Source organism: Rhinopithecus roxellana, chromosome 2 (assembly GCF_007565055.1).
Source record: "Rhinopithecus roxellana isolate Shanxi Qingling chromosome 2, ASM756505v1, whole genome shotgun sequence".
NCBI classification, from domain to species: Eukaryota; Metazoa; Chordata; class Mammalia; order Primates; family Cercopithecidae; genus Rhinopithecus; species Rhinopithecus roxellana.
Genome location: NC_044550.1, coordinates 153,732,630 through 153,876,808, shown reverse-complemented (window position 1 = coordinate 153,876,808; position 144,179 = coordinate 153,732,630). Strand labels below are relative to the sequence as shown.

Sequence of the window (144,179 nt, the reverse complement as noted above, 5' to 3'; positions counted from 1 at the left end):
GCTGCCAATCCCCAGGGCTCAAATACATTTTTCAAATAAATGAACAAAGTATTTAGTCAACTCCAAGGCTTCTGTACTCAGTCCATTTGGATCTAACACGAGAGTTTAGGCTTCTGACAACATACAACGTTTTACTGGCTTTAGCATTTTCACTCTGGAAGACCTCAGACAAGTGATCTACTTTCATTGTGCCTCAAGTCTTAAAACAAGAACCGCAAGATCACCATGAAATTAAATAATTTTAGTGCCATGGAGAATGTTCATTAATGAAACCTTCCCATGGGATTGGCCCCACGCAAAATCATGAAGCTAAGGTAGCTTGCTTTTTCTAATGCATCTCCACAAATCTCCCCATTTTCCCCAACCCCTGCTCCCCGGCCCTACACATGCAATATTCAGTTTAATGGACAGAGGCACGTATTTTGCAGGATTTGCTTCCACATGCCTTGAAAAAGTACCAGTTGGAGATAATAATTGTGTATACATGCACGTTTCAGTAAACTCAAAAAGGCCAATTTTTCCTGTAGCTTTAAAACGTGTCACTGAATCTCAGTTGAACACCTGATGAAAATGGCTTACAAACACAAGTTGAAATGTATGAAAATCCTGAACACTGGAAATGTTTGTTGTAGAGAGATCATCAAGAAGTGAGATCTCACTGAGGGGCAGTAGATTCCTACTGCTCATCTCAGGCTCACCTGAAGGGTACATGAATTGAGTGGAAGGATGGATAGAGTTTGCTTGTTTGATCATTTAACATTTATTTTCCAAGCACCTCCTTTGTGCCAGGCACTGTTCTAGGTGTTAATCTATACTCACTTGGGGTTTTTGCTCAAATGTCATCATTTCAAGAAAGCCTAGCCTGACTGCCATGTTTTAAATTGCAGTTTTAATTGCATCCTTCCAATCCCTTATGCTGCTCTGTATTTTCTTGTTTCATAACATGTGTTACGTTTTACTACATACTGTGATTTACTTCTCTATTGCCTTTTGTTGTCTTTCTCCCCCCATCCAACTCCATGCCAGAATTTCAGCTCCAGAATGGCAGGAATCTCAATCTATTTTATTCATTGATACAGTGCCTGACTCATAATAGGAATTGAATTGAACACCCAGCTGGTATCCAGAGAATCAGAAAATAGATGATTGGGGTGGAAAACCTCCATACCTTTGGGGTCAGAAGTGTTGTAAGGAGACACAATACAGCTCAACAATCAACATTTATTATCTCATCATTTCTGTGAGAAAGGAAGTTGGGAGCAGCTTTTCTGGTTGGTTGGTTGGTTGGTTGGTAATGAACAGTTGGTGAATGAACTGATGAATGCTGGCAGCATAAGAGTGAATAAAACATATCAAATTCTCTGTCTTCTACAAATTCATTCATTCATTCATTCTCTCTCTCGCTCTTTCTCTCTCCATGCGTATAGTTGCCATTCACTGGGTTAAGTCTAGCTCTGATGCTATCACATTGTTCTGACCTGCAAATATCATTTCCTACAAATGCCCCAGGCAATCTGTGGCTTCTTTTCAGAGCAGTCTAAATGCCCTTGCTACAAAACCTAGATCCCTAGTGCACTGCATATTCTAATTTCCCATTTGTTTTTATGAAAATAAAGTTTGCCTTTCAAGTGTAAATGCTCCAGGGCCCCAGTCATGCTTCCTGAACTCTCTGCACAGCAGTACCTCTGGGTTTAGGGAAGAAAACAGATTTATTTTTACTTTCATATTGGTCTAACAAGGTTACAAAGTTATTACACACTTTTGTCAATAAAGTTAAGATTACCACCACCCCCCTTTCCAAACTATGAAAAAGACAAAACTCATTACTCTCCAAAAGCTACATAAAAGCAAAAACATTCCACTGACAGTTTAATAAAAAACAGGACATGCCAAACAGGAAACATACAGAGAATGACAACTGGGATTAACCAAGGGGGCTGGAGAGGACAGATTAAAGATTCTCAGTGAACACAATCAACAACAGGAATGTTTAAGGGAGGGTTTCATTAAAGTGCATGAAAATGGTAACTGACTTCAGTAATATCTAAAGCCTTTCAACACGGATAATGACATTAGTGTATGAGATACAGAATAGACATCAGGAACTATTTTTCCAGATAGAAGACAAAACGAGAACAAAAAGCCTTATATGTCAACACCCACTGGGTACAAAACAGTGAAATGAAAACAGAATGTGAATAGAAGGGAAACATTGCTGAAACCAGCAATTAAGAGCTGTCTCAGGAATTTAAAGGAGTGTTTTGGTGGGAGGCATGGAGCAGGAAGGGACACAAAAAAATCTTTGTGGCTTTGTTTCTTTTGCTGAGGGATGAAAGGCCAGTCGTAGTCTTGGTCTTGCGAAGAAGGGAAAGAATTGTCAAACCTGCTTTTCAAGGGCTGAGCTATTTAACAAGGTAGCCCCTAGCCACATATGTGATTGAAAATTAAACGGAAATAAATTTTTTTATTATACTTTAAGTTCTAGGGTACGTGTGCACAATGTGAAGGTTTGTTCATATGTATACATGTGCCATGTTGGTGTGCTGCACCCATTAACTCGTCATTTACATAAGGTATATCTCCTAATGCTATGCCTCCCCCAGCCCCCACCCCACAACAGGCCCCGGTGTGTGACGTTCCCCTTCCTATGTCCAAGTGTTCTCATTGTTCAATTCCCACCTATGAGTAAGAACATGAGGTGTTTGGTTTTTTGTCCTTGCGATAGTTCACTCAGAATTATGGTTTCCAGCTTCATCCATGTCCCTACAAAGGACATGAACTCATCCTTTTTATGGCTGCATAGGATTCCATGGTGTATATGTGCCACATTTTCTTAATCCAGTCTATCATTGATGGCCATTTGGGTTGGTTCCAAGTCTTTGCTATTGTGAATAGTGCTGCAGTAAACATACATGTGCATGTGTCTTTATAGCAGCATGATTTATAATCCTTTGAAATGAAATAAAGTGTAAAATTCAGTTTCTCAATCACACCAGTCACATTTCAAGTGCTCAGTAGCCACACGTGACACACTGGACAGCACAGGGCCAGAACACTTGTTTCATCATTGCAGAAAGTCCTCTAGGACAGCATGCTCTAGGAGAATGGCAAGTAGGAAAGCAAGTCTTGGTCAGTATCGACTCCAGCTTTATCTGTGGTTCTCTTACCCCATAAAGAGCTACAGACTCCTAATGTTAGAGTCTGCAAGGACCGTGCAACTGAAGTCAAAATTCTCATCACCCTTGAGGCTTCCCCCTCCACACACACAAATGAGGTTCAGAGCAGTTAGAATAAGGCATTTATTAAACATATCTTCATAAAGGTGCCAGAGATACTAAGGTGAATAAAGCATAGACTAAAACTTCCAGGTGCTTGCACCCTTCAACCAGTAGGGTAGACATGAAAGAGACTAATGACATCAAGATGGTCAATAGGAAAATAGAGATGCGTATGAGGCACTGTAGCATACTGGATTTTCAAAAAAAAAAAAAAAAAGTGGCCATGGCAAAATTTCCATTTTCACATGCTTTTCTAGATGCTTCCCTCTCCATCAAGAGTGGGAATCCATTTCTTCTCCTTTTCCAGCTAGGGAGCCTCATGACTGCTCAGCCCTATACAATAGAACAGAAGTGATGCTATGTGACTTCTGAGACTAGGTCATATAAAAGACATACCTTCCTCCTGGCTTGCTCTCTCTCTCTCTCTGTCTGCCATGTGAAGTGCACACCTTTGTAGCCCTCAGCCACCCAGTAAAAAGTCTAGCTACTTTGAAGTTGTAATGCTAAAAAGACCATGTGGGAAAACAACAGAAATACAGAGAGGGATGCCCAAGGAGCCCCAGCTGTTCCATGCTCCAGAGGTTTTGCCCTTCCCAGCATCAGCCAAGCAAGTGAACATCCTCTCAAATGATTCCAGCCTAGGCTTTAAGTCTTCCAGGTGAGGTCCTATTAACACTCAAGGATGGCTGGAGTGCAGGCAGGTGTAGTAGAGGTAGGAGCTTCATTTATTCATTCTCATTCATTTATCCAATAAATATATATATTGAACCCCATTGTGCCAGGCACGTCGCTTGTGCATCAGTTAAGACTGCTTTTGACTGAAAACAGCTGCACTCCCAAAAAAGTGGTTTAAATGCTAAGGACAAGTTGTTTATTTAATTAGAAAATCAGAGGGGAGCAGACCCAGGAATATGTTGCTGTTTCCAGCTAGCCTCTTGCTATCTTTCTCCTTCACTAACCTCAAAATGTTGGCTTTTTATCTGAATACCTCATGGTCACAAGATGGCTGTAATAGCTCCAGGTATCACACCCTCCTAAGCTTCTCATGCCACATCCAAAGGGAGGAAGAAGAAGAACACCAAAGTTTCCTCTTGTGTGCTCTCCACTTTTACCAGAGAGAAAAACATTTATCTGAAGTTTCCACCAGTCAACTTCCCCTTATATCAGATCAACCAGGAGCAAATCACACAGCCATCCTAGCAGGGGGTAGATGAAACAGGGAGGGTGCTGGGAAAGTGAGTATCTGGCCTTTTCAGCTTCTACAGTGGAAAACAGATGAGGGAAAGGGGGATTGGAAAAATTAGGGGGAAGACAACCAGGAGGGCCTGCCACAGAGAGGCTCACCAAAGCAGTTGGGACATAATCCTGCCTTCAGAATGCCAGGGTAGGAAACATCCAATTGTGCAATGCACAACCATGGAAAAGTATGGAAAGGCTGCAAGCAGCACACTTGCAACGTGGCACAATGGGAGGCAGAGGAGAGGAAAGGAAGGGAGATGGGAGTGACAGTTATCCACTGGTGGCGATACCTTTGCAACAGGCACCCCCTACACACACACACACACACACACACACACACACATCACACAATTACCATTTAATTCAATAAGAACAATAGGATGTATTAGAAAACTCTGCTGCCCTGTGGAGAGAGGTTGGATGGGACCAGGTCAGAGGCAGAAGAAAGACTAGATTTTTCTTTTTTTTGAGACAGAGTCTCACTCTGTCACCAGGCTGGAGTGTGGTGGCACAATCTTGGCTCACTGCAACCTCTGCCTCCCAGGTTCAAGACATTCTCCTGCCTCAGCCTCCCGAGTAGTTGGGACTACAGGTGTGCACCACCACACCCAGCTAGTGTTTGTATTTTTACTAGAGAGGGGGTTTTACCATGGGGTTGCTGTAACAAAGTATCATTAACTGGGTGACTTTTAGGCAACAGACATTTATTTCTCACAGTTCTGGAGACTAGGAAGTCCAAGATCAAGGCATCAGCAGATTTGGTGCTTAGTGAGGGCCCTGTTCCTGTGTTCTCACATGGTGGAAGGAGTGAGTGGTCTCTGTCTGGGTCTTTTATGAGGGTATTAATCCCACCCAAGAGGGTTCTTCTGGCCTTGTGGTCTAATCAATGCCCAAAGGCCTTGCTTCCTCATACCATCACCTTGGCAGTTAGGATTTCAATGTACAAATTTGGGGAGACACATTCAGTCTATAACAATATAATCTACAGAAACATTAAAAATACCCTCCCTGGAATTCCTTTAAATTCAAATGCTTTATTTAATCAGAGAAATAGAATAGAGGAGGAGAGGCAGAAATCAATTTCTTTTTTTTTTTTTTTTGAGACGGAGTCTCGCTCTGTCTCCCAGGCTGGAGTGCCGTGGCCGGATCTCAGCTCACTGCAAGCTCCGCCTCCCGGGTTTACGCCATTCTCCTGCCTCAGCCTCCCGAGTAGCTGGGACTACAGGCGCCCGCCACCTCGCCCGGCTAGGTTTTTTTTTTTTTTTTTTTTTTTTTTTTTTTTGTATTTTTTGGTAGAGACGGGGTTTCACCATGTTAGACAGGATGGTCTCGATCTGCTGACCTCGTGATCCGCCCGTCTCAGCCTCCCAAAGTGCTGGGATTACAGGCTTGAGCCACCGCACCCGGCCAGAAATCAATTTCTTTAGATTAAAAAAGCTTTGGGCCGGGCGCAGTGGCTCAAGTCTGTAATCCCAGCCCTTTGGGAGGCCGAGGCAGGCGGATCATGAGGTCAGGAGATCAAGACCATTCTAGCTAACATGGTGAAATCCCGTCTCTACTAAAAATACAAAAAAATTAGCCAGGTGTGGTGGCGGGCGCCTGTAGTCCCAGATACTGGGAAGGCTGAGGCAGGAGAATGGCGTGAACCCAGGAGGCGGAGCTTGCAGTGAGCTGAGATCGTGCCACCGCACTCCAGCCTGGGGGACAGAACAAGCCTCTGTCTCAAAAATAAATAAATAAATAAATAAATAAATAAATAAATAAATAAATAAAAAAGCTTTGCAGAGCATTAAGAGGGAACAAAGGAACTTACTAACACAAAGATAAGTGACAGTGGCAGACAATCCCCCAACCCTGACTCTCACACAAACAGTACATCCTTTCCCCATGCAGGAGGGGAAATGCTACTAATTTTTCACTGAACAATTTTCTCTTCTCCAGTCCAGGCTGGACTTAATAGATAGAAAATATTCAAACAAGAAATGACTCTGAGATATTGTAAAATAATAATTAAACCACATACACAATTACTCTAGCTGAAAAGGTCTCTAAACATTTTTCTGTGGATAAGAAATGCACATGTTTACCTGGGGGCTTCTGTGTGTTCATAGGATATGGAGAGTGTGATTAAACTGGAAGGTAGGCAAAACGTAAAAGTAAACTGGATTATTCTACTAAGAAAAGTTATCTTTTTGTTGAAAAATGAATCTACTACTAGGTCTTGCTTTTGTCTCAAGTAAGTGTTCAACCAGGAGATCTGAAGCTTCCACAGGATAAAAAAGGAAAATACGAACATGCTATGTGTATGGATTTTGAAAGGGGTTTGTGTATGAGGCAGGGGAAGGGAGGTGGAAGATTATATCTGAGATACTTACATCACTCTTTGGGCTTCTCTTCATCACTGAGTTGCCCCAGCCAGGTGTAACCCTGGATAAACTGAGGGGACCTCTAGGTACAGTGACAGTGGGGCCTGAAAAAGACAAGCAAATGAGTGTTCACTCAATTGCCTGAGTTGCTTGGCACTGTGCAGAGGACTGACGGAGCCATACTCTACTCTTCCTGAGAACTCCATGAACCTGGAACCAGTTACCCAGTTCCAGCAGGGGCATGATGCATATGAGAGTGACGTGTTTGGTCATAAAATAGGAGACAGAAGAGTGACAATGAAACTGCTTCCTCCTACTCTCCCACAGCCCAACTCCCCCCACCCCTCTCTAATATAAGCATTGATGGTTAATTTTATGTGTCAACTTGGCTAGGCCATGGTACCCAGATATTTGGTCAAACATTATTCTAGATGTGTCTGTGAAGGTACTTTTTAGATGATATTAACATTTGAATCAACAGACTTTGAGTAAAGCAGTGTATCAGTCCATTGTCACACTGCTATTAGGCTAGCATAAAATTAATTACCTTTAATTATTAATTTTAATGGCCAAAAAACGCGATTACTTTTGCACCATCCTAATATAAAGATACTACCAGATACTGGATAATATAAATTACCCAGGAATTTATACTATATTAAAGGAAAGAGGTTTAATTGACTCACAGCTCCACATGGTTGGGGCAGCCTCAGGAAACTTACAATAATGGCAGAAGGCAAAGAGGAAGCAAATACCTTCTTTACAAGGTGACAGGAGAGAGAGTGAGCAGGAGGGGAGAGCCCTTATAAAATTATCAGATCAAATGAGAACTCACCCACTGTCATGAGAACTGCATGGGGGAAACTGCCTCCATGAGCCAATCACCACCTCCCTCCCTCAACATGTGGGGATTACAATTTGAGATAAGATTTGAGTGGGGCCACAGAGCCAAACCATATCAAGCAGATTATGCTTCCTAGCATGGGTGTGGGTATGCCTCATCCAATCAGTGGAGGCATTAACAGAACAAAGTCTGACCTCCTCAAGAACAAGCAGGAATTCTGCCAGCACATGGCCTCAGGACCGTGACTCTTCCCTAGGTCTCCAGCCTGCCCGCCCACTCCGCAGATTCTGAACTTGCCAATCTTCACTATTGCTTGAGACAATGCCTTAATCTCTCTCCTCTCTCTCTTTCTCTCTCTCTGTACACACACACACACACACACAGGCACCCACACACATTCCGTTGGTTCTGTTTCCTTGGAGAACCCTGACTAATACACACAAACACACACACACACACGCACACAGGCACCCACACGCACTCCTCCAAGGCATCAAATTCTTACTATTTAATTCAAAAAGACAAACTTGGGGTTTCTTAGATGTATCATCCACGGGTTTGACTGTGACTATCCTAATGGTCATGTTTCATCATTCATGACAAAGAATCCCTATTTCACAGTTTGCCTGTGATGATTAAACCAACCCCTCCATCCTCCACCCCAGGAGGAAGCACTCCTTCCCATAGTGCCTGTAAGTGTTGGCTGTTGACCGCTGTCAGCTGAGTCTCTCACCAGAAACTGTCCTTGGCTGAAGAGAATTATCTCAGCCAAGGTCACACACCCTCCCTGAGGCAATCCCACACAAGGCTGGAATGATGTGTGGTAAAGGGGTGGGGTTACGGTTTACCCACTTTGCCTCAATTTGCAATAAATCTGAAAGGTCCTCCAGCCCCAGAGCTCCCCTTGGAATCAGCTGTGGCCTTTGTTACACTGCGCCTTGGTTCAGCTTCTCTCTCTGCCCAAACTTGCTTCACTTACCACCGCCCTCAGCCACCACACTTGCTGATATTGAGACCACTCTCCACTATACCTCCTGCATGCAAATCTCTGCCTCAGAGTTCACTTCCAGAATCCCTGTGCTGTGGGTCCAGCCCACTTCCAAGCAGCCTTCTCACCATTAGTGGTATCCCGTACGTGAGGATTTGCCAAGATCTCAGGCAGTGCCAATGGCTTCCTGTGTCAATTGCATACCCCTATATGGATAGAATCAAGGAGGTTATTGTGGGCAGCACTGTCCTTAGACTTGTGCCTTATAGAGGGCCCTATACCTTGGAGTGCCTTCATCAAAATCTTCTTTTTTTTTTCTTAGATGGAGTCTCACTCTTGTCACCCAGGCTGGAGTGCAGTGGCGTGATCTCGGCTCACTGCAACCTCTGCCTTCCGGGTTCAAGCAATTCTCTTGTCTCCGCCTGTCGAGTAGGTGGGATGATAGATGCCCACCACCACACCTGGCTAATTTTTGTACTTTTAGTAGAGACGGGGTTTTGCCATGTTGGCCAGGATGGTCTCGAACCCCTGACCTCAGGTGATCCACCCACCTCAGCCTCCTAAAGTGCTGGGATTATAGGCATGAGCCACCGTGCCCAGCTGCCTTCATCAAAATTTTCTAAGTCCCCCTCTGATGCCTGAGGGCAGTCAGGGCCAGCAGTGCCATCCAGGCGGGCCAACTCCTTCCTTGAGGTGGCTGCACCTGTATCTTCCAAGGATATTCTAGCTACTAGACCACATGATTAGGCTCATGGCAATTTTTACAGGATGCCTAACAAACATGATCTTATTTGTCGTCTGCTCTTAATAAAAAGTGAAATATAGATTTTTGTTAGTGTTAGTTTGGTGCAAAAGTAATCAGCGATTTTTGCCATTACTTTGCATGGCCTATAAGACTTAGACGTGGTCTCGGGGCACTCCCACTTTTCCCCTGCCACCACTTTGGCCAGGCTGTATTTTCTTCCTTTGGCTCTCAGCTTACAAGTAATCTTCTCTGTGAAGGCTTCCATACTCCACCCTAGCCCACTAATTCTCCTGCCACATGTCATACCATACCCCCAGCCCTGTGGAAATAATTCAATGATCCTTCATGTACTTCTACAGCATGTTGTATAAATCAATTTGAAAGTATTGGCCAGGCATGGTGGCTCACGCCTATAATCCCAGTGCTTTGGGATGTTGAGGTGGGAGCATTGCCTGAAGCCTGGGCAACAAAAAAATAAAAAAGTTAGCTGGCCTTGATCATGCATGGCTGTAATCCCAGGTACTTGGGAGGCTGAGGTAGGAAGATGCTTTGAGCCCAGGACTTGGAGACTGTAGTGAGCCATTATCACACCACTGCACTCCAGCCTGGGTGACAGAGAGACAGAGACAGAAAGAGAAGAAGGAAAGAAAGAAAAACGAAAGAGAGAGAGAAAGAGGAAAAAAGGAAGGAAGGAAGGAAGGAAGGAAGGAAAAGAAAAAAAGGAAGGAAAAGGAAGAAGGAAGGAAGGAAAGAAGGAAAGGAGAAAGGGAGGGAAGGAAGGAAGTAAGGAAGGAAAGAAGGAAGGAGAAGGAGAGAGAGAAAGAGAAGAAAAGAAAGAAGAAAGGAAAGAAAGGAAAGGAAAGGAAAGAAAGCGAAAGAAAGAGAAAGAAAGAAAAGAAAGAAAAGAAAGAAAGAAAGAAAGAAAGAAAGAAAGAAGAAAGAAAGAAAGAAAGAAGAGAAAGAAGGAAAGAAAGAAGAAAGAAAGAGAGAGAGAAGAAGAAAGAAAGAGAAGAAAGAAAGAAAGAAAGAAGAGAGAGAAGAGAAAGAAAGAAGAGAAAGAAAAAGAAAGAAGAAAGAAAGAAAAGAAAGAAAGAAAGAAAGAAGAAAGAAAGAAGAAAGAAAGAAAGAAAGAAAGAAAGAAAGAAAGAAAGAAAGAAAGAGAAAAAAGAAAGAAAGAAAGAAAGAAAACAAACCGATCAATGTGTGTTATTGTGAAGTGCTTATGTACATGTATGCTTCCCCACTAGACTGGGAACCCCTTGAGGAGGGAAAGGTTTTCTTTGTTGTTGTATCACCAACACCTAGCACAATGCCTGGTACATGATAGGTACTCAATATATGTTCTGAGTGTGTACAGAACTAAAAATACCTTATTTGTGTACACAACTCTTTGTCCTATCCATTTTTAATAAAGACATAAAGTTCTGCTTTGCTGGGCCATTTTGTAGCAAGACAAAATGTGCTATTGTACTGTTTAGATATTTAAGAAACATCAGACAGGAGTCTTCTCATGCTTTCAGAAGAAAATACATGTGCTTTATGTTTCCACATAGTCAATGTATAGCGCACAGGGTGTGCCCTGAGTTGAGTTGAATCACATCATTGCTTCAGTGAGAGCACTCTGAAGTTCCAAAACATGATTCCTAGAGAGTGCAAATCACCCTTGCTCCTTCATGGGAACTTCTGTGGCAAAACAGATATCTAAGCAATACTCCCCCTGGGGCAGGAAAGCTTTAGAAGTCAACCCTTACAATGAATTTTTTTTTTCTTTTTAAAATTAACCTCCCTCATCTCTTTAATCTTCTTTAGGAATCTAATGGATTGTAGGGTTAGAAGTCAAAACCCATGATAGAATGTACCCAAGAGGTGTCTTCATCAGCTGTAATGGAAACGGAAATGTGTATGCTAATAGTAACAGACACATCAGAGCAACATCAGTTAAAATAGAAGCACAGCTTACTGGAATTTTGTTGAAGTACCCCCAAGGCCAGACACTAAATCTGCAAAAGCGGAGTCCTGATGAAGATTCCATGGCAACCATCACTAGGGGAGATAGGCATAGTAAGAGCAAAGACTAACTGCCCTATTCTCTTTTAGAATTGTCCATTGAAAGAGCGAGCCAAATGCATGTCCCCCTTAGCCAGTGCGAGTTTACATTTTGTTTACATTTTGTCAGCCTGTTTGCTGACAACATTTTTTACATCTCTATTGTATCTTTATTTTTTTTATTTTTTTGAGATGAGGTTTTGCTTTTCTTGCCCAAGCCTGGAGTGCAATGGTGCAATCGCGACTCACTGTAACCTCAGCCTCCCAAGTTAAAGTGATTCTCCTACCTCAGGCTCCCATGTAACTGGGATTACAGGCACGCGCCACCATGCCCAGCTAGTTTTTTCTATTTTTAGTATAGACGGGGTTTCACCATGTTGGCCAGGCTGATCTTGAACTCCTGACCTCGGGTGATCTGCCCACCTTGGCCTCCCAAAGTGCTGGGATTACAGGTGCGAGCCACCACGCCCGGCCTATTGTATCTTTATAAGTCCTCATAAATTAGTCTGGGAACAAAATGAGGAATAATGGAAATGGAGAGCACAGGGCTGTTGACTGGCTTTCGAGTTCACTTCCTCGAAAGTGGGCTTCTCTGGTATGATATCGAGCTAGAGATCAATAATTGTTTGTATGATAGAGCTCGATACCACTAATTCTTTTCTCCCGGACTGATAGGTTTTGCCAGAGAGAAATACTCCAATTTCTGCCTGGGATAAAGATGGCTGTAAAGCCTCTTTTCTGTTTTCATGTGTTTTCAGAACCTAGTGGAGAAAGGAATTAGGAAAGAGGGCATTAACTATTCTGTTGGTGTGCTCCTGTAATTTTGCCTTTGGTTGTTCCTTTACTGTACACTGATGGTGGGAATGAGGTGGTCGGCTGAGGTAAGTGAATGTTTTCAACCTGCCAGAATTAACTGTTAAATCTTCCCATTGATGTCAGAGAGGGGTGGGTACCTATAAGTGATTGCATGAGTGAGAATATCTAGTGGCCATATGACATGGAGAAACACTCAACTGAACTTTCTCTATTGGAAGCAAGGCTGTTCTTCAGTTTACCTGCAATTTCTTGGGCCATATTAACCTAGTGAGTTTTTTTTTTTCTTTTTTTTTAAATTATGCTTTAAGTTCTAGGGTACATGTGCACAACACGCAGGTTTGTTACATATGTATACATGTGCCATGTTGGTGTGCTGCACCCATTAACTCATGATTTACATTAGGTGTATCTCCTAATGCTATCCCTTCCCCACCCCGCCACCCCATGACAGGTCCTGGTGTGTGATATTCCCCACTCTGTGTCCAAGTGTTCTCATTGTTCAGTTCCCACCTATGAGTGAGAACATGTGGTGTTTGGTTTTCTGTCCTTGCGATAGTTTGTTCAGAATGATGGTTTCCAGCTTCATCCATGTCCCTACAAAGGACATGAACTCATCCTTTCTTATGGCTACATAGCATTCCATGGTGTATATGTGCCACATTTTCTTGGTCCAGTCTATCATTGATGGACATTTGGGTTGGTTCCAAGTCTTTGCTATTGTGAATAGTGCTGCAATAAACATGCGTGTGCGTGTGTCTTTATAGTAGCATGATTTATAGTCCCAGTAATGGGATGGCTGGGTCAAATGGTATTTGTAGTTCTAGATCCTTGAGGAATTGCCACACTGTCTTGCACAATGGTTGAACTAGTTTGCAGTCCCACCAACAGTGTAAAAGTGTTCCTATTTCTCCACATCCTCTCCAGCACCTGTTGTTTCCTGACTTTTTAATGATCACCATTCTAACTGGTGTGAGCTGGTATCTCATTGTGGTTTTGATTTGCATTTCTCTGATGGCCAGTGATGATGAGCATTTTTTCATGTGTCTGTTGGCTGTATGAATGTCTTCTTTTGAGAAGTGTCTGTTCATATCCTTTGCCCACTTTTTGATGGGGTTGTTTGATTTTTTTCTTGTAAATTTGTTTAAGTTCTTAGTAGAATCTGGATATTAGCCCTTTGTCAGATGTATAGATTGTAAAAATTTTCTCCCATTCTGTAGGTTGCCTGTTCACTCTGATGGTAGTTTCTTTTGCTGTGCAGAAGCTCTTTAGTTTAATTAGATTCCATTTGTCAATTTTGGCTTTTGTTGCTGTTGCTTTTGGTGTTTTAGTCATGAAGTCCTTGCTCATGCCTATGTCCTGAATGGTATTACCTATTAACCTAGTGTTTTTCTAGGACACTTAAAGAAGTCATCACTGAAAGGTCCAGAAAAGAGCCAGACTCTGTGTCTGCCATTGAGGCCCTAATCCGCCTTCACTCGGTAGGGACTCCACATCTTTGAAACCACTGTTAGAGAGGTGTGGGTACATGCCAAGACAGTATGAGTTCACTTCCTCAGAAGGGCTCCTCCAGATTTCAGTACATGCTAGGGTCCTGCTGGTAGATGCCTTGTCTCCTTCTCTGTGACTGTCATCTCCAGAGTCCTCCCAGAGTCCTTCCCAGTGATGGCCCTCCAGGTTCAAACCCGAAAAGATTGGAGAAGCTGGAGGATTTGGGGAGGCTGCCTATTTTATTCGAGGCCCTCTCTTTTCTACATATCAAGTATACAACAGGGAAGAAAATAGGAAAACTCCTTGTTTACATGGAGCTTACATTCTCATGGGAATAAAATTTAAAGGCAGCAAGACCAGTTTTAGGAAAAACGTATCCACTCATTCTAACTGTAAGCAAAAGATGACACGTGATGCATTTAGCTTCTAAATCTTAGGAAACACAAGGTCTTGATAAACTCAAGAAGAGTGAAGACAATGGCCATCCAGGAGCAGAGTGGCAGGCTGGTGAGTGGACAATGAGTCAACAAGGATCCCTGACTCCTAGTGGGTCCCTGGCCCATCCACGGAGGAGCTGGCAATCTCACATTCTCATTTCTATTGTCTGCATTTTTCTCTGTTGGGCATAGAAACACATGGATGTGCTGAGCACGGTGCCCAGGGACAAATGCTGATATTACAGCTGCTGGAGTCAACACCTGTTGCGGGAAGTCAGGGACCCTGAACAGAGGGACCGGCTGAAGCCATGGCAGAAGAACCTCAATTGTGAAGATTTCATGGACATTTATAAGTTCCCTAAATTAATACTTCTATAATTTATTATGCCTGTCTTTACTGCAATCTCTGAACATAAATTGTGAAGATTTCATGGACACTTATCACTTCCCCAATGAATATCCTTGTGATTTCCTATGTCTGTCTTTACTTTAATCAATTAATCCCATCATCTTCGTAAGCTGAGGATGTATGTCACCTCAGGAGCCTGTGATGATTGTGTTAACTGCACAAATTGTTTGTAGAGAATGTGTGTTTGAACAATATGAAATCTGGGCACCTTAAGAACAGGGTAACAGTGATTTTCAGGGAACAAGGGAGATAACCTTAAAGTTTGGCTGCCTGTGGGCTGGGCGGAACAGAGCCTTATTTCTCTTCTTTCAAAAGCAAATAGGAGAACAATCACTGAGTTTTCTCAGCAAGGAACATCCCTGAGAAAGAGAATGCATTCCTAAGGGAAGGCCTCTGAATTGGCTGCTTTGGGAACGTCTGTCTTTTATGGTTGTAGATAAGGGATGAAATAAACCCAGGTCTCCCATAGCACTCCCAGGCCTATTAGGATGAGGAAATTCCCACCTAATAAATTTTGGTCAGACCAGTTGTCTGCTCTCAAACTCTGTCTCCTAATAAAATGTTATCAATGACAATGCATGCCCGAAACTTCATTAGTAATTTTAATTCCACCCCAGTCCTGTGATCTCACACTGCCTCCATTTGCCTTGTGATATTTTATTACCTTGTGAAGCATGTGATCTCTGTGACCCACACCCAATTTGTACACTCCCTCCCCTTTTGAAAATCACTAATAAAAACTTGCTGGTTTAGTGGCTTGGGGGGCATCACAGAACCTGCCAACATGTGATGTCTCCCCCAGACACACAGCTTTAAAATTTCTCTCTTTTGTACTCTTTCCCTTTATTTCTCAGACCAGCCGACACTTAAGGAAAATAGAAAAGGACCCACGTTGAATACCAGGGGTGGGTTTCCCCCAATAAACACCTCTTCTTTCTACCCTTTTTTGTTCAAGGCTGTGAAGATAAATATAACGCAAAAGCCATTGGAACCCCCAAAACACTTGAAGTCTTGAGAAAGATGTGACTCTGATCTGAGTCAAATGTGGTTACAACATCTGTTCTCAGATTATAGATTAACTGACCAGATGATAGAAAACTCATGACTATTACATCCTCTGTAAAAAAAAAAAAAAAAAAAAAAAAAAAAAAAAAAAGTGAAATAGTTAAATGTACCCTTTCTAAATAGAAAAACTGCCTATAAGCAATTAAATTGCTGTAACTATGCAACAACCTTGGCTGAATAATGTTGCAATCCTGCTAAAAAACCCTTCTGGCTCTGCCAATATAAATAAATGAAACCTTAACTTTCCTATTTGTGAATGCTTACTCCATTCCTTTGGAGGTGGTGTTTCTGGGTGGTCCATCCTCACACTTTGCACTTGAATAAATTTTCTTTAAATTTGATGCTGACCATTTTGATTATTTTTAAGTTGACAATGCTGACAGCATATCCATATTTCCAGAAACATCTTTCTTATCTGAAACTTTATTTCCCCAGGACACTTGGATTCACACTCTAGATAAAATTTCTCAAGCAACTCTGAGTAAAACTATTGGGAAAATTGAGGTCTCCCTTTAATATTTAGGGGATTAAAGACTTCAGTTGTCTTAATGTAGAGCACAGGTTTAGGCAGGAATGGCAATGGGCATTTGTTGATTTTGGGTCATCCAGTATCCATAATAGGTCCTGTTTTCATTTTCTTTCGGAAATCCATGCTCACCTATTCTTATGTCATGTGGTTCAGATGCACACCAGCCCTCCCGCTGCTCCCAAGACATCACCCCATGAAGCACAGGGATGAAGAAGCATGTGACTAAAGCCAAGTGGCTCATTCAAACTCCTCACCACAGTGATTAGTCTGAGGTAGCAACATTGGTTCTAAGCAGAGCTAGTGAAATGCAATGAGAGCTTTTGTGGAAATGCCAGAAGAGAAGCAGGTGCTCCCTGATGAACTTGAACCTCAGACACTGGAAGACCTAGGACTACAGCCATCTTTTAACCAGTTGGGCACTTGAGCTAAAATTGAGGAAAGACAGCTGAAAGACAGAGAGAGAGAAAAGGAAACATAAATGATACAAAAGAAAAGAAGGAAGACAGATTGGATCTTGGTGCCATTATTTGAGCCCTGAATCAAATTGTACTTGAAACTGGATATAGAGCTCAAGTTTTCATCCAGACGAATCAATAATTTCCCATTTTCACTTAAACTACTTGCAATACCTTTACTGTCATAAAGAAGAAGCCTAGTTGATAAGTTAGTGAGAAAGCAGAGAAGGGACGCCTCACTGATGTGACTCGAAGGAAAACAGGCCCAGGACCAGCAGACTTGATTAGAGAGATGTGCAAACAACAGATCTTCTTGGTCCTCCTCCCAGAACTTAGGACTGCTAAGAGCTTGGGAAGAGGATGCCACTGTTTCTGTCAGGTAATGCAGTGCCTATGTGTTTATAAATCTGGGGAGGACAAGTGATTTGAGTGATTGCAATGAGGAAATAACAAACTGCCTAATAAAGTAGATTTCCTAGATCTCCCAGACCCCAGAAAGGAAAGTGATTCTCATAAAGTTCTACCATTTGGATTCACCAAAAAAATTCTGCAGCAAGAAAAAGAACCCAGTTCCTGCAAGCTAAACCCAGAAACTCTTCTTAATCTGAAATATAAAGTAAACAACCATAATGCTGCAGAGATTCAGCGGTCTCATGCCATATTTCCACTCTTTAAATTTCACGCTATGACAAACCCCTTCCGGTTGTTTAGAGGTTGCTGCGGTGATTTTGATAGCTGAGATTCCTGACCCGCAGTTTTGTCTGCCTCGCAAAACCAAGGTGCCCTTGTTTTCATGGAGTGGGCAGGTTTCATTTTGTGTTTTTCTTCAATTCCAAGTTTGAGCCTGGTGCCTAAAATAGATATGCTGCCCTTTGCTGCTGATCACGGTAACCTTCTAAAGGGTTTAGCCAAGAGAATAATCCCTGTTCATATGAAATACCCCTGCTGCGAAAGCTTAACTTAAACCACATTCCACAAATCACACCCCTCCCCCCAGGAAAAATCATCCTAAAGAGATGATTGCACTTTTTGTTTTTCAAATAGAGCTCCAGCCCCTGTAAATTGTATCAGGGATTCTCCATGGGATAACGAGATTTGGGAATAGGATTAATACCAGAGCATGTATCCCCAAAGTTTCAAAGAATTACTATATTTTAAATCCTGTTTTTCATTTTGTTAGAAAGTGAAGTTAAAGCGACAGCAAATTATTTGTTGGCCTGTTTGTTAGTTAAAACAGTATGGAGCAAGAATTTCATCTCTGGTCAGCTTTTTTAAAAATTATTCTCTACCCAACTGATATACTGTTGAATTCTAGAATGTGATTGCTATTTGGTCTGGGCAAAAAAGTAAAATAAAAGAAAACAAAATAAAACTAGGTATATATTGTCATCTGCTCAATTAGGTATGCTCACAAATAACCCCACTCTCAGTGGCATCACAGAAGACAACTGTATTTCTTGCTCCTGTAAAGCTCAACTGACTGTTGGGGAGGCAGCCTAGGGGGCTGCCTTCTAGCTGAGTCTTGGGGTTACTACATAGAACTTCTGCATCTGATCAGCAGAAGAGGGAAGAAGGTAGAGTAAGGAGGAGCATACGGGAGGATTTAGGTGCAGGCTGGAAGAAGTGAGCATCACTTATACCCCTCTGACCAGAACTCAGTGAGGAGTCCCTACTAACTGCAAGGGAGGCTGGGAAATGCAATCTTCCTCTGTTCCCAGGAAGAAACAGACATGGGTTTCGTGAGCCTCCCGCTGTTCTCTGTCACTTCTGCTATGCCCATCACTCTAAGTCAGCATGCTGGCTTCTCTTTCTTCTGGATCTTCTCTGTTATCCACATCAAAATTGTAATATTTGCATAATACTTTGCAGTTTTTAAGGCTTTTGCATGTCCATTATTTCAATTAATCCTCACAACCACTCTGAGAGATAGCAATCATTAATCTCCACTTTAAAGATGAGTAAACTGAAGCAGGAGTAAATGAACAGCAGAGCTCAGTCTTGAACCCAAGTCTTACTGCTCTACTCTTCCAGGGAGGCGGTGTAGTGAGGTGGCCAAGGGAAGTGGCTCTGGTCCCAGATTGTCTGGGATGAAACCCCAGCCCTGCCACTGGTTGACCACACAGTCTGGGGCATGTTGTTAAGAAGACCCATCCCTGGGGACCTAGCCTGAGGTGGCCTTTGAACTGGGGATTCACATGCACTTTAACTATTTCATTTCAACACCATGAAAAATCTCTAAGTATACCAACTCTACACCAGGTTTCTGTGGACTGTATAATTTACAAAGACATTTTCTCATTTGATCCTTGCCCCACATTCACCCCATGAGGGAGGCATGGAAGATATTATTCCGCATCTCTAAGGCTAAATAAACTGAGTTCTCAATTAAATGATCTTTCCAAGGTTATATGGCTATTAAATAGTAGGGTCTACACTAGAATAGTAGGGTCTAGCATATGAAGTGTTACTGCCTTTCTTAGTATGGAGTCTCCCAGAAGCAGACCTGAGACAAGGACTTGAGGGCAAGTAGTTAATTTTAGAGTCAATCCCAGGAAGTGAGGAAATAAGAGAAGAAAGGGAAGGAAGGCAGTAAAGCATGCATTATTGAGCAGGTGACTCTTGTGGGCAACTGAGGCTCATCCTGCAGGGGAACTCTGGGAGATGGTGTAAGACATGCCCCTTGAGGGTATTTATCCTCCAGCCCCATCTCGGCTGTCACTGGCTGAGACCTCCTCCCAGGAGCATTCCCTCCCAGGCCCATTCATGCTCCCTCTAGCCGGGCTGAGAGCAAACCTTTTTGTGGAGAATCCCCAGAACTTGCAGAGGTGACTCTGACATGTGCCTGAATGGTGAGGGTGACAGGGATGTTATTGGGCACCAATGCCTCTGCCAGGTTCCTGTTTCTGAACAGAGACCCCCATCATGCCCCTTCCTTTACCTCTAGCCCTATTCCTACTGCCTTCTCTACAGTGAGGCTCTTAGTAGAGATTGTGACTTTCCCAAGGGCTGCAAAGCATCCTGAGTGGGAAGGAATTCAAATTCTACATACCTAATAATGGAGTATAGATTAAATATTGAATCCAGGCCATTTCCTCGGGTAAATCAGCTTAACCTATTGGAGACTATTTCCCCACCTGTAAAATAGGGATAACACCGATTGTAATGGATTGGTAGGAGGATTTAAAAAAAAAAAAAAAAAACTGAAGTGTAAGCCCCATGACAGCAGGAACCATGCAGGTCTCAATCATCAATGTATTATCAGCACTTAACGCAGTGCTTAAGACATATAAATGAGTGAATGAGCGAGCAAAAGAGAGGAAGGAAGGGAGGGAGGGAGATAGGAAAGACTGAGAATATGAAATTGCCTAGCACAGTACCTAGCCCATTGAAGGCGCTCACAAAGTGTTCATTCTCATCCTGCCTTCTGTTTTCTTGGCCTGCTGATATACAACATTATGATAGCTGAATCAGGGAGAAAATGGAAACTTTAAGCAACACTGAATATTGTTTAATTTCTCATGGAAACCATGAGGTACAGAGCTAGAAAAGCATTTCCCCAAAAAATGGGCTCCATGTCTCTACCCCTTGCAGCCTCTGAAGCATCACATGTCCCTGTCCTCTCTCCTTGCCCTGCATCCACCCTGGTGTTCCTTCTCTGACTGGTAGTTTACCCGCCCAGGACTGTCAAGTGCAAAGCGCAGGGGAAGCCAAAAGCTCTACTTTTCTTGCTGCCTTTGCACCTTTCTCCTTAACATCCTGCCTGCCATGCACCACCTCTACCTGGTCTCCTTCTCTCTCAACCTCCACCACACCCCAGCTGTGTGCCCAGGGGAGAACACAGACTCCTCTACCCATCTTGGGTTTCAGTGAATGTTACTGTGAATGCCTAAAACCTAAATATCATGAACTTTAAAGCCAGAAATCTCCACGCTTTTTTTTTTCTTTTTTTACAAAACACGTTCTGCTTATTGATAGCCACAAAGCAATGCTGAGACACCACAGGGCAAATTCATTCATACCGCTATTATTAAGCAACTGCTATGTACCAGACAGTATGCTTGGCTCTGGGGATATAGTGGTGAATAAGTGGTGAACAAAGGAGCCTGTCACTCCTCTTCTGGAACCTGAAGTCTAGTAGGCGTGGGAGAGAGTAAATAACTGATCACCAAATAAATATATTATTACAAAGTCATATGCAATGTGAAGGAAATGTACAAAGTCTTATGGGAGCCTGTTATAGGAACATGCTACTTCATCTGTGAAGTTTCACTAGGTGTCCTCATAGTCTGTTTAGGTCCATAATAAATACCACAGACCAAGTGGCTTATAAACAACAGACATATATTTCTTACAGTTCCAGAGACCGGGAAGTTCAAGATTAAGATACCAGCAGATTCATGTATGGGGAGGGCCTGCTTTCTGGTTCGCAGACAGCACTTCTCACTAAGTCCTTACGTGGCAGAAGAGGCAAGGCTCCCTTGGGCCTTGTTTATACCAGCACTAACCCCATTTATGAGGGTTCCACTCTCGTGATTCAATTGCCTCCCAAGGACCCCACTTCCTAATAACATTACATTGGCAATTTGGAATCAACATATGAATTTTCAGGGAACACAAACTTTCAGATCAGCAGCACTGAGAAAGTGGCATTTGGTGTGTAGATGCTAGGGGAGAAGATGTGAGAATGAAAAGGGAACTGCCTGGTAAAAAACCCTTGAGAGAAAAAGGAACCATACAGATGCAAAGACCCTAAAGCCCAGTGTGGCTAATACACAGTAAATAGTCTAGAAGGAGTGGGACTCTGGATGAAGCCTGAGAATTTCAATGATTTTCCTAAAGTCACACAGCCAGTTCACTGGGAACTAGACTAGATCTTGAGGGAGATTATGTGGAGCATTGTAGTTGAAGTCATTTATTACAGTGTTTATTGAGCACCTGCTGTGTGCCACACATTGTTTCAGGTACTGATATAGAGGAAAGAAGAAAACAAGGCCTCATCTCTCAAGGAGTTTGGATTTTGTCCAAGGAGCTCTAGGGGCCCCACCGAAAGAGAAAACACAATCAGACTTGTATTGTCAAGAGACTGTGCTGTGCTGCAGTGCAGTGACCGGGATGGGGGACCATTTCAGAGACCACTGCAGCTGTCAGAGAGAGAACAAATGGTGGCTTGGACCCAAGAGAGACAGAGGGGACAGAAAGAAGTGGATGAATTCAAGAGATATTTAGAAGGTATTGTATATATAACTTGGTGATGTCATGATGAGAATGATGAAGGCATCACAGGGTGCTAGGATTTGAATGTGTCACCTCCAGAATCCAAGCATTGCCAATATGACAGTATTAAGAGGTGGGGCCTTTAAGAGTTGATTCATGAGGGGTTCCTCCCTCATGAATGGGATTAAGACTCATAAATCTGCATGCTCTCCCTTCCAATGTGTGAGGAAATCATGTTCCTCCCCACTGGAGAATGCAGCAACAAGGTACCATCTTGAAAGTAGAGTGCAGCCTTCACAGACACCAAACCTGCTGGCACCTTGATCTTGGAATTCCCAGCCTCCAGAACTGTGAGAAAATTAATTCCCATTCTTTATAAATTACTCAGCCTGTGGGATTTTGTTACATCAGCAGGAAAAGACTCAGGCAGCAAGTAACTCCCTGATTTCTGAAGATGTGGAATGCCTTCTGAGTCATCTAAGAATGATTAGTTTATGTGCAATGCACTTTAAATATTTGGATTCCTTGAAAGCACAGGCATTGGTGTATGACATGGTAGCTAACAAGAACTTGCCCTTTTCCCAAATGCATTTAGTTCAGGGTAAACAAAAGATGTATGGGGGAGGTGAGTGTTTGTTCTGGCAGAAGTAGAATGTCTAGATTTGCCTCTAATTTCTTTAGTTTTGATTTATCTTAGATGTTCAGAGTATCCTTTATATCATGAAGGTTATATTGCCTTCCCAGGGCTGCCATGACAAATTACCACAAAGCTGGCAGCTTCAAGCAACCGAAATGTATTCTCTCCCAGCTCTGGGAGAGAATCAAGGTATTGGCAGGGTTGGCTCCTTCTGCAGGCCTCTGCAGGAGAAGCTGCTCCGTGCCACTCTCCTGGCTTCTGGTGGTTGCCAGCCCCTCTTGTCATTCCTTGGCTTGTAGACATAACACTACAATCGCTACCTGGTTTCGCTGGCTTTCCCTCTGTGTCTCTCTGTGTCTGTTTCTCCTTTTCTGTCTCTTAGAAAGAAACCAGTCATTGGATTTAGGATTCACCCTGAACACAGAATGATCTCATCTTGAGATCCTTAACTTAGTTGTACCCGCTAACACCCTATTTCTAAATGAGTGCACCTTCCCACGTATCCGGGGTTAGGACTTGGATATATTGTTTTGGGGGATTCAATTCAACTCACTACAAGGGTATAACCACCTATATATTAGAAAATATAATTGCAGACTTGAGGAGAGAGATTTCCGGGTTTTAAAGACGTGCATAGAAACATATTTGCTTCCTCTTTGTTGCCAAATGTTAATTACTATGGTCTTTTTTTTTTTTTCTTCCTGAAATGCCCTAGAGCAGAGCAGTGGTTTCAGTAGTTACATTCCAAAGTTTATGTATAAACAGAGGAAACAAAGGATTTGTTCCATTGTGCATGGCCTTAGAGATATTTACAAATTCTTTCAAGCTGGGACTAATTGTTTAGTTTAAAGGCTGATAATTTATTTGCCGAAGAGTCAGAAAATAGCCAGAGATTGAAGAACAGCTGTGGATGAATTAATTTTATCCTCATCACATGAATAAGAGCTGGAAATGTACCAGGAGTAAAAGTAAATAAATGAATTGAAAATCCTGGGCATGTACATTAAACTTAAATCGATCATTTTGAATCTATTCTCCATCGCAAAGAATAGTAATGGAAGCTGAAAATATTAAGCATTTACTTTGTGCTTGCCAACTACTTTTCAAAGTATTTATTATCTCATTTGGTCCTCTCAACAACCCTATGCCAATTATCACCTCCATATTACAAAAGAGAATATTGAGGCACCAAGAGGTTAAATAACTTGTCCAAGGTCACAAAGCCACTAAGAAAGGACAGGCCAGGATATAAACTCAGGCAGACCATCAGAGCACCTACTTTTCATCAGTACAATTTTTTTTTTTTTTTTTTTTTTTTTTGAGACGGAGTCTAGCTCTGTCACCCAGGCTGGAGAGCAGTGGCCGAATCTCAGCTTACTGCAAGCTCCGCCTCCTGGGTTCATGGCATTTTCCTGCCTCAGCCTCCCGAGTAGTTGGGACTACAGGCGCACGCCACCTCGCCCGGCTAGATTTTTTTTGTATTTTTAGTAAAGACAGGGTTTCACCGTATTAGCCAGGATGGTCTCAATCTCCTGACCTCGTGATCCACCCATCTCAGCCTCCCAAAGTGCTGGGATTACAGGCTTGAGCCATCACTCCCAGCCAATTTATTTTTTATTATACTTTAAGTTCTAGAGTACATGTGCACAAGGTGCAGGTTTGTTACATATGTATACATGTGCCATGTTCGTGTGCTGCACCCATCAACCCATCATTTACATCAGGTATAACTCCCAATGCCATCCCTCCCCACTACCCCCTCCCCACAATAGGCCCCGGAATGTGATGTTCCCTTTCCCGTGTCGAAGTGATCTCATTGTTCAATTCCAACCTATGAGTGAGAACATGTGGTGTTTGGTTTTCTGTTCTTGCAATCACTTGCTGAGAATGATGGTTTTCAGCTGCATCCACGTAGCTGGAAAGGACACGAACTCATCCTTTTTTATAGCTGCATAGTATTCCATGGTGTATATGTGCCACATTTTCTTAATCCAGTCTGTCACTGATAGGACATTTGGGTTGATTCCAAGTCTTTGCTATTGTGAATAGTGCCGAAATAAACATACATGTGCATGTGTCTTTATAGCAGCATGATTTATAATCCTTTGGAAATATAATTGCAACCAGTAATGGGATGGCTGGGTCAAATGGTATTTCTAGTTCTAGATCCTTCAGGAATCACCATACTGTTTTCCACAATGCTTGAACTAGTTTACCATCCCACCAACAGTGTAAAAGTGTTCCTGTTTCTTCACATCCTCTCCAGTACCTGTTGTTTCCTGACTTTTTAATGATTGCCATTCTAACTGGCGTGAGATGGTATCTCATTGTGGTTTTGATTTGCATTTCTCTGATGGCCAGTGATGATGAGCATTTTTTCATGCATCTGTTGGCTGTATGAACGTCTTCTTTTGAGAAATGTCTGTTCATATCCTTTACCCATTTTTTGATGGGGTTGTTTGTTTTCTTCTTGTAAATTTGTTTGAGTTCATTGTAGGTTCTGGATATTAGCCCTTTGTCAGATGAGTAGATTGCAAAAATATTCTCCCATTCTGTAGGTTGCCTGTTCACTCTGATGGTAGTTTCTTTTGCTGTGCAGAAGCTCTTTAGTTTAATTAGATCCCATTTGTCAATTTTGGCTTTTGTTGCCATTGCCTTTGGTGTTTCAGATGTGAAGTCCTTGTCCATGTCTATGTTCTGAATGGTATTACCTAGGTTTTCTTCTAGGGTTTTTATGGTATTAGGTCTAACATTTAAGTCTCTAATCCATCTTGAATTAATTTTCGTATAAGGAGTAAGGAAAGGATCCAGTTTCAGCTTTCTACTTTTAGCTAGCCACTTTTCCCAGCACCATCTATTAAACAGGGAATCCTTTTCCCATTCCTGGTTTTTTCAGGTTTGTCAAAGATCAGATGGCTGTAGATGTGTGGTATTATTTCTGAGAGCTCTGTTCTGTTCCATTGGTCTATAACTCTGTTTTGGTACCAGTACCATGCTGTTTTGGTTACTGTAGCCTTGTAGTATAGTTTGAAGTCAGGTAGCGTGATGCCTCCAGCTTTGTTCTTATGACTTAGGATTGTGTTGGCAATGTGGGCTCTTTTTTGGTTCCATATGAACTTTAAAGCAGTTTTTTCCAATTCTATGAAGAAAGTCATTGGTAGCTTGATGGGGATGGCATTGAATCTATAAATAACCTTGGGCAGTATGGCCATTTTCACAATATTGATTCTTCCTATCCATGAGCATGGTATGTTCTTCCATTTGTTTGAGTCCTCTTTTATTTCACTGAGCAGTGGTTTGTAGTTCTCCTTAAAGAGGTCCTTTACATCCATTGTAAGTTGGATTCCTAGGTATTTTATTCTCTTTGAAGCTATTGTGAATGGGAGTTCATTCACGATTTGGCTCTCAGTTTGTCTGTTCTGGTGTATAAGAATGCTTGTGACTTTTGCACATTAATTTTGTGTCCTGAGAATTTGCTGAAGTTGCTTATCAGCTTAAGGAGATTTTGGGCTGAGACGATGGGGTTTTTAAATATACAATCATGTCATCTGCAAACAGGGACAATTTGACTTCTTCTTTTCCTAACTGAATACATTTATTTCTTTCTCTTGCCTGATTGCCCTGGCCAGAACTTCCAACACTATGCTGAATAGGAGTGGTGAGAGAGGGCATCCCTGTCTTTTGCCAGTTTTCAAAGGGAATGCTTCCAGTTTTTGCCCATTCAGTAGGATATTGGCTGTGGGTTTGTCATAAATAGCTCCTATTATTTTGTGAAACGTTCCATCAATACCGAATTTATTGAGAGTTTTTAGCATGAAAGGCTGTTGAATTTTGTCAAAGGCCTTTTCTGCATCTATTGAGATAATCATGTGGTTTGTCTTTGGTTCTGTTTATATGCTGGATTATGTTTATTGATTTGCATATATTGACCCAGCCTTGCATCCCAGAGATGAAGCCCACTTGATCATGGTGGATAAGCTTTTTGATGTGCTGCTGGATTCGGTTTGCCAGTATTTTATTGAGGATTTTTGCATCGATATTCATCAGGGATAGTGGTCTAAAATTCTCTTTTTTTGTGGTGTCTCTGTCAGGCTTTGGTATCAGGATGATGTTGGCCTTATAAAATGAGTTAGGGAGGATTCCCTCTTTTTCTATTGATTGGAATAGTTTCAGAAGGAATAGTATCACCTCCTCCTTGTACCTCTGGTAGAATTCAGCTGTGAATCCATCTGGTCCTGGAGTTTTTTTGGTTGGTAAGGCTATTAATACTTGCCTCAATTTCAGAGCCTGCTATTGGTCTATTCAGAGATTCAACTTCTTCCTGGTTTAGTCTCAGGAGAGTGTAAGTACCCAGGAAATTATCCATTTCTTCTAGGTTTTCTAGTTGATTTGTGTAGAGGTGTTTATAGTATTCTCTGATGGTGGTTTGTATTTCTGTGGGGTTGGTGGTGATATCCCCTTTATCATTTTTTATTGGACTATTTGATTCCTTCTCTCTTTTCTTCTTTATTAGTCTTGCTAGTGGTCTATCAATTTTGTTGATCTTTTCAAAAAACCAACTCCTGGATTGATTGATTTTTTGAAGGGTTTTTTGTGTCTCTGTCTCCTTCAGTTCTGCTCTGATCTTAGTTATTTCTTGCCTTCTGCTAGCTTTTGAATGTGTTTGCCATTGCGTCTCTAGTTCTTTTAATTGTGATGTTAGTGTGTCAATTTTAGATCTTTCCAGCTTTCTCTTATGGTCATGTAGTGCTATAAATTTCCCTCTACACACTGCTTTAAATGTGTCCCAGAGATTCTGGTATGTTGTATCTTTGTTCTCATTGGTTTCAAAGAACATCTTTATTTCTGCCTTCATTTCGTTATGTACCCAGTAGTCATTCAGGAGCAGGTTGTTCAGTTTCCATGTAGTTGAGCGGTTTTGAGTGAGTTTCTTAGTCCTGAGTTCTAGTTTGATTGCACTGTGGTCTGAGAGACAGCTTGTTATAATTTCTGTTCTTTTACATTTGCTGAGGAGTGCTTTACTTCCAATTATGTGGTCAATTTTGGAATAAGTGTGATGTGGTGCTGAGAAGAATGTATATTCTGTTGATTTGGGGTGGAGAGTTCTATAGATGTCTATTAGGTCCGCTTGGTGCAGAGATGAGTTCAATTCCTGGATATCCTTGTTAACTTTCTGTCTCGTTGATCTGTCTAATGTTGACAGTGGAGTGTTGAAGTCTCCCATTATTATTGTATGGGAGTATAAGTCTCTTTGTAAGTCTCTAAGGACTTGCTTTATGAATCTGGGTGCTCCTGTATTGGGTGCATATATATTTAGGATAGTTAGCTCTTCCTGTTGAATTGATCCCTTTACCATTATGTAATGGCCTTCTTTGTCTCTTTTGATCTTTGATGGTTTAAAGTCTGTTTTATCAGAGACTAGGATTGCAACCCCTGCTTTTTTTTGTTCTCCATTTGCTTGGTAGATCTTCCTCCATCCCTTTATTTTGAGCCTATGTATGTCTCTGCATGTGAGATGGGTCTCCTGAATACAGCAGACTGATGGGTCTTGATTCTTTATACAGTTTGCCAGTCTGTGTCTTTTAATTGGAGCATTTAGTCCATTTACATTTAAGGTTAATATTGTTATGTGTGAACTTGAACCTGCCATTATGATATTAACTGGTTATTTTGCTCGTTAGCTGATGCAGTTTCTTCCTAGCCTCGATGGTCTTTACATTTTGGCATGTTTTTGCAATGGCTGGTACCGGTTGTTCCTTTCCATATTTAGTGCTTCCTTCAGAGTCTCTTGTAGGGCAGGCCTGGTGGTGACAAAATCTCTCAGCATTTGCTTGTCTGTAAAGGATTTTATTTCTCCTTCACTTATGAAATTTAGTTTGGCTGGATATGAAATTCTGGGTTGAAAATTCTTTTCTTTAAGAATGTTGAATATTGGCCCCCACTCTCTTCTGGCTTCGACAGTTTCTGCCAAGAGATCTGCTGTTAGTCTGATGGGCTTCCCTTTCTGGGTAACCTGACCTTTCTCTCTGGCTGCCCTTAACATTTTTTCCTTCATTTCAACTTTGGTGAATCTGACAATTATGTGTCTTGGAGTTGCTTTTCTCGAGGAATATCTTTGTGGCGTTCTCTGTATTTCCTGAATTTGAATGTTGACCTGCCTTACTAGGTTGGGGAAGTTCTCCTGGATGATATCCTGAAGAGTGTTTTCCAACTTGGTTCCATTTTCCCCCTCACTTTCAGGCACACCAATCAGACATAGATTTGGTCTTTTCACATAGTTCCAGATTTCTTGGAGGCTTTGTTCATTTCTTTTTCCTCTCGTTTCTCTAGGCTTCTCTTCTCACTTCATTTCATTCATTTGATCTTCAATCTTTGATACTCTTTCTTCCAGTTGATTGAGTCGGTTACTGAAGCTTGTGCATTTGTCACGTAATTCTCGTGTCATGGTTTTTATCTCTATCAGTTCTTTTATGTCCTTCTCTGCATTGATTATTCTAGTTATCCATTCTTCCACTCTTTTTTCAAGATTTTTAGTTTCTTTGCGCTGGGTACGTAGTTCCTCCTTTAGCTCTGAGAAGTTTGATTGACCACAGCCTTCTTCTCACAACTCATCAAAGTCATTCTCCGTCCAGCTTTGATCAGTTGGTGGCAATGAGCTGCATTCCTTTGGAGGTGGAGATGCGCTCTGATATTTTGAATTTCCAGCTTCTCTGCCCTGCTTTTTCCCCATCTTTGTGGTTTTATCTGCCTTTGGTCTTTGATGATGGTGACGTACTGATGGGGTTTTGGTGTGGGTGTCCTTTCTGTTTGTTAGTTTTCATTCTAACAGTCAGGACCCTCAGTTGCAGATCTGTTGGAGTTTGCTTGAGGTCTACTCCAGACCGTGTTTGCCTGGGTATCAACGGCGGAGGCTGCAGAAGGTAGAATATTGCTGAGCAGCTAGTGTTGCTGTCTGATTCTTGGTCTGGAAACTTCGTTTCAGAGGTGTGAGGTGTCAGTCTGCACCTAGTGTGGTATGTCTCCCAGTTAGGTTACTCAAGGGTCAGGGACCCACTTGAGCAGGCAGTCTGTCCGTTCTCAGATGTCAACCTCCGTGCTGGGTGACCCACTGCTCTCTTCATAGCTGTCAGACAGGGTATTAACATCTGCTGAGGTTTCTGCTGCTTTTTTTTTAGCTATGCTCTGTCCCCAGAGGTGGAGTCTACAGAGGCAGGCAGGTCTCCTTGAGCTGCAGTGGGCTCCACCCACTTCAGGCTTCCAGGTGGCTTTGTTTACCTACTTAAGCCTCAGCAATGGCTGGCACCCCTCCCCCAGCCCCGCTGCTGTCTTGCAGTTAGATCTCAGACTGCTGTGCTAGCAATGAGGGAGGTTCTGTGGGCGTAGGACCCTCCAGGCCAGGTGTGGGTTATAATCTCCTGGGGTGCCGATTGCTAATACCCTTTGTAAAGCATAGTACTAGGGTGGAAGTTACCCGATTTTCCAGGTGTTGTATGTCTCAGTTTCCCTTGGCTAGGAAAAGGGATTCCCTTCCCCCTTGCACTTCCCAGGTGAGGCAATGCCTCGTTCTGCTTCAGCTCTCACTGGTTGGGCTGCACCAGCTGACCAGCACCGATTGTCCAGCACTCCCCAGTGAGATGAACCTGGCACCTCAGTTGAAAATGCAGAAATCACTCATCTTCTGCATTGCTCGTGCTGGGAGCTGGAGGCTGGAGCTGTTCCTATTCGGCCATCTTGCTCAGGATCCAGTAAGCTATTTTTAAAGCCATCTTTGTTCAAAAACTAGATAAAATATATATAAAATAGAGTTTTTTCTGCTAGAGGCAAAAATATGAGGAAAATTCTGCCAGCCACTGCCAAGTACTTACACTTTTATTCAGCTTTCATCTTCCTGCCTTCCCAAAATGATTCGATTGTTTACAACACGTCTTTCTCCAAAAAATGAGAGGTGAAAATATGAGAGAGTAGAGTGATGGTTACCCGAGGCTGGGAAGAGTTGGCAGGGAAGGGGGAGGTATGGTTAATGGATACTAAAATATAGAAAGAATAAGATCTAGTATTTGATAGCACAACAGGGTGACTATTGTCAATCATAATTTAATTGTACATGTAAAAACAATTTAAAAAGTACAACTGGATTGTTTGTAACACAAAGGATAAATGCTTGAGATGATGAATGCCTCATTTACCCTGGTGTAATTATTATGCATCATATGCCTATATCAAAATATCTCATAACCCATAAATATATACAGCTACTTATTATGTGCCCACAAACTTTTTTTATTTAAAAAAAAAGAAAAAAATACATGTTTCTCAGGGTAGGCAATCTCTACTAGCCAATGTATAAAAGACTCTGGGCATTAGGACAAGGTCACATAAAGGATCCTCTCCAAGATTAACAGTAAGAATATTCAAACTGTGGATTTTGTAAAAGGAAGGGAAAGGGAGGGGAGGGGAGGGGAAGGGAAGGGAGGAGACTGTAAGGAAAACAAAGGGATGGAGAAGAAATCTGCAGATTAAGAGAGTTAAAAAATTAGCCAGACATGGTGGCATGTACCTGTAGTCCTAGGCTGCTTGGGAGGCTGAGGTGGGAGGATCACCTGAGCCTGGGAGGTCGAGGCTACAGTGAGCTGTGATTGTGCTACTGCACTCGAGCTTGGACAACAGAGACCCTGTCTCAAAAAATAATAATAACAATTTTTTCATGGTTAAAAAAACCATAGTGCTCAACAATGTACACTGGGTAATAAAACTATTTTTAAAAACACAAGACAATTATAGCTATAAAAGTCAGCAGAGTGGTTACTTCTGATTAGAATAGGGCAGGTGGAGGGGCTACTAGGGTATTTGCCAACATTCTGTTTCTTGTCTTGGGTGGTAGTTACAAAAGTGCTCAACTCACAACATCCCATTAAATTATTCACTGGTTTTGTGTGGTGTTCTGCGTGTCTTATTTTACATCAAATGTATGTTTGCATTTTTTTTCTATTTTTTTTTTCTTTTTTATTATACTTTAAGTTCTAGGGTACATGTGCATAACGTGCAGGTTTGTTACATATGTATATTTGTGTCATGTTGGTGTGCTGCACCCATCAACTCACCAGCACTCATCAATTCATCATTTATATCATGTATAACTCCCCAGTGCAATCCCTTCCCCCTCCCCCATCCCCATGATAGACCCCAGTATGTGATGTTCCCCTTCCCGAGTCCAAGTGATCTCATTGTTCAGTTCCCACCTATGAGTGAGAACATGTGGTGTTTGGTTTTCTCTTGTGATAGTTTGCTAAGAATGAGGGTTTCCAGCTGCATCCATGTCCCTACAAAGGACACAAACTCATCCTTTTTTATGGCTGCATAGTATTCCATGGTGTATATGTGCCACATTTTCTTAATCCGGTCTGTCACAGATAGGCATTTTGGTTGATTCCAAGTCTTTGCTATTGTGAATAGTGCTGCAATAAACATGCATGTGCATGTGTCTTTGTAGAAGAATAATTTATAATCCTTTGGGTATATACCCAGTAGTGGGATGGCTGGGTCTTATGGTACATTTAGTTCTAGATCCTTGAGGAATTGCCATACTGTTTTCCATAATGCTTGAACTAGTTTACAATCCCACCAACAGTGTAAAAGTGTTCCTATTTCTCCACATCCTCTCCAACAACTGTTGTTTCCTGATTTTTTAATGATTGCCATTCTAGCTGGTGTGAGATGGTATCTCATTGTGGTTTTGATTTGCATTTCTCTGATGGTGAGTGATGATGAGCATTTTTTCATGTGTCTGTTGGCTGTATGAATGTCTTCTTTTGAGAAGTGTCTGTTCATATTCTTTGCCCATTTTTTGATGGGGTTGTTTGTTTTCTTCTTCTATATTTGTTTGAGTTCTTTGTAGATTCTGGATATTAGCCCTTTGTCAGATGAGTAGGTTGCAAAAATTTTCTCCCATTCTGTAGGTAGCCTGTTCACTCTGATGGTAGTTTCTTTTGCTGTGCAGAAGCTCTTTAGTTTAATTAGATCCCATTTGTCAATTTTGGCTTTTGCTGCCATTGCTTTTGGTGTTTTAGACATGAAGTCCTTGCCCATGCCTATGTCCTGAATGGTACTACCTAGATTTTCTTCTAGGGTTTTTATGGTATTAGGTCTAACATTTAAGTCTCTAATCCATCTTGAATTACTCTTCGTATAAGGAGTAAGGAAAGGATCCAGTTTCAGCTTTCTACTTATGGCTAGCCAATTTTCCCAGCACCATTTATTAAATAGGGAATCCTTTCCCCATTTCTTGTTTCTCTCAGGTTTGTCAAAGATCAGATGGCTGTAGATGTGTGGTATTATTTCTGAGGACTCTGTTCTGTTCCATTGGTCTATAGCTCTGTTTTGGTACCAGTACCATGCTGTTTTGGTTAGTGTAGCGTTGTAGTATAGTTTGAAGTCAGGTAGCGTGACGCCTCCAGCTTTGTCCTTTTGACTTAGGATTGTCAATGCGGGCTCTTTTTTGGTTCCATATGAACTTTAAAGCAGTTTTTTCCAATTCTGTGAAGAAAGTCATTGGTAGCTTGATGGGGATGGCATTGAATCTATAAATAACCTTGGGCAGTATGGCCATTTTCACGATATTGATTCTTCCTATCCATGAGCATGGTATGTTCTTCCATTTGTTTGAGTCCTCTTTGATTTCACTGAGCAGTGGTTTGTAGTTCTCCTTGAAGAGGTCCTTTAAATCCCTTGTAAGTTGGATTCCTAGGTATTTTATTCTCTTTGAAGCAATTGTGAATGGAAGTTCATTCCTGACTTGGCTCTCTGCTTCTCTGTTACTGGTGTATAAGAATGCTTGTGACTTTTGCACATTAATTTTGTATCCTGATAATTTGCTGAAGTTGCTTATCAGCTTAAGGAGATTTTGGGCTGAGACGATGGGGTTTTCTAAATATACAATCATGTCATCTGCAAACAGGGACAATTTGACTTCTTCTTTTCCTAACTGAATACCCTTGATTTCTTTCTCTTGCCTGATTGCCCTAGACAGAACTTCCAACACTATGTTGAATAGGAGTGGTGAGAGAGGGCATCCTTGTCTTGTGCCAGTTTTCAAAGGAAATTTTTCCAGTTTTTGTCCATTCAGTATGATATTAGCTGTGGGTTTGTCATAAATAGCTCTTATTATTTTGAGGTACTTTCCATCAATACCGAATTTATTGAGCGTTTTTAGCATGAAGGGCTGTTGAATTTTGTCAAAAGCCTTTTCTGCATCTATTGAGATAATCATGTGGTTCTTGACTTTGGTTCTGTTTATATGCTGGATTATGTTTATTGTTTTGCAAATGTTGAACCAGCCTTGCATCCCAGGGATGAAGCCCACTTGATCATGGTGGATAAGCTTTTTGATGTGCTGCTGAATCCGGTTTGCCAGTATTTTATTGAGAATTTTGCATCGATGTTCATCAGGGATATTGGTCTAAAATTATCTTTTCTTGTTGTGTCTCTGCCAGGCTTTGGTATCAGGATGATGTTGGCCTCATAAAATGAGTTAGGGAGGATTCCCTCTTTTTCTATTGATTGGAATAGTTTCAGAAGGAATGGTACCAGCTCCTCCTTGTACCTCTGGTAGAATTCAGCTGTGAATCCATCTGGTCCTGGACTTTTTTTGGTGGGTAGGCTATTAATTGTTGCCTCAATTTCAGAGCCTGCTATTGGTCTATTCAGGGATTCAACTTCTTCCTGGTTTAGCCTTGGGAGAGTGTAAGTGTCCAGGAAATTATCCATTTCTTCTAGATTTTATAGTTGATTTGTGTAGAGGTGTTTATAGTATTCTCTGATGGTAGTTTGTATTTCTGTGGGGTCAGTGGTGATATCCCCTTTATCATTTTTTATTGGACTATTTGATTCCTCTCTCTTTTCTTCTTTGTTAATCTTGCTAGCGGTCTGTCAATTTTGTTGATCTTTTCAAAAAACCAACTCCTGGATTCATTGATTTTTTGGAGGGTTTTTTGTGTCTCTATCTCCTTCAGTTCTGCTCTGATCTTAGTTATTTCTTGCCTTCTGCTAGCTTTTGAATGTGTTTGCTCTTGCGTCTCTAGTTCTTTTAATTGTGATGTTAGAGTGTCAATTTTAGATCTTTCCTGCTTTCTCTTGTGGGCATTTAGTGCTATAAATTTCCCTCTACACACTGCTTTAAATGTGTCCCAGAGATTCTGGTATGTTGTATCTTTGTTCTCATTGGTTTCAAAGAACATCTTTATTTCTGCCTTCATTTCATTATGTACCCAGTAGTCATTCAGGAGCAGGTTGTTCAGTTTCCATGTAGTTGAGCGGTTTTGAGTGAGTTTCTTAGTCCTGAGCTCTAGTTTGATTGCACTGTGGTCTGAGAGACAGCTTGTTATAATTTCTGTTCTTTTACATTTGCTGAGGAGTGCTTTACTTCCAATTATGTGGTCAATTTTGGAGTAAGTGCGATGTGGTGCTGAGAAGAATGTATATTCTGTTGATTTGGGGTGGAGAGTTCTATAGATGTCTATTAGGTCCGCTTGGTGCAGAGATGAGTTCAATTCCTGGATATCCTTGTTAACTTTCTGTCTCGTTGATCTGTCTAATGTTGACAGTGGAGTGTTGAAGTCTCCCATTATTATTGTATGGGAGTCTAAGTCTCTTTGTAAGTCTCTAAGGACTTTCTTTATGAATCTGGGTGCTCCGTTATTGGGTGCATATATATTTAGGATAGTTAGCTCTTCCTGTTGAATTGATCCCTTTACCATTATGTAATGGCCTTCTTTGTCTCTTTTGATCTTTGATGGTTTAAAGTCTGTTTTATCAGAGACTAGGATTGCAACCCCTGCTTTTTTTTGTTCTCCGTTTGCTTGGTAGATCTTCCTCCATCCCTTTATTTTGAGCCTATGTATGTCTCTGCATATGAGATGGGTCTCCTGAATACAGCAGACTGATGGGTCTTGACTCTTTATCCAGTTTGCCAGTCTGTGTCTTTTCATTGGAGCATTTAGTCCATTTACATTTAAGGTTAATATTATGTGTGAACTTGATCCTGCCATTATGATATTAACTGGTTATTTTGCTCATTAGTTGATGCAGTTTCTTCCTAGCCTCGATGGTCTGTACATTTTGGCATGTTTTTGCAATGGCTGGTACCGGTTGTTCCTTTCCATGTTTAGGGCTTCCTTCAGGGTCTCTTACAAGGCAGGCCTGGTGGTGACAAAATCTCTAAGCATTTGCCTTATCTGTAAAGGATTTTATTTCTCCTTCACTGATGAAACTTAGTTTGGCTGGATATGAAATTCTGGGTTTAAAATTATTTTCTTTAAGAATGTTGAATATTGGCCCCCACTCTCTTCTGGCTTGTAGAGTTTCTGCCGAGAGATCTGCTGTTAGTCTGATGGGCTTCCCTTTGTGGGTAACCCGACCTTTCTCTCTGGCTGCCCTTAAGATTTTTCCTTCATTTCAACTTTGGTGAATCTGGCAATGATGTGTCTTGGAGTTGCTCTTCTCGAGGAGTATCTTTGTGGCGTTCTCTGTATTTCCTGAATTTGAATGTTGGCCTGCCCTACTAGGTTGGGGAAGTTCTCCTGGATGATATCCTGAAGAGTGTTTTCCAACTTGGTTCCATTTTCCCCCTCACTTTCAGGCACCCCAATCAGACGTAGATTTGGTCTTTTTACATAGTCCCATACTTCTTGTAGGCTTTGTTCATTTCTTTTTCTTCTTTTTTCTTTTGGTTTCTCTTCTCACTTCATTTCATTCATTTGATCCTCAATCGCTGATACTCTTTCTTCCAGTTGATCGAGTCGGTTACTGAAGCTTGTGCATTTGTCACGTATTTCTCGTGTCATGGTTTTCACCTCTTTCATTTCGTTTATGACCTTCTCTGCATTAGTTAGTCTAGCTGTGAATTTTTCCACTCTTTTTTCAAGATTTTTAGTTTCTTTGCGCTGGATACGTAATTCCTCCTTTAGCTCTGAGAAGTTTGATGGACTGAAGCCTTCTTCTCTCATCTCGTCAAAGTCATTCTCTGACCAGCTTCGATCCATTGCTGGCGATGGGCTGCACTCCTTTGCAGGGGGAGATGCACTCTTATTTTTTGAATTTCCAGCTTTTCTGCCCTGCTTTTTCCCCATCTTTGTGGTTTTATCTGTCTCTGATCTTTGATGATGGTGACATACTGATGGGGTTTTGGTATAGGTGTTCTTCCTGTTTGATAGTTTTCCTTCTGACAGTCAGGACCCTCAGCTATAGGTCTGTTGGAGATTGCTTGAGGTCCACTCCAGACCCTGTTTGCCTGGGTATCAGCAGCAGAGGTTGCAGAAGATAGAATATTGCTGAACAGTGAGTGTACCTGTCTGATTCTTCCTTTGGAAGCTTCCTCTCAGGGGTGTACTCCACCCTGTGAGGTGTGGGGTGTCAGACTGCCCCTAGTAGGGGATGTCTCCCAGTTAGGCTACTCAGGGGTCAGTGACCCACTTGAGCAGGCAGTCTGTCCGTTCTCAGATCTCAACCTCCGTGTTGGGAGATCCACTGCTCTCTTCAAAGCTGTCAGACAGAGTCGTTCGCGTCTGCTCAGGCCTCTGGTGCTTCCCCTGTTGTTTTTTAGCTGAGCCCTGCCCCCAGATGTGGAGTCTATAGAGACAGGCAGGTTTCCTTGTGCTGCTGTGAGCTCCACCCAGGTCGAGCTTCCCAGTGGCTTTGTTTACCTACTTAAGTCTCAGCAATGGCAGGCGCCCCTCCCCCAGCCTCGCTGCTGCCTTGCGGTTAGATCGCCACAGATTGCTGTGTTAACAGTGAGGGTGGCTCCGTGGGCCTGGCACCCTCCCGGCCAGGTGAGGGATATATTCTTCTGGTGTGCCTGTTTGCTTAGAGCGCGGTATTGGGGTGGGAGTTACCCGATTTTCTAGGTGTTGTGTGTCTCAGTTCCCCTGGCTAGGAAAAGGGATACCCTTCCCCCTTGCGCTTCCCAGGTGAGGCGATGCCTTGCCCTGCTTCAGCTCTCGCTGGTCAGGCTGCAGCAACTTATCAGCACCGATTGTCCGGCACTCCCTAGTGAGATGACTCCAGTACCTCAGTTGAAGATGCAGAAATCACCGGTCTTCTGTGTCGCTCGCGATGGGAGTTGGAGACTGGAGCTGTTCCTATTCGGCCATCTTGCCTGTTTGCGTTTTTAATAGTAACTTAATTTCAAATTAATTTTTTTACATATTAGGTAGTTTGTATTATTTATAAATACAGAGGTAAACACCAGAAGTGGCCAAAACAGGCAAGGGTGGTTATTTCTGGGGTATTGCATAGATTATGGGTGATGAACTCCTATTTTGCATTGTAAATCTTTTGGTGCCAGATGTATGTACCATGTTGATAAAAAATGACTTTTAAAATAAATTGTCCCAGACCAGGGAAGACTAAGAAGACATGACAAAAAAATGCAGTGTAGTAACCTGGATTGGATCTTCAGACAGAGAGAGAACATCAGTGGAAAACTAGTCAAATCTGAATAAAGTCTGAAGTTGTATTAGTCCGTTCTTACGCTGCTGATAAAGCCATACCCGAAACTGGGTAATTATGAAAGAGAGAGGTTTAATTGACTCACAGTTCTACATGGCTGGGGAGGCTGCCACAATCATGGCAGAAGGCAAGGAGGAGCAAGTCACATCCTCCATGGTGGCAGGGAAGAAAGACAATGAGAGAGCCAAACGAAAAGGGAAACCCCTTATAAAATCATCAGGTCTCTTGAGACTTATTCACTACCATGAGAACAGTATGGGGGAAATTGCTCCCATGATTCCATTATCTCCCACCAGATCCCCTCACAACACATGGGAATTATGGGACCTACAATTCAAGACAAGATTTGAGTGGGGACACCACCAAACCATATCAGAAGTTTAGTTAAAAACAATATACCAATGTTGATTTCCTAGTTTTGACAAATGTATCAAGGTAATGTAAGATATTAAAATTTGGGGAAGCTGTGTGAAGAAAGTGCAGGAACTCTCTGCAACTTCTCTGTAAACCTAAGATATTCTAAAATTCAAAATGTATGTTTGCCCTTCTGCCATGTGAGGACACATAAAAGGTGCCATCTATGAGGAATCAGCCCTCACCAGACATGGAATCTGCTGCACCTTGATCTAGGACTTCTCAACCTCCAGAATTGCATCTTTGTAAATATCTTCACCCCATGATTCCCCCACACCGCTTCATTTCATAAAGCAACAGTAACACAAGGCTCTTCTGGGAAACAGACTTATGGTGATGATTTCGAATGGAATTTGAGAAGACCTATTAGGAATAATTGCTTTTGATTTCCCCAAGAATTCTATTCTTGATATCCCCAAGAATAATAACGGAATTATTTAACCAGATTATCTAGCTTTATAAATATGAATACACTTACTTTTTATACCTAAGGTGCCAAAAATATTTCAAATAAAAACATAAAAAATATTTTAAAGTTATTTTTATGACCTGCCTTTTAGATTGTCTTATTACAAAAATTTTAGACACACACACGTGCACACATACACACATACACGACAACCAACTAAACCTGTCACATGGGAGAGGGGTGAGTCATACTTCTGAGTATGTCAAGTGCCAGAATGGCTTATTCTGACTTTGGAGTAATCCGAAAGCTGTAGGGGGGTAAAAGAAAAAATTTTTAATGAAAATTCACCTTGCCATTAGTTCCATTTCAAGGTAATGGCAATTTCTTACTCTATCTCTGTTTTGTAGCTGAACTCCTGGAATGTACAGGCCAACCAACTGGAAGCAGAACAGAGTGAGGAAGAAGTTTTAAAGGAGAGAGTCTGACCTGCTCAAGGAACTGGACAAAGCCCAGTGCAGCCAGAACTCAGTGCAAGGAAGAAGCATAGCAGGATAGAAGCAGGGCTTGGAGTGTGTAGGACCTTAATATGGAACAGCTGACTCCACGAGATGCCGCTGAAGGATGATATGCCCGATGGGAGCACAGTCTGACCCACTGGGTTCAAAAGTCCTTCTGCTCCTGATGTGATAACCTGAGAGGGACCCTACCAAACATGCATCACCTGGATTTACTCATGAGGAAATCTCAGACAAACCCAAATGGGGGAGTGTAGTATAAATTACTGGTCTGTACTCTTCAATGTCACAAAAGACAATGAAAGCCTGAGATTAAAGAAGGCTGAAGAAACATGACAACCAAGTATCTGCCCAGGATTGGATTCTGGAAGAAAATAACTTTTTAGATAGGACATTTTGGGGACACTCCGTAAAATTTGAATTTGGACTGTATAGTAGATAAGAGTATTGAATCAGTGTCAAATTTACTGATCATTGTAACTGTAGTTATGGAAGAAAATGTCCTTGTTAAAGGATACAGACTAAAGTACTCAGGAGCAAAGGGTTATGATGTCTCCACCATACTCATAAATGAATCAGCAACAGTAATGTAGTAACAGTAACTGTAATAATCAAAATATGCATATATAGAGATAAAACAAATTATTAAAATTGGTAAATCTAGATGAAGGATAGATAGTTGCTTGTTGTCTAGTCTTGCACCTTTTTTGTAGGTTTACAATTTTTCAAAATAAAAAGACAAAAGAAAGCCCTCAGGTTGCTGTGCCATGAATGGATTGAGGAAGCAAGACAGTATGGTGGTGTGAACTAGGGGGTTGGCAATAGACATGAAGCAATACCTCTGTAATTGATGTATACATTGGAGGTGAAGGAATGAACCTGGAGGAATGAAGGAAAGGAGGTGTTTTATTTATACTTGCCATCATCACAAATCTACCTGGTCAGTTTTTTTTTTTATTGGTCTATCAATATAATATCTTTCAAGGTATGACAATAATCATTTAAAATCACTATAAGCATAAATGTAAATAAGTATCATCATTTATGTGACTACCACAAACACCACACCAATAACTTATTTCCACTGATATAGTAAATGCTCATGGGTGAGCTGGAACCATGCCAGAGTCTGGGATTTGGTAGGTGTTATGGTCATCATCTATGTTCTGGGAGTTCAGCTACGAAACAGAGATAGAGTAAGAAATTGCCATTACCTTGAAATGGAAGTAACTGAAAGGTGAAAAATTTGATCAGGTCATAGTTTTTCATTCAATAGATGAGAAACTATGTTACTGTTGCTGGTGCTGGTGGTGTTGCTGGTGCTGCTGGTGCTGCTGGTGCTGGGGGTGTTGCTGGTGGTGCTGGTGGTGATGAAAGTGTCCTGCTGGCTCTGATACAGTCAGGCTGGAGAATTCCTGCTCTAGGCATAGTCTGGGTTTGGAATTCAGATTCTACTCCTGCTGCACTTTGCCTCCTTCAGTGTTTCAGCAGAAACCCACCCTCAGGCTAGAGTGGGTTTATTAATCATTGACGCAGGGATTGTCTAACAGAGGAAGAAGATCATTCAAGAGACTTTCAAGTCAAAGCAAGGGGGTGATATAATCCCTTCACTAAGGATTTTGAAATGGTAGCTTCTTAAATTCTCTTCCCAAGTCCTAGCCTTCAACTTTCAGATTTCCATGTTTTATCTCAAGAACAGCAGAATAAATTTTGTGGCATTTACAATTTATGTCATATGACTTTGGCAATAATTTCAAGAAAACCCAAATCAAGGAAAAACATTTCAGCAAAAAGACAAGTTTCACAATTAGACCAGTTGGAAATTCTAGACCCTGTTGAAAGGGCAACATGGAAAAACACACATTATCAACTTTCAAGCTTCTCTTGGGCCCGGAATACTCAAGAGGAAAGAATTTCAAACACCAGATGAGGACAGACATCAAGCCTATTATACTGTCTTCCAGTAATCTTAAAATTATATCTCAAATTACTATACTTAGATGATGGTTCCAGGCCCTGTGTTCATTAAACAAATGTGAAACTAAAAAAATCTCTTTTGGCATTCATAAAACCAAGTAGTTCTAGGGTTCAGTGTTAGCTCTTGGTCCAAAAGATTTAATGAGTTCCTCTAATTTCCCCAAGCACTTTCTCAGGACGAATTCAACACTTGCACATGGATACAGCTAAGCCTTCCAAGCCTACCGGTGTAAGTCCTTCCTGCCCTATAGGGAAAATTTTTAGGTTTAAAAATGCTGTTTACATGTGTGCAAAGATATTCACTCCAAGGTTTTTGTTGCTGTTGTTGTTGTTTGTGGGTTTTGTTTTCGTTTTTGTTTTGAGACAAGGTCTCACTCTGTCACTCTGTTGCCCAGGCTGGAGTGCAGTGGCACAATCATGGCTAATTGCAGCCTCAACCTCCCTGGGCTCAAGTGATCCTCCTACCCCAGCCTCCTGAGTAGCAGAGCATGCACCATCACACCTGGCTAATTTTTATATTTTTTTGTAGAGACGGGTTTTCGCCATGTTGCCCAGGCTGGTCTTGAACTCTTGAGCTCAAATGATCTACCCCCCTTGGCCTCCCAAAGTGCTGGAATTATACACATCAGCCAGCTTGCTTGGCCTTGCAAGGTTCTATGTATATATAAAAGTAGCTATGGTATATATATATTATGGAATTATATGCAGTAATTTTTTTTGAGATGGAGTCTCACTCTGTCTCCCAGGCTGGACTGCAGTAGCATGATCCTGGCTCACTGCAACCTCTACCTCCCAGGTTCCAGTGATTCTCCTGCCTCAGCCTCCTGAGTAGCTGGGATGACAGCATGCCACAATGCTCATCCAATTTTTGTATTTTTAGTAGAGATGGGGTTTCACCCTGTTGGCCAGGCTGGTCTTGAACTCCTGACCTCAACTGATCTGCCCACCTCGGCTTCCCAAAGTGCTGGGATTACAGACATGAGCCACTGCGCCTGGCCCAGGAATTTATTTTAAATGAAGTCACTTTAGTATAGAAAAATCTTTAAGACTATTAAGTTGAAAGAAAGAGCATGTTGCAGAATAAAACTTAATAATCTTTGTTTTAAAAATTAAAACTAAAAACATATTTATATATCTATGTGCAAATATACATGTGTTAATGCAAAAACAGGTCTGTAAGGGCCTACCACAAACTTTCATGAGTAGTTATCTTTGGGGAAAAAAATGGAACTGGAATAAAGGGGAACTGTCAGTTTTCACTCTATTTAACTGGATATTTTTGGTGAATTTTTAAATATGATCATGATTTGTGTGTCAAAATTACTGCATATAATTTCATAATATAGATGTATCATTATTTATTTAAAGAACATTTAGGTCTTTTTGATATTATGTGCAACTTTGCAGTGACTATCTTCACACATATGTAAACAGCACTTTTAAACTTAACACTTTTCTACATACAGCAGGAAGGTCTTACACTAGTAGGCTCAGAGGCTTAGCTATCCACATGCAAGTGTTGAATGAGTCAAGTAACTTTATTTTTTAAAATGCATATAGAAGTCAAACTACAAAAAATAATAAGAAAAAAAGCCTTGTGAAGATTCTTTTTTATTATGTTTTCCTAATTGTGGACAATAAGCATTTAGTACTTGCATCTTTTAAATAATACAAACATGTTTTAACAAAACCAAACATGTGATCTAACTGAAACTAGGGAAACTCAAGAATGTTTCTGTATAAGAAGTTTCCTGAATGGCTCAGGTAAGAGGTTGCCAAATTGCTATGATTTGGAGCTGTTGGTGTTGGCCAGGCCATCTTCAGTGGATCAGTAGGGGCAGAGAAGGCTGCCCTCACCATGGGCCCCACTGACTTTGGGCTCCGGAGAGGTTCTAATAGCTGTGAATCTGGACCTCTGTGAGCACCGACTGCCCCTCTCTGAGTGGGTCCCTGGCATACATGTGAGGAAGGCTTGTGTCAGACAAGACCCTCTGTCCTCCAAGAAGTGCAGAAACAGCACTTGTGAATAAAATGCTGACTTTGTTGGACACCAGCAGCATAATTGGCTCCCGGGGGCAAAATTTGTCCCAAAGCTAAAATAGGAAAAGTTTGCTCGAAGAACAAGAAGTATGACTTGATGATATCAGCTCTTTCTGCCCTCTCTTTCATTGGCTGACAAAAACAGCATCCATCTATGTGCAAGAGCCCAATCTGCAGGGTTTGTTGCCCTAAAAGAAAAGAAGATATTAGAGCTATTTTTGGAACCAGGCCACAGCAGACACTGTATATGATCCAAAGAGGTGATCATACCTTCAAAGAATAGAGGAATTAAGTTAAATGGTGTTAGCACAGTCTCATTTTGTTTCTTAAATTATTGCAGGTAACTTATACTTATTCCTATTTTAAACATGTGCTTCAGTGGAAGATTTGAGTGGTTCTTCCATGTTCAGCTAACTCAGGCCTAATAATGAGTTAATAATAACAAAATAACAGCTAAGACTTTCTAACCACTTACATTCCAGCACTGAATGTACTGAATGCACTGAACATAGGCACAGGCATTATGTTATGTGTTTGACATACTTTATCTCATTTAATCCTCACAACAACACTTAGACATAGGTAGTTATTATTTCCCATTTTACAGATGAGGAAACTGAGTTTCATATAGTTGGTAAGTGGCTGAGCCAACATTCAAATGTGTGTTATTTTTACTTCAAAGACTGTGCTCTTAACTGCTGTGTTATTGGGGAAAGCTCTATTCTTTCAGATGAACAAAAGTTTGCTTCTAAACCACCTCATCATTTGTACCTGAAATTTGCAGCAGGTAGCCTGGGTGGTCACCAGAACAAAAGGTTTCAAAAGGACTCTCAGAAAGCTCTTTTAAATCCTGGCCTCAGTGTTCTCATCCCTAGATGGGAATGATAATGAGAGAGAGAACCTATCTCACAGGGTTGTTGTGAGAACCCAATGATCATGTAAAGTACTCAGCTTATTACTCATTGCAGAGTAATTGCTTAATAAATGTGTGAGAAAAATAAATAACATTTGCAAAAGCACACAAGTAAACATATTGGCTGGATTCGCTTGCTACTATAGCTAGAAAACACCTAGCAGAAAGCAGCATCTAAGTCATGGGACACTTCCCATTCTGTAAGTTTTGATAAGGCAGAAGAAAAAAATCTGGATCACAGCCCCCAGGGATCTCAGTGTGTGTTGGGGGCACAGGGAGCACAGAATGTTCAAATAGAGCAGCTTGCTACCATGTCTTCCTAAAGGGAAGGGGATTGCCAAAAACAGTTCAGCTCCAGGATTGAAGAAGTCGTAAGAAAGAAGTCCACCTACTTCACGATTTTACTTAGTGCTGACTTGAACCCACCCCTTTATGCCATGGGATGGAGGGAAAGAAGGGAGGTGGGAATGCTAGGTCCCAGGCAGAACTGAAAGAGATCAAATGAAAAAAACTAAAAGGCAGAAATGAAGTCCACAGGCAAGCAGCCCGGGCGGCGCCCTGACAGCCTGGGCGGCGCCCTCAGCCTAGTTAAAGATCGACCCCGGACCTAACCGATTAGGTTAATTAGGTTATCTATAGACTCCGGACATTGTAAGGACAAACGTTGTGAAAGTCTCTGTCCTGCTCTAATTACCGGTGTCTGCCACATATCTTAGTCCTGGACCCAGTACAAACACAATCCCCTATTTTGTCCCAACTTCCTGAGCCCAACACAAACACATCCCCCCACACATCTCAGAAACACCACCTAGAGAGCCCCTGATAAGATCACAACCGTTTGTAGTTTTTACTAAATGCGCGGGAACAAATGGAAAACTGTTAATTGTATTAACCAATTACCAGTTGTAATGCTGCAACCAAAAGAATTCCTTTGTACCTCTGTAACCTTGCATATCCTGTATGCATCGGGCTATAAAGAGGGGCCACATGCATCATTCGGGGCCCTCTTGTATGTTGTAAAACAGAGGGACCAAGTTCGAACTTGCATTAAAGATCCTTGCCACTTGGCTTTGACTCCGGATTCTGGTGGACTTCTTTGGGGAATAAAGGTAGAGAGCCCCTGATAAGATCACAACCGTTTGTAGTTTTTACTAAATGCGTGGGAACAAATGGAAAACTGTTAATTGTATTAACCAATTACCAGTTGTAATGCTGCAACCAAAAGAATTCCTTTGTACCTCTGTAACCTTGCATATCCTGTATGCATCGGGCTATAAAGAGGGGCCACATGCATCATTCGGGGCCCTCTTGTATGTTGTAAAACAGAGGGACCAAGTTCGAACTTGCATTAAAGATCCTTGCCACTTGGCTTTGACTCCGGATTCTGGTGGACTTCTTTGGGGAATAAAGGGTCTGGGCATAACAGAACGAGCAGCCACTTTACCCTTTTTTCCATCCTCCTACCAACCACAGTGCTAATTTAATGAAATTTAGTTAAAATGAGTTCAGCACCACTCTAAAGGGGAAAAGAAGCCAAGAAAGGGCAGCGGGAAAGGCTGAAAAACGTTTGGGGTGAGGAAATAAAGGAGGCCTTACTTCTTCAACACCAGATTAGTGGTTTTCAAACTATGTTCTATAGAACCCTGCTTCAGGGGTTCCACAAATGTTTTCATTCGAGTTTCACTTTTAAAATATAACTTGGCTTAATAACCAACAGAAATATTCAACTGTGTTATAAATCAAATTTGAACTCTTTGGAGACTCTAACCAAGGTAATCTGAGAGGTTAACTTATTTTAATGAAAAATCTTAAAAATAAAAGTTTCCCCACTATTTTGGTTTTATTGAAAAGATCTTGGAGATTGCAAGGCAGCTGTTTAAAATACAAAATGAAACACAATATGCAACCATGTATCAGTGCAAACTTGAATTTTCATAATTTCATGTGAGTGAAATAAAAGTTCAGATGTAAATTGGGTGCTGAGACCAATAAAAGAATACTATTGTCACTGACAATCCTTGATTTCAAAATTTCATGTTCCTCAGATAGTTGCACTGTTCTCATTCTAAAAATAATTTATAAAAGGAATGTATACTAATAAAATGCCATATAAAACACCATATATATACAAGTGGTCAACAGATATATGAAAAGATGCTTAACATCACCAAGCATCAGACAAATGCAAGTCAAAATCACAATGAAACATCACTTCATGCCTGTCAGGGTGGTTATTTTCAGAAAGTTGCAAGATAATTGTTGGTAAGGATGTGGAGAAAAGAACCTGCTATGGTTTGAACGTGTCCCCGAAAAAGCACGTGTTAGTAACTTAACCCCCAATGCATCAGTGTGGGGAGGTGAGGCCTAATGGAAGGTGTTTAGGTTATGAGGGCTACGCCCTCATGAATGGATTAATGCAGATAATAAAGTGCTTGAGGCTGTGATTTTGACCTCTTGTTTCCTCTTGCTTGCACTCTCTTTCCCTTCCACCTTCCACTGTGGGATGGCACAGCACTAAAGCCCAGGCCCAGAGGTGGGCCCCTTGATCTTGGACCTCTCATTACTTCAGAACTATAAGAAGTGAATCTCTGTTCTTTACAGATTACCCAGTCTCAGCTATTTTGTTACAAGCAGCACAAAATGGACTAAGACAGAAGCCTTATATACTGCTGGGGGGAATGTAAAGTGGTACAGTCATTATACAGAAAAAAGAATGGAGGTTCCTCAAAAAATTAAAAACAGAAATACCATATGATCCAGCAGTCCCACTTCTGGGTATATATCCAAAGGATATAAATTCGGTAACTCTCAAGACATATCTGCATTACCACTTCACTGCAGCATTATTTACCGTAGCCAAGATGCAAAGCATCCTAAGTGCCCATTGACAGATGAATGGATAAATACATGTCATTCATATATATATATATATATATATATATAATGAAATATTATTCAGCCTTCAAAAAGGAAGAAATCTTGTCATTTGCAAGAACATGAATGAACCTGGAGGACATTATGCAAAGTGAAGTAAGCCAGATATAGAAAGGCAAATACTGCATGATATCACTTATATATGGAATCTAAAAAACTGGAACTCATAAAAACAGAGTAGAATGGTGGTTACTAGGGCTAGAGAAGGAGAAAATGAGGAGGTATTAGTCAAAGGTTACAAATTTCAGTTTCAGATGAGTAAATTCTTAAAATCTAATATATAGCATGGTGACATAGTTAATAATAATGCATTATATACATGAAATTTGCTGAGATCTTAAATGTTCTCATCACACATACACAAGAGTATTTGCTAATTAACTGTAGTCGTCTCACAACGTACACATATGCCAAACCATCCTGTTGTACACTTTAAATATATACAATATTTATTTGCCAATCATACCTCAATAAAGCTGAGGAAAAATATGCCATATACACACAATTAGGTTCTACATTAGATTTTATTTTTCAAAAAGGTTGTGCTACTGAAACAAGAGCTTGAAAACAGCCCTAGATCATTTGGGTGATGGACTGGAGAGGGTGAAATTCTATATATAAGACCCTTTGGTTTCTGCTCTACCTCCTGATTGCTAAGAGCAGCTCTTTTTCTTTCCTTGCCCCAACCCCTGCAGTCCAGGCCTCCACATGCTTCTTTGAGCAGGCACCAGGGAAAGATGGAGATTTCAAGAGCTACAATTGAGCTTGCACTCCCTTCCTCCTGCAAGCGCCCACCACACAATAGTGACTCTGCTTCTACTCTGGGACAACGGTCACCAGTCCCTCCTTTTTTACTTTAGGTAAAACCAACTTGAAAAGTGATGCAAGCAAGTATTGATAAGATCTCAGGGCTTCTGTTTCCTTATCTTGACTTTGGAAAGTTTGAACTGTTTTCCAGGAACTGTCTTTCCACTCTAGCATTCTTTGATTTAATGCATTGATCAGTAAAATCTTCTAATGACATGCCACAAGAGAAAACATCAAAAGGAAAGGGGCAAGACAAACATAAATTTTGAGTCTGACCCCATCCTTTTGGGAAAATTTCAGAAAAGTAAGAGTAGACGGAAAAGTGAAAACCTAGAAGGCATGTAAAACAGCTGTGAGAGGTAGAAGTTGTCACTTTTGCATATGTATATTCATAGAACTATATTCTATAATCTATATTAGTTATAAAGTGCTATTGTTTCAGTACAATTTTCCAAATAAATGTGGTTACTTCCATATACTGCAGCTTCAGTCTCATTATTTTTTATATTATTTACCCATTGTAAAAGTTAAGGACATTTCAACAATTAAATCTCTGCATCACAAAAATGTTTTTGCATTTATGCTAATGATTGTTACTTCAAGTTAGAGGATGACAAAATACATGGAAAATCCCTTAGAGTTGGTTGTCAATCTAAACCACATCAACACTTCATACATTTGTCCTTTATGGGTTTAGAGATCCTGAATAGTTGAGGGCCTGTTCATTTGATAACTTTCCATTACCATCTGCAAATTCCAGCGGTCTGAAACAAGATTGGCTATAATTAACTGCTGAAGCTGAGTCGTGGGTTCACAGAGGTTCAGTATTCTATTCTTTCTACTTTTGTACATGTTTTAAATTCCCCATGATAAAGTTTTAAAAATAAACTATATCTACTTTAAATCTATTTTAAAATACACTCTATCAGGCAGATTTCTTTATATTTTAGTGTGACAGAAGTCACTCACTCACCAGCCACGCCTAAGAAGAATGCATTAAATCTCTGCTCCCTTCAGCTCTGCTTCGCCATTTTTCTCTGTTGAATATTCTCCTTACAATTCCATCACTCACTTATTCACAACACTTGTTCTCAGAATGTCACTATAGACTTTTTATTTTTTTGAGACAGGGTCTTGCTCTGTCACCCAGGCTGGAGTGCAGGGGCACAATCATGGCTCACTGCAGCCTCTACCTCTCCAGGCTCAGGTGATCCTTCCACCTCAGCCTTCCAAGTAGCTGGGACTTCAGGTACATGCCAGGAAGTCTGGCTAATTTTTCTAATTTTTGTAGAGATGGGGGTTTCACCATGTTGCCCAGGCTGGTCTCAAACTCATGGGCTTAAGCAATCTGCCTGCCTTGGCCTCCTGAAGTACTGGGATTACAGGTGTTAGCCACCATGCCCGGTCGACTTTCTGTCCAATACTCCATTCCTCCATATACGTAAATGGGGAAGAGAAAAAAATCCAGTACCTAATGTAATTAAAGTTCTATTATGTAGCTTAGAGTCTGGGGTCAGCAGACATAATTACAAATAAATGCTTCTAGCAAAAATAATGAAAGCTTCAAAATGCAAAACTATTTTCCAGAAATTCTAAAACAGTAAATGAGTTTCTATCCTACATCACTTTTTCTAAAACGATAAATGAGTCCCTATCCCATATCACTTTTGAGAGGTCTCACAGTTTTTGCCTACAAAAATCAATAGCTTGCAAAAAATTGTAACCAAAACTTGAATAGCAGAAACAAAACAGGATATTTGTTCTCAGGTAGGGGAGGACTATAAGGATTAAAATTATGCTTTGCCACTTTAGTTGGCTTGCCATGGGGCTCTTTTCCTGTACCTCCCAAAATCAGAAAGTGGCTCTCAGATCTTTTATTTAAACCCTTACATTGATTTCTCCATTTTCTTTCTTTTCTTCTTCTGTTCTTCTGTGAAAAGAAAAAATTTCAGGACCTTCCCTATTTATTATGCCGAGGGCAAAAGTTAAGCCCTGGAAACTGAGTCACAGTTGTTTTTCTTCTCTAGTGAATGACTGTTGCTTCTTGATCTTTGTGTTGAGATGTTATATATTAACCAGACTCCCTAATCTTTATTCAAACCTAGGCTAAATGAGATAAAGACCCTCATGATTTTTACCTCTTCACAATTAGATGTTAAGCAATCCTTTGGAGTGTAATCAACAGTAGCCAATCAAATCTTATATCTCTGTGCTAGCCTTTGTATGGAGAATGTTGTGATTCTGTTCTACACCTATTTTTGCCTATATAAACAATCTTCACTTATCCCCACACCGGGAACCCTAGTAATCATTCTCTGGTGTCCGGGTATGCCTGGACAGCTACCCTCAGTCTTTGCACTTAAACTATTTTAATTGGATCCTGACTTAAATTATTTCAGGTTGACCTTTCCTTTCCTGCTTTGTAACGTTAAAAAGCTAAATAGGAATAAGAATCACTTCTCCTCTCTTCTTAGATTTCTCCACACTAGCCCCACATCTTCTTGCCACACATTTGTTTTAACTCGACAACCCTTTCTAGGCACCAGCTTCAGAGAGGGACAGGACACTGTCTTCATGGAGAATGTCTTCTTCTCCCTTTTCATGATCTCTTGTTCCATTGCCCTGTCTTGCAGAAAGGTAAGGGCTTAACTTCAGCCTTGGTTTGGATTCAAGATCACTGTTGTCACATTGGGATTTTTTTTTTTTTTAAACAAAACACATAGACAAGTAATGTAAGTAAAGTAAGAGCAAGACTTGCACAATAGCTCTTTTTGAGGACAACCAGGAGGTGTCAGTGGGCCCTTCAAACTAGAGGGCACCGGACCCTGTCCCTGCATCTTCAGTCATCTCTACTGCCACCTGCCCTATCCACACCAGGATCATCCCTCCCCACCCCAGCCCTATGATTCTGGAAAGCTCTTGAGCACATATAACAGGATCCAGACAGAACTTGGACTTTCTGTTGGAGCAAATCGGAATTCCTGAAATTGACTGAACCCTCCAGAGGGAGCTCAGTCCCCATCTCCTCTGTTTCAGGCCCTGCCTCAAATAGTGGTTCTGACCCCTCAGGAAAACAAGGGTTCGAGACACAGACACACCTGAGCCTGAGGGACTCTAAGGGGAGGTGTGAAGGTGCCAGGAACTATGAACAATGAGCAAAGCATGTCAGTCTTACCAGGCCATGCCCACTATCACACCACATGCTTTGCAGCATTTCTATTCATTACAAACCTGCTTTGACCTTGTTTTACAGGTTAGGAAAAACTGAAGTCCAGATTTCTCCAGAGTTACTTGTAAGAAGCCTCCTTTGGTGTCTGGGCCAACACCACCAACTCCGTGGGCAGGAGGAGTTGCTGCAGATCAATGAGGCGCCAGCATACTAGTAGCCATCCTGTTTGTGTGTATGATGCTCCTTTCCCCCTTGCCCTCATGAGAACAGCAGACCTCAGGAAATGACTTCTCAGTCTAGCACTCTCCAGTCAGACCACTAGAAACACAACTGTGGTTGAACAAATGCTCAGTGCACTGAGAGACCACACACTCTGGCCGACTGTGGGGCATCTCGTAAGCGACTGTCAGAAAGAACTCTGAGGATGGAGGCCTTGCTTAGGTCATTCATGGGAATGTTCCGTGGATAGGGGTGTGCTTTGTATTGGGTGCTGTCAGGAAGTGGGGGAGATGATCTGATTGAGATCACAGTAAATCTCATGTAGCACAGATGACAGAGAAGCTAAAATGGGAACTGGTGATGAGGAGAGTGGGGGATGTTTGTGATTTCGTGGTTTATACAGTGACCTTGTGTTTGTCTACGCTGGGATGAAATTATGAAGTGGTCTTGTTTTTCATCTCACTTCATCACAGTCACGGCATGACCTTGTCTAAGGCTGGTGTTCTGTGTGATTTACGTCAAACAAGAAACACCACAGCCCAGCGATGAGCGCCAGGATGGCTCCTGACAACATCAGAGGGTGGCTGTCTCAGGCTAGCCCCTGGCTGTCAGGGGATGCTTGTTTTTCTCACGTCTTCAGCGTCGTATTTCATGCCTAGGAAATGTTAGGAAATGTTGTGGGGAATAAATAAAACAGTAGAGCCTATTTCCCAGAACTATTTATGATTTAAGTAGCTAATATGATATACTTTCCACTGTGTTGCCAATTGGTCTCTCCCCCTTGGGGACTTCTGTGGAAAATGGCCCCTCCACCAACTACCACTCATTAGCATCCTACCCCAATACTATGTCTAACATCTGAGTTAGGCAAACCAGGAAGCAAAGGCCAGGACTGAACTAGGATCTCATGTCTCCTGATCCTTGGCTTTCCCATACGCTAGGGGGATTGCATCGGCTGGTGACCAACCCACACTAGAACCTGAACTCCATTGAATTGAATCTAAAATTCCATGGGAGAGCGAGGTCAGGGAAACAACAGAGAGGGCAGAGAATGTGTAGGTTTCCTGTCAGCGAGGGACAAAGTGGGGTTTACCTGGGTCCCAGCTAACCTTGCAAAGCACACACACACACGTGTTGGGCAGGTGTTGTGGCAAGACCCAAGACTAGAAGCTAAGCAGTACCAGGAGTCTTAACCTTATTCCCCTCCTCTTACTCCTGAGACTCACAGCCCCTTATTCTTCTACATTGTGTATACATTTCCATCTGAGGGGAGGTTCTATGGTGAATTCATTCTTCATAAACCTTCACAGACTTCTCAGATGACATAATCAGTTAAAAGACCAAGTCAATCATTAGCCATGCAGGAAGAGAGTTTTCTCTCCATTCTACAGCCTTCACCCTTCTGCTGAAGTCTCATACATCTGTGAAAGGAAAAGAACATCTCGGGACCCCAAACTCACTATACCAAAGAAAAAAGTTAAGCTTGGAAGCTGGGTCACAGAAAACTGTCTTTCCTTTTGTTCCTAAACAGATAGCAAAAAGAGGCCATGTCTCCCCAGGTGGCCTCCTGCAATATGGGACAAGAGGAGAATAGAAATCATCCCCACTGCCCACCTTGAGATAAATGCATATTTGACTTCTTTTTCTATTCTGTTTATCTTTTGTAAAGTGTAGTTTTACCTGAGTAGGAGACATACATAATTTACTGTTCCTTTACCTATTCCTTTCCACACGCAGCATGTGGATTCAGCGAGTGTGAATCAAAGCCTCCTAAGAATATGACCATACTCTCCCTCTTTTTTTTTTCTTTCCTCCTTCCTCCTCCTGCCTACTTTTCCCCTTTAAATACTGAAGCCCTCAGATTCCTCTTTGTAAAAAGCAGGGGCCATAGATCATACTGTGGCTTGTGTCTCTTTTCCCTGGTGTATCTTCAACTTTGGCAAAATAACCTGTACATTGATTGAGACTTGGCTCAATCCTTTTCTTTGGTTTACATGTCGAAGCTGGCACATATGACATACTTAGCCTAGCAATTTATAATTAATATTTGTTCTCCGGGCTTTGGGGTAGCACAGATAGAACAATATACCGAAGCCATTTCTCCTCAAAGAGTTTTCAAACAATTTATTTCACAGGAGAGGTGGAGGTCAATCTTCTTCACACAAGTTTTATAACCCATTAAAAAATTATCTTTCTAATCTCCTCAGAGTGGAAAACAGGTAATTCTCAACCTGGAGACAAGCTCTGAAGTACAGAGATATCACCTGCTGCAGGAGACGTGAAGGCTCACTCTTAAAGTTTTCTCGCATTTATTTTCCATTTTCTTAGCACAGAATGTTCTTTCCAGCAAGGTCCATGAAGAGAGAGTGAAATATGAATACAGCTGTATTGGATTCCTGAGGAGGACTTGATCAAATACATAGAAATGGTGGCTCCAATGATCAAATTATTTTGCTTCTAGCCAAGTCGGATACAAGTCTCCGTTTTCTTTTCAAAGCTCCCTTATGCTGAGAGGAAGTAAGAACAGAATCAGATGCAATCTAAACACAAGTGCCTGAACTCCTTTTCCATGAAGAGCTTCTATAGAATTCCACACTGCCTTAAGCACGACCTCACTCTTTCTCTCACTCTTGGGAGAGAAAAAAGTGAAAGATGCATCCGTGTAATTGACAACCTGAGTACGACCCCACCAAGGTTAATACATAGTTTATTATAATCATGTGGGAATTAAGCACACAATTAGAAGTCTTTTCTACACAATCTAACGTCATTTCTGACTCTGTTATCTCATAGCCAAAATGAAGTTACTTTTCCTTTGGAAGCTCCTAATGTCTTTTGTTCAAATCACTTTAAAACATAAAGGAACCTTAAAAAGCAAACAAAGGTTGATGCACCAATAAACCACTTATGCCCTATCTTTTTTTGGTAAGTCTACATAGGCTCTAATTATTTAGTCATAACGTAAACAGATTGTTTAGAAATAACAGATACTTGATTCATAAAGCCCACTGTTGAGGCTTTCATGATACTGGCTCTTTTAACATGAGAAGAGGCAAAACGTGAAGTTCATTGCTGCAATATAACCAATTTATACTTTTTTTTTTCAAAATGTGTTGTCCCTGAGCTGGAAGGCAGGCTGGGAAGAGCGTGGGGCTCCCAGGAAAAAGGATGAGGTGGCTTCATCCAACAGTGCCACCTGCATGGTGAGGCTGGGGCTGAATACCAAACTGTGCTGAATTGCAAGGAGTTTCCCGAACAAGTGTTATTTCCACAACATAAATTTCTTTCTCATCCAGACTTTTCTGAGACAAAAAATGAGTCTGTAAGAGGGACCCAATCTGTGTCACCTTTTTATCTGCCAACTCCTGTCACAATGCCTAGAATGTAACAGTTGCCAAACAAATGCCTAATTAAAAATCTCTCCACCTGGGGCATCTTCACAAAAAGTCTACATGGACTATCTTTAGTACTAACCCCACAACCAAAATTTTCCCTCAGTAAAAGAAAAATGACTGATATGGTTTGGCTGTGTCTCCACCCAAATCTCATGTTGAATTGTAATCCCCAGTGTTGGAGGCAGGGCCTGGTGGGAGGTGATTGACTCATAGGTGATTTAGCACCATTCCCCTAGTACTGCCTCGTGACTGAATTCTCACAAGATCTGACTGTTTAAAAGTGTGTAACTCCAGCCGAGCAAGGTGGCTCATGCCTGTAATCCCAGCACTTTGGGAGGCTGAGGCACCTGAAGTCAGGAGTTCCAGACCAGCTTGGCCAATGTGGGGAAACTTTGTCTCTACTGAAAGCACAAAAATTACCCGGGTATAGTGGCACATGCCTGTAGTCCCACCTACTTACGAGGCTGAGGCAGGAGAATCGCTTGAACTTGGGAGGCAGAGGTTGCAGTGAGCTGAGATCACAACACTGCACTCCAGCCTGGGTGACAGGGAGACTCCATCTTAAAAAAAAAAAAAAAAAAAAGAAACAAAAGTGTGTAATCCCTCCCGCTTTGTTCTTTTCCTCTTGCTCCTGCCACGTAAGACGGGCTTGCTTTCCCTTTGCTTTCTGCTGTGATTTTAAGTTTCCTGAGGCCTCCCCCAAAACAGAAGCCTGTACAGCCCATAGAACCACGAGTCCGTTAAACCTCTTTTCTTCGTAAATGACCCAGTCTCAGGTATGTCTTTATAGCACTGCCAGAATGGACAAATACAATGACTTAGCAAATATTTTTATCTTCATGTAAATACAAGGCAATGGAAATGGAACACTTGATTTTTTTAGTAAAGGTATTTTAAGTATCAATACAAAGAGAGGAAAGGAAATTTGAAGAAATGGGAAAATACATTCTCTAGAATTTGTGTCACCTTGGTAGTGACAGGCCTATCCTATAAATCCCACTGACAAAGTGAGGCCTAGGAAAGAAAAACACATTCCCAAGATCTTCTATTTTTTTTTTTTTTGAGACGGAGTCTTGCTCTGTCACCCAAGCTGGAGTGCACTGGCCAGATCTCAGCTCACTGCAAGCTCTGCCTCCTGGGTTCATGCCATTCTCCTGCCTCAGCCTCCCGAGTAGCTGGGACTACAGGCGCCTGCCACCTCACCCGGCTAGTTTTTTGTATTTTTTAGTAGAGACAGGGTTTCACCGTGTTAGCCAGGATGGTCTCGATCTCCTGACCTTGTGATCCGCCCGCCTCGGCCTCCCAAAGTGCTGGGATTACAGGCTTGAGCCACCGCGCCCGGCCAGATCTTCTCTTCCTTTGGCCTTCATGGCAGACAGAAGTGACTTTCCCAACAGTCTCTGTTTCAGCTCAGTCAGGTTCAACTGCACTGCCCTGAGAAGATGGACAGCAGCTGGGAGACTCAACACTTACTGGCACATTCCCTGCTCTTTGTCTGTGAGGTTTTATTCCCATAAATGGACCCAAGCATATATTCAGATGACAATCTGTCCACCCACAGATGACCTGGGTGACTGATGCGGAAAAGCAGCCCTACCCATGATTACTGTAGGCTTCACTGAGGCCACATGGCATGGACCTGTGCCTGCCCCCCTCCTGGGGCAGGGAGTGGTGTGAACCCACCTGAGGATTTCTGAAGCTGGGGGTTCCCCGTGGCTCAGAAACAAGCCCAGAAGTCAGCTGGCTATCAGGACACCAGGGACCAACCACACTCCTACTCCTTCCTAGAAACCAGATGCTATAGGCTGCCTCTTTATTTGAGGAATGGATCTTTCATTTAATAACTGGTTAAGAGGATTTTATATGCAAAGTCCCCAAAAAGAAATTCACTGTGATGCCTAGTTAACTATCCCTAACTTCTTTTCACTGATATTCTCAATTTGCTATTCTCCAGATACTGTTCCCTGAATTAAATTCTGTTGATCTTTTTCACTCAAAAAAGTGATGAGTTATCTCCAGAACATTGATTTTTATCAACCTTGAGAGTAACGCTGCCTTTATATATTATAGTGACCAGAATGTTCTGTACATTTCCACTGCTTCAAAATTAAGTTTGTAATAATTACTTGGACATAAGACTTGCCACTGACTCACACTTTATAAAAATGATTTTAAGTCCATGTGTGTAGCATTAACCGGATATAATTCTCTAGAAAGAGAATTTCCATTTTATTCATTTATTTATTTTTTGCAAACAATTTTAGAGGCAGGGTGTTAAACTGATTAAAATTTCACAAGATTGACATTATTGCTTAAAGTGCTTGAATTGGTTACATTTTAAAAAATTAAGGTACAGATTACTTTAAATAAAAACTACAATATTTTTAGCAACAAAATTATAGGAATGCCACACAAATACAGTAACTATTTTGGTTACACAGAAATGGAAGCCAAAAATAAATTAATGTAATACTGGAAAACAGAAATTTAATTAGGCAGAAAAGTAGGAAATAATTTTCCCTGACCCATGCCATTTACATGAGTTCATTACAATAGTGCTGATAAATGCCTTGACCATATAATAGCAAACAAGGGCAAAACATTTAGTGCACAATATTTTACTACACATGAATATACAAAGTTGATCAAAATGCAATGTTGAAAGATAAAATCCATCTGTAATAAAGCTACACTCCAATATCTAAAATAAGCCCTAAGCTCCAGTTAGAACATAGATCATTATTCGGCATGCCCATGAAATTAAGGGTATCCATGAAAATAAATGCATAGGGACCATTTCTGACATTTTTTCCCCATTTTATCTTAAATCCAAAATATACCAGGCCATAAAACCAAATATGACTGACTTCCTATTCAAACTAATGCTCTGCTTATGTTGTGCCTCACTCTCTTCAGACCAGTCCATTTCCTATGACCATAGAAGGGAAAATGCACCAACACAATAGGACTTGATGCCAGCATTTTACCAACATTTACTTTTAAACACATGATTTTTTAGCATTTTTTATGCCATAACCTAGAGGCTAAACTAGTAAGTAACCAATAAAGCAAATGTTCCTTCTGTTTTTTTTTAAGTGTAAAACACTGTAACTTATTTTATAACACCCAGCAGTTAAAAGAAATACAGCAGGCCTACTCACTTCTGCAGATGACACAGGAAATCCTTGGCCATTGGAGGGAATACTGAGGAGCCTTTGGGCTATTGCTGACCTCAGAATGGTCTCACATCTCCCACACCATTTCCTGTTTTACACTATGAATGAGAGATGTAAACTAAAAGTGTTTGCATGTTACTGTCTTTACATAAAGATACATGATTGGGAAAAACTTGTAGCTGCCTAGTGTTTGTTTCATTTATTGAGGAGGAAGAGTGAAAAAATTAGCAGATAGCTCTAAATTTTAAAAAGCTGATGGAGTGTTGCTGGAGAAGTGTGTTTTGGTCTTTTTCCAATCTTCTTTTTCTGCACCATACAACTGTTTTAATGTCTTTGCAATATTTTCCCTTACTTACCCTTTTTCGTTCTAAAAATCTATCCATGAATGCTGAATTTTAACTGACTCTCTCTATTAAAAGGAATTACTTCGATTAAATCACTGGGAAAAACATTTTGCACAACCAAATAGAAAAGAAATATCCTGAACTTATGACTGAGCATTTAAACATTACTTCTACAGGCTTCCAATCGAAATATTTTTTCTAATAAATTAGTTTCAACAGTTGTTTCAAAGATAATTTTAATAGCTTTTCTTATGAATCAGTTCCAATATATTAGAGGCCAACCATCATTTTCTTAAAACTTTGTAACTTGAAGTCAAATATATGGATTCTATGTAGTACAAACATTTTCCTACATTAATCACCTTCAGTCGGAAAGTGCCTCTCCTTAAAAGGAGACAAAGACTCACCTTCCAGGTAGTGATCACTGCATAAGTTTCATGGAGAGAAAAACAATGCTTATAAATGTAAAATTGCCTCTAAACAAGGCAAGGTACATTTCCATCACTGTATAAAACAACAACATGAAGATCACCCTGTTTTGTCTTCTCCAGTGAAAAGTAAAACATTTCACTTCAAGCATAAACAAATGAAATGTTGGCATGCTTACTTAAGTTCTGAGCAATAAACAGTTCAAGATATTTCAAAGATAAGAAATCCAGTTTTCATCTAGATAAAGTGCTATCCTCTTCATTGTTGCAAAATGGCCACTAACATTTTCCATTTCAATTTTAGTTCACATTATGCCCAAAGTTTGCATGTTCATTAGCGGATGCATTAGGTAACAAAAATATGTTCACAGTTTATTATAGTGTATGGTAGTTACGTGACTTCCAAAGGAAGCCAAGATCTAAGACTCAAAAACCAGCTCAACGGCAAAACACCAAACGACCCTTTTAATTAAAGGTACCAATATTCAAATGCTCTAATAAATACATATATAACAAAAGTGAAAAAAGTAACTATAGTGAGATGAGGTTCTTCCAAAAAAATTCTGTCTTGTCAAGCATTTTAGGAGTCTGAGCCAAAGAAACAGCGCCATTTTGTTCATTCCTCCCCCTGCCCACGGACACTTCCTTTGAGCCACCTTCATACCCACCTAACTCTGGTATTCCCTCTAGGGAAGGTTCTGTATCAGCCCTGGGACTCGCCAGTGCCTCAGTAAACAGACGGACTATGTTAAAAAGTTAAGTTGTACAATGTGCTGATGGCTGGAAAGATGCAGTACCTTTGTTATTCCTGATAAGGAACAATGCCGTGCTGACTGGCTAAGGGGAGGTTTGCCAGCCCTGCAGTCACTGACTGTGACACATCAGCAGGATTGGAAAGATACCTTGAAAAGCTTAGCAGTGCCCGATACAGGATAAATACAACTCACAGGGCCTTACAGAAGTGTCACTGAAAATAAACAACATAGAGTTATTTTCCTGAAACTTGGGTTTTGGTAGAAAGGTATGAAAATAACTTTTCATTGTCCACAAAAACTTCCCCCCCCTCTTGGCTTTGCCTGCCCTGAGCCTTCTTAGCCCCTGGAATTCTAATGGCTAGGTCAGCACAGCCTAGTGCCAATGCCAGCCAACACCACCCACCGCGGACAGCTTCTCTTCACCCTGTTTCATGTGAAGGATGATTTTAGTATCGAAGTTACTCACTTTTCAACATTTTCACTTGCACAAACTTAAAGCTATAGTTTCACCTCTAGAAGGTGAATATCTACCCAATTCTTCTGTCCTTTTATCAGAAATGAGGCAGAGAAGCTGAAAATGGGTAGCAATGCTTCCAGGGACAAGTTAAAGGAATGCATTGTAAGAAGACCCTGGAAGCCACAGAAGTTTAGCAAACACCTAAAATAGACCATAGACATTCATAGGAAATGTCATTCTAATACAGCCAGACATAATGAATGGCATAGCTTTCACCCAGTCCTAAAATTAGCAACTGTTATTCATATAAATCAGACTACAATCTGATTGCAGTTAACTCTACGTCAGACTGAAATAAAACCAAGAGTAGTGCTGCATGTAAAAACACAAAAGGAGAGAGTCTAACTCGGCCAGACCATTGAGACTCAAGAGTGATACCATTAGTGGGCCACTGGGGAAGAAGAAAGACTGCAGAGAAACCAGGTAATAGTGCTTTGAATATTTTCCCCTACTTGACTCAGTTACACAGTTCTTTAAGTTACTCTCTTGACTGATAGAATAAAATATATCCAGATTCTGAATTTTTTGATATATCTGATGTCAGGCCATAGAATTCTTCAATAGCTTGAGCATCTATTTTCTGCAATAAAGGAGAAAGAAAACAATACAATTATATAATATGATTTCTGGGGAAAGGAGATAAAAACTAATGGAATATATATTAAAATGCAAGGAGGACAATTTGTTATGAAATCATGATTAGGAACTTTCAATAGCAAATGGAGAATTCCACAGACTTGGCTGAAGGACATCATCACATAAATTGTACATCTCTGGGAAAGTAGGCAACGCCTTCATGCATTAGCAACCCTGTGTGGGCACTCTTTGAAGAACAAGACAAGACATCTCCCAAATGGTAAACTGATGGGTCCTGGAAATAGCCTTAAGTCTTTCCGGCCACCAGAGTTTAGTGTTATTCCACTTTTAGTGTTATTCTTTTAGTGTTATTCCTGCTAAAACTGCTACCCTAGTGGGTTAAAATAGATCATGTCTTTGAGTGTAGAATTCATTCCAGCTAGTATTCTTTTATAACAACATCAATACATAGAATGTATTGGTGTAATATAAAGATTTCCAGATCCAACAGACTGAAGAAAAATATTTTAAACAATAATCGATACAAGAAAAATTTGTTATAATAAAATAATTTTAATAGAACTTTGAAGTCTAGTGTTTGCCCTGTATCAGAGGGGGCTTTAGTCATGATAGGAAACAAGACTTATACTTAAGTATGATTTATGGTGGCACAGATAGAGAAATCCCGTGTCTATAGCTGAACCGTAGAGAACACTCGTCGGTGAGTCCGTGATCACACCCCTTCTCCCTTTCCATGGAGCATGGGGATTAGCAGAATTTGGTTTTGAATAGAAATTTAAGTTGTTTTCAAATTACATTATGGGGAAACAGGCCTATTTTAGAAAACATCTATACATATACATTCCCTGAAATACTATTGATGCTCTATGACTACTGGAGAATAATCTGCGAACCAACCTCTACAATGTCATCATCAAATAAAAGCCAGAAGCCGTGACTTTTCACGATAGTGATATAATGCCCACGATTAGGACCACTGGAAAAGAACAAATAAAAGAAAGTCAGCAAGTTAACATTTATCTCTTTATAAAACTCTACTTAGCTCTTTATAAGCAGTGATTCTCTGGGAAACAAACTATGTCATCAGCATAAAGAACTTGGAATATAGTTCATGTCTATGTTCACGACACTATGCTGGACACGGGAATAGAAAAGTGGACAGAAGAGATGTCTTCTAAGGACTCATAATCTAGCAGCAAAAACAGACACTCAAATTCAGTAAATATTAACAAAAAATTACTCTCTACCTATTCTGTGCCAGGCCCTATTCTAGCTGTCAGGGGAAGAAGCAGTGAACAAAACAAAGACCTCACTTACTTGGGACTTGGGGTAGGGGCTAGATTGGCAATACACAAACTAAACTTATAAATGTATGTCAAGTGGTGAGAAATGTCACGGAGAAGGATGAAGCAGGTTAATGGGATATGAGTGATGGGAGGAGGTAATATTTGATGGAAAGTGAAGGGAGGCCACTTTGATAATGTGAGCAGAAGGAAATTTCCCTGAAGGAAATGGCAGGGGTAGGGGTAGGGGTGGGGTTGGGGTCAGGGCGTGGGGAGAAGCCATGTGACTCTGGGATGGAAGTTTCAGAAACAGGGAATAGCAAGTGCAAACGCCTGGGGTGGGTGAGTAGCACTTGGTGTCTTCAGGAACAGCAGAGAGGCCAAAGGAGGCCAGAGCAGCAGAGTGAGTGAGGAGGGGAAGACCGGAGGGGGCTGAGGGGCAGGTGTAGGAATCGCAGGTAAGATTTTAGGCTTTGCTTCGAGCAAGCCAGGAAGAAATGGGAATTTTAAGGAGTTGCACGATCTGTGTTTTAGAAAGACATTAACAAACCAATAAGCATAGTAACAAGTGTTAAAAAGCCATATACTATGCTATATGGAAAAAAGCAGAAAGGACAACTAAGCAGTTGTCACTATGTAGTTAGGTTAGATTTGCACAAGTGAGGAGATTTTAATCCTAAACCTAAAACTGTTTTTTAACGCACTGTTAAAGTTGAAAAAGCCAAACTTTCCCTTTTGTTTACCCTCTTTCAACACAAGATGATGCCAGTGATCTGTTCCTGCCCTTTCTCCAGCCTCCTCCAGCTACTGTCTCCCTTTCCCTCTGAGCTGCAGCCCATCGGGCTCCTCTCACACGCCACCCCCTTCACATTACGGGCCTTTGCATTGCTGTAAACTCTGCCAGAGATAATCCTCCCCCAACTGCATTCTTTTTAGCCCTCAGCTCAAATGTCACTTCCCCAGATAAATCTCTGCTGACCACCGCACCTGAAGAGGTATTTCCTATCACTCACTCATCTCCCTGTTTATTCCTGATAGCACTGATCAAAATCAAATTATCTTGCAGTGGTTTGGTTTTGGAGGTAGCAGGGCAGTGTGTTTACTTGTTCATTATCAGTCTTTCCAGATAGATTATAAGTTTTGTGAGGGCGGGCCCCTGCGCTGTGTGTCTTTTTGTTACTCTATCTTCAGATCCTGGCATGGAACCCAGAAAATATGAGCTTAAAAAAAAAACTTGCAGCAGAAATCAATGCATGAGGCTATGTACCTGTTGCAACTGTGGGCCTGCCTTCCTGGCATGGAAGGGAAGGCAGGCCCAGCTCCCTAACCTCACAGCTTTCCAGTGCTACCTGGAAGCCACCCAATCCGCATGCATAGGCCAACCCTGCTCCACATAGGAGAACAATGCTACTTCTGTGGGGAGGAGTTTGAAGAATCCTAGTTAGTGGCATGCATGACTTGGCACCAACTGATTTCTGCTACCAGGGCTCTTCTGACCTTGTGCTCACATTACAGAAACTGACCTTAGAGAACCCAATCTCCCGCTGGACGTCCAGTTCCCTCACCTGGGTCTCTGCCAGTCCTCCCAAGGATTTGAATTGGGCACCCACAGAGACTCACACTGAAAGTCCTGCGTACCCTGTGCCAGGGGCCCTCCTGTTCACACCACCCCTGCCACCCACTTTAGCCACAATGCCCACCAGGTCCCAGGCTCTGCCTGCCTTAAGACCTTCCTGAACCCTGCACCAATGTGAGGCCTCACCCAGTGCTCAAGGCTAGGTTCCAGGTCACTGGAACCCTGTGTTCTTCAAAAGAATAACAGCTCTTCTTTAGGGAGAACACCACAAAACTGGCATATAACTAGCCAATAAATATCATTTTACTGAGAATACAAGAAAACATCCAGTGACTTAAAGTTAATACATGCAGGATAAAATATGGGGTGGTTCAGATGTGAAGTTACAGTTTCTGATGCCATCTACCCTAGTACACAATTAAAAATATATCAGTCTATTCCTGCGCGTGGCAATGGTAGTCTCCTGGTAATGGTGTGTTCACCACAATCCAATTTTAGCAGATGGTGGAGAAAGACTCTTACTCTGTGACACGCCCCAATCTAAAACCTACAAGGGCGGGGGAAAGCTGTGCCTACTCCCAAGACAGAACATATACCTGTCCCAGCTGAGCAAAGAATAACAAACAGGTGAATTTTCAATATATTTTTCTTTCCTTATACCAAATTATGGAATAAAAAATATCTGCTCAAAGGAATTTCGGCAAAATGCTTTGCCTTTCCATATCTAGAGGCCTTCTCTCTCTTATCTTTTTTCTGCTTATACACTTATTACAGAATGTTGGGGAAAGAACAAAAATAACAAAGAATATTTTTTGAGAATATATTTTTAATCACTCAAAGTGCCAAAAAAATATTAAATTTGATCCAGTGCTTCCAGTCTTTATTTATACATCTTAAAATACTTTTGAGATCATACTATAAATGCAACTGGGCTTTTTAAAAATTAAAATCATAGCATAGACATTTCTCCATGTTATTTCAAATTCCTCATAACCATCATTTCCATGCAAAGGAGATTTATTAAGTGATTTCTCTCATGATAGAACATTTAGATTTTCATTATTGGAATGCTCATTTTATGTGTCTGCAGGCATGTTTACATACTTTTTGTGATGATCAGTAAGAGTTTGGAAGATATCCCAAAAGTACTGACTGCCACGGCCCAGGAAAGGTGCAGCTGGGTATGCTTCAGCGAAGGGGCAACCCTTACACGTACCCTGTATGTCTGCTTCCATTCCTGCCCTTACCTGCCACAGTGAACGACCACAGCAACCAGGTCATACATGCGGTCCAAGTTCACCGCATCACTGGAGGTGTTGAAGAGCCGAAGTTCCAGAGGGAAGACCACACGGTAAGACAGCTTGGTGTATCTGTGCAGCTGCTCCATGTACTTGAACCGCTTTAGGTGCAGGGCCAAGATCATGGGCAGCTTTTTTACCCTCATCCTAAGAAACCACGAAATAGAAAATCAGTTGTACCCAACACCTATCAGGGGAAGAGAATACACTGTCATCTGCACAAACAGAACAGGAGGAAGTTCTATCCAACTTCAAACCAGCAAACAACCAAACAGTTTGCAAGGATAAAAGTATGTTGGCTTATATAGTGCTGACTTAACCTACATCCCTGGCTCCCAGGAGCATCCCAGCAGGAGAAATGTACAACGGTGTGTGTCTATTTGTTGAAAGGAGATGTTTCAGAATTTTTGTACAAATAAAAATAGGTTGTGCAATTGTTCTCCACCACTGCCCTGTGCCTTCCAGAGAGAAATGATACTTGGACAGTCTACCCCCTCAGATGATGGGGAAGAGGGTTGAGAGCTTTTGAGAACAGGAAGATGGGAGGAGGACAAGGTAGACGGTGCCGACTACTGGACTTACAGGTTCCGAGGACTGGCAGGAGGATGGATGTTTCTGACACACACTCTTGGGCATTCGGACACCAAGCGTGCCAGGCTCACTCTCATTCCGACCCTTGTGATCTTGGGCAAGTCACTTCCCTTCTCTAGCTCTCAGTTTCCTCATTTATAAAATGCAGGGGTTGGTTTAGGGCTACATTTCGCAAACTGGGTGCATGAGAGCACTGGAGATGTTAACAGATGTGATGTTTCTGTGGCTAAGTAAGTTTGGACGATGCTACTTTCTGCTTTGAAGATCCTAAGTGTACATTACCACACTGAAGATTTTGAGAAATCCTGCAGTAAAGGAATTGTTCTGTTGTTTGATGTTGGACTTCCCAAACTTATATAAACATACAAAGGTTTTTTACTAGGTGATTGTTAACATTCCTCAGTAAAAAGTCACAAAGATAACAGTTTATGCAGAGTATACTGCTAGAATAACGGGTCTTCCAGTTATCTTCCAGGTCCCCATTCCATGAATGTACTGAAATAAGTGTAAATGCCATTTAGTTGGCATACATTTTTAATGCATAGCATGTGAAAAGGACAAATTTTAAAAGAATAGTTTTAAGGAATCTATTAAGGAAAAGCCCTGTTCATACAAATAAGCAAGTAAAACAACACTAGAGAAATAAGAATTATGGGGAACCCCATATTTTACGGGAACACATGACATTGTAATGTATAAACTCCCCAGGGCTGAACGAAAAATATCTTAATGCCACAAAGGAAGACCCAAGGCCAGTCTTAGGCAGACTGAGGTTATAAGGATAGGGGGCAGACGTGAGTGACCTTCTTTACTAACAAAAGATATCTACCTACCTCCTTGAGGCCTGTCTGCTACAGTGACTAACCATCTGCAAGTTTTGCAGCAAAGAAAAGTGTACACGTTTGGAGTGAATGCCTGGGAAGGCTGGCAGAGAAATGATCTCAACCTCAGGTCTAGACCCCTGAGGGTTTTAGACAGCAGTACTGAGCATCTGCCAGCTGCCTTGAATACTCCAGACCACTGACAAGATAGATTTAACTCACGGAAGCCTTTGCAGGATGACTGAAATGGCAACTTTCCTGGCTTGTAGGAGCAGATTAATGGGGAACAACTGGTTATTCCAGATTTTCCAAGGGCTGTAACTGTCTGGTGTGCAGAAAAGATGGTGCAATAACTTTCTTTCTTATCACCTGTTCTTTTTCTTTTCTTTTTTTTTTTAATAAGGAGTCTCACTCTGTCACCCAGGCTGCAGTGCGGTGGTGTGATCTCAGCTCACTGCAACCTCTGCCTCCTGGGTTCAATGGATTCTCCTGCCTCAGCCTCCCGAGTAGCTAGGATGATAGGCGCCCACCACCACGCCCAGCTAATTTTTGTATTTTTAGTAGAGATGGTGTTTTGCCATGTTGACCAGGCTGGTCTCAAACTCCTGACCTCAAATGATCGGCCTTCCTCGGCCTCCCAAAATGCTGGGATTATAGGTGTGAGCCATTGCGCCCAGCCTCTAATCACCTATTCTTATAACTGATGTGTTAATAATTTCCTCATGAGTCCTTATGAAATGATATATATTCTTTAAACCTCTGTCTCTAAATAAGAGGTCCCAATGTTTAAGCAATACAAACAAAAATAATATTGGGTGTCTACCATGTGTTATATACTCTGCTAAGTATTTATATAATTTACCTTTAATCTCAAGAGAACAGTGATTACATGTAATCATTACTTGTTTATCTAGCATAGTATCTGGCACACGGCAGGGCTCAACAAATATTTGCTGAATGACTGAATGAATAAACAAATAAGTAAACAATCGGACAGACAACTCTCCAAGTTGTCCTCTCCAAGGTCAGCGTTCTTATCCCAGTTTCACTGGTGAAGAGGGTAACTGACTTCCCCAAGGTTCCATGGCTACAAGCCCAGGAAGCTGAGATCGATTCAAAGCCAACCCTGCTGGGCCCCACAGTCTGGATCCTTCTCACCACACAAAGATAACCCTGAGCTAAATCTTTACCTACCTTTTCTGGGCTTCTTGTTTGCTGCAGCATGTTTCACAATAATATTTTTGTTCACTACACAGTGTTTCTGTGTTGCTGAAGTCTCTGTAGAGGAAAATATTTTCATCTTTAAAAAATGTCCAAATCTACTTGGTTTACCATGTTTTAAATCTCTCAATTAACCTGTAGGGTAATTTTTAAGTAAGAACAGGAGGAGTAATAAAAAAAAATCCTACTTAAAACTAGGATGGAAGAGAAACTACAGGATAAATAAAAAGAAGACTGGGTGCCATTATGATGGTAGACATGTTCTTTTCATCAAATCATGAATTTACCATGAGAGATTCAAATATAGTTTTATTTATGGGATATATAAAGGCAGATACAAATTAGGGTTTCCAACTGGATTCAGAAAAAAAAACTCATGATTTAATGGAGAATACCTAAAAGCTAGAAACTAAAATCATAATAGAAAAATGCTGTTGAGTAAAAGCTCACCATAAACACTAAAACTTAGGTCCAAAAAAGTAAATCAGATAATATGCAAGGTGACATTATTGTGTAGTTAATGAAAAACAGTATTTCTCTGTTAGTCCATATTTTCAAAGAGCACAAAAGTAAAGATAATGAAATTTAAACCATATACAAAACTGCCCTCTTACTGAACTAAAGAAATCCTGAATTAATCAGATGACCACCTCCTACCAACCATTGCTCCCCACTGCTCCCCCGCCAGAGGATATGAACTTTTGCCTGCCTCCTTTGGAGAACAAAAGCCACTGTGTTTGTGATATGTGTATCTGCCTTATCTTGAGGTTCTACTCTGCTACTTATGGTTTTTATTTTTTAAATGTCATGGTTTTTCATTCTTTTCCAGCCATCGAGATTCTACTTAACATTTCTGTGGTACTGCTTCAAGGGCTGAAAAGAACATCTGGACTAACACCCTACAGTTTTGAAAAATTCTGGGACATTTCCTTGTTCACAGAGTGTCCTAGTACCACAATGACCAGATTTTATTAAACATAAAATGTTATTTAAAATGTGTTAGGTCATTCTACCACTTACACAGAACACATCAAAAGAAAACACGGATTCTTTCATTCATTAAGTCCCCAAATGTTTCCTGCCAGTCCTCTTGGCTAGATTCTGGGGATCCACAGAAAATAACTGCCCTCATACGGTTCACACTTCAACAGAGATGCGTGTAAATGAACCACTGACAACATGAAACGATCAGTTCAGCTTCAATAAAAAGTATTACATGATTCCCCTGCTGAAACCCTCCAGCAGTTTCCACTGCACTTATCCACCCTGCCTCCTTCTCTCTGCTGCAGTCACACTGGTCCTGGGATATCCTCTTCTTACCTTAGGGTGTTTGCAGGTGCTATTTTCTCAGCACTGAGAGCTGCCTCCCGGAAGCTTCCATGGCTGGCTAACATGGTTGTTCAGCACTCAGCCTAAACATCCCCTCTTTGGAGAAAACTTCTCTGGCCACTTTGTCCAAGCCTATCCAGCCCCTATCACTTTGCCGTCTTATTTCTTCCCAGCATCTGAAACCAATCTTCTGTTCATTTGATTACTTGCCTCCCTTCTATGTGGGCAGTGCGCTTTTCATTCCTATATCCCCAGCACGACACACAATGGAATGCATTAATATTTGTTGGTTGAATGAATGAACCAACAAAGACAGAAGCAGGTGTAAAGTCCAGGAGAAAGCACAGAGAAAGAGGGAAAGTGTGCCAGGTGAACAAGCAAATAAGAGTCAATGACTCCAGAGAGAGAACACCGCAGTGCAGAGGCCTGGAGGTAGGGAATAGCAGCAGCGGTGTATTAGTCTGTTCTCATGCTGCTAATAAAGACACACCTGAGACTGGGTAATTTATAAAGAAAAAGAGGTTTAATGAACTCACAGTTTCACATAGCTGGGGAGGCCTCACAATCACGGCAGAAGGCAAAGGAGGAGCAGAGTCATGTCTTACCTGGCAGCAGGCAAGACAGAGCATGTGCAGGGGAACTCCCATTTATAAAACCATCAGATCTTGTGAGACTCATTCACTACCACGAGAACAGTATGGGAAAAACTGCTCCCATTATTCAATTATCTCTGCCTGGCCCCTCCTTTAACACATGGGAATTACTACAATTCAATGAGATTTGGGTGCAGACACAGCCAAATCATATCAGGCAGCAAGTCACACAGCCTGGAATATGTTACCAAGATGCCAGCATGAACCCTAACCAATAGTCTCAACAAAGAAAAGACATCATCAGGTAGTGCTTTTTGGAAATTCCACTTTTGACAGCATGGTGGAGGGGGGACTGGAGAGGGCTAAAAGGCAAGAAAGCCATTAGAATGCAAATATACTAGACTTTCAGATTTCAACTACGTGGTATATAAAACAAACTCATACTTAGCTGATTGAATACTTCAATTGAGTAAGTGCTGTGGAATCTTGTTTTGGCTGCATGGGATTGACTGGAGTGGAACCAGGGAGCCAGAGGCAGGGAGGTGAGTATGGGCGTTATGGAGCTTCATATCCTCCCAATGTCTACTGTGGACAAGCTGTACTACCAAGCTAAAGGGTCACAATAGCCAAAGAAAGGCCAGCAACAAACAGGGAACCATTCATTCCTACTCATTCTTATTTTCCCCAAAAAGTTATTTGATTTGTACACCCAGACAGGTGGAAATGACCCATTTTACAAAGAAAGTCGCTGACAGAGTAATGCTCTTAGGACATCCATGAGTTGAGAATTAGAAAATGAAGGTAAGTTAGGAGAAGGGAAGGACCCCAGCAGTAAATGCTGAGGCAGAGCAGCTGTCAGTTAATGCTCTATACCTGTTAGAACAAAAATGGGTAACAGTGGTGTAGGAAACTCTTCAATGAGAAAGACAGAGGGGCACTTGCTCTCTCCCACACTTGGGATAAATTACCAAAGCATAGAGCAGAGGTTGGGAGAAAAACACAAAATTCTTTGTATTGCTTTAAAAAGAGGCAGAGCAGCAATAAAATATTACTTAAAAATACACTTTGGGGCTTGATATAGTTTGGATCTGTGTCCCCACCCAAATCTCATATTCAACTGTAGTCCCCGATGTTGGAGGTAGGACCTGGTAGAAGGTAACTGGATCATGGGGGCAGAATCCTCATGAACGGTTTAGCATCATCCTCCCATTGATGTCCTCGTCATACATCGTGGTTGAGTTCTTGCGAGATCTGGCCATTTAAAAGTGTTTAGCCCCTCCTCCAACCCCTGGCTTCTGTTCCAGTTATGTCTGCTCCCCCTTCACCTTCTGCCATAATTGTAAATTTCCTGAGGCTTCCCCAGAAGCCAAGCAGATGCCAACACCATGCAGAACCATGAGCCAATTAAACCTCTTTTCTTTATACATTACCCAGTCTCAGGTATTTATTGATAGCAATGTGGGAATGGACTAATATAGGGCTGCTCCAAAAGTAGTGAGTTATCTCAACTGATGGTTCACAGTCAGTTATAGATCAAACTCCTTGTTCTACTTTTTCCTCCGTTCTCAGGAAGGAAGGAAGGAGGGAAGGAGAGAAAGAGAAGAAAGAAAATACACTTTGGGAACAAATCTAATAAGAAATGCATGCTTTTACAAAAAAGGCACTAAAGCCTTATGCAAATATTTTAAAACTTAAAAAAATGGAGAAAGACTCTTTTTGGGGAAGGCTATCATTTACTGTAAACACAGCTATCATGTCCAAGTTAATGTCTATCTTTGATACATTTTCAATTAAAATCTTCTTTTTCACTCACCACAATAATTTAAAATCAATATTAAAAATCCTCAAGCAACACTTCCCGATAATTTCCATGTCATGATCCACACAGAAATACTACCATGAGAAACACAGTAGGATATACTGACGAGGCTGCTCCTATGGCTGGCCATGGGGCTCTGGCACTGCCAGGCCCTCCCAGCCTCCCAGGAACCGAGGAGATGAATACATCTAACCCATTTTCCCTGGCTCACCAGTTGGGAAGTTTTATTCTAGAATCTAGTGCAGTGGTTCTCCTCCTGCTCGCCTGGCTGCTCGTTAGAATCACCTGGGGAGCTTTAACAACAATCCCAATTCCCCATCCCACACCCCTACACCGCCGACTCTCCCTCCATTCAATTACATCAGAATCTCTCCAAGTGGAGCCCAGGCATTATTGTTCTTAAATCTTCCAATGTGCTGCCAGAATTCCAATGTAAAGGCAGAGAGTCATTACTCCAATGCTTCCCAATAACCTGGGGATATTGTCGGCACTGGGGGAATGGGAATTTAAAATGAGAGGAAGACAGAGGAAAGGGAAGGTGGTTTTAGAGTACTGAGCATTTGGAGGAGAAAGGGGAGATTCTGGGAAGGAGTCATGGGGAGGGTCTAAGGCACTCAAGTGGAAGACAAAAATAACCAAAAAGGCCATGCAAGGATAATTAAGATAAACTTCACATAGTTTAAGTTTTTGCCTGAGGCCAGCCCTGAACTTTTCACAAGGAAAAAACATCTTTCTTTCTCAGTATTCTCCTATGACACAAATGGCTTACTCTGCCTAAGACACAATACTGAGGTTTGAAATATTAGAATTATAGCTCAGCTACCACACAAACTTAATGGTTTCTCCAGATCTGTATCCTGAATTTAAACACTATTTATATCATTTCTCTGGAACAAAAGTTCAGTGAAAATACATTATAATTCACCACCTAAAAACTTTCTGGAAGAAGGTGCCAGAGATCTTACATTCAAACCCCACCATTTTAGCTTAATTTTTTATTTTTAAAAGTTATCAAAATGAAAGAAACATATCAGAAGAGAAATGCAGACATAACATTAGAGAAGAAAATTCATAATTCTAGTTTAAAAAACAAATCCTCAAAAATGCAATCCATATTAAACCATGAAAGGGGCCAAGCAAGAGCCCACCCTTCCTTCTCTTTTGTCTCAGAGACAGAGAAAGCTAACGACTCCACTGGCATCATTTGCTCCCTGCATCTTTCTCCCGCAGGTCCTTCTCCCATCATGGAACTCTGAGTGGTGAGTGGCAACACCTGGCAGGCTTCTCGTTCTGCTGTAGAGGTGACATCTCACACACATGTTAGGGCAGGTATAGCCGAGTTGGTCAAGGTCTAGTTTAGGTGTGATGTAAAACAAGGGAGTGGGAGGCACTTCAGAGATATCAGCCTACACAGTGCAATAAGACAGAGTCGAATGTTTAAAAGGCACTCAGAGGCTACTTTATACTCACCCACCCTAGCCTGAACATTTCCAAGTGCCTCTAGCCTGACTTCACCAAGTATGGATAACCAATATACACATTTCTCCAGGAAAAAAAATTATGGAAACCTAAACTTCAGTTCTATTTCTTATAACAAGGTTTCCCAAAGGTTGAAATTATCACAATCATTTAACACTTTACCTGGCTGATCTCAAATCTACAGCCACTGCCACCTGCCCTTCTGAACAGTTCAAGTAATTCCTGGAAAAGAGGTAAAGTAGCCAGCCTCCCTAACTCCAAATTCTCACCAAGGAGGAGAATGGGCATATAATGGCTTTCTCCCATTCCCTCATCAAAAACTAATGATGGTACACCCTTAACGTTTTCCACGACCTGTGATCATAAAACCTTAGGAAATAAAAAATGGCTTCTTTTCACCGGAACGTTAGGAACTGATAATTGTTTGGCTCTGTGTCCCCACCCAAATCTTATGTTGAATTATAATTCCCAATGTTGGGGGAGGGACCTGGTGGGAGGTGATTTGATCACTGGGGTTCTTGTGATCCTTACTGTTCTTGTGATAGTAAGTTCTCACAAAATCTGGCTGTCTAAAAGTGTGTAGCACTTCTCCCTTCACTCTCTCTCTCTCCTGCCACCATATGAAGATTATGCATTTCCTCTTCACCTTCTGCCACAATTACAAGTTTCCTCCTGTATAGTCTGTGTAATTGTGAGCCAATTAAACCTCTATTCTCCATAAACTGCCCAGTCTCCAGTATGTCTTTATCACAGTGTGAGAACAGACTAATATAGAAAATTGGTACCAAGAGTGGAACATTGCTATAAAGATACCTGAAAATGTAGAAGCAACTTTGGTACTGGGTAATGGGCAAAGGTTGGAGCAGTTCGGAGGGCTCAGAGGAAGACAGGAAGATGTGGGAAAGTTTGGAACTTCCTAGAGACTTGAATAGTTGTGACCAAAATGCTGATAGTGACATGGACAGTGAATTCCAGGCTGAGGAAGTCACAGATGGAAATGAGGAAGTTATTGGGAATTGAAGTAAAGTTCACTCTTGTTATGCTTTAGCAAAGAGATTTGTAGCATTGTGCCCCTGCTCGAGAGATCTCTGGGACTTTGAATTTGAAAGACATGATTTAGGGTATCTGGTGGAAGAAATTTCTAAGTAGCAGAGTGTTCAAGATGTGTTCTGGCTGCTTCTAAGTCTATACTCGTTTGCATAAACAAAGATATGACCTGAAACTAGGACTTATATTTAAAAGGGAAGCAGAGTATAAAAGTTTGGAAAATTTGCAGCCCAACCATGTGGTAGAAAAGAACAATCCATTTTTAGGGAGGAATTCAAGGCTGCAGAAATTTGCATAAGTAAAGAAGAGCCAAATGTTAATAGCCAAGACAATGTGGAAAATGCCTCCAGGAAATTTCAGAGACTTTTACGGCAGCCCCTCTCATCACAGGCTTGGAGGCCTAAGAGGTGTGAGAAACACACTCACCCATCCAAACCCAAAGAATGGACTTAGAGTCACAAAGAACAGTGGAAACAAGACTTTTAATGGTAGTCTTGCAAAATCGGATGTCTGGTAGGCAGGCACACCAGGGGCAGGTACAGCAGCTAATTTCAGTAGCTAATTTATCTCCTAGCACACAAGTCCCTCCCTCAGTTCCTCACTGGTTGAGTACTATGGGGTTACAATCTTCCCGGACATTGCCTAAGTTTCATTATTCCCTCATAAGGTCATACCCCAGTCCCCTTCCCTGCTTAAGTTTCAATTTCCCAATAACAAAACTTTCTTCCCTTTTATGTGCTGACCCCTCCTCTATATCCTGTTCACTTATAGTGACTTTCTAGGTGCCATGAGCTGTGCAGTTTGGCACAACCGCAGGCTGGCTGACAGTACTTAGATTTATTATGCCTTGAAAACAAAACATTTAAAATGTTTTCTCACAGAGGGAAAAATGGTTTCACAGGGTCAGGCCTAGGGCCTCCACTGCACCATGCAGCCTCAGGACATGGCAGCCTACATCCCAGCCACTCCAGCTCCAGCTATGGCTAAAAGGCACCAAGGTACAATTTGGGTTGTTGCTTCAGAGCATGCAAGCCCTAAGTCTTGGCAGCTTCCATGCGGCGTTGGGCCTGTGGGTGTGCAGAAAGCAAAAGGTGAAGTTTGGAAGCCTCCACCTAGATTTCAGAGAATGTATGGAAATGTCTGGCTGTCTAGACAGAAGTCTGCTGCAGGGGCGGAGCCCTCATGGAGAACCTCTACTAGGGCAGTGCAGAGGGGAAATATGGGGTCGAAGCCCCCACACAGAGTCCCCACTGGGGCACTGCCTAGTGGAGCTGTGAGAAAAGGGCCACTGCCCTTCAGACCCCAGAATGGTAGATCTACCAACAGCCCACCCTGTGCACCTGGAAAAGCTACAGGCACTCAATTCCCGCCTGTGAAAGCACCTGCAAGGGCTCCTCCAAAGCCACAGGGGTGAAGCTGCTTGAGGCCTTGGGAGCCCACCCCTTGTGTCACTGTGCCCTGGTGTGAGACATGGAGTCAAAGGAGATTATTTTGGAGCTTTAAGATTTAATGACTGCCCTGCTGGGTCTCAGACCTGCATGGGGCCTGTAGCCCCTTTGTTTAGGTCAATTTCTCCCTTTTGGAATGGGAGTACTTACTCGATGCCTGTACCTCCCATTGTATCTTGGAAGTAGCTAGCTTGTTTTTTATTTTACACGCTCATAGGTTGAAGGAACTTGCTTTGTCTCTGATGAGACTTTGGCCTTGGACTTTTGAATTAATGCTGGAATGAGTTAAGACTTTGGGGGACTGCTGGGAAGACATGATTGGTTTTGAAATGTGAGAAGGACATGAGATTTGGGAGGGAACAGAGGCGGAATAACATGGTTTGGCTCTGTGTCCCCACCCAAATCTCATATTGAATTGTAATCTCCAATGTTGGGGGAGGTATCTGGTAGGAAGTGACTAGATCATGAGGGCAGATTTCCCCCTTGCTGTTCTCAAGATCGTCAGTGAATTCTCATGAGATCTGGGGGTTTAAAAGTGTGTAGCACTTCCCCCTTTGCTCTCTCTCTCTCTCCTGTGGCTGCTTCCCCTTCACTTCCACCATGATTGTAAGTTTCCTGAGACCTCCCTAGCCATGCCTCCTATACAGCCTGCAGAACTGTGAGTCAATCAAACCTCTTTTCTTCATAAATTACCCAGTCTCAGATATGTCTTTATAGCAGTCTGAGAATGGACTAATACAGAAACTCATGCCGTATACAGAAACATTCAGAAGAAAAAAGAGGCCATCATGGCCTATAAAACTCTTTGCAAACAAAGAAATTACAAACTTGTCCTAGACACCTGGACACAAGCAGAAAAGCCAAAACAATAAGAAGCACTCAGGTAACTATCAGTGCCAGGGTGGGGAACTCTCAGAGCCCTGGGAAATGGGAATGCAATCAGCCCCCAGCTCACACAATACATTACACCCAGATGAACCAAGAAGCTCTTCCAAGCTATTGTTGGTGCCTTTTCCCTGAAAGATGGCTTTCTAACTGCAACCACCACAGCCAAATCCCTTTAATCTATTCTTCTAAAAGGTTCCAAGTAACCTGAGCTCCTGAAATAAAGGTTCTGTCATCTGGCCCTTACTCATAAAAATTATGATACTATAACAATGTCTCTGACACCCTGCTGGAACACCCCAAGCCTTGGGGAGGCCCATGCTGACCACTTGGTCTACACAGGCACCTCCAGTACCAGCCACTCTTTAGACTTGTTTTATTTCCTTCAAAGCAATGATCACTGTCTGTGCATTCCCACTAGAATGTAAGTGCTGTGAAAGCACAGGCCTCATCAGGTTTACTCCTCTATCCCCAGTGTCTACAACACAACCAGGCAAATTATAAGCACTCATGGCCTCCTGTTGAAAGGAAGAAAGGCAGAAGGGAGTGAGGGGCTCAAAGGGAATTACATCTTTACAACAACTCTGAGCACATTTTCAATGCACAAGTCAATAAAAATGTCTACAGTAATCCTGGGCAAGCATTACTGTTACACTCAGGGCTCCTTATCTTCTCTTCACCCTCATGAGAAAGAATTTCTTTCCATGGATGATCTCCATAGAATGCTTAAAAGACGGAGGAACAGGCAACTCCTTCATTAGTTTTCAGCCCAAAGTGCATAATATTTAAAATAATAAAATAGATTATCTTAGAAAAAGAGTAATCGTAGGCATCTATAGCCTTTATTAACTTAATTGTATGAGAGAGAGAGACTGTGTGTGTGTATGTGTGTGTGTGTAAGAAAGAGCAACACTGATTGATGAAGGCCAAAGCCTACATCTGCATTAAAGAGTAACATTTTATTTTTAAATTTAACAACCAATTACTTCTATTTTATGCTCTTTTTTCTCAGTGGGACTCTTCTCCAGACCACATAATCTCTCTTGGGAAAGGAGAGATAGAAAATAATACGATCATATTGGTTTAAGAGAAGGGTAGATTATGTCCTGAAGAAATACAGGATTTTCTCTCCCACTTAGTTACAAGCCTGATCAAAAGCTCAAACTGCCTCAGAGTTCATAAGGTTACCTTAGACAGTGGGTAATGGATGTATTCTGCTCCACATCAACAGAAAGGTCAAGAAAATCTTCATCTTTGCTACTAACCTGAAACAAAAACAGGAAAAAATACATTAGGCATGAAATATGTAGTAGATAACACTTTGAACACGTACAGGTAATCATTGACTGCAATAAAAACCATAACTGTAGTTAAAGTCCTGCATGGACATGTATACTCATTGGCACCCAATTACCACAAAAGCAACCCAATCTAGAGAAAATCCCAGATTCTCAATTTAACCTCATCCCTATCCCAGTTTTGACTCACAGCTTTTAATAGTTAAAACTCAACCAGATTTCTCTTCCTCTCCATTCATTTCTCCCATTGTTTCAAAGTAGGGAGTACTAAATATCCATATAGCCCAGATTGCAGAGTGATAAAAAATGGAAACGGAAAAAGGACAAGAGACTTACAAAATCTATCACCCAGATGACCATCCCTTGTTGAGTTGTTTCCACTTTTTGCCAGTCCCTTGAAATCACTCCCTTTCTCCCTTGCCCCATCATTCAAACTGTGTGGTGGGCCAGGGAGCCTGACAGGCAATGGGCTGCAGAATCACACTGACCACACATAAAGCTGTTCTTTGGCCAGGAAGTGGTCATCACATGCAGAGCCCTGTGCTGTCCATGACAATGACCAGACCTGGGGCTGGCGTGGAGCCTGGGCTCACACAGGCCCGCCATACTGTGGGCAGCTCTCAGCCGAGCTGGTTCAGTGGCCCCAGCTGTCTCTCAGCCTTCAACAGCTCACCCCACACTAATTCTGGATCTCATATATCTCAAAGCTCACTGAGTAAGTGCTTACTTTCCACTAATTCACTGACAACCCTGGGGTTTTACTGCCTTGTTCCCGGAGTAGCAGGAACAGTTGGCAACAACCTTCAGGTGCTCAGTCAATTAGCAGCAAAATGAAAACAACATTCCTTTTAAAGTGTGACAACTACCCTATGACCCAAAATTCCAGAAGTTATCTGAAGAAATATTCAGAGATGTCTATGCTCTCTTTTATATTTTCAGAAGTACACACGGGAGCCAGGCGTGGTGGCTCACGCCTGCAATCACGGCACTTTGGGAGGCTGAGGCAGGTGGATCACTTGAGGTCAGGAGTTCAAGACCATCGTGGCCAACATGGTGAAACCCCATCTCTACTAAAAATACAAAAAATTAGCCAGGCATGGTAGCAGGTGCCTGTAATCCTAGCTATTTGGGAGGATGAGGCAGGAGAATTGCTTGAACCTGTGAGGCGGAGGTTGCAATGAGCTGAGATTGCGCCACTGACTCCAGCTTGGGTGACAGAGTGAGACCCTGTCTCAAAAAAAAAAAAAAAAAAAAAAAAAAGTACACATGGAAATGGATACTGAGACACAAGAATGGGTATCGCCCAGATCTGTATCCTGTCTCTGCCACTTAAAAAGTCGATAGCTTCAGGCCAGTTACTCAGCCTGTTTCCTCATCTGTAAAGTGGGGACAGCAAGAGTGTCTATCTCATAAAGCTGTTGTAAGGAGGAAATAAGATAGTACATGTGAAGTGCTTTAAAAAGTAAGGACTCAATAAATTAGGAAGTGGTAAAAAATTTAAGTGGCCTAAAATGGTCAAAAAGTTGGGAATGGCTTTCTACATTGTGGTTATCATACTAAATGAAAAAGTAGGATAAAGTTATACAACTATATATAATTTAATCCCAATTTTGTATTTTAAAAAAAGGCATCTTTATACTTACACACATGCATCCCCTCCCTTGGCATTCTCTACCATCCTGTTTTAATTTTTTAATGCCATTTATATCTGCCATGGTAGGATGCATTAGTAGCCCCAAATCCTCACCATTGCCTCTATTGGCTTCTTTGTCACATGGCTTCACAGATACTATCAAGAGATGATTATGTTTTGCCACCCTTGAGTCTGAGTGCGACCATGTGACTTGCCTTGGCCAGTGGGATGCTAGAAGGCAAGTTACCAGCAGAAGCCAGAACAAGCGTTTGTGAAACTGCTCTCTTGCATCACCATAAGAATGATAACCCCAGGCTAGCCTGCTGCTCCCAGAAAGAGGAGAGATCCATAGAGGAAAGCTGTCCTAACTAACGCAATCCAGCCAAGCCCAATCTAGAGTAAAACTCCTAATGATCTTGCAGACATGTGAGTGGGCTAGCTGAACTACAAATACACAAGTTCAGCCGAGCCCAGCCTAGACCAGTCGACCACAAGCCAACCCACCATTGCATGAGTTATAATAAAAAATGATAGTTTAAGGCTCAGAGTTTTGGGGTGGTTTGTGACAAAGCAATAGATAACTGATACAACTACTTATCCTTTTATATGTTTTATTTTTATATGTTTACTGTCCATCTCCCCCTCACTAAAATGAAAGTTCAAAAGACTGGCTTCCATAGTAACTAAGATCCTAGCACACCAATACTCTCCAGAAAACTAGAAACTATAAACTCACATAACCAAAAACTAAAAGCAGCTACCTGAAGGCACTGGAGAGTGAACACAAGCAAGCACATGGGGAGTCCACACTTAGAGGAGGATAGTCGTACATAACGAGTTCACGGTTTCATGACCTTTAGCTGGGGATGCTGAGGGGGAAACGCAGTCTTCCCGGTCTGCAAGCCGGAAGACTAAATCTGGGAAACCATGCCCACTGGAAAAAAAGGAAAGAGGGTATCTCCAACTCTGCCCACATGTGGCTGGCCCCTGATCCACCCATGCATGGAATACACACAAAGCAACTTGGCTATTAACAAAATGGCTGCCACCCAAAATTCAAGCTGTCACACAAGAAACATAGTGAATAGTTTGGATCCAACCAAGATAAGTGCCTGTTAAAACTAAAGAAACTCAATATGCATTAAAGAAAACTAACAGAATCTGGCTGGGCGTAGTGACTCACACCTGTAATCCCAGCACTTTGGGAGGTGGAGGCAGGTGGATCACTAGGTCAGGAGTTCGAGGCCAGCCTGGCCAAGACGGTGAAACCCCGTCTCTACTAAAAATATAAAAATTAGCTGGGCACGGTGACAGGCACCTGTAATCCTAGCTACTTGGGAGGCTGAGGCAAGGGAATCGCTTGAACCCGGGAGGTGGAGGTTGCAGTGAGCTGAGATCTCACCACTGCACTCTAGCCTGGGCAACAGAGCAAGACTCCATCTCAAAAAAAAAAAAAAAAAAAAAGAAATCTAACAGAATCCAGTGTCTCTGCCACTTAACATTCTCAATGTTCTGAATAAGATCCAAAGTTAAAATATGTGACAAATGACTTACCTAAGACATTCTTAAAAGAAAATAAACTGAAACCAATCCTGGGATGACCCAGATGTTGGAATTAGCAGATAAGGATTTTAAAGAGGCCATTATAACTATCATCAATAAAATAAAATATACTCGCAATGGATCAAAAAACGTGAAACCCCAGTAGAGAAATAGAAACAATATAAAAGAATCAAATAGAAATTCCGGAACTGAAAAGCGCAATACATTGAATGAATTTAACAGCAAAGTGGAGGTGACAGAGGAAAAAACAAGTGAATATGAAGACAGATCAATGGAAATCACCCAATGAGGACTAACGAAAAAAGACTGAAGTAAAAATTAACAGATACTTAGGAATCTTTTAGCTAATACTGTACATATAATCAGAGTCCTAAAAGGGGAGAAAAGGGAGAACAGGGCAGTAGAACTATCTGAGAAAATAAAGGCTGAATATTTCCCAAATTTGGTGAAAGGCATCCATTAATAGACTCAAGACATTCAACCAACACCAAGCAGGATAAATACAAAGAAGGTCAGCCAAGGTGCCTCACAGGCAAACTGTTGAAAACCAAAAATAGAAAGCAAATCTGAAACATCTAGACCAAAAAAAAAAAAAAAAAAGACAAGAGGATGGTTCAATTGGCAGCTAACCTCTCATCAGAAACTATGGAGGCCAGAAGACAGTGAAACATCTTTCATGTGCTGAAAGAAAAAAGTGATCAGCCTGGAATTCTCATATGCCATAAACAGATCATTCAAGAATGAAGGCAAAATGAAGAGAGTTCATTAATATAACAGACCTGCATCACAAGAAAGGTGAAAGGAAATTCTTCAAGCCAAAGAGAAATGACACCAGTTTGAAATCCAGATCCTTGAGAATAAAATGCATCAATAATGATAAATATTTGTGTAAATAAAAAAGACTTTTTTTCTCTTAATTTTTGTGTAATAGTCACACCTCTTTAAAGGAAAAGGCATAACACTGTCCTGTGGGATTTATATTGTACATAAATGTAATACATATAACAACTACAGCATAAAGAAAAAGGTAGAGTGGGAGCAGAGGGAATATACACCTATACATTTACATGCTTTCTAGATTTCAGGTGAAATAGTATCATTATCTGTAAGGATACTGTGAAAAGTGAAGAATATCTATTGTAATCTCTAGCAAAATCACTAAAAATACACATAGGCATGCGAAAATGTACTCAGAAAAGATCAAGAGGAAAATTAAAATGGAATTATAAAAATATATTATTCAAATAATTCAAAAAGAAAATACAGAAGAGGAAGAGAAGAACAAAAAATAGAGGAAATAATAGAAAACAAAATCCAACTATACCAGTAATTACCATAAACATTAATGGACTAATAATTACAAATAAGAGACAAATATTGAATGAAGGATTTTTTTTAAGACAATACCAATTTGTATGCCATCCACAAGAGCTAAACTTTATATATAAAGACACAGATTGAAAGTAAATGGTTGGAAAATGACATACTATGCAAAGAGTTAGCATAAGTTTGTAGAGGGCTAATATCAAATAAAATAGATTTTAAGATAAAGTTATTAAGAGAAATAAAAGAGGACATTTCCTAATGATAAGAATATCAACTTATCAGAAAAACACAACAATCAAATATGGAGAGTCCCCACCAGAGTCTCAAAAACATGTGAAGCTGGAACACTATTTCACCAATAAAGGGGAATAAACTCCTGATACATGCCACAACACCACTGAATCTCAAAAATGTTATGTAAGTGAAGGAAGTCATACATAAATGACCACATATTGTATGATTCCATTTACATGAAACATCCAGAAAAGGCACAACTCTAAAGACAAAAAGTAGACTAGTAGTGACCTCAAACGGAACAGGAATTAACTGGATCTTACTGGTGTGATGAAAATTTTCTAAAACTAGGTTATAGTACTGGTTATACAACTCAGCAAATTACTTAAAGAAAAAAAAATCACTAACTGGATAGGTTTTATGGCATGTAAATTATACCTCACCAAAGTTGTTTTTAAAAAGTCAAAAAATTCATAAAACAAAAACTGACAGAATTAAAACGAGAAATAGGACAATCCCAGAAAAATATTTTAATGTTCCTTTCTCAGCAACTGATAGAAAAGCTAGCAGGAAAGTCAACCAAGACATAAAGGAGCTGAATAACTTTATCAACCAACATATCTAACGATTATAGAATGCTACACCCAACAACTGCCAAATATTCTTTTCAACTCAGTAGTTCTCAACAGGTGAAATTTGGCTTCCAGGAGACATCTGACAATGTCTGGAAACATTTTTCAATGTTGTATCTTGGGAGATGCTACTGACATTTAGCAGGTAGAAGCCAGAGATGCTGCTTAATATCCTATAATGCACAGGGCTATCCCCAATAACAAAGAATTATCTGATCCAAAAATGTCAATAGTTCTAACACTAAGAGATCCTGTTTTCTTTTTCTTTCTTTTTTTTTTGAGACAGAGTCTCACTTTGTCACCCAGGCTGGAGTGCAGTGGCATAATCTTGGCTCACCGCAACCTCCGCCTCCCGAGTTCAAGTGATTCTTGTGCCTCAGCCTCCCAAGTAGCTGGAATTACAGGCGTGCGCCATGACACCCGTCTAATTTTTGTATTTTTAGTAGAGACAGGTTTCACCACATTGGCTAGGCTGGTCTCAAACTCCCAACCTCAGGTGATCCGCCCACCTCAGCCTCCCGAAGTGCTAGGATTATAGGCGTGAGCCACCACGCCTGGCTGAGAGATCCTGTGTTTTCAAGGGCAGATGGTACATTTACCAGGACAGACCATGTGGAAGGACACAAGACATATCTCAATAAATTTAAAACTGAAATCATACAGAATATATTCCCTAACCACAACAAAATTAGAAATAAATACCATTAGGATATATAAGAAAATCCCAAATATTTGGAAATTAAACAGCATACTTCCAATTAGTGTACGGATCAAATAAAAAAGATCACAGGAGAAATTAGAAAATATTTTCAACTAATACCAAAGAAAACATACCATCAAAATTTGTAGCATGCAGCTAAACCAGTGCTTACAGGGAAATTTATAGCTTTATATTTGTATGTTAGTAAACAAAAGAAAAGGGACCATTTTTCTACTTTAACTGCTATATCCTTAGTACCTAAAATAATTCCCAGCATTTAACAGGAAATATTTACTAAATAAATAATAACTGAACAGAAGACTGAACAAATGGAAAGATATCTAAATGACAACAGTGGCATCCGAGTGGCAGAATTATGAGTTTTTATTCATTTCTGTTTCTAATTTTTAAAAATAATCCACAGTATTTTCCTTAATTGGCAGAACATTTTTCTTAACCTAAATGGCCCTTCTCTGAAATAAGAAGATTATAGCCAACTGAAACCATAAATAAATTAGATAGCTAGATCTCATTCTACTTAAGCTCTTAAACGAAGAAGGGAATAAAAACGAAAACATTTTGTCCTGTTGGACGCAAATCTTTTTCTGAACTTAATGGTTTTGGAGAGAGGCAGAAATGGAACAAATGTAATTCATTAACTGAAAAAAGTTTCTCCCAATTCCAAATGCAAACTGAACAGAGTGCGTGAAAGTGCTGCGCAGAGGAATCACCCCTGCGGGGCCATCAAAACATGGCGCTAAACCTTTCCGTTTGGATTTTTCTCTCTCCTTGCCCTAGACTGACACAGTCAAAAGCAATTAATGATCAAATAATGTGGGGTTTTTTTTGGGGGGGGGCGGGGGGGCAGAGGAAGGTTTGGGGGTTCTGTAGGGTTTTTTTGTTGTTGTTGGGTTTTTTTTGCTTCTCTCTCTTCCAAGAAAGCTGCCAGAAAAGAAAACCATTTTCTTCCCACACACAAGGATCTCATTCTGGTCTAACTGAAAATACAGCTTGTCTCCAAGGAAACATCTATCACTAAGAGACTCCAATACTCTTAGCAAGTGCAAGCTATCTTATTCTCCTTTCTTCTCCCTCAATTTTGAGCATGGAGGTCTCTCAAAAACTCTTAGTTTAAAAGCATATAAGAGACCTCTCACTTAATATTCTTTTTAAAGTAATTAACTGCAAATCAATTAATAAAATTGATTACATATAGGGTATACATATAAATCACGAGCTTTGCTAAGTTCTTAAGAAATTAAAATCATATTCAGGCCAGGCACAGTAGTGGCTCATGTCTATAATCCCAGTGCTTTGGAGGGCTAAGGTGGGAGAATCACTTAAGGCCAGGAGTTCAAGACCAGCCTGGGCAACATAGTGAGGCCCAGACTACAAAAACGCCTGTAATCCCAGCACTTTTGGAGGCCACGATGGGCAGATCACCTGAGGTCAGGAGTTTAAGACAAGTCTGGCCAACATGGTGAAACCCTGTCTCTACTAAAAAATACAAAAATTAACCAGGCATGGTGACAGGCGCCTATAATTCCAGCTATTCGGGAGGCTGAGACAGCAGAAGTGCTTGAACCCGGGAAGGGGAGGTTGCAGTGAGCCAAGATCACGTCACTACACTCCAGCCTGGGTGACAGAGTGAGACTCCATCTCAAAAAAAAATCTTATTGATCACCACCACTGTATTCCAGCCTGGGCAACAGAGGGAGACCCTAACTCTAAATAAATAAATAAATAAATAAATAAATAAAGTTAGCTTCTAAATCCCCATATTCCTTTCTTGGGCTTAGTAGAAAAGGTGATGAGGTGGCAGTTCTGCGCTGTTCAATCATGAGCCGAAACTGTGCTGGCTTTAAAAGGTACCCAGTGGTGGGCTTGGGAAAAGTGCAACTACAGCCAATTTGAATGAATCTCTGGGACTCAGAATCTCCACTGAGTATCACACCTCCCTCCATTACCCAGCTCTACTCCTATCTGCAAAAGCCTCAGAAGCTCTACTAATCAATTTGAACCTCTGCAAACAAAGCAATGAGGAGCTGTAAAATTGGTACTTAATAAAGCAGTTCTTAAAACAACCTTTTGGCTCCAGTAGCAGATACAGATGTGTTAAAGCCACTGAGAAGCATGGGAAAACCAGAGATTTGCAGAGCAAAAGCTCAGCTTAAATGGAAAGAGGGAAACTTAAAATAAACAGTGGCAAAATTAAGCTCCAACTGGGCTAACAAATCTTATGAACCAAACAAAAGAATAACCAAGGGAACATGCAAGGCTACAGTGGAAAATCCCCAAGCCCCAATTCTGAAGTGCCTTTATCAAGGTTATCCAGAAAAGTCAGCAATGAATTACCCCTTAAAATAGTCTCTCCAAGTCTATTGCAGAATGAAACTGTTTGTCTCCACAAATCCCTCAGTTGACATTTGCACTGCAAGCATAAGCAACATTTACAAAGGGTGAGACCCAGGAAAAAAAAAAGAAAAAGAAAATCATCGTTTTCTGAAAGCACGAAGGCTGGCAAAAAGGTTTTCCACAACTGAAGGAACTAGCAGCTGAGGCAGCGACAATGGCAAGGTACCCCCAGGGGCTAATTTGTTGCTCAGGATATAGTGCCATTTAATCCCACAGTGAGACTTCACAAACATGGGTCTTGGCAATTCTGACTGAAGCACCATCTAAAGGCTGTCTGCCCTAGGCAAAGGATGTTACTCAAAAGAGGCACCCTGTTTCTCATCCAGGTGAAGGAAATCTTTCCCATTAGGTCTTCTTGCACACCAAGTACTCAACATTTTATAGTAACAGAAAAACCCTGCAGGCTATGTGTTTTCTTAGAAAGTACAGGGCTTTCTAACAATTAGAGCTTTCTAAAAATGGAATGCAACGCCTTGGGAGATTGATTCCCTGCCTCTGGACTGGGTCCATCAGATGCTGTTGACCAACTGGCTAGGATATCATAGAAGGGACTCAGCACTGGCAGAAAAAAAAAGATTAAATGACTGCTAGGATCCCATCCAGTTGAAGGAGCTAAGAAAATGAAGGTGATTATCCAAGTAACTCCAGAGAAAAAACACTCTTGCCTGAAATCATCTTATCATTTCAGAAGGAAGAAAAGTAGGTTTTACAGATTGCCCCATTTTCCAGAAAGACATACCGGCACACTCTCATCTACTTCTACAAAACAAGTATAAACAGTCAGAATCCTTTAGAACAAATACTACAGTATCATCCAAAAATTTCAAAGGCATTTTTGGGCACAGGTTTCCCACTCGTGATAACCCTCCAGGAGATAACAAGCTAGGTAAAAGCTTTTGCAATATAAATACTTGACAATGCAATATTTGCATTTATTGGGGTCAGCTGACCTTTTCATAAGGGAAAAAAAAAAAAAAAAAAAACTACAGATGTGTCTGAGTCCATCTTCTGAGTCTTCCTGAAAATCCACACTGAGTAAAGATGGATTTAGCAACAGTGTTACTGTAGAGTCTGGTACAGGTTCTCTGGCTACAAATGTAGGAACTGAAGCCCCCTTGTTCTGGTTCCCATATCATAAACTCATGAAGTACTCTGTTCTTCTTCTTCACGGCATCTTGCAATTATAATTACTTAACTAATTACTCATTTTGTCATTAAAGACTGTGTCCATGCTGGAAGTTCCAGAAAGGCAGGGCTCTCACTGTACCCTCAAGTGCCTCAGGCTTTTATATAGCAAATGTGGGGAAAAAAAATCCCACATATTTACTGAATAAAAGAATACTGTACAAAGCCACTAGATTAGCAAAAGTGAAGGTATCTGAGAATAGCAGGGATAGATGATGTAGAGAAATGAAAGCACTCACTCATATACTGAGTGTGTAAAGTGGTATAACCATTTTGGGAATTTGACACTTTCTAATGATATTAATGAAAAGCATACCATATGACCTAACACATTTACTTGATGTGCATATCCTAAAGAAACTGGGTTCATGTGCACTACAGTATATGTATTAAAATGTTCATAGCTGCATTGTTCATATTGTCCCAAACTGGCAACAGCCAAATATCCATCAACAGTAAAATGAATCAGTAAACTGTGGCATATTCATGCAATAGAATACCATATAGCAATAAAAATGAATAAACTAAAGCATCATGCAACAACACAAATGAATCTCACAAGGGACACTGAGCAAAAGGCAAAACACAAATGATACATATTTATGATATGTATCAAAATATCAAAAACAAGCCAAACTGAACCATATATTTCAGATATGCAAAAATAGGTCATCAGTTCTATCAAACACTAAAAGAGATAAAAACTTATAGAAGCTCTTCCAAAGAAAAGAGAGAACCAACTTTACAAGAATGTTGATAGCAAAACCAGACAAGTACAGTGGAGAAAGGAAAAGTTCAAGCCAATCTCACTAATAAACATAGTGGCAAAAAATCCTAAAAATTTTAGATCTCACAATCCAACCATGTATATAAAAGATAAAGCCCCAATTCAGTTTATCACAAAAATACAAAGTGGGGTCAACATTAGAAACTCTATTAATGTGGCCACACGCTGTGGCTCATGTATGTAATCCCAGCACTTTGTGAGGCTGAGGTGGGCAGATCACCTGAGGTCAGGTGTTTAAGACCAGCCTGACCAACATAGTAAAACCTCATCTCTACTAAAAATACAAAAATTAGCTGGGTGTGGTGGCACGCATCACCAGAGGCTGAGACAGGAGAATTGCTTGAACCTGGGAGGCAGAGGTTGCAGTGAGCCAAGACCATGCCACTACACTCCAGCCTGTGTGACAGAGGAAGACTCTGTCTCACACACATACAAAACAAAACAAAACAAAAAAAACCCAAAACTCCACTAATGTAACTAACTTACCACCACTTTAGAAACATTTGGCACTACCTAGGAAATCTGAAGATGCACATGCCCTATGGCCAGAAATTCTGCTCCCAAAAGGATATCCCAGAGAGAATTTTGCCCATGTGGGCCAGCAGATAGTTTGTAGCAGCACTGTCTACAAGCCAAAACTAGACATACCATATAGAAGAATAGAAAAACAAACTGCAGTATATTCCTACAATGGTATACTATAAAGTAACAATGAATGAACCATGCTACAAAGAAATGGCCAATTCTCAAAAATATTAATATAACCTTTAATGATAATAGCAAGTTTAGAAGAATACATGTATATGATTTCATCTATATAAAAGCCATAAACATGCAGAACTAAGTAAACGTCTAGAAATACACATGCATATGTATGTAAAACTGCAAAGAAAAGATAGCATTGACATACAAAATGGAAGACAGTGGTTATTTCCTGGGCAAAGGATGAGATTGAGAGGAAAATTAAATTGCAAAGAAGTACACAGAGGGTTTCGAAGTTATTGTTAATGTTCCATTTTTTATAGGTGTATATGTCCATGGATTTTTTAAACTATTCTTTAAAATGTATATGTAGCCTATATATAAACATACACTATACACACATACACTTCTTCATAAACATGATGTATTTCCTAATTTAAAAAATAATTTCAATACTTACCAGTCTAGACCAGGCTTTACTATGAATCATTCCTCAATTCTAGCTCATGAAATAAATCAAAATATTTTCCCATAACATATAGTTTTCTTCTTCAAGAAACATGACAAACATTTTCATTTATTTATTCACTCAACTATTTATTGAGTAATTATTATATGTCAAATACTCCTTGGGCACCAGAGAGAGAAACAAAACTGGCCCTATCCCTGTCCTCATCAATCTTATAGTTTAGTAAGGAGGATAGATGCTGCATACAAAATACATATAGATAAATATATAAATACAACAAAGTGCTATCACAGAAAAGTAGACTATTGTAAGATTATACAAGGTGACTTCATTAAGTTGGAAATTCAGAGAATTTGGGATTTAACACAAGTTGAAACCTGAAGAGGTTTTAGTAAAGCAATAGGGGCAGGTGGTGTGCATTCCAGACAGAAAGTGGCATGTGCAAAGGACCTGAAGCAGGAAGGGGTTTAAAACACTTGAGAAGCTACACTAAAGCTAGAGTAAGAAACAGAATAGCAAAGATGACCCTGCAGAGACAGAGAGAGCCAGATTATGTAAGAATTTGTAGGCAGTGGTATTTTCAGTGAGACTGCAGGCCACTACTATACTTTAGGTAGGAGAGTAACATGGAGGAAGGCCAGAGGAAAAAACAGAGAATCCAGTAGGAGTTACTACAGTAGTTTAGTTGAGACTGCCAGCCAAGAGCTGATGGGTGCCTGAGCCAGGATGGTAGCAGGGAGGAAGAAAAGTATATTAAGGGAGATACAGTAGACAGGGAGTGGCAACAGAATAGATGTAAGAGGTGAGGTAAGGATGGCGTGAAGGAGTACACCCTTATTAAATGACAAATATTGAAAATCTGTCAATTGTCATATTTACAATATAGCCCTAGTTTTGATGTTTAAAAGTATACAAAATTATTCTGAAAATAAGCTGAATATCAAAAGGAATAAAAAACTATAATGGATTAAAATACACGAAATATATTAAAATTCATGAATTCATCCTAAATGGTAATACAAAAGACAGAGAGGGAGATAAAGTATATTAAAGGCTCTAACATTGTTGGAAAAGTGGGAAAAAAATGAAAGAAGTCGAAGATGCATGTTGTAATCTCTAGAGTAACCTCTAAATGAATTTGGAAATGTAATATATTAAATGCCAAAAGATGAAAAATATTTCACTGACCCAAAAGAAGAGAGAAAAATGAATATAAAATAGATTAATTAAATAAAAACAGAGTAGGGGCCAGGTGCAGTGGCTCACGCCTATAATCTCAGCACTTTGGGAGGCCAAGGCAGGCAGATTACCTGAGGTCAGGAGTTCGAAACCAGCCTGGCTAACATGGTGAAACCCCGTCTCTACTAAAAATACAAGAGTTAGCCGGGTATGGTGGCAGGCACCTGTAATCCCAGCTACTCAGGAGGCTTAGGCAGGAGAATCACTTGAACCCGGGAGGCAGGGGTTGGAGTGAGCTGAGATCAAGCCACTGTACTCCAGCCTGGGCGACAGAGCGAGACTGTCTCAAAAAATTTTTTTTTAATAAAATAAAAATAAAAACAAAGAGTAGGGTGGTAGAAACATACTGCCATTTTACCATACATGTTAAAGTACACCACAAGGATGTTTCCAGAATGTGGGAAATGCTATAGGACCAACACCCTGATTTCTTCAAAAAACAAATTGCAAGGAAAAAAGGGGGGGAGGGGAGGTTGGAGGTGAGGATCAGGATTGGCCAAAGTGTTAACAATCACTGATCCTGAATGATACACACATGGGAAACACCACACTACTGCCTCTACTTTTGTATTCATTTGAATTTTACTGGAATATAAAGTAGAAAGGAAGAGAGGGAAAATGGGAGGGAGGGAAGAAGAGAGAGCAATACAGAGATGGTGGCAGGGAGGGAAGATCTCTGGATACTTATTGGCATATTTATGTGCAGATAACGTTTTGGCAGGATATATTTTTAAATGTTCAAGTGGTTATCTCTGGGCTAATGTGATCACAATTTTTAGAATGTTACAAATTCATCATCTCTAGGTGGGAAGATTACTGGTAACTTTTAGTCTCTTCTTGTTTAGCTATGTTTTCTAATTGCTTCTACAATGGGTAAAACAGAATGCTTGACTCAAAAATTGTTTAAAAGGATGGAAGAAAGACTGCCAAAACCCAAAAAGCTTCTCCCAACATAGATGTTGATGTGTAAATCTACATTTCTTAAATATTTCTGGGTCACAGCTCGCAATGGACTGAATGTCTGTGTCCTCCCAAAATTCATCCGTTGAAACTCTCATCTCTAATGGGATGGTATTTGGAGATGGGCCTCTGGGAGGCAAACAGGTCATGAGGGTAGAGCCCTCATGATAAGATTTGTACCCTTATAAAAGGAGACCCGAGAGAACTTGCTTTCTCTATCTCCACCAAGTGAGGACACAGCCAGAAGGCAGCTGTCTGTAAGGCAGAAAGAAGGTCCTCACCAAGAACCTGACCCTGCTAGCACCTTCATTTGGGACTTCCAGCCTCTGGAACTGTGAGAAATGATTTTCTGCTGTTTAAGCAATCCAAGAAGGATTGCGTTGTAGGCAGACCAGACTACGACACAGGCTCTTTGCAGAGTCTGACAAAAGCTACTAACTCTCTTTCCAGAAAAATGCACAATCTTATAGAATTTTTCATACAGTGTCAAGAAACTTTGAGATCCCTAATGAACCCATAGACTTTCTATGCTGTCAGTAGTAGTTAGAATAAAAAATTATAGCTGACATTTATTGCCCACTTGCCATGTGCCAAGCATGGCTCTAGGTGTCAACTCATTTAATCCTCCCACCAACCCTCCAAGATGGGCATTCTCATCATCCCCATTTTATAGATGAGGAAAGTGAGGACAGAGAAGATTAATAATTTGCACAGGGTCCACTAGTTATTAAGCAGAAAAGTCATCATACAAACTTGGGCAGCCTGGTTCCAGAGCTCAGCTCTTAAACAGCAAATATGAGGCCACCCACAGAGTTGAAGTTAAACATGCCAAGCAAATATGACATCCTGAATCATGCTCTGGAGAACGTATCTTCAAATTCAATTAACATTAAGTACCTACCATGTGTCAGACACATCCAAACACATAAGCTCATCCAACCCTCAAAACAGTGTTGTAAGTAACTCGCCCCAAATACGCAGTTAACTGCTATAAAAACAGGAGTCTAGGCTGTCTTCTGACTCCAAGTTCAACATACCACAGCTGATTGCCTCTAAATTGGGGTGATGGTCCTGTTCCACATTACACATGACCTCCCAATGACCAAACTCTTTGTAAGGTAACTGGTTGACATCCAATTCAATAGGTTAAATCTGTAGACCCCAAAATTTGCCCATGATGTAAAGCAATTCAGCATTTGAGATTTTTCTTCATTACTCAGCTTTGGCCTGCTGAGACATCCTGGATGGATATGGGCTTCCAAAAGTTTGCACTTGAGTTTCATATGCATAAATAGGATCATTTACATACACTGCAGATAACTGCTAAATGCTATAATACCACATTGCAATCACATGCAACATAGCCTACATAAATATGAACACGCGAGTTACATGAGAGCTCCCCTAGTACTTACAGTTTCACAGTTCAAGCATCGAGTTTCATTGGTAAGCGTTCCCTGAAAAATCTCATGGACCCAGGTGAGTTCTGGTTTATTATTTTCCGCAGGTTCATTCATGTTGCCATTTTTTAATTTTCCATTTTGTTTTTCCTGTTTCTTCTCCTCCTGCAGGATGTCCGCAATAGTGTTCAGCAAATAATTTAAAAATTCATGAGCATCCTGCTGCATGTAGTTATCAAAGAGATCTGGAAAGGAGAAGGTGGTTATTTCAGTCTCTGCTTCTTGAAAAGCAAATGGACGTAGTTAGTGTTACATGCCATACTTAATTTTTTTTTTTTTTTTAGAGACGGAGTCTCGCTCTGTCGCCAGATTGGAGTGTAGTGGTATGATCTCAGTTCACTGAAACCTCTGCCTCCCAGGTTCAAGAGATCCTACTGCCTCAGCCTCCTGAGTAGCTGGGGCTACAGGTGCGTGCCACCATGCCCAGCTAATTTTTGTATTTTTAGCAGAGACCAGGTTCACCATGTTGACCAGGATGGTCTTGATCTCTTGACCTCATGATCTGCCCACCTCAGCCTCCCAAAGTGCGGGGATTACAGGCGTGAGCCACCGTGCCCAGAACCCACACTTCAATTTTTATACTGAAAGGGTGAACAGGTATGGAATATAAACATACTGATCTCTACGAGGCAGCTTCAATGAGTAAGTTTCCAAAGAATTTTTTTAATTCATTTCCACTTTCCACCACGTACCAAGAACAAAATTTCCCGTATCTCCCTAGTCATCACATTTATATAAAATTACCAAAAGTTCTATTTGTTCTGCAAAGGAACAGAAGTTACCAGATAAGTTCCCTGATAAAATATCAATTTTTAATATGATGTAACTACCAATGATCAATTAATTATTCATTGGGTAATTTATTCAGAACAACTAGGGTGTCTTCCCAAAGATCATATCAAACCCTGGACCAGCCTGGAAGCAGCCTAGATGAAACACAGAAGGGAGATGAGGGATATGTGTGAGCATGCATCTATCTGATAGTGTTCTGAAACCAAATACAAATGATTCCAGAAGCCTACTGCTGCTCCCCGCCATAAGGACAAACAATCAAAAGATGAATGCAGCTGTGAACCTTCATTATTAATCACGTTCACAACTTGACAGAGTGCTCTGTTTCCTTCTCCACTCAAATTAGTTTTATTCTGGTATGTATAAACTGTAACTTCAAAATATAGCAATCAAATTAAAAGAGATTTTATAAAACAAATACCTGATTAACCATGCACATCTGATGCAGGAAGGCTGAATCTAAGATAAATAGTAATTGCAATAACAAATATCTTTATAGTCATATAAATTGCCAATACAAAACTTCTGGAATATGTACCTAGTTTCTACTACCTACTCCCCAAAAGAAGATAGAAAAACCAGAAAAATCAGGACTTTTAAACATCATATAAAGCAATCAATTTGATATCCTTCAATTACCTTAGGCAAATGAAAATCAGAGGTATGATATTTAAAACAGCAGAGGCTCTGATTAGATAATAGGCACTTATTTTAATCACCTATGATAAGTGTATAAACCTAGTACTATTTTATTCAATTATTGCATCAACCAATTTAGGCCAATAAGTATCCCACTCAGAAGGCTGCCTTGGACACTTTTCTCTCTTACAATGATACTGCCCAGAATGGAGCAAATAAAAAGGTCATTCTAAATTGGAATAATAAATGTGCATTTTTAAGCATGTTTCTAACCCAGTTTTGTTTTATGTTTACTGGGCAGAGAAGAAATGTTTCTTAAAAAATGACACCGAGTAGTTAACCATGCTTATTTTCCCTTTTCGAAAAAATCTCAGCTCTTCCTTTTGAGGAGATACAGAACCATCAATTCTCCTTATTTCAGAGGCTTAAACACATTATACTGCTTACTACTCACCATTCTCTTTTCTCAGCCTTGAAATGAACTTCTTTGGTGGGATGACGCCAACCTTCTTCTTCTGCGTGGCAATGCTGTGGAAAAGGTCCGCCAGGCACGTCAGCAAGTTTTCCTTCTTCTTTTGCTGGGCCTTGTATGCCAACACATTCTCCCGGAATGGACGGCAGAAGTACAACGCCTGAAGCACGGAATTACAGTAGCATGTGTTTCCAAACTGCCAAGGGACAACAGGGATGGTTCAAGTCATTGCCTGGGGATAAGCCACCTTTGGAATAAGTAGTGAGGGTGAGAAGGTCCCCACTCCATGAACTGGCCTGGATGTCCCTGTATTGGAATCCAGTTCACCGTATCAGAAAACTAGTTAACTACTCTAAACACCAGTGACCATCTGATCCACAGAGAAATGAAGAAAAATGCACATCATTCTGGTGCTTCTCTAGCCCATCAAAGTCTCAAGAATGATAACAAGCACTCTGCCTCAATAAAGAGTCTAATGAGACCTGCTGGTGCTTAAAAAAGAGAGAGAGAGAAGCGAAAAAAATCTACATAATGTGGAGACTCAGGAAAGCAGCTGGCTAAATAAAAGATGCACATTGCAACACATCAAAACTCCCACGACAGGGAAAATAAAAATCTGAATCAAAGAGAAATCCAGTAATTAGGAACCACTTGCTCGGCTGAAACAGCCTAAACTGAACGGGGGCTGGTTTTCATTTTTCAATATTCCAGGGCTCCTGCCCACTGGCTCAGACCACATTTCCTCACTTAACGCCGAGCAACGCAGGCAAAAATATGCTGCCTCATGTCACTCTCCCAGCTTCCCACCCTCTGGACTTCTAAATGGCCCTTGATCTTGCCTCTGCCAAGGCAGCAATTGTGCCAATACCATACTACCCAAGTTCCTAGCCTGCAATCACATTAGGGCCCACCCAGTAACATTTTATCCTCTCACAAAGCATGGATACTGAGATTATTATTAAAGAGGGAAAACGTCTCACTGATTTTCAACTGACTGTAAGACCACCTCTGTAGAAGAACACAGCTGAGACTATCACTTTAGAATTTTTCGTGCACAATAAAATTTAAAGAAAAAAATTCTAAGGAAATAACTAACAAGATTAATAACAGATTACGAAATGCTATGTAGGATTGAAATAGAACACGAACACCTTCTCAAAACTGGTTGTTGGCTTGTGTGTCGTTTAGCCAAAAGCGAGACAGATGCTCTGCCATACTTAACATGACATTTCTACGTATGCTAAGATAGAAGACTTCCTATTTTTATATTTTAATCTACTTTGACACAATTATGTAACAGGAGACAAACCTCTTTGTACAGAGACGCTGGAACTTTCATAAATTACCATTCAAAGGGAACATAAATGAAGCTATTAATAAACACAGATCCCACAATCCTTACACAAACTAGGAAATGGCCTTAATTCTTTCTTTCTTTCTTTTTTTCTTTTCTCCCCCTCTCCACAATCTGCATTTGTTATTTTTCTTAGCCAGGGCAGAATTCCCATGCCTTGAATAACTCACTTCACAGGGCTAAGCAAAGGCTTGTGCACAATGGCTAAAAAGTTTGTTTTAAAATTTTAAGTCAGTATTTCACCAACACAATGCCCTATATTCCAGGACTTAGCTTTCCTCCTTCCATTCTTTTCTCTTCTATTCAGTATCTCACCTTTCCCCAGACACCCTTCAGTAACACTTGGCCCCAATTCAGTGGATAACTCCTGGGAAGGGAAAGGAACTAACATTTACCGAGTGTCCACAGTATGTCTCAGCTTCATGTCAGGGTTTTAAATAGGCGCTCTCATTTACCCTTCATTATCACCCAAAGGGTAGAAGCCATTATGACCCCCATTTTACAGATGGGGAAATGGAGGCTCAGAGAAAGCAAGTAATTGCCCAAGATCACACAAGCTAGGGAGTAACACAGGCAGAATTCAAACCGAAGTCTGTATTATTAAAGCCAATGTTATTCCTATTATGTCATGGGCAGCACTTACTTGCAGAGAATATTTCCAGCTTTCCCAGTGGAAATTACTATTTACCACACCTGGGCACTGACAGACTACGTTCAGCATAATTATTCAGAAAACCAATTGTTTATGAGTTAGTATTTGATGTCACTTAACACCTATATCACAGAGAAAAAGGATCAAGTGAGGAAGAAAGCTCATGAGGATAGAGGCACACCGCCTCTACCGTGTTACTACTCCGTTATCATCAACCTACCAAGGAAGCAGAGCTGCTGGGTCCAGCCTTCTACAAAGGAGGTTACTGCTGAGCACAAAAAAAATGAGGCCAGGAATTTCTGAGATAAAATGGTCCCAGTTTTCCCTCCCAACCTGTCCTGCTTCAGGTATACCACCAACTTACACTGTTAAAGAAAGACACTGGCAATGTGCTGGTAACGTTTTTAAAACGCTGGTTGTACTGATGCAAACTTAAAGAAAGACTGGCTAAACAGTTCATCCAGAGGACACAGGGAGAACATATAAAAGCAGATTTGGGGCCTGGTGCGGTGGCTCACGCCTGTAATCCCCGCACTTTGGGAGGCCAAAGCGGGTAGATCACCTGAGGTCCGGAGCTCGAGACCAGCCTGGCCAACATGGCAAAACCCCGTCTCTACTAAAAAATCAGCCAGACATGGTAGCACATGCCTGTAATCCCAGCTACTCGGGAGGCTGAGGTAGGAGGTGGAGGTTGCAGTGAGCTGAGATTGCGCCACTGCACTCCAACCTGGGTGACAGAGCAAGACTCTGTCTCAAAACAGAACAAAAAAAAAACAGATTTGGCTACAAAGACTAATGAAGTTATTATGAAAGTTATGTGTGCAAAGGAAATTCCTTAAAGCATGGGGGGGGGGAATGTAAATTTGACCCAAAATGCAATAATTAAATGTTTTTTGCTGGGACAACTCATACTTTCAAAAATAGGTTAAGTTGCCTCCTCCCCAACGCTGGCATTCTACTAAGGAGCATAACCAATCATTTAAAAATTGGCAGTGATAAAAATGCACTTAGAGTGGAGTTGCTTCATATACCCTAAAACATTTGATGAAAATAAAACATTTTACATACTTACATTGACCAATCCGAAATAGTGTTCATTGATTGGAAACTGCTCTGGACCAATGTCTTTTTCCAGAGCAGAGGCATTGGTGCCCTAAAAGAGAAAAATAGCAAAAGTTCTGTTGCATGTAAAATAGATGAAAAGTAAAATCATACTTAGAAGAGTCTACTATTGAGACAAGCATCTCCCCCGGTCAACATGGTATTTGGTGATGTTTGTGCTGAAGGAAAATGTGTCAGAAGTAAAGCAGAAGAGCAGTTAATAATGTCAGCCTTATTCTTCTCCTCATTGAACTTATTCATCCCCTCAAACCTAATCTACTTGACTTCAATTTTCTTCCAATTAGAAAAGAAAGTTTGAGATAGGCAAATGAACAAACAATCGCCAAGAACTTCTGAATAAGGAACATGGGCATTTCAAATAGCTACAGCAGCTTTTGTAATATTTGATGGCATACAGAATCATATTACCACTATCAAAGTCAATGTCTTCATTTTAATAAAGATTTACTGAGCACCCACTAAGCCAGACACTGTTCTCTAGGTCTGGGCATGGATAACAGAACAGTGAACTAAACACACGATGCCTGCTCTCATGGAGTTCGCATTTTAGCAGATGAAGACAGACTGAAAGGAAAAGTGTGCTGAAGAGTTTATTTAAAAATAATAGTGCAGGGGCTCGGTGCAGTGTCTCACGCCTGTAATCCTAGCACTTTGGGAGGCCGAGGCGAACGGATCACTTGAGGTCAGGAGTTCGAAACCAGCCCAGCCAACATGGTAAAATCGCATCTCTACTAAAAATACAAAAATTAGCCAGGTGTGGTGGCAGGCATCTGTAATCCCAGCTACTCAGGAGGCTGAGACATAAGAACTGCTTGAACTCAGAGGCTGGAGGTTGCAGTGAGCCAAGATTGTGCCACTGCACTCCAGTCTGGGTACAGAATGAGACTCCACTGGAAGGGAAGGAGAAGGGGAATGGGAAGGGGAAGGGGAAAGGGAAGGGAGATGGATGGAGGGAGGGAAGGAGGGAGGGAGGGAGGGAGGGAGGGAGGAGGAAGGAAGGAAGGCAGGCAGGCAGGAAGGCAGGAAGGCAGGAAGGCAGGAAGGCAGGAAGGCAGGAAGGAAGGAAGGAAAATACTGCAATGGAGAAAAATAAAGTAGGAAATGTGGATGGGGAAGACAAGGAGTAAGGATGGGGGAGAGGTATGCAGGCTGTAGAGGGTGGATAGCAGCACTTTTATTTTTTTATTTTATTTTTTGAGACAGGTTGTTACTCTATCACCCAGGCTAGAGTGCAGTGGATTATGGCTTACTGTAACCTCAAATTCCTGGGCTTAAGTGATCCTACTACCTCAGCCTCCCAAGTAGCTGGGACTACATGTGCACACCACCATGACCAGCTAATTTTTTTTATTTTTGGTAGAGACACGGTCTCATTATGTTGTCCAGGCTGGTCTCAAACTCTTGGCCTCAAGCAATCCTCCCACCTCATCCTCCCAAAGTGCTGAGATTATAGGTGTGAGCCACAATGCCCAGCCTGCACCTTTAAATAGAGTGGTCAGGGAAGGCCTTACTGAGAAGGCAAATGTCCAAAGAATATTGTAAATAGTGAAGAAATACAAGTTAAAACCTAACCTTTCCCAAATGCATCAAATTGGTAAGCCACATGACAATCCGACATGATAACAGCTACTGGGTACACCTTCTATGTGCCACGGACTATGCTATTTATGCTCACAACAATCCTGTGAGGTAAGTACTATTACTATCCCCATTGCACGGACAAGGAACTTAAGACTCAAATGCATTTAAGAATTCACCTAAGGTCCATTGTAAGTGGTAGAGCTAGGACTTGAACCCAAGAGGCAGACTTGAGAGTCCACAATCATAAGCAAATGCTGTACACAGCAATTCTAATATTAAACCTTTTGTTGAGTCCCATTAAGGGTCAGTTACTGGCAAATGATTATCATCACTTCACAAGACCTGAATGAGTCTTCTAGGATTAGGAAAAGTGACCCAAGTTCAGTCCAATATGGTAAGTAGTTTGGGAAGCAGGTAAAATAAGACTCCATTTGTACCATGGACTCTATCATCATTCTAGAGAAGGCTCTGTCTACCTTCGCAGGCCATCATGGAAGACTAACAGCTCACAGAAACTCAAGACTTGAGAGACAGGTATTTTTAAATGAATAAGAAAAAAGTTTTGGCTGGACATGGTGGCCCACACCTGTAATTCCAGCACTTTGGGAGGCCAAGGTGGGCGGATCCCTTGAGCCCCAGTGGTTCGAGACCAGCCTGGGCAACATGGTGAAACCCTGTCTCTACAAAAGATACAAAATTTAGCGGGACGTGGTGGCACAAACCTGTAGTTCCAGCTACTCAAGAGGCTGAGGTGGAAGGATCATCTGAGCCTGGGGAGGTAGAGGCTACAGTGAGCTGTGATGGCACTATTGCATTCCAGCCTCGGCAACAGAGTGATACCCTGTCTCAAAAAAGAAGAAAGAAAAGAAAAGAAGGAAAGGAAAGGAAAGGGGAAAGGAAAAAGAAAAGGAAAAAGAAAACGAAGGAAGGAAGGAAGGAAGTTTCATTTTTTTTTTTTTTTTTTTGAGACGGAGTCTCGCTCTGTCGCCCAGGCTGGAGTGCAGTGGCCGGATCTCAGCTCACTGCAAGCTCCGCCTCCCGGGTTTACGCCATTCTCCTGCCTCAGCCTCCCAAGTAGCTGGGACTACAGGCACCCGCCAACTCGCCCGGCTAGTTTTTTGTATTTTTTAGTAGAGACGGGGTTTCGCCGTGTTAGCCAGGATGGTCTCGATCTCCTGACCTCGCGATCCACCCGTCTCGGCCTCCCAAAGTGCTGGGATTACAGGCTTGAGCCACCGCGCCCGGCCGGAAGTTTCATTTTTAAAAGTTGATCTGCTGTTATTATTTATTCTGGACTCACAACTGCCATCTCCTCTCGCAGAAAGAAATGACCAAAACATAACTGAGAACCAGTCAAAATGGCCACTTGTCCCTAAGTAAACACTAAATGCAAAATGACCCTCCTCAGACCACAGAACTACAGTAGAAATGGCACACAGCTTCCCCTCATCATAACATCCTTCAAATTCCACTTGTTTCCTAGGTCCTTAATACTGTTGCACCAAACTAATAACTCCCTTTACCTGTCATCTGAGACTTAGAGTTCAAGGATCATTTGTGTCTAGGATAGTTTCCATGTTTTTTCATTAGTCACTGCCTTCACAATAATGTGACACTATATACAAGGCTGAATTTTTGAAATAACATATCAAATTACGGTAGGACTTTATAGTGTAGACAAAAATCACTAAAAATTTTCAATAAAGTTATATCTCAAGCATAAATCAATGTAAATAATGCATATTAAATATACCCCCATAGCCATTTTTCAAGCAAAATTAGGATATATGGCTTAGAGCCTAGGAGGAATATCAGATATAAAAGTATAGCACATGGAGACAGATACCATTAAATCTTTCTTTATGAGGTAGGAACATTCAAGTTAATCCATGATTTTTGCTATTTGGAAATTCTTAGGTTCGGTTTGCTTCTTCTACCTATCTTAATATTTTCCCATTTTGGGAGGTGGCAACCTGGAGGTGGAGGTCATGACTCATACAAAGGATGGCAACCCAGGGGCCAGTGTTCAAGAGAAATACACTGGAGACAGAGGCCTGGCCCACTCAGGCAGGAAGCTGGGTGTACCACAGCACAGCACAGCACAGCAAAAAATCAAAGTGAGCTCTCTGTGCCTTCAGTGAAACCTTGCTCTACTCTGAGGTCAGCACTTCCTCACCACCCCTCAGGTTGAGTTGCTTGGGTCTGGAAGGGTCATGAGGAGAAGTTGGCTGGGCCCTGATCCTTGGCGCTGCTTCTAGACCATGATACCCTCACCTTCCTGTAAAAACACTTCCCTTTCTTTTTTTTTCTTTTGAGACGCGGTCTTGCTCTGTCCCCAGGCTGAAGTGCACTGGCTTGACCTTAGCTCACTGCAACCTCCACCCCCCAGGTTCAAACAATTCTCCTGGGCCGGGCGCAGTGGCTCACGCCTGTGATCCCAGAGCTTTGGGATGCCAAGGCGGGCAGATTGCCTGAGATCAGGAGTTTGAGACCAGCCTGGCCAACATGATGAAACCCTGTCTCTACTAAAAATACAAAAATTGACCAGGCGTGATGGTGGGCACCTATAATCCCAGCTACTCGGGAGGCTGAGGCAGGAGAATCACTTGAACCCAGGAGGCGGAGGTTGCAGTGAGCCGCGATCGTGCCATTGCACTCCGGCCTAGGTGACAAGAGCAAGACTTTGTCTCAAAAAACAAAACAAAACAAAAAAAATTCTCCTGCCTCAGCCTCCTGAGTGGCTGGGATTACAGGCACCCGCCACCATGCCCAGCTAATTTTTGTATTTTTACTAGAGATGGGGTTTCACCATGCTGGCCAGGCTGGTCTCAAACTCCTGACCTCAAGTGATCCACCTGCCTCGGCCTCCCAAAGTGCTAGAATTACAGGTATGAGCCACCACGCCCAGTCAAAACATCTCCCTTTCTGAGGTCTATAACTCCCACCACTGTAAAGCTCCCTCCTTGCCCCTCTTCTTGGCTGACCCCAGCTCATGGAAGACCTACACTTATACTACAACTCTTATCATCCCAGGTGATTTCAACACCCATGAGCCATCCCACACATGATCTCGCAGCAACTTGATGTCCTATTTTTCAATTGTCTTTTATTTCACTCCACTTTTTAAAATTCCATTACACTTCAGCTACCCCTCCCACAGACACCCTGGATCTGGTCATCACCCTGAAATCCTCAAATGCAGCTGCCCACAATCTACCCAAACTCAGCTGTCAGCTGGCTGCTTCTACCTCTTTTTTTTTTTTTTTTTTTTTGGCCTCCTTATACCCTCCAGGCAATGTTACCACTGGCTTCTTTTAAGCCCGCAGTCCTAGCCACACCTACATCTCTCCAGAACCTCTAGTCCTCTACTTTCTCATTCAGCTTTGAGTCTGTGGATAACGGATCCAGCTGCTCTTCTAAATAGCCCTCACCCTGCCCTTTGGCCATACCATCTGGTAAGAAAGCCAAGCCAGTGTAAACCAAACATTTTCCTCTCTGAACATACACCCAGACAAATGTGCAATGCTAGAGGGAAAAAAAGTCAAACAACCAAGCTGACTAGATTCATTGGAATGCCCCCATTTCAAGTGGCCCACAACAGGTCCCATATTCCAGGGTTTCTTCAGTGCATTCCCTTTCCACTCCACAGTGCTCATTTCCAGCGGTCCCCAAGCTCCTCAAAACCTTGCCATCCCCTTGACCCTTCTCACTGGCCTTCCACTCAACAGAAAAAAGCAAAACAAAACATTAACTGTTAGACAGGGACTCCCCCAACTTCCTACATGCCTCTTTCTTGCTAATGACAGAGAGGTCTCTCTTGTCCAAGGGCAATCTCTCCTCCTCTATCAGATCCTTCCCATCAGCATTTAAACATGCTCCAGCTCCCATATCAAAAATATACACACCCACACTGCCCCAAACATCACCTCCAGTTATCAGGTCCTCCTCACTTCCCCCTCAGAGCTAAACTTTCTTAAACAATTGTTTATTCTGAAACATTTATGGATGAATCAGATGATTTCTGAGACGGGTCTCAAACAATCTGGTGGTGAGGTGAGGAGAAGTGGGGGTTGGGGGGATAAAGCTATGTTGTTGAAGTTGAGTGATGGGTGTGTAGGAGCTCACTGTGCTTTCTGTTTATTTTTCACATATATGTATATAGGCAAAATAGTAGCCCCCCTAACCTCCATAACTAGAGAATACATGACCTGACATGGCAAAAGGAAATTCAGGCTGTAGATGGAATTAATTTGCTAACCCAGTGACCTTACAATAGGGAGATTGTCCTGTATTCTCCAGGTAGGCCCAATGGGATCAATCACAAGGGTCCTTCCAAGTGAGAGACAGAAGAAAAAGAGATCAGAGTGAGGCAATGTGTGAGGTCTCAGCTCGCCCTCACTGGCTTTGAAGATGGAGGAAGAGGCCAGAGACCAGCAAGGCAGGCAGCCTTTGGAAAACAGGAAAGGCAAGAAAATGGGTCTCCTTTCAGCCTCCTGGAAGAGCACAGTCTGGCACCACCTTGATTTTAGCCCGGTGAGACCCATTTCAGACTTCTGACCTCCAGAATTGTAAGATCAAAAATGTATATTGTTTAAAACACTAAGTTGGCCAGGTGTGGTGGCTCAAGCCCGTAATCCTAGCACTTTGGAGTCTAAGGCGGGCGGATCACAAGGTCAGGAGTTCAAGATCAGCCTGGCCAATATGGTGAAACCCCCGCCTCTAGTGAAAATACGAACATTAGCCAGGCGTGGTAGCAGGCACCTGTAGTCCCAGCTACTCGGGAGGCTGAGGCAGGAGAATTACTTAAACCTGGGAGGCAGAGGTTGCAGTGAGCCGAGATGGTGCCACTGCACTCCAGCCTGGGCAACAGAACAAGACTCTATCTCAAAAAAAAAAAAAAGACACTAAATTAATGGTAATTTGTTACAGCAGTAATAGTAAATTAATACAAAATGTCTCAGGCGTTCCATAATAAAATCATGTTTTTCTTTTTTATGAGACAGGGTCTCACTCTATTGTCCAGACTGCGGTGCACTGGTGTGATCTCGGCTCACTGCAGCCTTGACCTCCCAGGCTGAAGCAATCCTCCCACCTCAGCCTTCCAAGTAGCTGGGACTACAGGTGCGAACCCCCACACCTAGATAATTTTTGTATTTTCTGTAGAGACAGTTTTGCCATGTTGCCCAGGCTGGCCTCAAACTCCTGGGCCCAAGCGATCTGCCTACTTTGGCCTCCCAAAGTGCTGGGATAACAGGTATGAGCCACCGCACCCAGCCTCCTAATAAAATCTCAAGACTTGTCTCTACTTCCTCATCTCCAAATCACTCCTCAGAAAGCCCCTTCTGGGCTCTACCCTCACTTCATCACTGTTGAGTTTCAAATGTGGCAAACTCCATGGCACTTTTAGGTGGCTGACTTTTTCCAGGGGCTGTCTGGGGCCCTCCACCCTCTCCCAGGCCCAGGCAGGAACCACTCACATGGCTTTAGTCAGCTGCTATGTGCCAACCATTTCCAACTCTTTCTCGGCAGCCTGAAAACCTCATTTGTGAGCTCCAGGCTGAATGAATACTGGCAAGTCCACTTATTTGTCTCACAGGATCTCAAAATCAATTTACCTAAAACTAGATTTTTCACTTATCGAGTGTTTCCCTGCTCAGAAAAGGACAATACCCTCCTCTTCTTGGCTCATGCCAGAAACCTACGGGTCATGCCGACATCGTCCTCTGCACTCTTCACCCATCCATCACTGTCCTATTGCCTCACCCTCATTAAATCTCTCGATCCCATGTGCTTCTCTTTTACTGTACTGCCACCAGCTAGGTCAGACTACCAGATCTCTCATCTGAATGACAACCACATGCTGAGTGGCCTCTACCACCCATCTTACCTACCTCTAACCCCACCATCAACGCTGCAAAAAGTGCTCTTGTAAAATATGACTCTGCTAAAAATCCTCCAGTGACCTTCACTGCTGTCTCCAACCTCATCTCCTGCCCCCATCCCCTGTCCCAATGGCCCTCGTGCTGTTCTTTGGTACCTCAAATGCCCCCTGCTTACTATTTGAGTACTCCTCCTTCTCTGCTTCTTCAGACAGCCTGTGTCCCAGCATCCTGCAAGGCCAGCTTAAAGGTCAGCTCCCAGGAGAATTCTACACTGGCACCCCTAAGTTAAGTCACCCTCTGTGACAGAGAGAATACTGCCCCTCCCAAAGTTGTCCAGGCCCTAATCCCTAGAACCCTATGACAATGTTACCTTATGTGGCAAAAGGGACTTTGCACATATGATTAAATAATTAAGAACCTAGAGATGGGGAGATATCCTGGATTATCCAAGAGACCCAGTGTAATTACAAGTGACTTCAAGAGAGGGAGGCAGGAAGGTCAGAGTCAGTGGGGAGACTGACAACAGACGTAGAGGTCAGACAGAGAGACTGAAGATGCCATGCTGCTGGCCTTGAAGAGGGATGAAGGAGCCATGAGCCAAGGGATGCAGGCAGCCTCTACAAAGTACAAAAGGCAAGGAAATAGACTCTCCCCTAGAGCCTCTGGAAGGTGTACAGCCCTGCTGCACCTGGATTTTAAGGCTTGTGACCTCCAGAACTGTAAGATAATATATTTGTGTCTTTTTAACCTACTAAGTTTTTGGTAATTTTTACAGCAGCAATAGGAAAGTAATACACCCCTCCCCAAGCTCCACTTCCCACTCATAGCATCCTGTATGTCTCCTTTGTATATTCCAGTTATTATTTATATAATTATTAACATCTGTCAAATGCCCTAAATTATATATATATTATATATATATAATTTTGTGTGAATATATATAGATATTGCTAATGCGAGCAAAGAACGTGTCTGACCTGCCCAATACTGCGCTCTCAGTGGCTAGCACATAGTAGTCCCACAATACCTGCTGCATGAACTGATGCCTGGATGAATGCGTGCGTGGACAGGGATGGGTAGGGCTGCCTGGGTAGCTTCCATGTGTATGATAATTTGGAAACATATGTTTGTGCACTCCCTATGTACTGTTCAGTGAGGCATAAGCAGTACCCTTCATCACTTCCCCATTCTCCCTTCCCTTTTATAGACACATACTCTAAGAATTGGTTTCCATGGATACAGAATGTCACTGATATTGACATTTGGAACCAAACTCTTACTTCACATGCTAGCATTTTTCATTGGTAACGTGAATTTTTGTGCATCCTTAACAGACTTAGGGCTTAAATATGTGAAATGTAAATGTTTGCATGATAAAAGAACACAGACATGATGGGGAATGTTTCATGAGATGACGATGATAATTGCTTAAAGATAAATTAAGCAGTAGTATCAAAGTTTTAAATGACCACAACCTTCAACTCTGCAATTCGACTTTTTTTATTCTACTATATTTTCATACAGGTGGAAAAAGAGATAAAGGCTGTAAAAAGACTCAAATAATATAAGTGTGGCTTAAACAAGATGGAAATTTATTTTTCTCTCATGTAAGTATGCAAGAGGACGCAGTGTGGGCTTGATACAGCAGCTCTGCAGTGTTGAGGACTCAGGGTCCTTTTACCTTGTTGCGCTGTCATCCTGAAGAGCCAGTTTCTATCTTTGGAACCAATATGGCTACTCTAGCTCATACCATCAAATGACCTCTGCCAGGGGGAAGCAGAAAAAAAAATGGGAAAGGACTGATCCTCTTCTTTCAAAGATGCTCCTGGAAGCTGCACAAGTTACTTTTGCTCACAATCCTACTAGCCAGAATCTAATCTAGTCATATGGCCACACCTAGCTGCAAGGGAGCTTGGCAAAGGTGGCCTTTACCTGCAGCCATGACCAGGTAAAATATCTCTAGAAATGAAAAATGCATTTTTTTTTTTTTTTTTTTGAGACAGCTTCTCACTCTGTCGCCCAGGCTGGAGTGCAGTGGTGCCAACAGGGTTCACTGCAGCCTCAACCTCTCAGGCTCAAGTGATCCTCCTACCTCAACCCCAAGAGTAGCTGGTACTACAGGCATGTGCTACTATGCCTGGCTTTTTTTTTTTTTGTAGAGTCAGGGTCTTGCCATGTGTCCAGGCTGGTCTCGAAATTCCTGGGCTCAAACAATCCTTTCCCCTTGACCCCCTAAAGTGCTGGGATTACTGGTGTGAGCCATTGTGCCTGGCTGAAAAATGGATACTGAGGAGACAATCAGCAGTCATATCCCTGCAGCAAGGTTTGTATCAGGAAAAAAGAAAAAGAAAAAAGAAAGTAACTTGAATTGGTTAAATAATTATAGTAATTCATATGATGGAATACCATGTAGCTAATTTAAAAAGTAAAGTTACCCTACAGGTACTGCTATGAAAATTTGCCTAAGATACAATGATAAGTAAAAACATGTTACAGAGTAACAACGTGTTGTATAGGACAATACTGTAAATGTGGTTCATTCCATCAACAGACACTGAGCCCTGCGGTGTGCCTGGCTCTATTCTACATCTGAGGGACACAAGGTGAACAAAGCAGACCAGGCCACTGTATTCAACATCTACATTTTAATGGAAATTTCTGAAAGAACACTTAAGAGATTATAACAGTGGTCCCCAGCATCGGGGAGTAGGCCTAGAAGAAGAGGAGGTTAAGAACGGGCTTTTCCTATTATCTTTTTAACTCTTTGGATTTGCACTATTAGCATATATTATTTTTTATTAAAATTTTAGCTCAGGCTCATGGCTGTAATCCCAGCAGTTTGGGAGGCCAAGACAAGTGGATCATCTGAGGTTGGTAGTTCAAGACCAGCCTGACCAACATGGAGAAACTCCATCTCTACTTAAAAAAAAATACAAAATTAGCCAGGCGTGGTGGCGCATGACTGTAGTCCCAGCTACTCAGGAGGCTGAGGTAGGAGAATTGCTTGAACCCGGGAGACAGAGGTTGCAATGAGCCAAGATCGCACCATTGCACTCCAGCCTGGGCAACAAGAGCAAAACTCCATCTCAAAAAAAAAAAAAAAATTAACAAATGTTTAAAAATGTAAATAAAAGTTTAGTAAATGAATGCCCTGTAGACCAGTTGCCTAAGGCCCTTGGCAAATACCTCAGAGTTGTATTTGGCCTTTTTTTTTTCACCACAATGAAATGCCTTTGATTTCAGTCACTTTACCTCTTTGTGGCCTTAGATTCCTGGCTGAGAGGTTGGGCTGCTGATATCCAGTCTGACTATTCCTCAGGGCAGCAGAGAGAATGAAGCAAAAACTGGGAATGTTATCAGCACTGTATAAATCGTAAAGTATGTTACAAATCCAAGAGACTGCACTTCTATTGCTAGCACCCTGCACAAGACACAAAAGGCAATGAGGGGCACTGAAAAATAATTGCTATATGACCAGATGGTGAACAAAGTACCTATCTAGTGGGCTAAATCACAGGGTCTGGAAGCATAAGAAACATAGGGTTCTTATTTCCATCAGTAAAAAATGTAGTAACCTTTGAAAAACAATGCAGCCAACTTTATTAAAAATAGCATCTGAGCTGGACAAGTTCCAACAAGACTATAATCTTAGCTCCTCAAAGCACCTCTGAAAGTAATTCTATGACTACCAAGGGGTGCTACTAAAACACAAACAACAATAACAAAATCCCAGGAAGGATGATTCATAAATGCATAAGATGGAAAAAGAAAGAAATGTTTTGAAGCAATTTACAAGAAAAACAAGTTAGAATTTCTTCCTTGGTTGGGAGGTAAAGGATGAAGATGGCCTTGCCCAGAAGGAGGAAACAATGAAAACAATGGCATTACAAGGTCTGGAAAAACCAATGAGAACTCTGTTGAAATATGGAAGAACCTAAAACAAAAACACAGGGACCAGGAAGGGTCCTTGGAGAAGAGCCAGACCATGCCACAGATTAAAAAACGAAGGCCCAAAGAAGTAAACGTACTTGCCCAAGATCTTTCCAAGGCAGCTCATTTATCTGCATCCTAGGACATGCAACCTTTCTTTCAAGTTTGTACAAGGAAGGGAAACAAGAAAGGCCAAAGATAACATGTAAGGATTTCTAAGTACATAGAGAATAAGTCATTAATTATACACCATAAACTAAAGTAGATGACAGGAAAGGTGAACATTGCTGCTAAAACCACATTTGTAGATCTATGGTTCAAAAGGCTACTCTACTTATCAACTATACTTTCAAAGTACAAAGCACATAAAGGACCTATTTTCAAAAGGACTAGTGTTCCCAAAAATCTGATAACAAAGATCATTCCTATAGTCTTATGGAGAAAGTGAAGCAAAAATGAAGTGATTCAGCCCAAGATCTCAGGATGAGTCAGAAGTCACCTGACAGAATTCAAGTGTGATCACAGAGGAATTATGGCCACTGATGCCTCTCATGTAATTAATAATAATAGAGAACTCATAAATAGCATAGACTGTGTATAGTCACATTCTAGGGATTTTACCTGTATTTCATTCATTTTAATCCTCATAATAACTCTGAGGCAGATGCTGCTACTGGCCTTATTTTAAAGATAAGAAAATTAAGAGGGCAGGGAACTATTCAAGTTCACACAGCTGCTAAGTACTGGAATTGGGTTTGAACTTGAACAATCTGGCTCCAGTGTGTGTACCCCCAACTACTACATAATATTGACTCTCAGGGAGGCAGAGTCTCCTTGGAACCACAGAACTGAAAGAACTGAAGAAACCGAAGAGGTCACGAAGTTGTCAGGAGAACCCCCTTCCTTCTGAAGCACCCCTTGAAATTTTCCAGAATGAGAGCACACAAGTCCTTTTCCGTGAAATCTCTACAGAGTACTGGCAACCTGTTTACAGGAAACATAAAATTGAGATCAGGAGTCAGGGGAGACATGAGATGTAGTCAAGAGGAAAGCAGATTTTTTTTCAAAATCATTTCAAAGACTGTGGACCTTTTATCTAGCCAAATAATAAAAACAAATAATGTCAACTTTTAAAAAGCTAAAAGAGAAAACCATATCAAAAAGCGAATTTGAATTCTAGGGAGTAAACCATTTTACACCTAATAATGAAATAATGTGCAATCTTCTCTACTAAATACTTGGATAGATACTGACAATAATATAACAAAAACAATGGAAAAGGGAGAGAGAGAAAGTGCATACGCAGAACAAAATGTGTTAATATATTAATATAGCTTATCTCTTGGTAACATAGCTTATCTCTTGGATTACTGCAGGGAGAGGGGTGGGGAAGGACAGAACTGGCAATGAATTAAACCGAGGAAAGAAATTATTTATTTTAATCCAAAGAAAGTTGCAGAATATCTGTTATGCCTTTAAAAGATACGAACCCACAGACCAGCCAGGAGCACTATCCATCTCCTCCTCTAGCTGCCTCTCCTCATCATTTATTTCAACGTCACTCTTCAAAGCTACCTTCCCTGACCCTTTCCACTCATAGAATCCTGTCTGTTCCTCCACAGCCCTTAGAACAATCTGTAACATCATAATTGTAATTATTTAACAATTGTCTTACCACTAGACCACAGGTCTGCAACTAACAGCCCATGGGCAGATTATGCCAATTGTTGTCATAAATAAAGTTTTACTGCAACACAGCCATGATCATTCATTTACTTATGGCAGCTATTTTCACAATATTAACAGCAGAACTGCATAGCTGTGATACAGACACTATGGCCCACAAAGCCTAAAACATTTACTGTCCAGACATTTACAGAAAAGCTTACCAACCCCTGTACTAGGCCATAAACTTTATAAGGGCAGCAATTAGGTATGATTCATTTGCATGTCTGGTGTATAGAAAGCACTTGATAAATTTGCTCATTGAATAAACTTGGGAAGCAGGGAGAACGTTAGCAGTAGGTGCCACTCATTCAGACAACTTCACATCTACATATTCATTTAATCTTGCTTGCTAACCCAAGGCAGATTACTCTTAATATCCTCATTCTACACATGAAAAAAATGTACGGAACCTGCCCAAGCTCACTCAGCCAGTAAGAGCAGATGTGGGATTCAAACCTACGTCAATTCCATTCCTGAGTCTGAGCTCTGGACCACAAGTCAGGAGAGAAGATATTCTCATTCACATTTTCAGTAATTCTTTAGCTACAGATGTAAGGCTTGGGCAGACAGCCAGAACTGTCTCTGAGTATGTCCACTTTGGCTGCTAGCTGTCACACATTACCTAACCACCGGGCACTTACCCAGAGTGGCTACGAATGCCTGACCTGTTTAGTTAGCAACATGTCACCACTGAGCCCCTGTCCCACTGAGCAATACTGAATGTGACTCTCTCTGCCAAATAAATCATTGATGGGAACTCATTATCCCTATGTCATAGCTGAAGGAAATGAGGTTAACTAACTTGCCAAGGTCAAGTGTTAGCATAAGGCAGAGGTAAGTGGTGAACCTATGATCTTAACACCATTATTCTACAACACTGGTTCCTGTTTCAACAGCCCATTCCTCTCCAGGCTTTAACAGGGAAAGCAATCATGAACAAGAAGGCAGTTAAGGGGCATTTTCATTCCACAGCATGACAGCGTTTCACTTCTATGTCTTATATCAGGGGTCCCCAACCCCCAGGGACAGTTCTGTGACCTGTTAGGAACCAGGCAGCACAGCAGGCAAGCAGGCATTATCACCTGAGCTGTACCTCCTGTCGGATCAGCTATAGCATTAGATTCTCACAGGAGAGTGAACCCTATTGTGAACCCTATTGTGAACTGTGCAGCAGAGGGATCTAGGTTGCGTACTCCTTCTGAGAGTCTAATGCTTGATAATCTGAGGTGGAACGTTCATCCCAAAACCATCCCCAGCCCTGCCCAGGTTTGTGGAAAAGTTATCTTCCAAAAAACCTGTCCCTGGTGCCAAAAAGTTTGGGGACCGCTATCTTACATGATACTGAATTTTAAAAAAACTCTGAAAAAAACCTTGGGGCAGGTGCAGTGGCTCACACCTGTAATCCCAGCACTCTGGGAGGCCAAGGCAGGCGGATCACAAGGTCAGGAGTTTGAGATCAGCCTAACCAACATGGTGACACTCCGTTTCTACTAAAAATACAAAAACTTAGCCAGGCATGGTGGCACGCACCTGTAAGCCAAGCTACTAAGGAGGCTAAGGCAGGAGAATTGCTTGAACCCAGGAGGCGGAGGTTGCAGTGAGCTGACATCATGCCATTGCACTCCAGCCTGGGGGACAGAGAGGGTCCCCATCTCAAAACAAAAACAAAAATTAGCCAGACATGGTGGCATGTACCTGTAATCCCAGCTACTCGGGAGGCTGAGGCAGGAGAGTCGCTTGAACCCGGGAGGCAGAAGTTGCAGTAAGCCGAGATCACACCATTGCACTCCAGCCTGGGAGGCGGAGAGAGACTACATCTCAAAAACAAACAAACAAAAACAAACAAACAAAAACCTCAACATGACTCCATTTAATAATTGTACACAGAGGCCAAAACATCTGCCACTGAAGAAAGCTGACCCTGGGATACTTGACTACATGACCATCCCAAGTCATTCTAGCAAGGAGCGTTAAAAAATATCTAGAAAGAAGCTTTGGCTGGCAAAACAATTCTCCATATATTTAGAAATAACACAGTGAAGTCCTCATACAAAACTAAAACTTCAAGTCAAAAGCAGAACAAAGAATCTTGAGACCATGTCTGTTTTCTAGCTGCAGGTGGAAGACAAGGAAATAGCCACTCATGCCACTGAACTCAGTGAGCTAGAAGCAAGAACCTCATTTTCAATTCAATCTTTCTACAAAGCCACCAAGATGCTGCCTGAATTATCATGTCCCTTAAGCTCCTACTTTACGCAGAAATACACTTCCCATCTCTTCCCAGAAAGGCAGCAGAGGAGGCTGGGGTCCTTGCAAAATCCCAGGTCAAAGAGGCCTTGATATGGTTTGGCTCTGTGTCCCCACCCAAATCTCATCTAGAATTGTAATTCCCACAATTCTAGGGGCCTGGTGGGAGGTGACTGGATCATTGGGGTGGTCTTTCCCCTTGCTGTTCTCATGACAGTTCTCACAAGATCCAGCTGTTTGAAAGTATGTGGCACTTTCCGTTTCCCTCTCTCTTGCTCTCTCCTGCTCCACCATAGTAAGATGTGCCTGCTTCCCCTACACCTTCTGTCATGATTTTAAGTTTCCTGAAGCCTCCCAGTCATGCTTCCTGTTAAGCCTTTGGAACTGTGAGTCAATTAAACCTCTTTTCTTCATAAATTACCCAGTCTCAGGTAGTTCTTTATAGCAGTGTGAGAATGCACTAACATAGGCCTGCTCTGCAAATTTTATTAATAGGGTGATTTCATCCTCCTATCTTCTCATCCAAGCTCAAGGTCTTCATCAGTGAAAATCACAACTCCTGCATTCCCACCTCACAGCATGGGGAGCACTGCAGGCGTCAACATGCCTCAATGCACTTGTGCAGCAACCCTGCCCTCGGGAACCAGTCCCTCCTGGGTCAGTATTGCACCATCAGAGATCTTTTCAACAAATGTAACAAAAACATCCTGAAATGTGCTGATTATGAAACATAAAATATAAAATTCTGGGCTCTCTCCTCCCACCCCCAAGAGGGTAGCAATGGGAGAAAAAATATGAGCAAGTTGTTCTTTACAGCAATGTTACTCAAAATGCTCTGTGGTGAGCTACATCCAGAAACTGAAAACATGGAGATAAAATGAGTGGATAGAGTAATTTTATATCTGTCAAGTTTAGTAACAAAAAATTAAGGCTTGCATTTTATTTCTCTTTGGGTTTTTTTAATTCAATTTTGCTAGTTATTCCTTTTTATTGTATTTTACAAATATATTGGTCTGAGACAGACTGAAAATAACAATAAAACTGGTCCTTCCCTGCAGACTCTGAAAATAATTACCAACAGCAAGGCATTTAAATAAAATTGAGTTTATTTTCCTAAATGTGTGAATAGCTGCTAAAGCTCACTTCTAATAAGAGAAATGCAAACTACAAATTAAGACACCATCTTTCCCCTGACTGGCAAAGATCAAAAGGTTTCTGGGTAGCAAACTGCTTTGGCAAGGCTGCAGGCAGCCAGAGTCACACATATTGCTGATGGAGGGCAATTTGGCAAAATCCATCCCAGTTACAAATGCAAATCCATTTTTAGGAAGTCGGTCTACAGATATACTCCCACATATGGACAAAGTTGTTCCTTACAGCCTTGTTTGTAAAAACCAAAGACTAGAAAACTACCTACAACATGTCCTGCTAGTCAGTGAGGGCCTGGTTCAGTGAATTCAATACACTCAAGCAACTGAATACTCTGCAGTGATTAAAAAAAAGAATGAGGCGGCTGTTCCCACGGACCCTCCTACAAGACACAAACAGCAATGGGGAGATCAGGACAGATGAGGGTATACTCTATGTACTGTTTGTGTTTTTAAAAACTAGGAGAGAAATATAAACACATTTGCTTGTATATGCATGTAACTCTAAAAGGAAGCATAAGAAACTATAACTATTGATAGATGCCAGAGATAAGAATTGGACAGTGGGTCTATTTTCAACATACAACCTTGTCCACATTTTGAAATGTCTGCCACATAAACTCAGAGTACCTATTCAGACACTTTACTTAAAAATTTAAAAAAGAAACTGTGCTTAGCTACTTCATGTATTTCTCAGTTAGGAAGGCTGTGTGCGCCAAATGACACAAAAGAGTGTGGTATAAGCTCATTCAAAGACAACATATCTTTTACTCACCACGTGCCCTCATTCTCAGAAAAAGGAAAAAACACTGTATTTTGACTAGTGACAACAAAAGCTTGGCCACACCCCACCAGCATGTGTCTTCCAATGGCATTTTGGTCAGAAATCATAGCTTCTTCCTCCCTTTGTCCTGCAGCCGTTCCCTAGTTCTCCTTGACTGAAAACCATAGCTGGTTTATAACACACACGCTCATCTTCTTGCCACTGCTCACCAGCAGGAGTGGTTCTTATTTTATAGACCCAGAGAGGCCTCAGTGACTTGCCCAACATCGCTAAAGCTGGAAAGCAATCAGAGCCCAGGATTTCTGAGTCCTAGCTCAGGGCTCTGTCTACTACAGTGTTTCGTGGACTCTTTCACTAGTGTAAACAAGAAGGGCACTGGAAGAAAGTGGTAATGCAATGCCCAGGCAACAGGCTAAGCACTAGACATCAATCTCTCTGGTTAAGCCCCACAATAACCCAGGAAGGTAAGTTCTCTCATCACCCACAGGCTATGGATAAGAAGCATGTCTTTACAAGGGTAGAGAACATCAAGCTCTCATACCCAATCAACAGTGGTATAGAAAGTCCAACCAGATCTCAGCCATGTGCTCACCTGCCTCCCAAGGAAGCTCACTGACCAGATCCATCATCTACAAAGCAGTTCAACAAATGGTGTTCCCCCAAGAGCCGGTTATTTGAGCCACTACAAAGAACCTCTCATCTGAGCCAATGTCACCCAAACTATGGGCCATGAATCCTGGAGGGAGGGGAATTACTCTTAGATGGCACCAGTATGAACAGTTTTAACTGTAGAAATAATGTTTTTGAAAAGGATTAGAAAAGCATAAAACTAGCTCATCAAACCCATCATTTTGCAGATGTTTCAGAATGAGGTCAAATTAGGGTGAATAGATTAAGGAAAACTAAGTAAATAAGTTCAAGTGATACACAGATGTAGCAAAAACCATGAAGAATGATGACAAACTGACATTTGAGTATCACTGACCTAAGCAACTGGATCCATCCCACAGTTTTTCTCTAGAGTAAGAAAAATTTGGAAATAATAGGTTATTCACCCCTACCCTGCCAACCACACAAAATGCATTCGTTCTGAATGTTATTTTTATTTATTTATTTGTATTTGCCTTCTCTCCATTACTATAGTACCCCTCTGATTCACGAGGCAGAGAAACCCAGTTCCCAAAGCATCCTGAAACTCTGCATTTAAATGGGAATGTCCTGTGGTGGCTTAACCTTAGAGTGACCTACCTCGAGTTTGCCCTGAATAGCTCAGATCACACCTATAGATCAATTAATGCTTTATAATCACTCTGAGCATTCTTTTCCGTTTTGAAAAGTATCTGACTTCGGAACCCAATTAGACAGTTTCCTGTTGTCCTGTCACCTGCTACAGCGCTGATTAGAAGAGTCCTGTGGGCCTGTCTCTACCTGTTTCTCCCAACACCACAGCTTTAAAGATGGTATCTCATTGACTACCTTTGTTGTAAAAAGATAAATAGGCTCTAAGATTTACCAAACAGGATTTTGAATTCCAAACTTCTCCCCTTTACAACTATATAGAAAATAGAAGTTGTTTTGTTTTTCCCAAAGCCTTGCTGCTCTAAAAATGGTCCTGAAACCAGCATTATCTATATCACCAGAGAGCTTGTTAGAAGTGCAAAATCTCTGCCTTACCCCAGACCTGCTGAATCCAAATCTACATTTTAACTAGAGCTCCAGCTAATGCCTATGCATAATAAAATTGGAGGCATACTGCTGTACTGCAGGGCAATTCTTCCATTCTACCACATTACATCCCTTCATTCATTTATCAATATTTATTTATTGAGCACTAACCACATATGTGCTAGGCACTGTGCTGACAGCTGGGAAATCAACAGTGAATAATACAAATAAATATAGTTCCTGCCCTCATAGAGTTGTCAATCTAACATGGTGGTTTCTCAACCTTGGAAGCTCACATCGGAATCAACTGTGGCACGTAAAATACACACTCACACATACACACACAGGTGCCTAAAATTCACCCCAGGCTACCTACATCTACATACTGTCAGAAACGCTTGAGACCAGGATCCTAGAAACTGCATGTTAAAAAAGCTCCAATTGGTGGAACCACTTTGGAGAGCAATTTGACACACCTAGCAAAGCTGCAGATGGGCACATCCTAAAAACAGCACATTGACTTCCAGGATTATATCCTAAAGAAATGAAGACACTTGAGCAAAGGAGACAGAAACAAGAACATTCACTGCAGCACTGTTTCCAGAGAGAATATTGTAGAAACTACCAAATTGCCCCTAAATAAGGGAATGAATAAGTAAACCATGGTTAAGTCAAAGAATCCTGTTACAGAGCAGTCAGAATGAATAAACTTGACCTCTATGTGTTGACATAATCTCAAACATACCTGTTGAGTAAAGACGGTTGCAAAAGGCTACACAGTTTTATCCATACACAAACGTTGCAATCCATTGCTTATGAATTCATAAATACGAAGTAAGTAAAGTATAAGACATGTTTGGTAAACACCATACCAACTTTAGGAAAATGGTTTGCTCTGGGAGGAAGAGAAAGGAAAGCGATAGGGGTGAATAAGTGTCTATTTTTAAGGTAAAAGAGTCTAAAAAGAGTTAGTGTTATTTTTAAGGTAATGTGTCTAAAAATAAAAGTAACCAAATATGGCTACATTTTAATATCTGTTAAATCTGAAGGGTAGGTAAACATATATAACATTATTTTTTTCATGCTTTTTTGTATGTTAATGTTTTGTGATTCAATTATTATTTTTAAAATTTCTTTCAAAAGCTTCACAGGTGATGTGATACAAAGCCAATGCTGAAAATCTCCGTTCTGAGAACATATACTAATAAAAAACCTGGCTATTTAATATCAAGAAAAAGTTAAGTTGGCTGGGCGCAGTGGCTCACGCCTGTAATCCCAGCACTTTGGGAGGCCAAGGTGGGCGGATCACGAGGTCAAGAGATCAAGACCATTCCGGCCAACATGGTGAAACCCTGTGTCTACTAAAAATACAAAAATTAGCTGGGCATGGGGGCACGTGCCTGTAGTACCCTACTCAGGAGGCTGAGGCAGGAGAATCGCTTGAACCTGGAAGTGGAGGTTGCAGTGAGCTGAGATTGCGCCACTGCACTCCAGCCTGGCATCAGAGCAAGACTCCATCTCAAAAAAAAAAAGAAAAAGAAAAAGAAAAAAGAACAGAAAAAGTTAAGTTACTAGCTTAAATAATTTTACATTCATTTTTTTAAAACTTTCACATGGAGTAATTTATTAAGCAATATTTCTTAAGAGGCTAGGGTTATTACCCAAGGGAAGCAATATTTCTCCAAGCATGGCCCTCAGCTCACCTATAACAGAATGTGGAGGGAGTAGGAAGGAGGAGGGAACACTAATTTAAAAGGCAGATTCCAGAGCCCCAACTAAGACCTACTTAATCAAACTCTCTGGGTGTTGAACCCCCGAGTCTAAATTTTTAATAAGAGAATGCACATGTGGGCACCATTCTTTGGTACACCAAAGAACCTAAAACCATACATTTCTTTGTTTAATGAGGTAATACTCATCATACTCTGAAAATTAAAATGAAGTGTAGAGAATACTTTCTAAATATTTGAGACAGTAATTCCACCAGTATATATTCAAGCAGATCCAGATAAAAATTTTCCTGCACTGTGTACCTAACCTGAAGGACAAAGAAATGTATTTTAGGAAGATAATCATCATTTCACAATGCCTTTCTAAAAGAACTTGAAAAAGCAACTGGGTAAACAGGAAAACTCCGCAAGTCCAGTTTTGCTGCTGTTCTCACCAGAACAGGCCCCAAACACAATTTTCACTAAAGCCAATTTCAATTAAACCAAGCAAATGTGGCTCGACCAAGGCCTGGCTGGCACAGGAAGGTCTCCTGAATTTACTATCAAAATTCAAGATATCTTCTCAGTGCTACTCTATTATTTTTTTGTTACTCGTTTTCACCCCTCCACAGTGATTACCTTGTCATCATTTTTTTCGCCTGCATCTTCCAATCCACCCCTACCTTACATGACTTTTGCTTTGGTCTCCTTGATTTTCCTCTTCATTGTCCTTTCTTCATTGTCCCTGTTTTCAGACAAAACCAAAACTACAATCCTGACTTTCAAGCCCTGGAAAACTGCTCCCAAGCCCCTGAGTTGAAAACAAACCAGCATAACAAACACATGAAAAGATGTTCAACCTCCCCTAGCAAACAGAAAAAGTGAAATTTTAAACCACAAAGGCACAATTTCACACCCATCAGATTGGCAAAACATCAAGTCTAGCAATATCAAATATCTATAAACATGTGAAGCAATTGGAACCCCCAAATGCTGCTTGGTTGGAATGCACATTGGGACAACTTCTTTGGAGAGCAATCTGGCAACTTATTAAAGAAGACGGTCTAATTTCTTTGACCCAGCAATTCCCTTCCAGGTTTACACCACAGAGAAACTGTCAACTGTCAACTGTGTATACTATATACAGGGAGATGAGTTCACAACTGTTCATTGCACTAAAACAGCACTCACAAATTTGTAAGCCTGCTTACAACATTACAATGAATGTGTCATAGCATATTTATATAATAAAATGTTGTTATACAGCAATTAAAATAAACTAGGATTATGTGTCTCTCAATAGCAAAATCACAATTTAAACAATAAAAGCAAACTGAGAAGAATGTTTAGTATTATAAAGCATGTTTAAAACATGAAAAAATACACTATATCTAGTTTATGAATGCACACAAATCTAGTAAAAATATAAAAATACACAATAAACAACAAATGTAGAATAGTGGTGGAGGGGCAATGAGACCAGGAAGGACTCATAGGTGGTTTTAAATGTATATATAGTATTTTATTTCTTCACGGGGTGGGGAGTACACAAGTATTCACTCTATTATTCTACATTTCTGTATGTCTAAAAATCACCATCACTCAGAAAAAAAGCCAAAGTCTAAGCTAATTTAAAAGTATCTGAGGGTTCTGAAAGTGGTATTGGAACTTGAGGAAGAAAAGGAAGGTTGGCCCTATGAGTGTAAAGTGAAGCTTTGGGGACCACGGAGTCCCACCACCATGATTTTAAAACTATCCATCACAAAGAATCATTCTCAGAATTGTGGTAAACTTCCATGTACAGCACTTAAAACATCCCTCAAACTTCAAGCCATAGTCCCAGAAGAGAAATATTCCAAAAACCCTTTACTGTTGGGGTTGGTTGGTAATACAGAGTTTGTCTCAAGAATGTTTTTGCAGCAGGGCACAGTGGCTCATGCCTTTAATCCTAGTACTTTGAGAGGCTGAGGCGGGCGGATCAACTGAGATCAGGAGTTTGAGACCAGCCTGGTCAACATGGTGAAACCCTATCTCTACTAAAAATGCAAAATTAGCCAGGCATGGTAGCAGGCACCTTAATCCCAGCTACTCGGGAGGCTGAGGCAGGAGAATCATTTGAATCCAGGAGGCAGAGGTTGCAGTGAGCCATCACACTCCAGCCTGGGCACCAAGAACAAAACTCTATCTCAAAAAAAAAAAAAAAAAAAAAAAAGATTTTGCTGGTTGATTTTTGGGTGGCCTTTCCTCTTAAAGACCACCAAGGCCTTTCAAACCCTTAGGCCAGCATTTGGTTCCACCAAAATTGAAGGTTTGTTATAAGAAGCTGCATTAAAATAATTAGACCAGAAAAGTTAACTAGACTAAAAGACACCATCTTTTACATCTCTTCTAGTTAGTTAGCTTTGGGTGGCTTCATGGGTAGGCTAGTGATAGAGATAGGTGGTTACCAAATATCCTTCTGATGATACCACAGAATTTAATACCATCATGGAACCCTAATCCATTCACACTAACTAGAAAGACCAGGAGGGGGGAAAAAAGACATCTGAGCTAGAGAAATTTCTCTAAATTGCTAAGAGAATAAAAATTGAAAATGTCTTTCAATTATAACCCAAACATACCAAAATTCCACTTAGTAAAGAATAAATAAACAGGTTTTACGGTATGAGTGAACTGAAGCACATAAAGTTGTTATTCAGAAAAGGTATCATAATCTTTCATTCTAACTAAATACTGGCATTCAACTTCGTTTTCTTGGAGGAGTGCAAGAAAAACAGAAAAATCCGCAGAACTAATTGTCAGGTCCCGAACTAACATAAACCTCTGCATATGAGACCAGTGGGGCCAGAAAAACAGAATTTCTTTTCTTTAAACATTAACTCACCTCACCTCAGACTGTATTTTCTAACCCCAGCAACTATCAGAGTAGACCCTCACATGACTTTACACCTAGCTGATACATTAAACTTACAGTTGCCAACTATCTTTGAGAATGGAAAGCATGAATAACAATAACAGAGGAAAAGGCAAGATATCTGTTCCCCCAAATCATAAGACTGACATATTTTTTAATAATTAAAAAATTGTTTCCAACCATTCTCAAAATACTTGCCTTAGGTAAGTAGTTATGAAAATAAAACTATAAAAATTCTCTAGTTTTCTTTCAAAATTTTAACATTTACTTTCCCTTTATTTCAACATAACTTCATTTATTTATACGTATATGTTTTTATTTACATGATTTTATTTGTTTGTTTTAGGTAGAGATGGGGTCTTACCATGTTGCCTAGGTTGATCTTGAACTCCTGGGCTCAAACAGTCCTCTTGCTTCAGCCTCCCAAGTACTGGTATTACCAGTGAGCCACCATGGCCAGCCTACTTCATTTATTTAAAAGAACTAAAATCTGGCACTCAAACTGGTGTCAAAAATTATCCTGAGGCTGTTCTACAGATGCTAAAATGCTAATATCTCGTAAGTTTAATGCAGTTTTAAACAAGGCAGTTAGGTAACGAAGTGGTTGCTAACCAATTAAGAGGTGCAGATTTTCATAAAGGCTTTATCTAAGAAATTCTACTAAGAAGCTTTTCATAACCAAAACCAGAAAATCAGTTTTAGAAGATGAGAAAAACGAAGGTCCCCAGAAATACCATTTCCCCAAAAGAACCATTAGATTCATGCTTAACTGGAGAGACACCCAATGGTGCAGATTTCAATTCTAACTCACATTGACTATAATCATGTCCTCATATAAAATAAAAGCCAGAAGTAGAACGTGTATCCAACTTTGGTCAAATGAGAATATATTTTTGAAATGTCCTGTTGTATTAATCGGTCTTTCCACTGTACAGCTGCTGGGAGTTTGTTCAACCTCTATCTGTGCTGGTATCACACTGTATTGAAATGGTTTCATCTTTACCAATGTTACACCCACAAGATAAGGAATAGCTGAGCCCCTTGGGGACAGGGACCCAACTCATTCATTTATTAAGCAGTTGAATACAGTCTGTGCCAACACTAACATAGCAGGTCCTCAACAGATGGCCATTTATCAGAACAAAACTCGTAATCTATTTGATACACGGCATTTTCTCAGAGGTACATCTTACAGCATTATTAACAAATGAAGTAAGATTAGAAGATCTGGACCAATTTGCATTGATATGTCACATTTGGTTTCTTCTAACTAATGCTTCCTTTTTAGAAAATTCCTCAAGCTCTTCAAACAGGAAACTTAAAAAAACCCAAAAAAAAACCTTCCATTTGCAGGGCCATAAATATATATAGGAAGTTAAATCCATTGGTCTGGATAAAAATCAGAGGATTATCAACAGAAGACATTTCCTCATGCTTGGTAGCAGCTAGTGCATTATGAAAATTACAACACACCAGCCAAACAAGCTTTACTATATCTGAACCAGACACTGCTGTGTGGCCAAGCTGCCTTGCCCTGAGCAAGTTCATCAAGAATTACCATGGCAGGAATTCACACGGAAGAAAAATTAAAACAAATGGAAACTAGTACTAAACTTCCAGTGGACAATAAAAGTTCAGCAAGTGGGTGGGTAAGTGGAGGAAATGAAGATATTTTCCAAGTTTTCTATATCTAAAACTGGCACAAGATATATGGGGAAAAGAGGGGATGTTTAGTTCTCAATCACACGAAGTATCTGCCACAAGTTTGGTTTCTACTCTGCCGGGTCCTTTCTTATCTGGTGGAGGAAACAAATCCACTTTCAATGAGAGATCTTCATTTTTTCCTGTTACCCAGAAAAATGGTATCTTCTAACATCCTTTCTGGTCACATATCAGCCTGTTCAAAATATGTCACATGATCTGCTTAAAAAAAAAAAAAATGCAATCCCCACTTGCTCTTACTACAACTACTCAAACCAGCTGGGACCAAACAAACTTAGGAGTGGGAAGGGTCAGTAAGAGGCCCACAGAGAAGCTAAGCAGTGAGAAGGGACCTGTAAGACACCTACCTGGAAACAATTCATTATTGAGCGAAGAATCAAGGTCCAGTGAATATTTACGTCTGATCCAGTGAAAAGACAGCAGTTTTCTCATATCATTTCTCCTCTGGGAAGGAAGACTGGGTGGGGCGGTAGGGGCGGTAGGGGCGGTGGGGGCGGTGAGGGGGGGCGACCTGAGCAGGGGGCGGGGTTAAGGATTCCCACTCCAGCCTTCCTATACATGGGCAGTGTTTATATTAGTGGTTGCTTCCACCAGGTCTGAAATGGCATGATCTCCACTGTCCCTTAAACACCTGGTAGATGACATAACAATGAGAAAGATGATGTTGACAATGACACTGAGTTCTAGCCATGTACCAGGCCCTGTGCCCAAGTAATACAATATTAACATCTCCTTTTGGTAGATAAGGAAAGTCTAAGACTGGGCAACTTGTTCAAGGACACAAAGCCAACATGTGTTAGAACCAGGACCTGCCGAGCATGGTGGCTCACAGCAGTAATTTGGCGCTCCGGGAGGCTGAGGTGGGAGGACCCCTTGAGCATAAGAATTAGGGACCAGCTTGGGGAACAAAGGGAGACCCAGTCTCTATGGAAAATTTAAAAATTAGCCAGGCATGGTGGCACGTGCCTGTAGTCCCAGCTACTCAGAAGGCAGAGGTGGGAGAATCGCTGGAGCCTGGGAGGTGGAGGCTGCAGTGAGCCACCATGTTCATGCCACTGCACTCCAGCCTGGGTGACAGTGTGAGACCCTGTCAAAAAAAAAAAAAAAAAAAAAGGAACCAGGACCTGAACCCAGAAAGTCTGACATTAGAACCCAAACTCTGTCACTCTCTCTAGACACGGCGTCTAAACAGGCACATCAGACTCCTTAATTAATGAATTACTCGTTCCTCACTTCATCTGGGTGATGGTACTAAATTTGGTACCTTTTTAGGTCTCCACCCGAGATGTCAACTCTCAGGGTAGTATTGGCCTGCTCCTCTCAGGTCCTCCCCACACCCTGTCTCCCTGGCTGAGTTTCACTGAAACACATTGTGACATTCAGCCCAGGTGTGCCAGAAAGCCCCCAACAGCACTGAGGGTGGGAGGGAGGCGGGTGGGGGGAGGTTGGGGGCTGGCTTCCTCTAGGGACATGCTAGCTCTCAAGTTTCCAGCCTGCTTCTACACAGAGAGGTGTGACCACACACAAGCTGGACAAGACCACCACCAAGGGCTGGGACGGAGCCTAACTACCCTGTAGTATCCTTAGGCCTGCGGCCACACCAGCAGACATGAAAGAGTATTCAAGCTGCTCCCGATTCACAGTTCCCTCAGAAGCTGGTCTTAGGAGAGAGAAACTGAGAAGGCATCACCTCTTCACAAGCAGCCCCTCCACAAGAGTAAGAGTAAATCTGTCTCCTCGCAGAGAAAGGAAAAAAGAGAAAACAGAAAGGCTCCAGGATCCACTCCCTGTATGGAACTCGCCCGGCACCAACCAATACCTGTGCAGCTATCACTCTGGGAGGCCCCAGCATTTGCTCTGCTGGCTGTGACAGTGGCACGTCCCACTGTGCTGAAAGCTGAAGCCAGCAGGTCTCAATTCCACCCCTGAGCTAACACAAGGTTTCTTAATGCTCCTTTGCCATGTGTTGATCTTGCAACAGAATGTGGGACAGAAGATTTAAAAAGCTATGTGATGGGGGAAGGGCAGCCAGATCACCTTACACCAGGGCTTCTCCATCAAGCTTCCTTGGATTCCCTTTAGGGGCCAGTATTACTAGCTTCTAGGGAGGTTTTCCTCAAACTGGCACTGTAAGAGCACGTGTTGCCTCCGGGGACCAGCTTGGGAGGGGGCTGGAGGGGGGCGGGGTGCAGTCTAAAGAATGGAGCAAAACACACATCATCTCACCCTGCAAGGGACAGCAATGCCTTACTCCAGTCTGAGCTCCCAAAGGCTCTGACAAGTGGAGGTGCCAGCAGGGTCCACCCTGGGGACCCAAGGGCTGGAGATTCTTCCTACAGAAAAAGGGAAAGCAATGGGGGAAGCCCAAATTAAAGTGACCACCGCGTCATGGGCTCGGACTGCATCAGAACCCAGTGATGTCCCTGGCTGTATCCATGCCCGCCAGCCTCCCCTAGGTCTACAGCGGATAAGGTAGGAAAACCCTGGAGACCTCCTCCAAACCCACAGTCGGCCCCACCCTTAAGGCCTGCAAATATTACCGCTACAGACCCTTGTTCCTTTTTCACAGATGGGGAAACTGAGGCATGCGGAGCAAATTACGGTGCTTTTTCAAACCAGGTTGAAGTTCACTTCTCTAGCCACAATTTTGCACTTTTTTCCAGCTTTATTACATTTCCAATTTCTCCAGATACACAATTGGTGTTGCAAAGTGAATTTTAAACACCGCTGAAGGACTGAACTCAAAATGACAGGAGGGCAGTCTGGGCGTCCAACAAGGCCGACTTGACCGCAAGAAGAGGATGGGTGCCCCCACCTCCACATTATCCCCCACCCCCTCCCTGGGGACGTTCAGGTTCGGTCGCTTCCCTTCCCTCAAGCCGCTTCCACCACAACCCAAGGGCGGGGGCGCAGCAGCTGGGCCCCGGGATCGCAGGGCGGGCTCTGATGTACCGGGGCTGAGGCGGACGCGGGGGGCTCTGGGACCCTCCCCGGCCGCTGAGGGGGCTGCGACCGCGCGCCCAGCTCGGCGGCCGGTAACTTCTGGCGGCGCGGACCTCGCCGCCCCAGCCGCCGGGCGTGTGGTGCAGTTCGGGCTTCCCTTTCTTTGCCTCGCCGCGAGTCGGGCGCGACCCCGAGGCGGCTCGGCCACTCACCATATTACAGATGGAGGCGATGTTTCGGACAGTCATTAGTCTAAAGGTTGCAGCGATCCCTCACCGCCATCTTTACAAGGGGAAACCGGGACTGCCCATGGTGGCGCGCTGGCGGGGAGGCCGGGCGGCGGCGCGGCGGCCTGGGGTCCAGCTTTCAGTTTGGCTGGGAGAGGGAGGCCGGGAGGAGGAGGCGGCGGCGCGGGGAGGGCGGGGAGGGAGCGCGGAGGGGCGGGGAGTGGCGGAGCGAGGGAGCCTGGGCCGCGGCCGGCGGCGCGGGGAGGAGGGGCAGCCCGGCGCGCCGCGTGAGTCCCAGCCGGCCGCTCCGAGCGCTCCGGGCTGGGTTCCCGGGCCCCGCCGCGCCGCCTCCCTCCCCGCCCGGCTTGGCCTCCTGCTTTTCCATTTGATTCCCTGCCTCTCTCTATTCGGACTGGAATGCCGGGCCAGGCTCCGGGGCGCGCCGCTGCGGCAGCCGCACCCCGCACGTCCCCCCTGGCCGACTCCGACGCGGAAGCAGCGGCCCTCCTCGCCGTCGGGGAGCCAGGGAGCCGGGGACGGCACGGGGCGCGGGGTGGGGAGGCGGGAGGCCCGGGCCGGGACGAACCCGGGGCCGCCTTCCGTCCTCGGTTTTTCTTCGTCGCCTTCCTCCCGCCGCGCCTCGGCAGCCTCCGGTGTTTAGTTTTTGGCGAGGGGTAGAGGTGGCAACGTCCAACTTTTAGTTCCTCCCGAGGGTTCCAACCAGATGGCACCGGCGGGGACCCAAGAAGTAAAATGGGGCGAGGACACCGGAGCGGTCAGAGAGCTCTCGTCAGCCGCGGGCCGGGCGCCCGAGAAAGGGCGCCGGGAGGGGAGAGGAATCCGGGTCTGGGCGGAGGCCAGCAGCGGCGCCCTTGGGCGGCTTGTAACATTAGCGGGTCCAAAGGAGATGTCCCGGTTCCGCGCACGCACTAAAGAGCGGAAGGAACGAAAACAAAACTTTTCCATATCTTCAAGGCAGGCATACCCCTCTCAGGCATGCCCAGCGTCCAGTTGTTGAGATGGGCGCTGTATGGGATCATGCACATTTCCCGCATTAAAGGTCGTGTCTGTGGGTTCAGAGGGTGAGTCTGTGCACCACTTAGCAGATAGGTCCACGCGAATTGAAGGGGCCGGTTTCTGAATGTGTGAAACAGTTACACATACAAGGTTGCAATTCGATGCTTTCATGGGAGAAGTTGTACAAGTGAGATGCGTGATAAATTCTTAAATCAATATATTTAATGACAAATTGAATCAGAAGAAAAATTAGTTGAAGATAGCTTTTATCTAACCAAGAGTAAACATTTGAGAGCCGTTGATTGCTAACATCCCTAGGATCTGGGGAGGAAACAGACAGACTCGTTGACTGAAGGTTTTGGGAGTCATGTCACTGTGTTTTCCAGTGGACATAAGAAATAATATTCCTGCTTAAGCCTTTCAACCTAAATATTATTTCCAAATACATCCTGATGATAATTTCTTCCATTGTAAGTCATGACTGATTTTCCTCTCTCTCTCTCTCTCTCTCTCTCTTTGTTGTTGCTTTTTTTTTTTTTTTTGAGACGGAATCTCGCTCTGTCGCCCTCTCTTTGTTTTTTAAGAGACAGGGTCTCTATGTTGCCCAGCCTGATCTCGAACTCCTGGGCTCCAGTGATCATCCCACCTTGGCCTACCAAAGCGCTGGGACAACAGGCGTGAACCACTGCACCCAATGCTTACATTCATGATCTCCTTTAATCGCCACTGTAACTATTAGCCGGTAGATGCTATTATCTCCTTTTTTGCAGATCAGTAACATAAGGCTTAGAGGATCAAGTATCTTGCCCAGATGCCTTACCGAAATGCTACAGATGAAGTTGGTGTGGTAACCTGGGCTGAGCACTCTGGGAGAGGAAGAGAAGAGAGAAGACAAAAAACAACTGAGCTATGACCAGTCCCAACACAGAGGCCCAGAAAACTTTAAGATTTGAGGATTAATGTCTCAAGGTCAGGAGCAACCTCAAGGCTAAAACTCAGATCTCAGGACTCAATTTCACAGAAGTTCCACTATAAAGGCATTAATCCAAATCTTTAAATGATATGAAAATTTTATAATAAGAGTTCAATATTTCTGCCAACATTGGCACATGGATTGCAAAGTCCACAGGATTGAAAACACCATCAACATAATGGAAATTGAACAGCATCTGATTACTGAGTGCTATATCAGCAAGTTAAATGGATCTTTTGCATACATTTTAATGGTGTATATCCTAAAACTGAAGTGTTCAATATAAACATCCAGATTGAAACTCAGGCAGTGAATTACATACACAACAAATCAATTGAACATGGCAGAGCTTGTCAGACTCATGAAAGATTAAATACATTTTACATTTCCACAAGTGTAGTATTCAGAGGTCTAAATTGGAAAATTCTTGGGTTGAAGAAGAATAATCATAATCTTAGCTTCACTCATTGAGGAAACATTATTCAGGGATGATAAGAGGTAAAACCTTAAAAATATTGACAAGCTAATGAGAGAACTTTGAGATAAGCTGATATGCAGGTGTCGTTAGGACTGGGAAAAGCAAGAAAATGGAAGGATGGGTTAGAGGGTGGCACTAAACGGCTGATACGGTTTGGATATCTGTCCCCACCCAAATCTTATATTAAATTGGAATCCCCAATTCTGGAGGCAGGGCCTGGTGGAAGGTGTTTGGAACATGGGGGAGGATCCCTCATGGCTTGGTGCTGTCTTCACAATAATGAGTGAGTTCTCCCGAGATCTAGTCATTTAAAAGTGTGCGGCACCTCCTCACTACCCCCCCCCCAACTCTCTCTTGCTCCTACTCTGCCATATGAGATGTATGTTCCCCCTTTGCCTTCCACCATGATTAGAAGCTTCATTTGCCCTCCTCAGAAGCAGATGTTGGTGCCATACTTCCTATATAGCCTGTAGTACCATGAATCTCTGCTTTATAAATTACCTGGTCTTGGGGATTTCTTTATAGCAATGCAAGAATGACCTAATACAGAAAACATACCGAGAAGTAAGTCATTGCTGTAGAGATACCTGAAAATGTGGAAGCAGCTTTGGAACTCAGTAACAGGCAGAGGTTAGAGGAGTCTGTAGGGCTCAGAAGAAGATAGAAAGATGAGGGAAAGTTTGGAATTTCTTAGGGACTGGTTAAATGGTTGTGACCAAAATGCTGATGGCTAGGCCGTGAACAGAATGCACCCAAGCACTTTGCTAAGGCAAAACATGTGTGACCTCTGCTGTAGTTCCCCATAAGTTCCTTATTTCCATTCGAGACCTCAGAAGCCTGGACTTCAAACCAAAATGCTGACAGTGATGTGGACAGTGAAGTCCAGGTTGCTGAGGCCTCAGATGGAAATTAGGAACTTACTGGGAACTAGAGCAAAGGTTACGCAATGTTACGCCTTAGCAAAGAGCTTGACTGCATTCTGTTCATGCCCTAGGAATCTGTGGAAGTTTGAACTTGAGAGTGATGATTTAGGGTATCTGGCAGAAGAAATGCCTAAGCAGCAAAGTGATCGAGAAGTGGTGTGACTGCTTCTGGCAATCTATGCTCAGATGTGGGAGCAAAGACAAAAGGTAGAACTTATGTTTAAAAGGGAAGCAGAGCAAAAAATTGTTTGGAAAATTTGCAGCCTGGCCATGTGGCAGAGAAAGAAAAAAGCTTTTTCAAGAGAGGAATTCAAGCAGGCTGTGGGACAATTGCTTGCTAGAGATGTTTGCAGGATTAAAGGGGAGCCAAGTGCTACTGTCCAAGACAATAGGGAAAAAGCCTTGAAGGCGTTTCAAAGAACTTCAAAGTAGCTTCTCCCATCATAGGCCCAGAGGCCTAGGAGGAAAGAATAGATTCATGGACTGGGCCCAGGGCCCTAGTGCCTTGCACAGCCTTGGGACACTGCTCACCACATCCTAGCTGCTCCTGTTCCCACTCTTGCTGTGGCTCAAAGGGGCCTACATACAACTTGGACTGCCACTTTGGAGAATTCAAACAGTAAACCGTGGTAGCTTTCATGTGGTGTTAAGCCTGCAGGCACACAAAGTGCAAGAATCATGGATTCTTGGCAGCCTCTGCCTAGATTTCAGAGGATATATGGCAAAGTCTGTTTGTCCAGGCAGAAGCCTATTGCAGGGGTGGAGACCTTACAAAGAACCTCTACTAGGGTGGTGTAGAGGGGAAATGTGGGGTTGGAGGCTCCAACAGGGTCACCACTGGGGCACTGCCTAATGGAACTATAGGAAGTGGGCCACTGCCCTCCAGACCCAGGGATGATAGATCCACCAGCAGCTTGTATTCTATACTTGGAAAAGCCACAGACAGCAGCCCATGAGGACAGCCTTGGAGTCTCTACCCTGCAAAGCCATAGGAGCAGGACTGCTGAAGGCCTTGGGCCCTGACCCCCATCCCCCGCCCTTGTACCAATGTGGCCTGGATGTGGGACATGGTGTCAAAGAAGATTATTTTGGAACTTTAAGATTTAGTGGCTTCCCTCCTGAGTTTTGGACCTGTGTGGGGCCTGTAGCCCCTTTCTTTTGGCCAATTTCCCCATTTTTGGGATGGGAACGTTTACCCAATGCCTATACTCCCATTGTATCTTGGAAGTACATAATTTGTTTTTGATTTTACAGGCTTATAGATGAAAGCGACTTCCCTTGTCTCAGTTGAGGCTTTGGACTTTGGACTTTTGAGCTAATGCTAGAATGAGTGAAGATTTTGGGGGCCTATTGGAAAAGAATGATTGTAGTTTGCAATGTGAGAAGGACATGAGATTTGGAGGGGCCACAGGTGGAATGGTATAGTTTCTCTATCTCTCTTGCTCCTGCTCTGCTGTATGCGATACCTGTTCCCCCTTTGCCTTTCACCATGATTGAAAGCTTTGTGAGGCCTCCTCAGAAGCCGAGCAGATGCCAGTGCCATGCTGCCTGTACAGCCTGCAGAACCATGAGCCAAGTAAACCTCTTTTCTTTATAAATCACTTAGTCTCGGATATTTCTTTACAGCAATGTAAGAATGGCCTAATACAATAGCCTAAACTAATTTGAGGGAGGTGATGTGTCTCTTGCTTCACAAAGTATGGTTCATGGACTAACAGTATTGGCATCACCAGGAGGTTGTTAGAAGTACAGACTTTCAGTTCCCATCCCAGACCTAATAAATCAGACTCTCCAAAAACTTTGGGGAGCACTGCTCCAGCCAATGACTTGTGGTAGAATGACTTCTGTTTTTGCCTCACCAGCATCCATTCTCCTTTCAGTAATAACTCCTAGCTTCTACTTTGGGGAACTTTCCATCTCCCACACTCAGACCTAGGGTTCAAATGTGGCTAACCTAGCCCCCTGTGACCAGAGGAAGGCACATGATCCAGGCCTGGCCAATGACAGTGCCTCATGCCCCAGCCAGAGTGACTGGTTCAGCCAAGAGGATGTAATATGAGCTGAGCCAATGAGACTTAGCCCTGGTACTTTTGGGAAAGAAATGCTCCCCTTCCTGAGTTTGCTGAGCTGGTAAGATATTCATCTACAGCAGCCATCTTTCCACTACCTGAGAATGAAGCCAACACAGGAAAATGAAGCTGAGAAATGAAAGACATCCTAACAACTTCATTTATCCACTCGCTACCAGATCTGAATCCTGGGATTTTTAGTAACTCAAGCCAGTATAGTCTTCATTTTCTTTGGCCAGTTCAAACTGGATGTCTACTAGTTCCAACTGAAAGAATCCTAATACATCAGTCTCTTCCTGTCCCTGAAATTCGTTAGGCTCATTCTGAATCTTTGATGTTTCCTTTTCCTCTCTTCTTTGCCTGTGTTTAATCCATTTTGCATTGCTATAAAGGAATACCTAAGACTCAGTAATTTATAAAGAAAAGAGATTTATTTGGCTCACAGTTCTGCAGTCTACACAAGCATGGCACCAGTATCTGCTCAGCTTCTGGTGAGGCCACCAGAAGCTTTAACTCATGGCAGAAGGCGGAGGGAGAGCAGGTGTGTCATATGGCGAGAGAGGGAGCAAGAGAGGGGAGGGATAATTCTCTCTCTTGTTTTTTTTGGCCATCAGATCTCGTGGTAACTAATAAAGCAAAAATTAATTCATTACCATGGCACGGACACCAAGCCATTCCGAAAAGATTCACCCCCATAACCCAAACACCTTCCACCAGGTCCCACCTTCAGTATTGGAGATCACATGGGGGACAAATATGCAAACTATGTCACTGCTCTCTAAACCAGTTTAGAGGGTTCAAAGTTTGCCTCCTCCAGATGTGCCTCTTGCCTGAGACCTTCCCATATAGCTTCCCACACATACTGCTCTCCCCAGCCCATCAGTGAATTCCTGTGTCCAGGTGGCTAATGGTTCCACACTTACCCTTCAGCTGTGACCAGTTTTGTGTCCACCTCTGTCTTCCTCTCTCTTTTTGCTTAGATGACACCCACTCAACCTGTAGATGTCCCCTGCTATAGGTGAGATACCCTTGTTATATGTTCTTATAGCACCACCTGTCTTCCCTTTGTGGCACTTATATTTGTAAATATATTCATGCCACAGAGTACTGCATGAAGACAGTCGAGTGGGTGGTTCAAACATAGACCCTGGTGTGAGCCTACCTGGACTAGCTATATGACCTTGGGCAAGTTTCTTAACCTCTCTATACCTCAATTTCCTTATTTATAAGGTGAAGATACTAAGAGTACCCCCTCAGAGTGTGATTTTGTTAATTTATGTAAAGTCCTAAGAACGTGCCTGGCACAAAATAGGCACTGTATAAGTGATATCTATTATTGTTGTACATGGGATTATTTGATGTCTGTATCCCAACTCCCATCAGACATGAAAAAATAGGTCTGCTTTTGATCACCATTTTACACTTAAAGAAAAGGGCCAGGCTAGGCATGGTGGTTCACACTTATAATTCCAGCCCTTTGGGAGGCTGAGGCAGGTGGATTGCTTGAGCCTAGGAGTTCGAGACCAGCCTGGGCAGCATGGCAAAACCCCATTTCTATAAAAAAAAAAAAAAAAAAAAAAAAAAAAAAAAAAAACACCTAGCTGGGTGTGGTGGTGTGTGCCTGTGGTCCCAGCTACTCAGGAGGCTGAGATGGGAGAATCACTTGACCCTGGGAGGTCAAGGCTACAGTGAGCCAATAATTGTGCCACTGCACTACAACTTAGGTGACAAAGTGAGACCCTGTCTCAGACAAAAAAAAAGAGGGCAGCCAGGCATGGTGGCTCATTCCTGTAACCCTAGCACTTTAGCAGGCTGAAGCAGGAGGATTGTTTGAGGCCAGGAATTCAAGACTAGCCTGGTCAACATAGAATGATGCTATCTCTACAGAAAATTTTTAAAAATTTGCTGGAAATGGTGGTGTGTGCCTGTAGTCCTAACTACTTGGCAGGCTGAGGTTGAAGGATTGCTTGACCCTGGGAGTTTGAGGCTGCAGTGAGCCATGATCAGGCCACTGCATTCCATCTTTGGGCAACAGACCAAGACTCTGTCTCTATTAACTAAGTAAATAACTAAATAAAAAGGAAAGTACAGTCCAGGCATGGTGGTTCATGTCTTTAATCCCAGCACTTTTGGGGGGCCCAGGCAGGCAGATCACCTAAGGCCAGGAGTTTGAGACCAGGCTAGACAGTATGTTGAAACCCCATCTCTACAAAACAAAAAAATAAATAAATAAGAACAGAAGTTAGCTGGGCATGGTAGTGCATGCCTATGGTTCTAGGTACTCTAGAGGCTGAGGTGGGAGGATTGTCTGAGCCCAGGAGGTGGAGGTTGCAAAGACCCTGTGTCAGAAGAAGGAAGGAAGGAAGGGAGGGAGGGAAAGAGAAAGAAAGAGAAAAGGGAGGGAAGGAAGGAAGGAGGAAGGGAGGGAAAGGAAAAGAAGAAAGAAAGGAAGGAAGGAAGGAAGGGAGGGAGGGAAGGAAGGAAGGAAGGAAGAAAGGAAGAAAGAAAGGGAAAGGAAAGGAAAGAGGGAGGGAGGGAAGGAATGGAAGAAAGGAAGGAAGTGAGGGAGGGAGGGAAGGGAAAGGAAGGGAAGAAGAGAGAAAGAGGAAGAAAAAGAAAAAAGGAAGGAAGGAAGGAAGGAAGCAGAAAAGAGAAAAATGTCCGTAGGAGTAGCCAATAAATTGAATACTGAATTTGGACAATTGCCTTTCTCTAAGTGGTCTAGAAGCTTCTGGAGGGAAGGAATCTTGTCTTGTGCATTTAAAAAAAAAAAAAAATCGTATCCAGTCTTAAGTACTGTGCCTGGCACATTAATTCCTTTCCTCTTTTCCCCTCACTGCCAAATGAGTTATTGCCACTCACTTGATATGCAGACACTGGCTGTCTGATATGGAAAAATATTTTTCTGGCTGTAGACTTGAGTTTGATTACCAAATTGATTTCTGTGAATTATATTTCAATTCTGTGCAGAACTTTTTGACAGCCCTTTTCTTTAATAATCATGTATCCAATAAATATTTATTAAAGACATATTCTGTGCCAGATACTGTGTGAGGCACTTGCCATCCTGGGATAAAAGAAGGTGGAACTGGTGCTTACATAACTCAATTTGTAATGCAGCATTCATTGGCATTGTTAATTAATGTCTTTGCTACTTTTTGTGTGCTATTAGTATAAGGATAAGATAACTTTGGCGTGAGTATCAAATTAGAATTCCTACAATGGAAACTACATCTAAAACCATAGGTGTATTTATGGGTGGTTAAGATGCCCTAAGTTAGCCAGGAAGGGTGGCACATGCCTATAGTCCCGTGTACTTGGGAGGCTGTGACGAGAGGATCACTTGAGCCCAGAAGTTCGAGTTCAGCCTAGCTGACATAGTGAGACACCATCTCTGTTAAAAAATAATAATAATAAAAGTTGTTTAAGCCTTTGAAACAATTGTCATATTTTGAACTGCCAAGTGAAAGGCCACTGAAGGATTTTTAAGCTAAGTTGGAATGTGATTAGATTTTTATTTGATAATACCTTTTGATTAACTGAAAGAATGGATTACTCTAGCTGGCTACACTCTGGGGAAAAAGGGTTAAAAGATAGCAACATTTTTCTTGGTGAGACCAGTTAGAAATCTGTGGTGAGAGAGTCGGAGAGTTGTTGATAGTCTGAATTTAGGGGAGTGGCCATGGAAAAAGAGAGGTAGGCATACTGAAGACTTTTTTTGGAGGTAGTCAGCTGAATTTGTGATTGCCTGGGATGAAGGACAAGGGCCAGTCCCAGATTTCTGAGATTTCTGACTGGAATGAAGAGAAATGTCATTTTGGGTTTTTGTTTTGTTTTGTTTCACAATTGGGAATGCTGAAGGAGAAGGTTCAGGTGAGGTAATGAGGGAGAAATGAGTTTGGTTCAGAAATGTCACCTTTGAGATAACCATGAAACACCTGAATTGTTTTATCAAGTAAGCCCTTTGCTGTACACATGTAGAGCTCAGAAGAAAAGTCTGCACTGTGGAAATAAATCTAAGAGTGATTAACATATAGAAGATAATGGAGGACACACAATTATGGATTAAAATGCCCAGAGAGTGTCAAGTGAGATACAGACAAGCGTGTAGTTCATGAAGAGCTCCTCCGTGCACAGAGCAGGTGGATAAAGAGTAGCCAATGAAAATCAAAAGAGAAATTCCAAAGTGGCAGAAGGAAAGCCAAATTGGCCTGGCACAGTTGTTCATGCCTATAATCCCAACACCTTGGGAGGCTATGACAGGAGAATCGCTTGAGGCCAGTAGTTCAATACCAGCCTGGGCAACACAGTGAGATACCCATCTCTACAAAAAAAAAAAAAAAAAAATTAATTAGCCAGGCATGGTGGCACATGCCAGGAGACCTAGTTACTCAGGAGGCTGAGGACAGAGTATTGCTTGAGCTCAGGAGTTTCAGGCTGCGGTGAGCTATGATCACACCACTGCACTCCAACCTGGGTGACAGAGTGATACCCTGTCTCTAAAAATAAATAAATCAATTTTTTAAAAAAAGAAAATCCAAATTAACACACAACATCACAAAAGCCAAAGAGTATTTCAAGATGGAGGGAGTAGTCAAATATATCAAATACAGCCAAGTGACCAAGGAAGATAGATAATAATATTAACAATGGTCACTTCTTGAACAAGACTTTAAGCTGCATTTAATACTTTTGACGACCCTGTGAAGGAGGTAATATTAAAATTCCTATTGCGAGGATCGCTTGGGGCCAGGAGTTCAAGGCCAGCCTGGGCAACATAGCAACACTCTGTCTCCTACAAAATAAAAAATAAAAAAAATTAGCTAGGCAAGGTGGCACACACCTGTAGTCCTAGCTACTCGGGAGACTAAGGCTGAAGGATTGCTTGAGCCCATGAGTTAGAGGTTGCAATTCATAGAGCTATGAACATACCACTGCACTACAGCCTGGATGACTGGATGACCAGAGTGAGACTCCATTTCTAAAAAAGACATTTTTTAAAAAATCGCCACTGCAGAGAAGAGGAAGCTGAAGCTGAGAACTTAAGTAACTTTCCAGAGTCCAGTGAGCATTGTCTCAGCAGAGCCTATTACTAAAGAGTTCTTTGAATTCTATCAAGGGCAGTCTGGGTGGAATGGTTGGGAGATAATACATACGGGAAGGGGTTGATCAGTGAAAAGCACATGAAAAGACAGACTCTAAAAGAGGTTTGGCTGTGAAGGAAATGAGAGATAGGTAGTAGACAATTGGAGATCTCAAAAATGCCTTCAGTGGGTGATTCTCTGCCTGGTCTGCAAAGACCTCTTCTCATCTGGCTCTTCCCTGACTCTTCCAACTTTTAAGCCAAAGACAGCACTCACTTCATACTTCCAGGCCTACAGGCTCACAACGCCTCCTGTCATCTTCCTTTTGTTTCAAGTTGACTCGTTCCTCAAAACTCAGTTCAAACTTCACTTCCATAGGAAGTCTTCTCAACCTCATCTTCCTCAGTAAGTTTTCATCAAAAGTCACTTTTTGTAATTCTTTAAAAACCTAAACTGCCCAGCACAGTGCTAGGCACCTGCACAGGTGGTTCTCAGATACTCACCAGGTAATGAATGATTTTACCTGAAACACTTGGCTTACTTGATCAGAACCAGCATACTCACCACCCTGCTTTCCTGATGGTTCTCTCCCTTCTCCACATTCTGGTCTGAATTACATGGAGCTGAGAGCCCTTGAGTGTATGGGAGGATGGAATTTAGAAGGTAAGTGCATGGGAAGGAAATTGAAGCCAAGAAGCTTCCATGGAAATGAGACTTCCTAGAGAGGTTTAGCCATAAAGAGAGATCTCAAACAGCAGCTTCAGGGAGACAAGAGAATAAATAGGTTTTTTGATTTATTTGTTCCTTTCATCAAAATAGTTCATGTGAAAAACCTTGAGTATGTTTGTCATCAAAAGGTGAGAGGTTCATGAACAGGGGGGTTTGATGGGGGAAGTTATTAGAAGGAGTGGAGGGTGGGGCAGATCAAGTGCCTGGAAGCTTTAGAAAGGGAGAAGTCATTTCATTAGGTTGAAAAAATTAATCTGAGATGCCCTACCTCTTCTCCATAGACAGAAATATCTTCTCCTTCATTATGCTCAAGGAGTTCCACTGCCTTGCTTACTGCTCAGTCCCCCAGAACAGCAGACACATAGTAGGGCTCAATAAATTTTTGCTGAATGAAGTTATGATCCAAAGAGGATAACACTGGAAGAGTGCTAAGCATAGACTCTAGGATAAGGTAAGTAAATATAGAGTTCCACAGTGGGCAAGTCTATGCAAACCTACCCCAAAGTCCGAGGCAGCTGAGAGGGCGAAGAAAGAGGCTGAGAAATCTGGTTTCTCAGAAAGAAACATTTAATAGGTACTTATGAACAGTAGCCTTGTATGTGTCTCAGGTGGCATGAGGCAAAATGGTGGATTCCCCACCATTACCCCCATGACCCGGGGCTTAAATACTACAGGGAAAGCAGTGGCTCAGAAGGGATTTGTAGGACAATTGAAGTATTATAACATCAAGGTTATTTGACCTAAGGGCAGGACCAGGACTGGGGGTCAGTATGTGCTCTTACACAGGGAACAATAGATAAATTGGAAATCTCAGAGGCCTTCCCAGCACTGGGGTTAATCAGAAGCTAACATGGTAAATTAGCACCCAAGATAGAGTTGCTTTGGCCTCCACATGTAGCCTGGTCTTATTTAGAACAGAATTTCTTTGGGAATGTTTACATTCCTTCCATGGCCACAAACAGTTTACAATAAAGGCAAAGCTATTTCTTCTATCCAGATTATTCCTCAGTGTCCTCCCAGCCCCTTACTATGGGTCACTTCCACAACTTTAACAATCCCACCACCTGGTGGAAGGGCAAGTATTCCAAAGAGGCACCCTGAACGAGACTTCTCTCAGAGAGGCAGCACCCTATAATTTTCTTTGGTCCTGTCCTTCTAGAAAGCTGTAAGCCATTTGGCCCATTGAAAACAAGGTAAGACCATTCTAAATGTCCTTGCTGTACAGTTTTGTCCCCAGTTGGGGTGCGGGTTTCACTCTTCCACTTCTTCTTGGAAAATTAGGTAGACAGCCAGATTAGGGTTTACAGTGGCAGGGCCACAGGCATAGCATCCTCCTAGTGGCAGCTGTGGTACTCTATACTCGGAAAGCACTAAGCAAATGCCAGACATTGCTTACCGTCACCAGTGGCCAAAAAGAGGTAGGCTGTAACTGACCAGGCAAAATTCTTTACTCAATTGTTAAGCCTTTCAAGATCTACATGAACCAGGTAAATGAATTCAAAAGTCTCAAGGGTGCTAATGGATTCAAATGATCACAAATGTCTTGTGCTTTTTTAAACGGAATTCTGGTTCAACTGAAACCTTTGAAAAACGTGACACTGTAGATGTTTCCATTTTCAGCATTGCATTCATTGCCATTTGGACTTTTTAAATAAAAAGGGAAACACAAGGATAGCTTAATTATCTTTGAGGGGCACAGTGATTATGACCATTTCACAGAAATCACTGATAAAATAATGAGTTTCAATTATTTCCTATATTTCCTATATTCAATTTATTTCCTAAAGGAGTAGGTTCCTATAGGTTATTATGACTTTTTAAAGAGTTATTGTTTTTATGTCTCAACACAAAGCATCACAATTTCTGTATGTTTTTAATGTTTTTGGTTAAATCATAACATGCATACAGAAAAGTACATAAATCTTAAGTAAATTGTCACAAAGCAAATACACTTGTATAATTACCAGACAGGGTGAAAGAACAGAACATTATCAGTATCACTAAACCCCCAACCTTCTCTGATTCTTCCAGTCGCTATCCCCTCTTCCCCATGGGTAACCCCTATTCTGACTTCTAACACTATAGCTTACTTTTGCTTGGGTTTTTTGTGTATGTTTATGTAACTAAAACCATGTAGTGTGTAGTGTGAGGTGGGTATCGTGTGGGCTCCTTTAATCTCAGCTACTTGGGAGGCTGGGGGAGGAGGATACACTTGAGCTCATGTTTGAGTCTGGCCTGGGCAGCAAACGAAATCCCATCTCTAAATATATAAATATATAAATATATAAATATAAATATAATATATATATATGTGCTGGGTGCAGTGGCTCATGCCTATAATCCCAGCACTTTGGGAGGCTGAGATGGGCGGATCACTTGAGGTCAGGAGTTCAAGACCAGACTGGCCAACATGGTGAAACCCCATCTCTACTAAAAATATAAAAATTAGCCAGGCATGGTAGCAGGCATCTGTAATCCCAGCTACTCAGGAAGCTGAAGCAGGAGAACCTGGGAAGCAGAAGTTACAGTGAGCTGAGATGGCACTACTGCACTCCAGTCTGGGCAACAGAGCAAGACTCCCTCTTAAAAGTAATAATAATAGGGGCTGGACACAGTGATTCATGCCTGTAACCCCAGCACTTCAGGAGGCCGAGGCAGGCCAATCACAAGGTCAGGCGTTTGAGACCAGCCTGGCCAACATGGTGAAACCCCGTCTCTACTAAAAATATAAAAAATTAGCTGGGCGTAGTGGCAGACGCCTATAATCCCAGCTGCTCAGGCGGCTGAGGCAGGAGAATCGCTTGAACCTGGGAGGCAGAGGTTGCAGTGAGACAAGATCTCACCACTGCACTCCAGCCCTGGTGACAGAGTGAGACTCTGTCTCAAATAATAATAATAATAAATAAATAAATAGTAAAATCATGCAGTGTATACTCTTGTGTCTGGATTCTTTTGCTTAATATTATATTTATAAGATTCAGCCATGTTGCTCAGAAAAGCTGTAGTCATTAGTTTTCATTGCTGTATAGTATTCTATTAAATGAAGATGCCACAGTTTATTTACAAATTCAATATTGATGGATTTGGGCTTGTTTCTAGTTTGAGGCTATTACCAAAAATGCTACTATGAACATTCTTCTGTGTATCCTTTGGTGTACATATGCACAGGTATCTGATTGGTAGATACCTAGGTAACATTGCTGGGTCATAGGATGTGCATATGTTCAACTTTATAATGCCAAGCAGGTTTAAGGTATCATATTAACATTCTCACTAGCAGAGCGTCAGAATTCTGATTGTTTCACATGTTCCTTATGCTTAGTATTGTCATCCTTTTTTTTTTTTTTTTTTTTTTTTTTTAAGACAGAGTCTCACTCTGTACTCTAGGCTGGAGTGCAATGGCATGGTCTCTTCTCACTGCAACCTCTGCCTCCCAGGTTCAAGCGATTCTCCCACCTCAGACTCCCAAGTAGCTGGGATTACAGGCACGCACCACCACGCCCGGCTAATTTTTTTTTTTGTATTTTTAGTAGAGACGGGGTTTCACCATGTTGGCCAAGCTGGTCTCGAACTCCTGACCTCAGGTGATCTGCCCACCTCTGCCTCCCAAAGTGCTGGGATTACAGGCATGAGCCACCACACCTGGCTGGCTTTTTAACTTTAGCCATTTTGGTGAGTATACAGCTGTATTTCATTGTGGTATTAATTTAAAATACTGTAATAAACAACCAATTGGGTTTCCTTTTATAGCAGAAAAGAGGGAACCATTTATAACTTGGTAATGCTCATAAAAATATTTTTGGCAACGAGTCCACATCATCCTATTTCCTTTTAGGATGGTCTCGATGATCAGTCCATGTCCCAACTAATACAAAGATAACAACATAGGATGTGACAGGGCTGTCCAAACCATCTGTTAAGCAGAAGGACTCATTTAATATCTCCTCGAAACAAAGAATGATAGAAAACTGAATAGCAGCCGGGTACAGTGGCTCATGTCTGTAATCCCAGCACTTTGGGAGTCCGAGGCAGGAGGATTGCTTGAGGCCAGGAGTTTGAGACCAGCCCTGGCAACATAGCCAGGCTAAAGTTTGCTAAAGTTAAAAAGTCTGACAATATTAATTATGAGGAGAATATGAAACATTGCTTAAACTCTCATCTCTACAAAAAATTTTTTTAATTAGCTGCCACTTAGGAGGTGGGAGGATCACTTAAGCCCAGGAGATCAAGACTACACTGCAGCCTGGGCAACAGAGCAAGACCTTGTCTCAAAAAAAAAAAAAAAAAGAGAAAGAAAAGAAAACTGAATAGTCAAAAATTATAATTAATAACAGAGAACTACCTTTAAAAAACTTAAATGTAAAATGTAGAATATATAGTTCAATTTGGCTCATCCAATACAACCAAATGAAAGCCAAGAGATTAGGTGATTAAGACCCACACCAGCTGTAGACAGAGCCAGAACTAGAAGTCTAGTCCATATACCCATGGCTTTTTATACCCTACCCAGAATTTTATTCAACATACTTAAGTCTAAAATTTCTCTTTAAACTCAATTTAATTGGCCAAAGTTCAGATTAATTCTGTAAATGCACTTAGCTAAGCGTGAAAAAGATCGGTATGTTCATATGCTGTAATTATATAGCCATGCTTTCTCTCCCTGACTAATTAGGAGACAACTCAACACTGAAATCCAGTCCCAACAGAACATGTTATCTGGCTATCACTCTGCAGAAAGACAAAAGCAGTCTATCTAAACTCCCACTACTTTATTCGCCAGCAAGTCAAGGCTTAGAGTTTTATAAAGCAATCCATGTATATAATTAGCTTTCTTTTCCTCTGAGAACTCGAAGGGGCTAGTTCCATAATGCGATAGCTTTCTTGTAGGAAGATGTCACCGTTGGCCAACCGTCAGTAAAGCATGGACTTTAAGTCATGGCTCTGCACCAATCAAATACATTCATCCAGAACTGCTAAGTAACAAAATAAAACTAATTTGTCCTTATAAGGTTTATGGTTTGAGTCTCTGCTAACAGCATCAGCAAACCAGCTACAAACTCTTTCACTAACCTTGATCTGGGAAATAGATGTTCTTTTCTATTTCACTGTGGCATTCAGGTACTATACCCCCTAATCAAAGGCCCCACAATGGTGGCTCACAGACATATTTGGTTTCACTATCACTGGTTTAAATTTGAATTAGAGCCAACACTTGAAATCTAGCGAGTTTACACAAAAATTCAGATTATCATCCTCTCTTGAACCATGAAAAGCTCTAGCCATTCAGGGTCAAGATTCCTGTTATGGGCCAGGTGTACTGAAAGAGAGTGGCCTCCCTGAGTGGAGAAAAGGTCTCCGTAGTTCACCACAGTCTCCCGTCCAGGCCTCTTTACTGCTTTATTCTCCCTTTCCTGGCCTCCATAGGCATTTGAGTTTACAACCCCTTCCCTAATCAAATGGCCTCAAGGTCAGGTTTCTGCCTGGAGAAAACAATGGTTGCACATTGCCAGCAATTTTTTAAAGTCTCAAAACAGGCTGCATATGATCGTGATACCTGCAGGGCCCTGGTGGATTGCCCAACCCTGCCCTTATTCATTCCCTTTCTATGGATTGGATATTGGTATCACACAGAGCTCCACTGGCATACAACCTAGCCAGAGAGATCTGGAACTTCTGTCATGCCCCATGAACCCGACTTTCATTCCTTCCTCCCAAGCACTGCACATGGGCAGAAAAGTGCTAAGAGATGTAGTTCAGTTTTCTCTAATCTGCAAGAAATTCAGGTGACAAAGAGATCTGTGCGTCGGACTCTCCCTTTCAGCCTCTGTGTGTTTCCCCTGTGAATCAGTGCATTCAACAATGCTATTTAAAATTCAATAAAGACAAATGAAATTATAAAAATGGATTATCACTTTTATGGAAAATCAACTAAACAAATGTTTTGCTCAGAATGTCAAGTATTAGGGGACTTGAATAAAATATTGAAAGTACATTCCCTAGGGGAGGTGAACAATTCAAAAAATAGGGCATATGGCAACAGTGCTAACTGATATTTCAATTACAAATGGCACTCCGTGTCCTAATGGAAGAGGAGCTGTGTTACCTGATGAGATGACACAAATCATGCAGTGGGGGTCTCAAGGGCCCAGTGGATAGCAGCTGTGCAGGATCTGAGGCTACGGATATGAGCAACACTGTGTCCCTGGCAATCCACAGGGGAAATTAGTTCACATATAGAACTATATATTACAGGATTTACTGTGGTAAAAGCTTCTAAAGTTCCAATAACAATAGATAGGCCAGGCACGGTGGCTCACACCTGTCATCCCAGCACTTTGGGAGGCTGAGGTGGGTGGATCACCTGAGGTCAGGAGTTCAAGACCAGCCTGGCCAACATGGTGAAACCCCGTCTCTACTAAAAATGCAAAAATTAGCTGGGCGTGGTGGCAGGCACCTATAATCCCAGCTACTCAGGAGGCTGAGGCATGAGAATCGCTTGCACCCAGGAGGCGGAGGTTGCAGTGAGCCAAGATTGTGCCGCTGCACTCCAGCCCGGGCAACAGAGAAAGACTCTGTCTCAAAAAAAAACACACAAAAAAAACAGATAGCCAGAACCCAGATGGTCTCAACAAAAATGCAGCACCACAAGGAGTTCAGCACTGCATAGCACTACTCCTGTCTGTTGGGCTCTTGTTGAAGGATCTAATTTATCTACCTTCCCTTCTCTTGAATCACC

At 41.8% G+C, this 144,179-nt stretch overlaps 2 protein-coding genes and 1 long non-coding RNA gene across 4 annotated transcripts; 1 reads left to right on the top strand and 2 right to left on the bottom strand.

Annotated features, from left to right (window-relative positions):
- Window positions 1-53,551: 53,551 nt before the first annotated feature.
- On the bottom strand, window positions 53,552-55,986 carry LOC115892388. Its single transcript, XR_004052274.1, has 2 exons — window positions 55,310-55,986; window positions 53,552-53,961 (listed from the first exon to the last, which is right to left on the bottom strand). It is a non-coding gene; the product is annotated as an uncharacterized LOC115892388 (long non-coding RNA).
- A 1,087-nt stretch (window positions 55,987-57,073) lies between these two features.
- On the bottom strand, window positions 57,074-126,371 carry USP46 (ubiquitin specific peptidase 46). Of its 2 annotated transcripts, none has more exons than XM_010369009.2 (9): window positions 126,156-126,371; window positions 97,641-97,721; window positions 94,545-94,758; window positions 92,615-92,844; window positions 77,245-77,321; window positions 67,430-67,513; window positions 64,773-64,970; window positions 61,564-61,642; window positions 57,074-60,649 (listed from the first exon to the last, which is right to left on the bottom strand). In XM_010369009.2, the coding sequence occupies exons 1-9, from the start codon at window positions 126,189-126,191 to the stop codon at window positions 60,548-60,550; spliced, it is 1,101 nt and encodes a 366-aa protein (XP_010367311.1). In that variant the 5' UTR covers window positions 126,192-126,371; the 3' UTR covers window positions 57,074-60,547. The 2 variants fall into 2 exon arrangements, with proteins under 2 accessions (XP_010367311.1, XP_030778317.1); XM_030922457.1 differs by having other exon boundaries at window positions 94,545-94,722; window positions 126,156-126,337.
- On the top strand, window positions 126,248-128,564 carry LOC104666880 (laforin-like). Its single transcript, XM_030922459.1, has 2 exons — window positions 126,248-126,709; window positions 127,958-128,564. Exons 1-2 carry the CDS (start codon window positions 126,253-126,255, stop codon window positions 127,963-127,965), a joined length of 465 nt encoding a protein of 154 aa, XP_030778319.1. The 5' UTR covers window positions 126,248-126,252; the 3' UTR covers window positions 127,966-128,564.
- The last annotated feature ends 15,615 nt before the right edge of the window (window positions 128,565-144,179 follow it).

Coding starts and splice junctions, on each gene's coding strand:
- USP46 (XM_010369009.2), bottom strand. CDS start 126,191: ATGACTGTCCGAAACATCGCCTCCATCTGTAATATG. Junction 64,971..67,429: donor AAACAAGAAGCCCAGAAAAG/GTAGGTAAAGAT, acceptor GTGGTTTCTTAG/GATGAGGGTAAAAAAGCTGC. Junction 61,643..64,772: donor GTGGTCGTTCACTGTGGCAG/GTAAGGGCAGGA, acceptor GTTCTTTTCCAG/TGGTCCTAATCGTGGGCATT.
- LOC104666880 (XM_030922459.1), top strand. CDS start 126,253: ATGGTGGCGCGCTGGCGGGGAGGCCGGGCGGCGGCGCGGCGGCCTGGG.